The sequence below is a fragment of the Anomaloglossus baeobatrachus genome, chromosome 5 (genome assembly GCF_048569485.1).
Source record: "Anomaloglossus baeobatrachus isolate aAnoBae1 chromosome 5, aAnoBae1.hap1, whole genome shotgun sequence".
Taxonomy (NCBI): Eukaryota; Metazoa; Chordata; class Amphibia; order Anura; family Aromobatidae; genus Anomaloglossus; species Anomaloglossus baeobatrachus.
The window spans coordinates 553,223,685-553,353,001 of record NC_134357.1 but is presented as its reverse complement, the minus strand read 5'-3'; the positions used below and the strand labels follow the sequence as shown (position 1 = coordinate 553,353,001).

Below are 129,317 nucleotides of genomic sequence, written 5' to 3'. Positions count from 1 at the left end.
GAGCACTGAACACACTGAACACAGAGCACTGAACACACTGAACACTGAACACACTGAACACAGAGCACTGCACACACTGAACACAGAGCACAGAGCAATGAACACACTGAACACAGAGCACTGAACACACAGCACTGAACACACTGAACACTGAACACACCGAACACAGAGCACTGAACACACTGAACACTGAACACACTGAACACAGAGCACTGAACATACTGAACACACTGAACACACTGAACACACTGAACACAGAGCACTGAACACACTGAACACACAGAGCACTGAACACAGAGCACTGAACACACTGAACACAGAGCACTGAACACACTGAACACAGAGCACTGAACACACTGAACACAGAACACACTGAACACTGAACACACTGAACACACTGAACACACTGAACACACTGAACACACTGAACACACTGAACACACTGAACACAGAGCACTGAACACAGAGCACTGAACACACTGAACACTGAACACACTGAACACACTGAACACACTGAACACACTGAACACACAGAGCACTGAACACACAGAGCACTGAACACAGAGCACTGAACACTGAACACAGAGCACTGAACACACTGAACACACTGAACACTGAACACACTGAACACAGAGCACTGAACACACTGAACACAGAGCACAGAGCACTGAACACACTGAACACAGAGCACTGAACACACTGAACACAGAGCACTGAACACACTGAACACTGAACACAGAGCACTGAACACACTGAACACACTGAACACACTGAACACAGAGCACTGAACACACTGAACACAGAGCACAGAGCACTGAACACACTGAACACAGAGCACTGAACACACTGAACACACTGAACACTGAACACACTGAACACAGAGCACTGAACACACTGAACACAGAGCACTGAACACACTGAACACTGAACACACCGAACACAGAGCACTGAACACACTACACACTGAACACAGAGCACTGAACACACTGAACACACCGAACACAGAGCACTGAACACAGAACACAGAGCACTGAACACAGAGCACTGAACACACTGAACACAGAGCACTGAACACACTGAACACAGAGCACTGAACACACTGAACACAGAGCACTGAACACACTGAACACACTGAACACTGAGCACTGAACACTGAACACACTGAACATACTGAACACAGAGCACTGAACACACTGAACACTGAACATACTGAACACAGAGCACTGAACACTGAACACACTGAACACTGAACACACTGAACACACAGAGCACTGAACACAGAACACACTGAACACAGAGCACTGAACACACTGAACACAGAGCACTGAACACACTGAACACACTCAACACAGAGCACTGAACACACTGAACACAGACCACTGAACACAGAGCACTGAACACACTGAACACAGAGCACTGAACACACTGAACACTGAACACACCGAACACAGAGCACTGAACACACTGAACACTGAGCACACTGAACACAGAGCACTGAACACACTGAACACTGAACACACTGAACACAGAGCACTGAACACACTGAACACAGAGCACTGAACACAGAGCACTGAACACACTGAACACAGAGCACTGAACACAGAGCACTGAACACACTGAACACACTGAACACAGAGCACTGAACACACTGAACACAGAGCACTGAACACACTGAACACAGAGCACTGAACACACTGAACACAGAGCACTGAACACTGAACACACTGAACACAGAGCACACTGAACACAGAGCACTGAACACACTGAACACTGAACACACTGAACACAGAGCACTGAACACACTGAACACAGAGCACTGAACACAGAGCACTGAACACACTGAACACACTGAACACAGAGCACTGAACACACTGAACACAGAGCACTGAACACAGAGCACTGAACACACTGAACACAGAGCACTGAACACAGAGCACTGAACACACTGAACACACTGAACACAGAGCACTGAACACACTGAACACAGAGCACTGAACACACTGAACACAGAGCACTGAACATACTGAACACACTGAACACACTGAACACACTGAACACAGAGCACTGAACACACTGAACACACAGAGCACTGAACACAGAGCACTGAACACACTGAACACAGAGCACTGAACACACTGAACACAGAGCACTGAACACACTGAACACTGAACACACTGAACACTGAACACACTGAACACACTGAACACACTGAACACACTGAACACACTGAACACAGAGCACTGAACACACTGAACACAGAACACACTGAACACTGAACACACTGAACACACTGAACACACTGAACACACAGAGCACTGAACACAGAGCACTGAACACTGAACACAGAGCACTGAACACACTGAACACACTGAACACTGAACACACTGAACACAGAGCACTGAACACACTGAACACAGAGCACAGAGCACTGAACACACTGAACACAGAGCACTGAACACAGAGCACTGAACACACTGAACACTGAACACAGAGCACTGAACACACTGAACACACTGAACACTGAACACACTGAACACAGAGCACTGAACACACTGAACACACTGAACACTGAACACACTGAACACAGAGCACTGAACACACTGAACACAGAGCACAGAGCACTGAACACACTGAACACAGAGCACTGAACACACTGAACACAGAGCACTGAACACACTGAACACTGAACACACCGAACACAGAGCACTGAACACTGAACACACTGAACACAGAGCACTGAACACACTGAACACTGAACACACCGAACACAGAGCACTGAACACAGAGCACTGAACACAGAGCACTGAACACTGAACACAGAGCACTGAACACAGAGCACTGAACACAGAGCACTGAACACACTGAACACAGAGCACTGAACACACTGAACACAGAGCACTGAACACACTGAACACAGAGCACTGAACACAGAGCACTGAACACACTGAACACACTGAACACAGAGCACTGAACACACTGAACACAGAGCACTGAACACACTGAACACAGAGCACTGAACACACTGAACACAGAGCACTGAACACTGAACACACTGAACACAGAGCACACTGAACACAGAGCACTGAACACACTGAACACTGAACACACTGAACACAGAGCACTGAACACACTGAACACAGAGCACTGAACACAGAGCACTGAACACACTGAACACACTGAACACAGAGCACTGAACACACTGAACACAGAGCACTGAACACAGAGCACTGAACACACTGAACACAGAGCACTGAACACAGAGCACTGAACACACTGAACACACTGAACACAGAGCACTGAACACACTGAACACAGAGCACTGAACACACTGAACACAGAGCACTGAACACACTGAACACAGAGCACTGAACATACTGAACACACTGAACACACTGAACACACTGAACACAGAGCACTGAACACACTGAACACACAGAGCACTGAACACAGAGCACTGAACACACTGAACACAGAGCACTGAACACACTGAACACAGAGCACTGAACACACTGAACACTGAACACACTGAACACTGAACACACTGAACACACTGAACACACTGAACACACTGAACACACTGAACACAGAGCACTGAACACACTGAACACTGAACACAGAACACACTGAACACTGAACACACTGAACACACTGAACACACTGAACACACAGAGCACTGAACACAGAGCACTGAACACTGAACACAGAGCACTGAACACACTGAACACACTGAACACTGAACACACTGAACACAGAGCACTGAACACACTGAACACAGAGCACAGAGCACTGAACACACTGAACACAGAGCACTGAACACAGAGCACTGAACACACTGAACACTGAACACAGAGCACTGAACACACTGAACACACTGAACACTGAACACACTGAACACAGAGCACTGAACACACTGAACACACTGAACACTGAACACACTGAACACAGAGCACTGAACACACTGAACACAGAGCACAGAGCACTGAACACACTGAACACAGAGCACTGAACACACTGAACACAGAGCACTGAACACACTGAACACTGAACACACCGAACACAGAGCACTGAACACTGAACACACTGAACACAGAGCACTGAACACACTGAACACACCGAACACAGAGCACTGAACACAGAGCACTGAACACAGAGCACTGAACACTGAACACAGAGCACTGAACACAGAGCACTGAACACAGAGCACTGAACACACTGAACACAGAGCACTGAACACACTGAACACAGAGCACTGAACACACTGAACACAGAGCACTGAACACACTGAACACACTGAACACACTGAACACTGAACACTGAACACACTGAACATACTGAACACAGAGCACTGAACACACTGAACACTGAACATACTGAACACAGAGCACTGAACACTGAACACACTGAACACTGAACACACTGAACACACAGAGCACTGAACACAGAACACACTGAACACAGAGCACTGAACACACTGAACATACTGAACACACTGAACACAGAGCACTGAACACAGAGCACTGAACACAGAGCACTGAACACACTGAACACAGAGCACTGAACACACTGAACACAGAGCACTGAACACACTGAACACAGAGCACTGAACACACTGAACACAGAGCACTGAACACACTGAACACTGAACACACCGAACACAGAGCACTGAACACACTGAACACTGAGCACACTGAACACTGAGCACTGAACACACTGAACACTGAACACACTGAACACAGAGCACTGAACACACTGAACACACTGAACACAGAGCACTGAACACACTGAACACAGAGCACTGAACACACTGAACACAGAGTACTGAACACACTGAACACAGAGCACTGAACACAGAGCACTGAACACACTGAACACACTGAACACAGAGCACTGAACACACTGAACACAGAGCACTGAACACACTGAACACAGAGCACTGAACACACTGAACACAGAGCACTGAACACACTGAACACAGAGCACTGAACACACTGAACACTGAACACACCGAACACAGAGCACTGAACACACTGAACACACTGAACACACTGAACACACTGAACACACTGAACACAGAGCACTGAACACACTGAACACAGAGCACTGAACACACTGAACACAGAGCACTGAACACTGAACACACTGAACACAGAGCACTGAACACACCGAACACAGAGCACTGAACACAGAGCACTGAACACAGAGCACTGAACACACTGAACACAGAGCACTGAACACACTGAACACAGAGCACTGAACACACTGAACACAGAGCACTGAACACACTGAACACACTGAACACACTGAACACACTGAACACACTGAACACTGAGCACTGAACACTGAACACACTGAACATACTGAACACAGAGCACTGAACACACTGAACACTGAACATACTGAACACAGAGCACTGAACACTGAACACACTGAACACTGAACACACTGAACACACAGAGCACTGAACACACTGAACACTGAACATACTGAACACACTGAACACAGAGCACTGAACACAGAGCACTGAACACACTGAACACAGAGCACTGAACACACTGAACACAGAGCACTGAACACACTGAACACAGAGCACTGAACACACTGAACACAGAGCACTGAACACACTGAACACTGAGCACTGAACACACTGAACACAGAGCACTGAACACACTGAACACACTGAACACTGAGCACTGAACACACTGAACACAGAGCACTGAACACACTGAACACACTGAACACAGAGCACTGAACACACTGAACACAGAGCACTGAACACACTGAACACAGAGCACTGAACACACTGAACACAGAGCACTGAACACACTGAACACAGAGCACTGAACACAGAGCACTGAACACACTGAACACACTGAACACAGAGCACTGAACACACTGAACACAGAGCACTGAACACACTGAACACAGAGCACTGAACACACTGAACACAGAGCACTGAACACACTGAACACAGAGCACTGAACACTGAACACACTGAACACAGAGCACTGAACATACTGAACACACTGAACACACTGAACACACTGAACACACTGAACACACTGAACACACTGAACACAGAGCACTGAACACACTGAACACACAGAGCACTGAACACAGAGCACTGAACACACTGAACACAGAGCACTGAACACACTGAACACAGAGCACTGAACACACTGAACACAGAGCACTGAACACTGAACACACTGAACACACTGAACACACTGAACACACTGAACACACTGAACACAGAGCACTGAACACACTGAACACAGAGCACTGAACACACTGAACACTGAACACACTGAACACAGAGCACTGAACACACTGAACACTGAACACACTGAACACACTGAACACACTGAACACACTGAACACACTGAACACACAGAGCACTGAACACAGAGCACTGAACACTGAACACAGAGCACTGAACACACTGAACACACTGAACTGAACACACTGAACACAGAGCACAGAGCACTGAACACACTGAACACTGAACACACCGAACACAGAGCACTGAACACACTGAACACTGAACACACTGAACACAGAGCACTGAACACACTGAACACTGAACACACCGAACACAGAGCACTGAACACAGAGCACTGAACACAGAGCACTGAACACAGAGCACTGAACACACTGAACACAGAGCACTGAACACACTGAACACAGAGCACTGAACACACTGAACACAGAGCACTGAACACACTGAACACACTGAACACTGAGCACTGAACACACTGAACATACTGAACACAGAGCACTGAACACACTGAACACTGAACATACTGAACAAAGAGCACTGAACACTGAACACACTGAACACTAAACACACTGAACACACAGAGCACTGAACACAGAACACACTGAACACAGAGCACTGAACACACTGAACACTGAACATACTGAACACACTGAACACAGAGCACTGAACACAGAGCACTGAACACACTGAACACAGAGCACTGAACACACTGAACACAGAGCACTGAACACACTGAACACAGAGCACTGAACACACTGGGCACTGAACACACCGAACACAGAGCACTGAACACACTGAACACACTGAACACAGAGCACTGAACACACTGAACACAGAGCACTGAACACAGAGCACTGAACACACTGAACACAGAGCACTGAACACAGAGCACTGAACACACTGAACACAGAGCACTGAACACACTGAACACAGAGCACTGAACACAGAGCACTGAACATACTGAACACAGAGCACTGAACACTGAACACACTGAACACTGAACACACTGAACACACAGAGCACTGAACACTGAACACACTGAACACTGAACATACTGAACACACTGAACACAGAGCACTGAACACACTGAACACAGAGCACTGAACACACTGAACACAGAGCACTGAACACACTGAACACAGAGCACTGAACACACTGAACACAGAGCACTGAACACACTGAACACTGAACACACTGAACACAGAGCACTGAACACACTGAACACACTGAACACAGAGCACTGAACACACTGAACACAGAGCACTGAACACACTGAACACAGAGCACTGAACACAGAGCACTGAACACAGAGCACTGAACACACTGAACACACTGAACACAGAGCACTGAACACACTGAACACAGAGCACTGAACACACTGAACACAGAGCACTGAACACACTGAACACAGAGCACTGAACACACTGAACACAGAGCACTGAACACACTGAACACTGAACACACTGAACACACAGAGCACTGAACACAGAACACACTGAACACAGAGCACTGAACACACTGAACACTGAACATACTGAACACAGAGCACTGAACACACTGAACACAGAGCACTGAACACACTGAACACAGAGCACTGAACACACTGAACACAGAGCACTGAACACACTGAACACAGAGCACTGAACACACTGAACACAGAGCACTGAACACAGAGCACTGAACACAGAGCACTGAACACACTGAACACACTGAACACAGAGCACTGAACACACTGAACACAGAGCACTGAACACACTGAACACAGAGCACTGAACACACTGAACACAGAGCACTGAACACACTGAACACAGAGCACTGAACACACTGAACACTGAACACACCGAACACAGAGCACTGAACACACTGAACACACTGAACACACTGAACACACTGAACACACTGAACACACTGAACACACTGAACACAGAGCACTGAACACAGAGCACTGAACACACTGAACACACTGAACACAGAGCACTGAACACACTGAACACAGAGCACTGAACACACTGAACACAGAGCACTGAACACACTGAACACAGAGCACTGAACACACTGAACACAGAGCACTGAACACACTGAACACAGAGCACTGAACACTGAACACACTGAACACACTGAACACAGAGCACTGAACATACTGAACATACTGAACATACTGAACACACTGAACACACTGAACACACTGAACACAGAGCACTGAACACACTGAACACACAGAGCACTGAACACAGAGCACTGAACACACTGAACACAGAGCACTGAACACACTGAACACAGAGCACTGAACACACTGAACACTGAACACACTGAACACACTGAACACAGAGCACTGAACACACTGAACACAGAGCACTGAACACACTGAACACTGAACACACTGAACACAGAGCACTGAACACACTGAACACTGAACACACTGAACACACTGAACACACTGAAGACAGAGCACTGAACACACTGAACACAGAGCACTGAACACACTGAACACACTGAACACACTGAACACAGAGCACTGAACACACTGAACACAGAGCACAGAGCACTGAACACACTGAACACAGAGCACTGAACACACTGAACACTGAACACACTGAACACACTGAACACACTGAACACACAGAGCACTGAACACACAGAGCACTGAACACAGAGCACTGAACACTGAACACAGAGCACTGAACACACTGAACACTGAACACACTGAACACAGAGCACTGAACACACTGAACACACTGAACACTGAACACACTGAACACAGAGCACTGAACACACTGAACACAGAGCACAGAGCACTGAACACACTGAACACAGAGCACTGAACACACTGAACACAGAGCACTGAACACACTGAACACTGAACACACCGAACACAGAGCACTGAACACACTGAACACTGAACACACTGAACACAGAGCACTGAACACACTGAACACTGAACACACCGAACACAGAGCACTGAACACAGAGCACTGAACACTGAACACAGAGCACTGAACACAGAGCACTGAACACACTGAACACAGAGCACTGAACACAGAGCACTGAACACACTGAACACAGAGCACTGAACACAGAGCACTGAACACACTGAACACAGAGCACTGAACACACTGAACACACTGAACACACTGAACACACTGAACACTGAGCACTGAACACTGAACACACTGAACATACTGAACACAGAGCACTGAACACACTGAACACTGAACATACTGAACACAGAGCACTGAACACTGAACACACTGAACACTGAACACACTGAACACACAGAGCACTGAACACAGAACACACTGAACACAGAGCACTGAACACACTGAACACTGAACATACTGAACACAGAGCACTGAACACAGAGCACTGAACACACTGAACACAGAGCACTGAACACACTGAACACAGAGCACTGAACACACTGAACACTGAACACACCGAACACAGAGCACTGAACACACTGAACACTGAGCACACTGAACACTGAGCACTGAACACACTGAACACTGAACACAGAGCACTGAACACACTGAACACACTGAACACAGAGCACTGAACACAGAGCACTGAACACACTGAACACAGAGCACTGAACACAGAGCACTGAACACACTGAACACACTGAACACAGAGCACTGAACACACTGAACACAGAGCACTGAACACACTGAACACAGAGCACTGAACACACTGAACACAGAGCACTGAACACACTGAACACACTGAACACACTGAACACACTGAACACACTGAACACAGAGCACTGAACACACTGAACACAGAGCACTGAACACACTGAACACAGAGCACTGAACACACTGAACACAGAGCACTGAACACAGAGCACTGAACACACTGAACACACTGAACACAGAGCACTGAACACACTGAACACAGAGCACTGAACACACTGAACACAGAGCACTGAACACACTGAACACAGAGCACTGAACACACTGAACACTGAGCACTGAACACTGAACACTGAACACACTGAACATACTGAACACAGAGCACTGAACACACTGAACACAGAGCACTGAACACTGAACACACTGAACACTGAACACACTGAACACACAGAGCACTGAACACAGAGCACTGAACACTGAACACAGAGCACTGAACACACTGAACACTGAGCACACTGAACACAGAGCACTGAACACACTGAACACTGAACACAGAGCACTGAACACACTGAACACACTGAACACAGAGCACTGAACACACTGAACACAGAGCACTGAACACACTGAACACAGAGCACTGAACACACTGAACACAGAGCACTGAACACACTGAACACAGAGCACTGAACACACTGAACACTGAACACACCGAACACAGAGCACTGAACACACTGAACACACTGAACACACTGAACACACTGAACACACTGAACACAGAGCACTGAACACACTGAACACAGAGCACTGAACACACTGAACACAGAGCACTGAACACTGAACACACTGAACACAGAGCACTGAACACACCGAACACAGAGCACTGAACACACTGAACACTGAACACACTGAACACAGAGCACTGAACACACTGAACACTGAACACACCGAACACAGAGCACTGAACACAGAGCACTGAACACTGAACACAGAGCACTGAACACAGAGCACTGAACACAGAGCACTGAACACACTGAACACAGAGCACTGAACACACTGAACACAGAGCACTGAACACACTGAACACAGAGCACTGAACACACTGAACACACTGAACACACTGAACACTGAGCACTGAACACTGAACACACTGAACATACTGAACACAGAGCACTGAACACACTGAACACTGAACATACTGAACACAGAGCACTGAACACTGAACACACTGAACACTGAACACACTGAACACACAGAGCACTGAACACAGAACACACTGAACACAGAGCACTGAACACACTGAACACTGAACATACTGAACACACTGAACACAGAGCACTGAACACACTGAACACAGAGCACTGAACACACTGAACACAGAGCACTGAACACACTGAACACAGAGCACTGAACACACTGAACACAGAGCACTGAACACACTGAACACAGAGCACTGAACACACTGAACACAGAGCACTGAACACACTGAACACACCGAACACAGAGCACTGAACACACTGAACACTGAGCACACTGAACACTGAGCACTGAACACACTGAACACTGAACACACTGAACACAGAGCACTGAACACACTGAACACACTGAACACAGAGCACTGAACACACTGAACACAGAGCACTGAACACACTGAACACAGAGCACTGAACACACTGAACACAGAGCACTGAACACAGAGCACTGAACACACTGAACACACTGAACACAGAGCACTGAACACACTGAACACAGAGCACTGAACACACTGAACACAGAGCACTGAACACACTGAACACAGAGCACTGAACACACTGAACACAGAGCACTGAACACACTGAACACACCGAACACAGAGCACTGAACACACTGAACACACTGAACACACTGAACACACTGAACACACTGAACACACTGAACACAGAGCACTGAACACACTGAACACAGAGCACTGAACACACTGAACACAGAGCACTGAACACTGAACACACTGAACACAGAGCACTGAACATACTGAACATACTGAACACACTGAACACACTGAACACAGAGCACTGAACACACTGAACACACAGAGCACTGAACACAGAGCACTGAACACACTGAACACAGAGCACTGAACACACTGAACACAGAGCACTGAACACACTGAATACAGAGCACTGAACACTGAACACACTGAACACAGAGCACTGAACATACTGAACACACTGAACACACTGAACACACTGAACACACTGAACACACTGAACACACTGAACACAGAGCACTGAACACACTGAACACAGAGCACTGAACACACTGAACACTGAACACACTGAACACAGAGCACTGAACACACTGAACACTGAACAAACTGAACACACTGAACACACTGAACACACTGAACACACAGAGCACTGAACACACAGAGCACTGAACACAGAGCACTGAACACTGAACACAGAGCACTGAACACACTGAACACACTGAACTGAACACACTGAACACAGAGCACAGAGCACTGAACACACTGAACACAGAGCACTGAACACACTGAACACAGAGCACTGAACACACTGAACACACCGAACACAGAGCACTGAACACACTGAACACACTGAACACAGAGCACTGAACACACTGAACACAGAGCACTGAACACAGAGCACTGAACACAGAGCACTGAACACACTGAACACAGAGCACTGAACACACTGAACACAGAGCACTGAACACTGAACACACTGAACACTGAACACACTGAACACACAGAGCACTGAACACAGAACACACTGAACACAGAGCACTGAACACACTGAACACTGAACATACTGAACACAGAGCACTGAACACAGAGCACTGAACACACTGAACACAGAGCACTGAACACAGAGCACTGAACACACTGAACACAGAGCACTGAACACACTGAACACAGAGCACTGAACACACTGAACACAGAGCACTGAACACACTGAACACTGAACACACTGAACACAGAGCACTGAACACACTGAACACACTGAACACAGAGCACTGAACACACTGAACACAGAGCACTGAACACACTGAACACAGAGCACTGAACACACTGAACACAGAGCACTGAACACAGAGCACTGAACACACTGAACACACTGAACACAGAGCACTGAACACACTGAACACAGAGCACTGAACACTGAACACACTGAACACAGAGCACTGAACATACTGAACATACTGAACACACTGAACACACTGAACACAGAGCACTGAACACACTGAACACACAGAGCACTGAACACAGAGCACTGAACACACTGAACACAGAGCACTGAACACACTGAACACAGAGCACTGAACACACTGAATACAGAGCACTGAACACTGAACACACTGAACACAGAGCACTGAACATACTGAACACACTGAACACACTGAACACACTGAACACACTGAACACACTGAACACACTGAACACAGAGCACTGAACACACTGAACACAGAGCACTGAACACACTGAACACAGAGCACTGAACACACTGAACACAGAGCACTGAACACACTAAACACAGAGCACTGAACACACTGAACACAGAGCACTGAACACACTGAACACAGAGCACTGAACACACTGAACACAGAGCACTGAACACACTGAACACTGAACACACCGAACACAGAGCACTGAACACACTGAACACACTGAACACACTGAACACACTGAACACACTGAACACACTGAACACACTGAACACACTGAACACACTGAACACACTGAACACAGAGCACTGAACACACTGAACACAGAGCACTGAACACACTGAACACACTGAACACAGAGCACTGAACATACTGAACATACTGAACATACTGAACACACTGAACACACTGAACACACTGAACACAGAGCACTGAACACACTGAACACACAGAGCACTGAACACAGAGCACTGAACACACTGAACACAGAGCACTGAACACACTGAACACACTGAACACACTGAACACACTGAACACACTGAACACACTGAACACAGAGCACTGAACACACTGAACACAGAGCACTGAACACTGAACACACTGAACACTGAACACACTGAACACACTGAACACACTGAACACACTGAACACACTGAACACACTGAACACACAGAGCACTGAACACACAGAGCACTGAACACAGAGCACTGAACACTGAACACAGAGCACTGAACACACTGAACACACTGAACACACTGAACACACTGAACACAGAGCACTGAACACACTGAACACAGAGCACTGAACACACTGAACACAGAGCACTGAACACACTGAACACAGAGCACAGAGCACTGAACACACTGAACACAGAGCACTGAACACACTGAACACAGAGCACTGAACACACTGAACACACTGAACACACTGAACACTGAACACAGAGCACTGAACACTGAACACAGAGCACTGAACACACTGAACACACTGAACACTGAACACACTGAACACAGAGCACTGAACACACTGAACACACTGAACACTGAACACATTGAACACAGAGCACTGAACACATTGAACACAGAGCACAGAGCACTGAACACACTGAACACAGAGCACTGAACACACTGAACACTGAACACACCGAACACAGAGCACTGAACACACTGAACACTGAACACACTGAACACAGAGCACTGAACACACTGAACACTGAACACACCGAACACAGAGCACTGAACACTGAACACAGAGCACTGAACACAGAGCACTGAACACACTGAACACAGAGCACTGAACACAGAGCACTGAACACACTGAACACAGAGCACTGAACACACTGAACACACTGAACACACTGAACACTGAGCACTGAACACTGAACACACTGAACATACTGAACACAGAGCACTGAACACACTGAACACTGAACATACTGAACACAGAGCACTGAACACTGAACACACTGAACACTGAACACACTGAACACACAACACACTGAACACAGAGCACTGAACACACTGAACACAGAGCACTGAACACAGAGCACTGAACACACTGAACACAGAGCACTGAACACACTGAACACAGAGCACTGAACACACTGAACACAGAGCACTGAACACACTGAACACTGAACACACCGAACACAGAGCACTGAACACACTGAACACTGAGCACACCGAACACTGAGCACTGAACACACTGAACACTGAACACACTGAACACAGAGCACTGAACACACTGAACACACTGAACACAGAGCACTGAACACACTGAACACAGAGCACTGAACACAGAGCACTGAACACACTGAACACAGAGCACTGAACACAGAGCACTGAACACACTGAACACACTGAACACAGAGCACTGAACACACTGAACACAGAGCACTGAACACACTGAACACAGAGCACTGAACACACTGAACACAGAGCACTGAACACACTGAACACACAGCACTGAACACACTGAACACACAGCACTGAACACACTGAACACAGAGCACTGAACACAGAGCACTGAACACACTGAACACACTGAACACAGAGCACTGAACACACTGAACACAGAGCACTGAACACACTGAACACAGAGCACTGAACACACTGAACACAGAGCACTGAACACACTGAACACTGAACACACCGAACACAGAGCACTGAACACAGAGCACTGAACACTGAACACACTGAACACAGAGCACTGAACACACTGAACACTGAGCACACTGAACACTGAGCACACTGAACACACTGAACACTGAACACAGAGCACTGAACACACTGAACACAGAGCACTGAACACACTGAACACTGAACACACCGAACACAGAGCACTGAACACAGAGCACTGAACACTGAACACACTGAACACAGAGCACTGAACACACTGAACACTGAGCACACTGAACACTGAGCACACTGAACACACTGAACACTGAACACAGAGCACTGAACACACTGAACACAGAGCACTGAACACACTGAACACAGAGCACTGAACACACTGAACACAGAGCACTGAACACACTGAACACAGAGCACTGAACACACTGAACACACTGAACACACTGAACACACTGAACACTGAACACACTGAACACAGAGCACTGAACACACTGAACACAGAGCACTGAACACACTGAACACAGAGCACTGAACACACTGAACACACTGAACACACTGAACACAGAGCACTGAACACACTGAACACAGAGCACTGAACACACTGAACACAGAGCACTGAACACACTGAACACAGAGCACAGAGCACTGAACACACTGAACACAGAGCACTGAACACACTGAACACTGAACACACTACACACTGAACACAGAGCACTGAACACTGAACACACCGAACACAGAGCACTGAACACAGAGCACTGAACACTGAACACAGAGCACTGAACACAGAGCACTGAACACACTGAACACAGAGCACTGAACACACTGAACACAGAGCACTGAACACACTGAACACAGAGCACTGAACACACTGAACACACTGAACACACTGAACACACTGAACACTGAGCACTGAACACTGAACACACTGAACATACTGAACACAGAGCACTGAACACACTGAACACTGAACATACTGAACACAGAGCACTGAACACTGAACACACTGAACACTGAACACACAGCACTGAACACTGAACACACTGAACACTGAACACACTGAACACACAGAGCACTGAACAGAGAACACACTGAACACAGAGCACTGAACACACTGAACACAGAGCACTGAACACAGAGCACTGAACACACTGAACACAGAGCACTGAACACACTGAACACAGAGCACTGAACACACTGAACACTGAACACACCGAACACAGAGCACTGAACACACTGAACACTGAGCACACTGAACACAGAGCACTGAACACACTGAACACTGAACACACTGAACACAGAGCACTGAACACACTGAACACAGAGCACTGAACACAGAGCACTGAACACACTGAACACAGAGCACTGAACACAGAGCACTGAACACACTGAACACAGAGCACTGAACACACTGAACACAGAGCACTGAACACACTGAACACAGAGCACTGAACACACTGAACACAGAGCACTGAACACTGAACACACTGAACACAGAGCACTGAACATACTGAACACACTGAACACACTGAACACACTGAACACAGAGCACTGAACACACTGAACACACAGAGCACTGAACACAGAGCACTGAACACACTGAACACAGAGCACTGAACACACTGAACACAGAGCACTGAACACACTGAAAACTGAACACACTGAACACTGAACACACTGAACACACTGAACACACTGAACACACTGAACACAGAGCACTGAACACAGAGCACTGAACACACTGAACACTGAACACACTGAACACAGAGCACTGAACACACTGAACACTGAACACACTGAACACACTGAACACACTGAACACACTGAACACACAGAGCACTGAACACACAGAGCACTGAACACACAGAGCACTGAACACTGAACACAGAGCACTGAACACACTGAACACACTGAACACTGAACACACTGAACACAGAGCACTGAACACACTGAACACAGAGCACAGAGCACTGAACACACTGAACACAGAGCACTGAACACAGAGCACTGAACACACTGAACACTGAACACAGAGCACTGAACACACTGAACACACTGAACACTGAACACACTGAACACAGAGCACTGAACACACTGAACACAGAGCACTGAACACACTGAACACACTGAACACTGAACACACTGAACACAGAGCACTGAACACACTGAACACAGAGCACAGAGCACTGAACACACTGAACACAGAGCACTGAACACACTGAACACAGAGCACTGAACACACTGAACACTGAACACACCGAACACAGAGCACTGAACACACTGAACACAGAGCACAGAGCACTGAACACACTGAACACAGAGCACTGAACACACTGAACACAGAGCACTGAACACACTGAACATACTGAACACACTGAACACAGAGCACTGAACACAGAGCACTGAACACACTGAACACAGAGCACTGAACACACTGAACACAGAGCACTGAACACACTGAACACAGAGCACTGAACACACTGAACACTGAACACACCGAACACAGAGCACTGAACACACTGAACACTGAGCACACTGAACACTGATCACTGAACACACTGAACACTGAACACACTGAACACAGAGCACTGAACACACTGAACACACTGAACACAGAGCACTGAACACAGAGCACTGAACACACTGAACACAGAGCACTGAACACACTGAACACAGAGCACTGAACACAGAGCACTGAACACACTGAACACACTGAACACAGAGCACTGAACACACTGAACACAGAGCACTGAACACACTGAACACAGAGCACTGAACACACTGAACACAGAGCACTGAACACACTGAACACTGAACACACTGAACACACTGAACACACTGAACACACTGAACACACTGAACACACTGAACACACTGAACACACTGAACACAGAGCACTGAACACACTGAACACAGAGCACTGAACACACTGAACACAGAGCACTGAACACTGAACACACTGAACACAGAGCACTGAACACACCGAACACAGAGCACTGAACACACTGAACACAGAGCACTGAACACACTGAACACTGAACACACCGAACACAGAGCACTGAACACAGAGCACTGAACACTGAACACAGAGCACTGAACACAGAGCACTGAACACACTGAACACAGAGCACTGAACACACTGAACACACTGAACACACTGAACACACTGAACACTGAGCACTGAACACTGAACACACTGAACATACTGAACACAGAGCACTGAACACACTGAACACTGAACATACTGAACACAGAGCACTGAACACTGAACACACTGAACACTGAACACACTGAACACACAGAGCACTGAACACAGAACACACTGAACACAGAGCACTGAACACACTGAACACTGAACATACTGAACACACTGAACACAGAGCACTGAACACAGAGCACTGAACACACTGAACACAGAGCACTGAACACACTGAACACAGAGCACTGAACACACTGAACACTGAACACACCGAACACAGAGCACTGAACACACTGAACACTGAGCACACTGAACACTGAGCACTGAACACACTGAACACTGAACACACTGAACACAGAGCACTGAACACACTGAACACACTGAACACAGAGCACTGAACACACTGAACACAGAGCACTGAACACACTGAACACAGAGCACTGAACACACTGAACACAGAGCACTGAACACAGAGCACTGAACACACTGAACACACTGAACACAGAGCACTGAACACACTGAACACAGAGCACTGAACACACTGAACACAGAGCACTGAACACACTGAACACAGAGCACTGAACACACTGAACACAGAGCACTGAACACACTGAACACTGAACACACCGAACACAGAGCACTGAACACACTGAACACACTGAACACACTGAACACACTGAACACACTGAACACACTGAACACAGAGCACTGAACACACTGAACACAGAGCACTGAACACTGAACACACTGAACACAGAGCACTGAACATACTGAACATACTGAACACACTGAACACACTGAACACACTGAACACACTGAACACACTGAACACAGAGCACTGAACACACTGAACACACAGAGCACTGAACACAGAGCACTGAACACTGAACACACTGAACACAGAGCACTGAACATACTGAACATACTGAACACACTGAACACACTGAACACACTGAACACAGAGCACTGAACACACTGAACACACAGAGCACTGAACACAGAGCACTGAACACACTGAACACAGAGCACTGAACACACTGAACACAGAGCACTGAACACACTGAACTCAGAGCACTGAACACTGAACACACTGAACACAGAGCACTGAACATACTGAACACACTGAACACACTGAACACACTGAACACAGAGCACTGAACACACTGAACACAGAGCACTGAACATACTGAACACTGAACACACTGAACACAGAGCACTGAACACACTGAACACTGAACACACTGAACACACTGAACACACTGAACACACAGAGCACTGAACACACAGAGCACTGAACACAGAGCACTGAACACTGAACACAGAGCACTGAACACACTGAACACACTGAACTGAACACACTGAACACAGAGCACAGAGCACTGAACACACTGAACACAGAGCACTGAACACACTGAACACAGAGCACTGAACACACTGAACACTGAACACACTGAACACAGAGCACTGAACACACTGAACACACCGAACACAGAGCACTGAACACAGAGCACTGAACACTGAACACAGAGCACTGAACACAGAGCACTGAACACACTGAACACAGAGCACTGAACACACTGAACACAGAGCACTGAACACACTGAACACAGAGCACTGAACACACTGAACACACTGAACACACTGAACACACTGAACACACTGAACACTGAGCACTGAACACACTGAACATACTGAACACAGAGCACTGAACACACTGAACACTGAACATACTGAACACAGAGCACTGAACACTGAACACACTGAACACTAAACACACTGAACACACAGAGCACTGAACACAGAACACACTGAACACAGAGCACTGAACACACTGAACACTGAACATACTGAACGCACTGAACACAGAGCACTGAACACAGAGCACTGAACACACTGAACACAGAGCACTGAACACACTGAACACAGAGCACTGAACACACTGAACACAGAGCACTGAACACACTGAACACTGAACACACTGAACACAGAGCACTGAACACACTGAACACTGAACACACTGAACACACTGAACACAGAGCACTGAACACTGAACACAGAGCACTGAACACACTGAACACACTGAACTGAACACACTGAACACAGAGCACAGAGCACTGAACACACTGAACACAGAGCACTGAACACACTGAACACAGAGCACTGAACACACTGAACACTGAACACACCGAACACAGAGCACTGAACACACTGAACACTGAACACACTGAACACAGAGCACTGAACACACTGAACACTGAACACACCGAACACAGAGCACTGAACACAGAGCACTGAACACTGAACACAGAGCACTGAACACAGAGCACTGAACACACTGAACACAGAGCACTGAACACACTGAACACAGAGCACTGAACACACTGAACACACTGAACACACTGAACACACTGAACACTGAGCACTGAACACACTGAACATACTGAACACAGAGCACTGAACACACTGAACACTGAACATACTGAACACAGAGCACTGAACACTGAACACACTGAACACTAAACACACTGAACACACAGAGCACTGAACACAGAACACACTGAACACAGAGCACTGAACACACTGAACACTGAACATACTGAACACACTGAACACAGAGCACTGAACACAGAGCACTGAACACACTGAACACAGAGCACTGAACACACTGAACACAGAGCACTGAACACACTGAACACAGAGCACTGAACACACTGAGCACTGAACACACCGAACACAGAGCACTGAACACACTGAACACTGAGCACACTGAACACTGAGCACTGAACACACTGAACACTGAACACACTGAACACAGAGCACTGAACACACTGAACACACTGAACACAGAGCACTGAACACACTGAACACAGAGCACTGAACACACTGAACACAGAGCACTGAACACACTGAACACAGAGCACTGAACACAGAGCACTGAACACACTGAACACAGAGCACTGAACACACTGAACACAGAGCACTGAACACAGAGCACTGAACATACTGAACACAGAGCACTGAACACTGAACACACTGAACACTGAACACACTGAACACACAGAGCACTGAACACAGAACACACTGAACACAGAGCACTGAACACACTGAACACAGAGCACTGAACACAGAGCACTGAACACACTGAACACAGAGCACTGAACACAGAGCACTGAACACACTGAACACACTGAACACAGAGCACTGAACACACTGAACACAGAGCACTGAACACACTGAACACAGAGCACTGAACACACTGAACACAGAGCACTGAACACACTGAACACACCGAACACAGAGCACTGAACACACTGAACACACTGAACACACTGAACACACTGAACACACTGAACACAGAGCACTGAACACAGAGCACAGAGCACTGAACACACTGAACACAGAGCACTGAACACTGAACACACTGAACACAGAGCACTGAACATACTGAACATACTGAACACACTGAACACACTGAACACACTGAACACAGAGCACTGAACACACTGAACACAGAGCACTGAACACACTGAACACAGAGCACTGAACACACTGAACACACTGAACACACTGAACACACTGAACACACTGAACACACTGAACACACTGAACACAGAGCACTGAACACACTGAACACAGAGCACTGAACACACTGAACACTGAACACACTGAACACAGAGCACTGAACACACTGAACACTGAACACACTGAACACACTGAACACACTGAACACACAGAGCACTGAACACACAGAGCACTGAACACAGAGCACTGAACACTGAACACAGAGCACTGAACACACTGAACACACTGAACACAGAGCACTGAACACACTGAACACAGAGCACAGAGCACACTGAACACAGAGCACTGAACACACTGAACACACTGAACACTGAACACACTGAACACACTGAACACACTGAACACACTGAACACACAGAGCACTGAACACACAGAGCACTGAACACTGAACACAGAGCACTGAACACACTGAACACACTGAACACTGAACACAGAGCACTGAACACACTGAACACACTGAACACACTGAACACAGAGCACAGAGCACTGAACACACTGAACACAGAGCACTGAACACACTGAACACAGAGCACTGAACACACTGAACACTGAACACACTGAACACACTGAACACTGAACACACTGAACATACTGAACACAGAGCACTGAACACACTGAACACTGAACATACTGAACACAGAGCACTGAACACTGAACACACTGAACACTGAACACACAGAGCACTGAACACAGAACACACTGAACACTGAACATACTGAACACAGAGCACTGAACACAGAGCACTGAACACACTGAACACAGAGCACTGAACACACTGAACACAGAGCACTGAACACACTGAACACTGAACACACCGAACACAGAGCACTGAACACACTGAACACTGAGCACACTGAACACTGAGCACTGAACACACTGAACACTGAACACACTGAACACAGAGCACTGAACACACTGAACACACTGAACACAGAGCACTGAACACACTGAACACAGAGCACTGAACACAGAGCACTGAACACACTGAACACACTGAACACACTGAACACACTGAACACAGAGCACTGAACACACTGAACACAGAGCACTGAACACAGAGCACTGAACACAGAGCACTGAACACACTGAACACAGAGCACTGAACACACTGAACACAGAGCACTGAACACACTGAACACAGAGCACTGAACACACTGAACACTGAGCACTGAACACTGAACACTGAACACACTGAACATACTGAACACAGAGCACTGAACACACTGAACACTGAACACACTGAACACTGAACACACTGAACACACAGAGCACTGAACACAGAGCACTGAACACTGAACACAGAGCACTGAACACACTGAACACTGAGCACACTGAACACAGAGCACTGAACACACTGAACACTGAACACAGAGCACTGAACACACTGAACACAGAGCACTGAACACACTGAACACAGAGCACTGAACACACTGAACACAGAGCACTGAACACACTGAACACAGAGCACTGAACACACTGAACACAGAGCACTGAACACACTGAACACTGAACACACTGAACACAGAGCACTGAACACACTGAACACACTGAACACACTGAACACACTGAACACAGAGCACTGAACACACTGAACACAGAGCACTGAACACACTGAACACAGAGCACTGAACACTGAACACACTGAACACAGAGCACTGAACACACCGAACACAGAGCACTGAACACACTGAACACTGAACACACTGAACACAGAGCACTGAACACACTGAACACTGAACACACCGAACACAGAGCACTGAACACAGAGCACTGAACACTGAACACAGAGCACTGAACACAGAGCACTGAACACACTGAACACAGAGCACTGAACACACTGAACACAGAGCACTGAACACTGAACACACTGAACACAGAGCACTGAACACACTGAACACACTGAACACACTGAACACACTGAACACACTGAACACACTGAACACACTGAACACACTGAACACAGAGCACTGAACACACTGAACACAGAGCACTGAACACACTGAACACTGAACACACTGAACACAGAGCACTGAACACACTGAACACTGAACACACTGAACACACTGAACACACTGAACACACAGAGCACTGAACACACAGAGCACTGAACACAGAGCACTGAACACTGAACACAGAGCACTGAACACACTGAACACACTGAACACAGAGCACTGAACACACTGAACACAGAGCACAGAGCACACTGAACACAGAGCACTGAACACACTGAACACACTGAACACTGAACACACTGAACACACTGAACACACTGAACACACAGAGCACTGAACACTGAACACAGAGCACTGAACACACTGAACACACTGAACACTGAACACAGAGCACTGAACACACTGAACACACTGAACACACTGAACACACTGAACACAGAGCACAGAGCACTGAACACACTGAACACAGAGCACTGAACACACTGAACACAGAGCACTGAACACACTGAACACTGAACACACTGAACACACTGAACACTGAACACACTGAACATACTGAACACAGAGCACTGAACACACTGAACACTGAACATACTGAACACAGAGCACTGAACACTGAACACACTGAACACTGAACACACTGAACACACAGAGCACTGAACACAGAACACACTGAACACTGAACATACTGAACACAGAGCACTGAACACAGAGCACTGAACACACTGAACACAGAGCACTGAACACACTGAACACAGAGCACTGAACACACTGAACACTGAACACACCGAACACAGAGCACTGAACACACTGAACACTGAGCACACTGAACACTGAGCACTGAACACACTGAACACTGAACACACTGAACACACTGAACACAGAGCACTGAACACACTGAACACAGAGCACTGAACACAGAGCACTGAACACACTGAACACACTGAACACACTGAACACAGAGCACTGAACACACTGAACACAGAGCACTGAACACAGAGCACTGAACACAGAGCACTGAACACACTGAACACAGAGCACTGAACACACTGAACACAGAGCACTGAACACACTGAACACAGAGCACTGAACACACTGAACACTGAGCACTGAACACTGAACACTGAACACACTGAACATACTGAACACAGAGCACTGAACACACTGAACACAGAGCACTGAACACACTGAACACTGAACACACTGAACACTGAACACACTGAACACACAGAGCACTGAACACAGAGCACTGAACACTGAACACAGAGCACTGAACACACTGAACACTGAGCACACTGAACACAGAGCACTGAACACACTGAACACTGAACACAGAGCACTGAACACACTGAACACAGAGCACTGAACACACTGAACACAGAGCACTGAACACACTGAACACAGAGCACTGAACACACTGAACACAGAGCACTGAACACACTGAACACAGAGCACTGAACACACTGAACACTGAACACACTGAACACAGAGCACTGAACACACTGAACACACTGAACACACTGAACACACTGAACACACTGAACACACTGAACACACTGAACACAGAGCACTGAACACACTGAACACAGAGCACTGAACACACTGAACACAGAGCACTGAACACTGAACACACTGAACACAGAGCACTGAACACACCGAACACAGAGCACTGAACACACTGAACACTGAACACACTGAACACAGAGCACTGAACACACTGAACACTGAACACACCGAACACAGAGCACTGAACACAGAGCACTGAACACTGAACACAGAGCACTGAACACAGAGCACTGAACACAGAGCACTGAACACACTGAACACAGAGCACTGAACACACTGAACACAGAGCACTGAACACACTGAACACACAGAGCACTGAACACAGAACACACTGAACACAGAGCACTGAACACACTGAACACTGAACATACTGAACACAGAGCACTGAACACAGAGCACTGAACACACTGAACACAGAGCACTGAACACACTGAACACAGAGCACTGAACACACTGAACACAGAGCACTGAACACACTGAACACTGAACACACCGAACACAGAGCACTGAACACACTGAACACTGAGCACACTGAACACTGAGCACTGAACACACTGAACACTGAACACACTGAACACAGAGCACTGAACACACTGAACACACTGAACACAGAGCACTGAACACAGAGCACTGAACACAGAGCACTGAACACACTGAACACAGAGCACTGAACACGCTGAACACAGAGCACTGAACACAGAGCACTGAACACAGAGCACTGAACACACTGAACACACTGAACACAGAGCACTGAACACACTGAACACAGAGCACTGAACACACTGAACACAGAGCACTGAACACACTGAACACAGAGCACTGAACACACCGAACACAGAGCACTGAACACACTGAACACACTGAACACACTGAACACACTGAACACAGAGCACTGAACACACTGAACACAGAGCACTGAACACACTGAACACAGAGCACTGAACACTGAACACACTGAACACAGAGCACTGAACATACTGAACATACTGAACACACTGAACACACTGAACACACTGAACACACTGAACACACTGAACACAGAGCACTGAACACACAGAGCACTGAACACACTGAACACAGAGCACTGAACACAGAGCACTGAACACACTGAACACAGAGCACTGAACACTGAACACACTGAACACAGAGCACTGAACACACTGAACACACTGAACACACTGAACACACTGAACACAGAGCACTGAACACACTGAACACAGAGCACTGAACACACTGAACACTGAACACACTGAACACAGAGCACTGAACACACTGAACACTGAACACACTGAACACACTGAGCACACTGAGCACTGAACACACAGAGCACTGAACACAGAGCACTGAACACTGAACACAGAGCACTGAACACACTGAACTGAACACACTGAACACAGAGCACAGAGCACTGAACACACTGAACACAGAGCACTGAACACACTGAACACAGAGCACTGAACACACTGAACACAGAGCACTGAACACTGAACACACTGAACACAGAGCACTGAACACACCGAACACAGAGCACTGAACACACTGAACACTGAACACACTGAACACAGAGCACTGAACACACTGAACACTGAACACACCGAACACAGAGCACTGAACACAGAGCACTGAACACTGAACACAGAGCACTGAACACAGAGCACTGAACACAGAGCACTGAACACACTGAACACAGAGCACTGAACACACTGAACACAGAGCACTGAACACACTGAACACACAGAGCACTGAACACAGAACACACTGAACACAGAGCACTGAACACACTGAACACTGAACATACTGAACACAGAGCACTGAACACAGAGCACTGAACACACTGAACACAGAGCACTGAACACACTGAACACAGAGCACTGAACACACTGAACACAGAGCACTGAACACACTGAACACTGAACACACCGAACACAGAGCACTGAACACACTGAACACTGAGCACACTGAACACTGAGCACTGAACACACTGAACACTGAACACACTGAACACAGAGCACTGAACACACTGAACACACTGAACACAGAGCACTGAACACAGAGCACTGAACACAGAGCACTGAACACACTGAACACAGAGCACTGAACACGCTGAACACAGAGCACTGAACACAGAGCACTGAACACAGAGCACTGAACACACTGAACACACTGAACACAGAGCATTGAACACACTGAACACAGAGCACTGAACACACTGAACACAGAGCACTGAACACACCGAACACAGAGCACTGAACACACCGAACACAGAGCACTGAACACACTGAACACACTGAACACACTGAACACACTGAACACAGAGCACTGAACACACTGAACACAGAGCACTGAACACACTGAACACAGAGCACTGAACACTGAACACACTGAACACAGAGCACTGAACATACTGAACATACTGAACACACTGAACACACTGAACACACTGAACACACTGAACACACTGAACACAGAGCACTGAACACACAGAGCACTGAACACACTGAACACAGAGCACTGAACACAGAGCACTGAACACACTGAACACAGAGCACTGAACACTGAACACACTGAACACAGAGCACTGAACACACTGAACACACTGAACACACTGAACACACTGAACACAGAGCACTGAACACACTGAACACAGAGCACTGAACACACTGAACACTGAACACACTGAACACAGAGCACTGAACACACTGAACACTGAACACACTGAACACACTGAGCACACTGAGCACTGAACACACAGAGCACTGAACACAGAGCACTGAACACTGAACACAGAGCACTGAACACACTGAACTGAACACACTGAACACAGAGCACAGAGCACTGAACACACTGAACACAGAGCACTGAACACACTGAACACAGAGCACTGAACACACTGAACACTGAACACACCGAACACAGAGCACTGAACACACTGAACACTGAACACACTGAACACACAGAGCACTGAACACAGAACACACTGAACACAGAGCACTGAACACACTGAACACTGAACATACTGAACACACTGAACACAGAGCACTGAACACAGAGCACTGAACACACTGAACACAGAGCACTGAACACAGAGCACTGAACACACTGAGCACTGAACACACCGAACACAGAGCACTGAACACACTGAACACTGAGCACACTGAACACTGAGCACTGAACACACTGAACACTGAACACACTGAACACTGAACACACTGAACACACTGAACACAGAGCACTGAACACACTGAACACAGAGCACTGAACACACTGAACACAGAGCACTGAACACACTGAACACAGAGCACTGAACACACTGAACACAGAGCACTGAACACACTGAACACAGAGCACTGAACACACTGAACACTGAACACACTGAACACAGAGCACTGAACACACTGAACACACTGAACACAGAGCACTGAACACACTGAACACAGAGCACTGAACACACTGAACACAGAGCACTGAACACACTGAACACAGAGCACTGAACACAGAGCACTGAACACACTGAACACACTGAACACAGAGCACTGAACACACTGAACACAGAGCACTGAACACACTGAACACAGAGCACTGAACACACTCAACACAGAGCACTGAACACACTGAACACAGAGCACTGAACACACTGAACACAGAGCACTGAACACACTGAACACAGAGCACTGAACACACTGAACACAGAGCACTGAACACACTGAACACAGAGCACTGAACACACTGAACACAGAGCACTGAACACACTGAACACTGAACACACCGAACACAGAGCACTGAACACACTGAACACACTGAACACACTGAACACACTGAACACAGAGCACTGAACACACTGAACACAGAGCACTGAACACACTGAACACAGAGCACTGAACACTGAACACACTGAACACAGAGCACTGAACATACTGAACATACTGAACACACTGAACACACTGAACACACTGAACATACTGAACACACTGAACACACTGAACACACTGAACACACTGAACACAGAGCACTGAACACACTGAACACACAGAGCACTGAACACAGAGCACTGAACACACTGAACACAGAGCACTGAACACACTGAACACAGAGCACTGAACACACTGAACACAGAGCACTGAACACACTGAACACACTGAACACACTGAACACACTGAACACACTGAACACACTGAACACACTGAACACACTGAACACACTGAACACAGAGCACTGAACACACTGAACACAGAGCACTGAACACACTGAACACTGAACACACTGAACACTGAACACACTGAACACACTGAACACACTGAACACACTGAACACACTGAACACACAGAGCACTGAACACAGAGCACTGAACACTGAACACAGAGCACTGAACACACTGAACACAGAGCACTGAACACACTGAACACACTGAACACACTGAACACACTGAACACAGAGCACTGAACACACTGAACACAGAGCACAGAGCACTGAACACACTGAACACAGAGCACTGAACACACTGAACACAGAGCACTGAACACACTGAACACTGAACACACTGAACACACTGAACACACAGAGCACTGAACACACAGAGCACTGAACACAGAGCACTGAACACTGAACACAGAGCACTGAACACACTGAACACACTGAACACTGAACACACTGAACACAGAGCACTGAACACACTGAACACACTGAACACTGAACACACTGAACACTGAACACACTGAACACTGAACACACTGAACACAGAGCACTGAACACACTGAACACAGAGCACAGAGCACTGAACACACTGAACACAGAGCACTGAACACACTGAACACAGAGCACTGAACACACTGAACACTGAACACACCGAACACAGAGCACTGAACACACTGAACACTGAACACACTGAACACAGAGCACTGAACACAGAGCACTGAACACTGAACACAGAGCACTGAACACACTGAACACAGAGCACTGAACACAGAGCACTGAACACACTGAACACAGAGCACTGAACACAGAGCACTGAACACACTGAACACAGAGCACTGAACACACTGAACACACTGAACACACTGAACACTGAGCACTGAACACTGAACACACTGAACATACTGAACACAGAGCACTGAACACACTGAACACTGAACATACTGAACACAGAGCACTGAACACTGAACACACTGAACACTGAACACACTGAACACACAGAGCACTGAACACAGAACACACTGAACACAGAGCACTGAACACACTGAACACTGAACATACTGAACACAGAGCACTGAACACAGAGCACTGAACACACTGAACACAGAGCACTGAACACACTGAACACTGAACACACCGAACACAGAGCACTGAACACACTGAACACTGAGCACACTGAACACAGAGCACTGAACACACTGAACACAGAGCACTGAACACACTGAACACTGAACACACCGAACACAGAGCACTGAACACACTGAACACAGAGCACTGAACACACTGAACACTGAACACACTGAACACAGAGCACTGAACACACTGAACACAGAGCACTGAACACACTGAACACTGAACACACCGAACACAGAGCACTGAACACACTGAACACTGAACACACTGAACACAGAGCACTGAACACAGAGCACTGAACACTGAACACAGAGCACTGAACACACTGAACACAGAGCACTGAACACAGAGCACTGAACACACTGAACACAGAGCACTGAACACAGAGCACTGAACACACTGAACACACTGAACACACTGAACACACTGAACACTGAGCACTGAACACTGAACACACTGAACATACTGAACACAGAGCACTGAACACACTGAACACTGAACATACTGAACACAGAGCACTGAACACTGAACACACTGAACACTGAACACACTGAACACACAGAGCACTGAACACAGAACACACTGAACACAGAGCACTGAACACACTGAACACTGAACATACTGAACACAGAGCACTGAACACAGAGCACTGAACACACTGAACACAGAGCACTGAACACACTGAACACTGAACACACCGAACACAGAGCACTGAACACACTGAACACTGAGCACACTGAACACTGAGCACTGAACACACTGAACACTGAACACACTGAACACAGAGCACTGAACACACTGAACACAGAGCACTGAACACAGAGCACTGAACACACTGAACACACTGAACACAGAGCACTGAACACACTGAACACAGAGCACTGAACACACTGAACACACTGAACACACTGAACACTGAGCACTGAACACTGAACACACTGAACATACTGAACACAGAGCACTGAACACACTGAACACAGAGCACTGAACACACTGAACACAGAGCACTGAACACACTGAACACTGAACACACTGAACACAGAGCACTGAACACACTGAACACTGAACACACTGAACACAGAGCACTGAACACACTGAACACAGAGCACTGAACACACTGAACACTGAACACACTGAACACAGAGCACTGAACACACTGAACACAGAGCACTGAACACACTGAACACTGAACACACCGAACACAGAGCACTGAACACACTGAACACTGAACACACTGAACACAGAGCACTGAACACAGAGCACTGAACACTGAACACAGAGCACTGAACACACTGAACACAGAGCACTGAACACAGAGCACTGAACACAGAGCACTGAACACACTGAACACAGAGCACTGAACACACTGAACACACTGAACACACTGAACACTGAGCACTGAACACTGAACACACTGAACATACTGAACACAGAGCACTGAACACACTGAACACTGAACATACTGAACACAGAGCACTGAACACTGAACACACTGAACACTGAACACACTGAACACACAGAGCACTGAACACAGAACACACTGAACACAGAGCACTGAACACACTGAACACTGAACATACTGAACACAGAGCACTGAACACAGAGCACTGAACACACTGAACACAGAGCACTGAACACACTGAACACTGAACACACCGAACACAGAGCACTGAACACACTGAACACTGAACACACTGAACACAGAGCACTGAACACACTGAACACAGAGCACTGAACACAGAGCACTGAACACACTGAACACACTGAACACAGAGCACTGAACACACTGAACACAGAGCACTGAACACACTGAACACACTGAACACTGAGCACTGAACACTGAACACACTGAACATACTGAACACAGAGCACTGAACACACTGAACACAGAGCACTGAACACACTGAACACAGAGCACTGAACACTGAACACACTGAACACTGAACACACTGAACACACAGAGCACTGAACACAGAGCACTGAACACTGAACACAGAGCACTGAACACACTGAACACTGAACACAGAGCACTGAACACACTGAACACTGAACACACTGAACACACTGAACACAGAGCACTGAACACAGAGCACTGAACACTGAACACAGAGCACTGAACACACTGAACACACTGAACACACTGAACACACTGAACACAGAGCACTGAACACACTGAACACAGAGCACTGAACACACTGAACACAGAGCACTGAACACACTGAACACACTGAACACACTGAACACAGAGCACTGAACACACTGAACACAGAGCACTGAACACACTGAACACAGAGCACTGAACACACTGAACACTGAACACCAAACACCGAGTACCGGGCACTGAGCACCGACGATATCCGATCACCAAACATCGGGCACCGAGCACCAAATATAACCGAGGACCGAACATCGAGCACCGAGTATATCCTAGCACAGCGCTGCTGCCTCCAGTGGTCACATTCGTAAGGCACCCAAACTCCGAAAACAAATCTTTTTTTTGTAAAGTCCAGGTTCAGTACGAACAGCGAATGTTAATGTTCAGGTCCGGTCATCTCTACTCCTGACCCCACACATAATCTTCCCCTCATCCGGCACCAACCAGCACAGCAGAGTCCTGCATACACTGAGGAGCTGATCATGTGACCCCTGACTCCTCCCCTCCATGTGACATCATCACAGGTCCTGGAAGCACAGAGCAGCCATATATCTAGTGTGCGGCTCTGCAGGAGGAGGTGTGTGGAGATTCCCCATTACTGGGCTCAGGCTCTCTGGGGGAATTAGCTCCATTGTCCTGGTGTGTGTGGCGTCTGCTGCACATGCTGGGACCTGGGCTGGGCCGGGGGGTTCTTGCCCAGTAGGGTTCCGGGTTGAGGAGGAGTGATTCCGTGCCTTGGGCACTTTAGAAATGGCAGCTATTAAGAATACTGTGCGGTTGGAGGTGGTGGAGGATGACCGGACGAGTATTGGGCTGGAGTACATTGTCAGGAAGGTGGTGATGGGGCTGGCTGGAGTGGACCTAGACAAGGTGTTTTGCATCCAGGAATTTGCGAAGGCCGGTAGATTTGACATCTCCTTTTACACAGAGGAGGACTGCCTGAACTTTTACCAGCTGCTGAGAGAGAACCAGGCGCACGAGTTTCTGCAGTTTATCCTGGTGAAACCACTTTTTTCTAATGTGGAGAGGCTCATCACCGTCCATATGTACAACCCTTTTGTAGACATAGCCATGATTAGAGCGTTTTTGGCCAGATATTGCTCTTCTGTTAAAGGAGGAATTAAGCAGAAAAATATGTTTGGGGTGTTTAATGGGATTATAAAATTCTGGGTGCGTTTTAAACAAGATCCAGAGAACATTGGTGGGATAATGCACCCTCCCGGGAATTTTTCCATTGGGGGAGATAGAGGCTATCTCTTCTATCCTGGGCAGCCTTCTTTTTGCAGGAAATGCTTCAAATATGGACATGTGGCTGATAACTGCGAGGCAGGTGTAGCCTGCAGGAATTGCAAACAAGTGGGGCATGAAGCCTCGGAGTGCCCCTTTTCCCCTATGTGTGACATCTGTGGTGCAGGAGATCACACTTGTAGGTCTTGCCCTGGCTTGCATCGCCAGTCATTTTTGGAGAGATCTCAGTTTGTGAGGCGCAGAGACAGGGATAAGGCTGTGAAGCAAACCCCAGCTCTGGAGAATGTGGCTGTTAGCCCCCAGGTGTCTGAGGTGCCAGCTGTGTCTGTAATGGGGGCTGTGGTAGATGATCTTCCCAAGATTGAGAAGCAAACCATGTTGGTGGACATTGACCTTCCCAAGGTGGAAGCCCTATTGGGGGTGGCAGAGCCCTCTGTGTGTGCAGAGCCATTGGGTGTGGTGCCAGAAACTCCTAGTGTGCCACTGCCTGCTTCTTCTGTGGATCTCACGCCTGCAGAGCTGATTGAGGAGTTTCTGAGCCCTGACCCTGTTTCTCCCTTGAGCCCTAGTATGTATACATTTTCTGTGTCTCCAGAGGAGAAGGAGGAAGCCAGGATGCCCAGGGCAGAGAGCAGTGCTATTTTCAAGAAGGTGCTGGACAAAAATAAAATGTCTCATAAATCTGTGAAGAGGTTAAGGAGTAATCTATTGGCAAGGGTTCATGCGCCTCCAATAGAAACACATAATCCTTATGCTATATTGTCTCCTGACTTGGGGGACGAGTTGCAATCTGAGGCGCTTTCTGCAGTTAATCCTATATCTCCCAGTGTGGGTTTTTTGGAGGGCGGCAAGGTGGCTCTCTTGGAGGATATGCTTGAAGATCCGTCGTAATGTGAATGCTCTGCACCTGCTTGAATGCGGTTTCTTATGCCCCTCTTTGGTTCCCATAAACCTATACCTCTATGGTGTTACAACTAAGGATCCTATCACAAAATGTGCGTATGTTTACCTCTTTGCCTAGGCGCACAGTGGTATTGGATTTTTTGGCCTCAAAGGGCAGTGATATTGTCTGTGTACAAGAGTGCGGATTAAAGAAATTTCCCAAGAAAAGTGAGTGGAAATATGGAGACTCTATCTGGTCTTTTTCTGCTTTGAATAGGAATGATGGCATTGGGGTGTTGATACAAAATAAGGACATTTCTGTCAAGGAATACACCGTGATTGAAGAAGGCAGATGTGTGCTGGTTTCTTTGTGTTACCATGGATGGGACTTCAGGCTCATCTGCATTTACGCAAATGTGGACAAACATGACCGTCTTTTGTTATTTCAGAAGTTAATTTCATTTTTACACGGTAAAGTTCCTGTTTTTGTGGTAGGAGATTTTAATTGTGTATTTTCCAAATCAGCAAGAGCAAGTGCCTGTGAAAACAAGGTGGATGCAACAGGTATTTTGTGGAATAAGATAATGAAAGATTTTTCCTTAAAGGATGCAGTGGCTACTAAACCGGGACCCTTTACTTATCATGCCGCGGATGGTCGCACGGACTCCCGGCTGGATTATTTTTTCCTTTCAGATGAAATTTACTGTACTAATTATGTCCAAGAGAGAGTGTGTTTTTCTGATCATGAATGTTTGATGGGAGTGTTTGAGGTGGATGAGTTTTCTTATGGAAGGGGTAGGTGGAGAATGAATGTGAGTGTGCTAGGGGATGAAAGGGTTACAAGAATGTTTGCTATGAGGTTTGCTGGATGGGTGAGGCAGAAAAATGATTTTGGTGATATTTTGCAATGGTGGGAATGGGTTAAATGTAGGATACGCAGTTTCTTTCGGAAAGTTGGTTGCACCAGGGCTAAACTGAGAAGATTGGCCTTTACCCGCTTTAATAGACGGATTGCTTTTCTGCGTAGGTGTAAATCGTTTGGTATGTGTGTGGAGAAAGAGTTGCAGGGAGCGCAGAAAGAGGTGAATGACTGGATAACTGAGAAAGGTCGAGAGATTGTGTTCCGCTCTCGAGTGAAAATCAAAGAGCAGAATGAGAAATGTACTAGATTTTTCTTTAAGAAAATGTGTGGAGGGAAGAAAGATATGAGAATTTTGCTGAATGAGGAAGGTGAAGAAGTGCGTGGAGAAGGTGTGATAAAAGAAGTGGCAAGATTTTATGGAGAATTGTATGATGTGAAGGAATGTGAGATGGGGAGGGAGAATGAGGTTCTGCAGGTGGTGGAGCACTTTGTGGATGAGGATGTAGGGCTTAGGTTGCTGGATGATATTACTATGGGGGAGCTCCATGATGTGATAAGCAAATCACCTAAGAACAAGTCCCCAGGGCATGACGGGATACCATGTGACTTTTACGTCAAGTTCTGGGACATTGTGGGTAAAGAATTCTTGGAGGTGGTGAAATTCTTATTCACAGGGAAGGAGATGCCGGACTCTATGAAGAGAGAATTGGTGGTTTTACTTTATAAAAAGGGGGATAAGAGGAGTTTGGTGAATTGGAGACCCATAACTTTATTGAATGCAGATTATAAAATCTATGCAAAAATTCTGGCAAGTAGAATGAAGGAGGTGATTGCTTCAGTGATAGGTGAGGAACAGGTCTGTGCGGTGCCCAAGCGTAGGATACATGACAATGTGTGCCTGGTGAGAGATGTGATTGAGGACTGTAAGAATAGGAAGAAAAGTATAATTGTGTGTGCATTGGATTTTGAGAAAGCGTTCGATCGAGTGGCCCATTTGTTTTTGTTTAGTGTGTTGATTAGAATGGGTTTTCCTGAGCGTTTGGTTAGATTGATTGCGTGTTTGTATGAAGGTGCTCAGAGTGGTGCAGGTGAATGGTTTTTTCACAGAACCTTTCAGGATTTTGTCTGGTGTTAGACAAGGTTGTCCACTTTCTCCTATTTTATTTATTTGTGTGTTAGAACCTCTGTTACAATTGATTAGGCAAGATAAGGTTGTGAAAGGGTTTTTGGTTCCGGGTAGTGATGGTAAGGTCGTGAAGGCTGTGGGCTACATGGATGATGTGTGTGTGTTGTGTGACTCTGAGTGTGATTTGCAAAGGGTGAAATTGTTGGTGAAATTATTTTGTATTGCGTCTGGTTTCAAAATTAATTGGGGGAAAAGTAAAATTAAGGTTCTTTTTAGTTCTCAGGAGGTGAGGGATGTGGATATGGAATGTGTGACTGAGGGTATTGAGGTGCTGGGTGTTAGTTTGGATGAGGAATTGAAAGGTGAGAAAAGTTGGGATGTAATGAGTGCTAAGATAGCGAGGAAATTGGATTTTTGGAGGCTGCGTGAATTATCCTTCACAGGGAAAATATTGGTCATTAAAAGTGTAATATTGCCTATGATTATGTATTTGGCGTTGGTGTTTCCTCCGCCGTGTGTCTTTTTTAGGCGTATAAATAGATTATTGTTTATATTTCTATGGGGTAGTAACATAGAGAAAGCTAAAAGAGAGATTCTCTTGAAAAGTAAAAGGAATGGGGGTTTGGGTTTCCCTAACCTGGAGGTTTATATTGGGTTAAATTGCATTAGGTTTTTAATAACTTTATTTGCTAAGGAAACTAAAGCTGCTAGTATGGCCAGATATTTGGCCGGCACTATGACCAACCGACTACAATGGTCTTTTCAGGACAATAGTAAGCCAATTGCCTTTCTGTGTCCGCTGTGGTATTTGAGGGTGGAAGCCTTTATCAAAAAATTTCATCTGGAGAAAATGTCTATGTTGAGCTTTCTTAACAAGAAGGCTTTGACTAAGAGAATGTGTATGGATGATATGCTGTGCGTGATTGCAGGGTTAAAGTCTGTAGAAGCGGAAGATGTCTGGCAAAAATTGGAGCGTTGTGACTTGTCTAATAAACAGAAGGATTTTGTGTGGATGTCTTTGCATGGGGTGCTGCCGGTGAGGAGCGTGCAGAAAAGAAAGGGGTTGGCTGTGTCTGAACGGTGTCCAAGAGAGCGGTGTGGAAGTGATGAGGAGGTGAGTCATGTGTTGTGGTCATGTAACTTTGCTAAGGATGTCTGGAATAAGATGAGTGGCTTTCTGCCCTCGGTCCTCGGCCCCTTTCTGCCCTCGCTCCTCGGCCCCTTTCTGCTCTCGCTCCTCTGCCCCTTTCTGCTCTCGCTCCTCTGCCCCTTTCTGCCCTCGCTCCTCTGCCCCTTTCTGCCCTCGCTCCTCTGCCCCTTTCTGCCCTCGCTCCTCTGCCCCTTTCTGCCCTCGCTCCTCTGCCCCTTTCTGCCCTCGCTCCTCTGCCCCTTTCTGCCCTCGCTCCTCTGCCCTCGCTCCTCTGTCCCCTTTCTGCCCTCGCTCCTCTGCCCCTTTCTGCCCTCGCTCCTCTGCCCCTTTCTGCCCTCGCTCCTCTGCCCCTTTCTGCCCTCGCTCCTCTGCCCCTCTCTGCCCTCGCTCCTCTGCCCCTCTCTGCCCTCGCTCCTCTGCCCCCTTTCTGCCCTCGGCCCCTTTCTGCCCTCACTCCCCGGACCCTTTCTGCCCTCGGTCCTCGGCCCCTTTCTGTCCCCCCACAGTATAATGTTCCCCCAGAATGTTCTCATTATATGTTTCTCCTTATTCTCTCCAGTAATTGTATTATTACAGCGGATTCTTTATGATGTTACATCGTCATCTTCTCCCCATTCAGGTCCTTACAATATCGGATCCTCTTAGTGGAGATCTTCTATAGAAGAGAATTCTCCTGATTGCCCCGTGAAGGATGGATATGGACAGGGACAAGATGGCGGAGAGGATATTACACCTCACCCTAGAGATCCTCTTCCGGCTTACTGGAGAGGTGAGAGATTCTGATGACGTCACATTACATCATTCTTATCTATGGGAATAACAGATGGACAGAACTGGAGAGGTGAGGACTCTGGAAATGTCTGGAGTGAGATTTCTTACTGTGTCTCTCCATAACCAGGATTACACAGTAGTGAAGAAGACCTCTAGTGAGCGCTGTCAGGCCCCTGTGTCTGAGGGATGGGGAAGACCCCTGAGCCCAATCACGGGGCCTCCACCTCACCCCCCGATACATGAGGACATCAATGACCAGAAGATCCTAGAACTCACCTACAAGATGATTGAGCTGCTGACTGGAGAGGTGACACTGCTGGGAATGCTGGGACATTATACAGTAACGCTATGGAGGGATCGGGGGTGACGGTATCATTGTATGTGTCAGGTTCCTATAAGGTGTCAGGACGTCACCGTCTATTTCTCCATGGAGGAGTGGGAGTATTTAGAAGGACACAAAGATCTGTACAAGGACGTCATGATGGAGGTTCCCCAGCCCCTCACATCACCAGGTAATAGACAGGACTAAATACACACGGCCTATAATTATCTGTATGTAAGGAATGAATTCAGTCCCTGTATGTGTCTCCTCCAGTTCTATCCAGTAAGAGGACAACACAAGAGAGATGTCCCCGTCCTCTTCTCCCACAGGACTGTAAACAAGAAGATCCTGATGTTCCTCAGGATCATCAGGTAGATGGAGAGAAGGTGCCATGAAATCTCCCTATGATGTGTAGACGGCTGTGAAGGTCTTGTGCTCAGTCTTGTTTTATCCTCCAGTATTATATGTGTTATACTTGTGTAATGAGAGCGGTGGAGATGGCAGGATTAGAGCTGATCATAGATGGGACTTCTCCATCTGTCTGTGACTTTTACAATATTTGTTTCAGGGGGAAGATCTGACCCATATTAATACTACAGAGACATATGTGAGGGGTGATGAGTGGAGTAAAGAGGAGGTTCCTACAGATAACCGCCCAGGTGAGTAGTGACCACTAAATGCATAGAAGTCACAGATTCTTCTCAGTCACCGGCTGTGGCTGCTTTATCAGGGTTGTAGTCCGGCCATATCAAATGGTCACCATTTTGCTGCTAGACCACCACATGCTTCTCTACCCAAAACTGTCCCCATTATTTTGGGCATTGGACGCCCTTCTGTTGGAGTGAGATCTGTATCAGCCAGATCTTACAGGTAGGATCCATCCTATCCCCTGAAATTAGAAGACGTTGACTCTTAGCTGCCCAGATCTCTTATCTGCAGAGCCAAATGACAGTGTACATAGAAGGTGCAGACAACTTAGAAAATCATGGGAAGAAGAATCTAATCTGTATGGTGGACCCCTAAGAGAAAGCGGAGGGTAATGATGCTGGTGATGTCCTAGATTATTAGTTTGGTGCCGTGTTCACCAGGTGAATAAAGATTGATTTCTCTCAGTGGGAGAAACAAAATAATAATCTTGTAGTTGATGAAGAGACCTCAGTAGTCTGGAAAGCTTGCTTTGTAACATTTATTTTATTTTTATTCGGCATTAATAAGTATCATAACTACAAGATTCTTATTGTTTCTCCCACTGAGAGCAATGAATCCATCTTCCTAGAATCTCGGCATCTTGTTGATGGATCTTCCTTCTCTCCCTTCTGCTGAATGTGCTGATAGGGGCGTTTTTATCCAAAGTTCGGCACAGGATAACTGTAACATATGAGGGAGGTTAGAATTTTCCCACAGTGGGTACATGGAGGCCGGGCAGCCCACCCACATGATTTCCAAAATATAATTAGAAAAAAAAAGGAAAGTAATAACACATTTTTCCAAGAAGCATAGCTTTTTTTAGTTTTCAGTCAACATAGACATATAAGGGATTATTTTTTTGCGGGATGACTTGTACTTTTGAATTACACTATTTATTTTATCATATAATATACTGAAAATGAGAAAAAATTCCAAGTGCAGTGAAATGCCCAAAAAAAATGCAATTACACGATTGTTTTTTATTTACCATGCTCACTATATGTTCACATGTTCAGCCTCTGACAGTGAGAATAGGCTTGTGCTGGAAGGTAGCCACCAGATGCTACACCAGAGAGTCTTTGTACTGTGATGGCTGACTGCAGGGGTCAGCGATTGAATACTGACAGACACTGATGTGGTCGGGTGCATACAGGTGCAGCAGTTATGGCAGGCACAGCTGGTATAGATAGATGCAGCATCTACAGTGGATACTAGGAAACAGACACATGTTACCGTGTTTTTCCAAAAATAAGACACTGTTTTATATTTTTTTTGCCCCCCAAAAAAGCACTAGGGCTTATTTTTGGAGGAGGTCTTATTCTTGGAGAAACACTGTTGGGGGTAAGTTTACCCCTTAAAAAAGCAGACCCCCCCCCACTTCCCAGAAGACTCATACTCACCAGACCAGACCAGGACGTCTGCGTGCTTCCCAGGTTCTCCTGTGATCTCCGGTCGGTGCTGCACGCCGTCCTACCCTGCTGTTAGCTGACACACACACAGAAGATCCCAGACACACACACAGAAGATCCCAGACACACACACAGAAGATCCCAGACACACACACAGAAGATCCCAGACACACACACAGAAGATCCCAGACACACACACAGAAGATCCGAGACACACACACAGAAGATCCCAGACACACACACACACACAGCAGATCACACACACACACACACACACACACAGCAGATCACAGATATACACAGCAGATCACACACAGCAGATCGCAGGCACACACAGCCGATCACAGATACACACAGCCGATCACAGGCACACACACAGCAGACCACACACAGCAGATCGCAGGCACACACAGCCATCACAGATACACACATCCGATCGCAAGCACACACAGCCGATCACAGACACACACAGCCGAACGCAGACACACACAGCCGAACGCAGACACACACAGCCGATCGCAGAAAAACACAGCCGATCGCAGACACACACAGCAGATCACACACACACACACACACACACACACATATCCAGCACTTACGGCAGCAGGGAATGAGAGCAAGTCATGTGTCCGGCCGGAGGTCCTGTTCGTCGCGCTGCACCGCACTGCCTCTCAGGATTCTCCCAGCGAGAAGAGATCGGTGTCACTGGATGAGGTGAGTGTGTATGCGATCCGATGTGTGTGTGTGTGTGTGTGTGTGTGATTTGATGTTTGCGTTTGATCCGATGTTTGTGTGTGCGATCTGACTGTGTGTGCGATCCGATGTTTGTGTGTGAGATCTGGTGTGTGTGTGTGGGAGGGAGCTGATGTGTGCGCTCACTGCAAGTCCTGCTGCTCGGCGTCTGGTGAGTGTAATTGCCGGATGCCGCTGTCTATAATGAAGTGTCCTGCAGTATCTAAGTTTTTTAGCTGCACGGACACTTCATTATTGATCCGGGACTAGGGCTTATTTTCGGGGGAGGGCTTATATTTAAGCCTTTCTCCGAAAATGCTGAAAATCCCTGCTAGGGCTTATTTTTGGGGGAGGTCTTATTTTTGGAAAAACACGGTAACACACACAGCACAGCTCAGCAAACGGCATGGTAACTGACAACTAGCAACGCGTCTCTAAAGATAGACCACTTTGCCCAGGCACCTCCCATAAGGGTAGGATGCCTTAAATACCTATTGCCTCTCAGCCATAGGTTGTGAGGAACTTCCATGATCGCTGCCCGCTGGCCCTTTAATAATATATGAGCGTGAGCTAAGCACACTACCAGGAGACCTGCACTGGGGGAAGGGTGCAGGACAGTCCGAGGATGCCGGTAACAACGTTACAAGCTATTTTATAAAGTATAGCTTTAAATTGTTATATATTATTGAAAATAATTTTTATTCTCTACAGATGCCTGTCCCAGGAGATTAGAGGCAAAACTGACACCTTCAATTTTTAAATCAGATAACCTTGATATCACACAAGATATAACTGAAGTGAATGCCAGTATTCCAGATATACTATCATCCCTTTACAGCAAAGATTTATCATCTGATTTTATTAAACAAGTCCTTCCTTCTGATTCATCACAGACTGTTAAGAAAAATAAATGTCACAAAGGCAGCATTAAAAATCAAAGTGCCCTTACAGCAAAGAAGCAATTTTCAACTTCACAATATCAAAAAATTAATTTAAAAATTCACACAGGGGAGAAAATATTTTCTTCAGAATATGTTAGTTACCAGAGAACTCATGCGGGTGAAAAGCCATTTTTATGTTCAGAATGTGGGAAATGTTTTAACCAAAAATCCCATCTTGTTACACATCAGAGAACTCACACAGGGGTGAAGCCATATTCATGTTCAGAATGTGGGAAATGTTTTAAACGAAAATCACATCTTCTTACACACCAGAGAACTCACACAGGGGAGAAGCCTTTTTCATGTTCAGGATGTGGTAAATGTTTTGCAGATCAATCATTGCTTGTTAGACATCAGAGAACTCACGCAGGGGAGAAGCCTTTTTCATGTTCAGAATGTGGGAAATGTTTTAAACGAAAATCACATCTTCTTACACACCAGAGAATTCACACAGGGGAGAAGCCTTTTTCATGTTCAGGATGTGGGAAATGTTTTGCAGATCAATCATTGCTTGTTAGACATCAGAGAACTCACACAGGGGAGAAGCCATATTCATGTTCAGAATGTGGGAGATGTTTTAAACGAAAATCACATCTTCTTACACATCAGAGAACTCACACAGGGGAAAAGCCTTTTTCATGTTCAGAATGTGGGAAAAAATTTTCAGATCAATCAAGTCTTGTTAGACATCAGAGAACTCACACAGGGGAGAGGCCTTTTTCATGTTCAGAATGTGGGAGATGTTTTCAACAAAATTCAAATCTTGCAAAACACCAAAGAATTCACACAGGGGAAAAACCCTTGACATGATTAGAATGAGGGAAATAATTTGCACACAAATGGATTATTTTTAAACATCACAATTCTTAAAAGTGCAGAAGCCATTATCATACCTAGAAGTTTAGAAATGTTTTACTTGAAAATTATAATTTGCTGACCACTAAGAATAAATCACATGGGATACTCAAAGCCTTTTGTAAGTAGAGTTCATTAAACCATTTATTGCAATTTTTAACTTCCCTACTGTCTCCTCTCCTTTGTATTGGCGGATGAGGTGGGGAGAAGGGATTCTCTCTTTTCTTTTATTGGATATTTCTATTAGATCCTTAGAAACCCTTATTTTAGCCTTGCTAATTGGGAAAAGAGTGGCATTTCTAAATTGGCAGCTATTTATAGAGATTCTCAGATAACATCTTTTTTGGAGATGGTTGACAAATTACGATTACGTCAAAACTGTCTTTATTAATACCTCCAAGTGAGACATCAACTTAGTACAGGATGTGACATTGGGTACAATTCACCTCCTCGCTCTAGACTTTGTAGACTTTTTCAAAAAGGGAATATGGTATTAAAGGGATCTCAATTTTATATAGGTTTTTTAAACTCCTCGGAAGATCTGAAGTTGTCATACATGTCAAAATGGGAGCAAGAGCTATCTTTTACATTCTTCCCTCAACAATGGTGTGCTACCTCGGAATAGACTTTATTGGACCTCAGGTTGTATAGTTGTATGCATCACCTAGGACAAATTAAAGAAATTCATGCAAGGTGATATCTGTTTCCAGGGAAATTAGCTCACATGATCCCTGATTATTCCCCTTCTTGTTGGAAAGGCTGTCTTCAGAAAGGCACGCTGGGGCATGTATGGTGGTCCTGACCTAAAGTTATGCTGTTTTTTGGAGCAGGTGTTTGATCTAATTTTATCTGTATCTGGTCTTCATTTAAAAATGGATTCTCCACTGGCAATCCTGAATATAGAACTTGATAATTTCCCTGAAAATTTGAAAACTGTTATTGCTGATATACTTACCTTGTCCAGACGATTTCAGGCTATAAAGTGGAAACTCCCATCAGCTCACTCAGTTGAGGAGAACTTTGTTAATCATGTTTCATCAGAGGGTCGTCTGAATCCAACTAAATGTTATCAATAAGAAACAATAAACGTCCTACCGCAGTTTTTCCACAAGAGTCCAGTGTCAGTTCTTCTATATTCCTATAAAACCTTGGTGTCTCAGACCAAACTTGCTGATTATGATTTTACAATCGTAATAACCTTTGTCCAAAAAAGTATTTTTTTTTTTTTTTTATTTTTTTTTTCAAAAACTTTTTTATTGATTTTCCAATTTTTTATAAACATAACAAAATATTCAAGGTTACTCAAGGAAAAACATTTGTCTGACAATATGCGACATAATAGGGTGCAATGCCCCAACTTGATATTTTAAACTGGTTATCTGATTGATATGGTCTCTATTAAACCAAGGCAAAAGTACTAAGAAATAACAGACGCGATACAAGTCAATTAGAATCATTAAGCCCCTAAGCCAACCCCGAATGCTTCCAAATTTTCTGGCACGTCTTGTTGCTACCTTAGCGTCTCGTCTCCCTTTCCTCCGGAACCCACACCTCCGTGATTTTCAATTTACCCAGGTTGTCCTGGATATCATTCAGAAGGTACCATTCCGATTGTACAAAAGGTGTCATCAAATTATTTATTTCTCCCTGAGTAAATTGACTTTCAATGAAATTTCTCCATTTCCCAAAGAACTTGGGTGTCAACCTGTCTTTGTCCCTTTCCGCTTCCACTTTCTCCAGCCTCAGTAAATTATGTAGTTCACCGATGACCTCTTTTATGGATGGTCTCTCCCTTTGTATCCAATGCTTTAATATGGACCGTTTGGCTATCATGGCTATGTCATGTACTATTGTATATTTCTTCTTTCCCGGCATGTCCGATCCCCCTCTTACTCCTCCCTCAAAGGAATGGAAAATCCACACCATTAGCTCTAGATTTCCAGAAATTCCCCATGTTGCCTGGACAAATAATCTAATTATCTAATAATCTTGATTCCAGAACCTGTGAATTTCCGTACACTCCCATAGTCCATGTAGCATATCTGTTTTTTCTCTTTGACATTTAGGACACCGCATATCTCTTCCCGGAATGTTGAAGCCCATAATAGCCCTGTGTAAAATTCTAAATTGGGTGTCTCTCCATCTCTCATTGGTAACATGTTTCCGCATCTGTACCCATCCCTTTAAAAAAAAAAAAAAAAAAAAAAAAAGTATTTTTAATCCGTAGCCTGTGTATAAGATCAGAGTTTTATTTTAGATCACAAATAAACACAATTTCTTTCACACAATGATCTTTTCTTTAAACCTTTTGTAACAGACATTGCAGGTTCAAGTCCTCCAAAGGGAAAGGAGGCAGAAGAAATATCTCGGAAGGTATAAATATATGGAATACAAATATAACATACAAAGGTTAGCGTGTAAGACAAGGGATGTATGAAAAAGAAACGGGGACAGGCAAACATCAGCGTAATAATGTCTACCATGGGACAAAGCTATATAGACCCATCATAATATGCACATATATACACCCACAATAAATGAAGTAAAGGTAAAATGACATAATAGAAGCAGAGTGGAATATATGCAGCAGTAATAGGATGCAAGGTAGGCAAACATATGTGTATACGCCAGGGCGACCCGATTGAGATTGTCAAAAATGAGTCCCAAAGCACAGAAGGAACCCTCATCTGTCCGAAGTGACTGAGAACCAGGTGGGAGAGAGAAAGCTCAGGCTTGGGGATCCCCCTGGAGGAGAGTGAAGGGCTGGAGTGGAGGCGCAGCCATAACGGAAGAACGGACATGACAGGGGTTTGTAAGGCCAGGCACATAAGGGGTTAATATATAGTTTGGACAGGAAGGGGTTAACAAGGATTTGGCGGGATGGGGGAGGAACGATAGGGATTTGAATAATCACGTGGTGTAGGGGCAGATAGGGGATTGGTGGGAAGTATGTAGGAAGAGGTGGGAAAAGGGGGGAGGGAGTATCTTATAGGAGTAAGAAGAGCCGTTGCATCAGACTGTCATTGGATCCAGGACCGGAGAAAGATGGACCCTGCGGTGGCGTCGGCGCTGAGGACAGCGATTGAGGACAGAGGTTGCAAGTGGCTGCAGGAGCAGCTGAACACATTACTGGGAAGGAGCATGGAGCCGGTCTAGCCACCAGCCCGACGTAGGCGCCCGCCAGAGCATCTGAGCCCCGAGGTTCCCCGGCAGCAGAAGAGGATGAGGAGCCCCTCAGTATCTCCTCCAGCAGCAGGAGAGCAGCGGTGTCGTGCAGCTGGGAGGACATCCAGGACCCGGACCAGGCCGGTGAGCGAGTGCGGGCGGGGACAGAGCCTTCCCCTGCAGCGGCAGGACCCAGGGAGCTGAGATACGATACAATACTTTATTGATCCCGTGGGAAATTATGGTATCACAGCAGCACAACTTAAATAATAACATGAATTACTTAATTGACAAGACAGTAGATTTGACAAAAGAACATTATACATTAGATTAGGTCATATACAGCGGGTGAACTGAAAGTAGAAGAAATAAAGTAGACATTGACCTTGATGATTTAACACTACTGTTATTGTTGTACATTCCCATAGCAGTTGGCACAAATGATTTCCTATATTTTTCCTTCTTACACCTCAGAAGGATTAGCCGGTTACTAAAGGTGCTCTTCTGTCTCATGAATAGCTCATATAATGGATGTGCATTATTATTCATAATCGCCATACACTTTTGCAGAGTTCTTCTCTCCACTACCTCCTCAAAAGAGTCAAGATTGCAGCCAACAGCGGAGCTTGCCTTCTTGATAAGCTTATTTAGCTTATTAGCATCAGAGACCCGCACACCACCACCCCAGCATCTGAGTGCAATAAAGATGGCACTTGCCACTACAGACTGGTAGATCATTTCTAACATTTTTCTGCACACATTAAAAGACCTCAGTTTCCTTAGATCCACAGCGGCGAGGCCTCCGAAGTCGCCTGCGGTAGTGCCTGTGGGGCCTCCGCAATCACCGGCGGTGAGGCCTCTTGAGGTGTCCAGGGTAGCGCCTGCGGGTCCTCCGGGATCGGCGAGGCCCCATGGGGTGTCTGGAGTGGCGCCTGTGGGTCTTCAGAGATCCCTGACGGGGAGACCCCCTGGGGTTTCAGGAGCAGTGCCCGCAGGTTCTTCAGCATCGGTACTGGAGGAGGCTGCTATTACTCAGGATATGCAGCAGGCAGAGCCAAGAGTCGGCAGGAGGAGAGTGCGGCCTAGGTGTAACAGGTAACGTCACGGCAAGAGCGGCTAGTTCCGCCCCCTTTGGAGGAGGATAGTAGTCTGGAGAGCAGTAGTGCTTGCCCTGGGTCGGCATTACGTCACCAGGGCAAGGCACATCAACATCTTGGCGGCAATGCGATCGGCGAACCGGGTCTCGCGCTGGCTGGGGGGCTGGAGCTCCTGCAGGCACCCGACACTGGTAGAGGTCGTCGATGTCAAGAAGATTGCGAGTCAAGGGATAAATTCGACACGGTGGAGGACGCTGACAGAATCCCAGGAGAAATTTGCCAGGTCCGATCCATCGTCATGGCTGTTCTGGCGTCTGTCCAGAGTCAGCCTGGTGAGAACCCACTTCTATGTTTGTCCTCGTCTTATGTGTCTCATGTGTCGTCCTTGTTTTCAGGTTTGAATGAGCGTAGACAAGATTTGGTTAGTGCTGGGAGTGCAGCATAGGTTCAGGGTTTTGGTGAATTTATTGGTCAATTTTTAGCCGGTATGTGTGGTGTTATGGCTCATTTAAGCCCACAAGGGGTAGGTCAGATGTCGCCAGTTAGTGCTTGGATGGGTATTAGGGATAGTAATGCAATGGTTTTGGCTGTAGTGTCTCCAATGTCGGGGGCGGGGTCCTCAGTGGGGTTGGTGGACCTGGGTGTTAATGCAGGGGTGCAAGCTGCAGTTTCAGGGACCAGTCAGCGGACCCTGGTGTTAGGTTGGATGATGCGGCGTGGGGTGAAGTGTATGTATGCTTTGATGGCCCCCTGGGGGCTCACCTAAAGCAGGATATGCGGGGAAAGATTTGGAAGGATGAGTACCTCGAAATTTTTTCCTTACTCCCTTTGGCAAAATTTAATTTAGATAAAGTGAAGCCGGATGAGAGCAAGAAGGAGGAGGAAGAGAAACGGCGGTATCGGTTGATACCTCGGACCTTCTCAAACTGGTTGCAGGCATTCGCCATTTTAGCCAGTGTGATTGGGGAAAAAGTGCCGCAAAATTGTTCCGCGCTGTTTTGTTATATGGACTCTATAGGTGAGGCCTATAGGGTCTATGGCGGCACTGCTTGGCTTCGTTACGACGAGCAGTTCAGACAAAGAAAGGCTTTTAGACCTGGTCTTCGATGGGACCACAAGGACATTGTGTTATGGATGCGCCTTATGGGGGCCCCGCGTTCTAATCCGCAGCCATTTCGTAGGGGCCGGGGGGGTCGACATCCAGCTCGACGTCCTCGGCCCATCAATGACCAGGTTGTTGCTGGCAGTTTAATGACAGTCAATGCCGATATGGTGCAAACTTTCGATTTAAGCACAAATGCGCTTTCTGTGATGGAAATCACGCACAGTCGAGGTGTTTTAAAAAGGCAAAAGGACATACCGGAGATACTAACCAAAAAGGGAGTGACACCGGTGAAAATCGAAGCGATGCTACTTTATCTAAGGGAGTATCTGGATAGGGCAGCGGCAGAGTTACTGGAGCAAGCTTTTTCCGTCGGTTTTAAAATACCATATTCGTCTGATGCTAAGGTTTTTCGCCCAGTCAACTTGAAGTCTGCACGACTCCCACCGGCGGTGGTGTCGGATAAACTTCTTAAGGAGGTGACCATGGGGCGCAGGGTGGGACCATTTAAGTTGCCCCCATGGCCCCACCTATGGGTCTCTCCTTTAGGTGTGGTACCCAAAAAGGAACCTAATAAATTCAGACTGATCGATCATTTATCCTACCCACCAGGTCAGTCGGTAAACGATGGAATCAGTGAAGAGGTAAGTACAGTTTCCTACCTGTCCTTTGATAAAGCTCTAGTGTGGCTGCGGAGATGTGGGCCTGGTGCCCTAATGGCAAAAACTGATATAGAAGCAGCATTTCAGTTGCTACCGGTACAACCCGACTGTTTTAATTTGTTAGGGTGTTCGTGGAAAGGGGAATTTTTTGTGGACCGCTGTTTCCCTATGGGGTGTTCGATCTCTTGTTCATTATTTGAGTGCTTCAGTACTTTTGTAGAATGGGTGATTAAGCAGGAGTCGGGTCAGAAGTCAGTGTTACACTACCTAGACAATTTTTTGTGTTTGGGCACTGCTGACTCCGATTGTTGTTCCTTGATACTCCACACAATAGAGCAGGTGGCGGGGAGGTTTGGAATTCCTCTGGCGCCCAACAAGACGGAGGATCCATGCACAACAATTTGTTTTTTGGGAATTGAATTGGATTCAATTGCCATTGAATGTCGTTTGCCGGTAGACAATGTCAAGGTAGCCTGGGCTATAAATTATTTGTTTGAACGTAATAGGAATCTCTGTGTATGTAAATAATCAAAATATAGATGTAGTAGCATAATTATTTGTGTGTCTATATGACAACTGCACAGACGCCATAATATGATTATTAACTGTATATACAAGAAAGAGTTAAACAACGTACAAATGAACAAGGGAGATATTCATTAAGTTAACTGGGAGCCTTATCAGTGGTTTCACACACTGAAAGAAGGAATAATGAGCAGAGAGGTATTTTATAACATACTGGGAAAAACTGGGGAATTAAATACTCCCTACACCCACGAGTCTGCCCCAACCTTCCCTAATGAAACAGAGAGGAGCCCCGTAGTGCTTTTCCCCCTCCTTTCTGCCCCCCTCCGGTTCCCCTGTTAGCTCCAGTGATCTCGATCCCAAGCCACCCATCCTAATAATGCCTTCCATTCCACCCCATCCATGTTAAAGCTTCTGTGATATATGTTTCTGTAATAAAAGTTCTGCCCCATGGCCCCTCTTGTATCTGTCTCTCCCCACCAGCCGTTCTGACACCACGCACCCTGACTCTGGCTGCCCGCAGCGAGACGTGGGAGTGACAGGGAAAGGTGGGGGCTAAGTCAGCTCCTAAAAAAAAAAAAACAACTGACTAAGTAGAGAAAAAGAAAAAATAGTTTCAGCAAATAATTAATGAAATTAATTTTGCAAAAACAAAATTTTAATTTCTTGAAATATGCAAACTAGTTTTTTTTGTTTTTATGGTCATGTTTTTGTATTATATATTGAATATATACGAACCGTGTTGTCTATTGTAAGGTTTCAAAATTCCCCAGTAGTATATAAGTTATATTCATTGGTTGTTTAATCATATTGTCTACTGTTATAAAACTATACATTTTGTCAAATTGGTACATAAAAACAAAAAGTAAAGGGGGGAAGAAGATATCTATTATATTTTCCAGCCGTAGAAGGCGCAGCAGACATATTGGATAGGCTTTAAAGTTGGCCTTTCTTTTGCAACAGTCATGTCATATTTACCGGACTATTATGAGATATGTTTGTTATAAGATTGATCTAATGCATATTTCTTTTAGTTTTTATTTTCATAGATGGAATAAGATGCTGGTCGATTCTACACTGGATATGCTACAGTTTACACAACATGAGGTAGTCTAAATTTGAACCACTCCCTCCCCTCCTATCGGTACAGGAGGAAGTGACGTATTAATGCCCTCTCTGATGGGTGGAGCAGAAGTAGGTAAAATATTCGAATGTGCATGTAGGATGTAGATCTTTCCTGTTGTCAAATGAGCTAGGTACGCTGAAGATAAAGTCTAGTTTTGAGCTGATGGAATCGGATGGAAATCCCCACTCAGGTACAGCTGACCAAGAAGCAGTGAACGGGCCTAGAGTTGAGGAGTTCTTTACCAATGCATATGGACCATATCTCGGTGGCACCTGTCACGATACAAACTGTTCACATGAAGTCTCATCATGCTTGGTACTTTATCAAGAGCAGATCACCTAGGTTCACGACATGGCCCTAAATGGACTAGCATTGACCATTGACCTTTTTGTTTAATTTCCGGAAAGAAGAACCATAGACAATCTGTAGCAAATGTTTTTTGGTTATGTGCTAATTTTAAGATAAGGTCTAAATTCAATTTTTCTTGGTCAGGATAATGTGCCCTAATGAAATTAACGTCAATCCTAATAGCCCCTATAAATCATGAAGTTATTTTTAATAAATAGTATTCAAGGGGGGAGCTAAGCCTGTAGTGTTGTATTAGACAACAATCTCATGGAAGGCCCATATATATATAGATATAATTAAAGTTCAAGGGGGGTAAGTCACAAACAAGTTCCAAATAAAATATATCTAAATGGGGAAAAAATTTAAGGTTGACAACATTCACAGATATCTTATTAAGGGGGGCCTGTGAAGGTAGCCTGAGCTATAAATTGTTTGTTCAAACGTAATAAGAATATCTGTGTATGTAAATAATCAAAATATAGATGTAGTAGCATAATTATCTGTGTGTCTATATGACAATTGCACAGATGCCATAATATGATTCTAAACTGTATATACAAGAAAGAGTTAACCAAGGTACAAATGAACAAGGGAGATATTCATTAAGTTAATTGGGAGCCTTATCAGTGGTTTCACACACTGAAAGAAGGAATAATGAGCAGAGAGGTATTTTATAACATACTGGGAAAAACTGGGGAGTTGAATACTCCCTACTCCCTGTTCTAGTTTCAAGGTCAATGTTGCATTTTGTATAATTGAGTCTTTTTCAATACACGAGTCCAGTCTATGACATTGGCTCATACGGGGAACACGTTTTGTGTGATCATTGTCTGATTCAGTAATATCTATGCAGATATATAGCTAATTCGATCCGTACCTCTGTACTCTGAATGAAGATACCATTAGCTATCTTCACCTAAATTTCTCCCTTGACAACAAGATTAGGGATTTGAAGTTGGAAGTACAGACTGCTTTGAAAAGCAAAAAATTGCGTTTCCGCCAGGTCCAGTCGCTGCTAGGCAAGTTGAATTTTGCATGCCGCATTATGCCCATGGGGCGGATATTTTGCCGGCGATTAGCAGCAGCCACCACCGGAGTGCGACACTTGTTTCATTTTGTCCGTTTGATGGCCAGTTTGAAGGCTGACCTAAGAATATAGGCTTCCTTTTTGGAAAAGTTTAACAGGAGATCAGTATTAATGGAGGATTGGGTCGATAGTCAGAGTTGGAGCTATTTACGGATGCTTCAGGAGCATACGGTTTTGGTGCTTACTTCCAGGGGAAGTGGTTTTCTGGTGCATGGCAAGAGCCATGGAGAGAAAGTGGGCTGGTTCGGAACTTAGCTCTTTTGGAGTTGTTTCCAATTATTGCCGCCATTGAGGTGTGGGGTGAGGCATTTCGCAACAGGAGAGTAAAGTTTTGTTGTGACAATATGGTAGTGGTGCAAGTTATGAATAGCTTGTCTGCTTCGTCGCCACCGGTGGTGAATCTTATGCGATACTTAGTTTTGAGGGGCTTAGAGCTCAATGCATGGTTGTCGATAAGGCATGTACCAGGTATTCGGAGTTGCTTAGCGGATGCCATTTCTCGTTTTCAGTGGGACCATTTTCGATCTCTGGCTCCGTGAGCGGAGCAACAGGCCACCCCTTGCCCAGATCATCTATGAAAGCTGGTATCCGAGTAGCAGTAAACTGGATGTTGCAGTCGGTGGGAACAGCAACAAGGGCAACATATGAGGCGGTTTGGAAGGAGTGGTTGGATTTCTGTAGGTCGGTTGACAGAGATGGGGTGAGTGGCGATCTTTTGCCCTTGTTACTATATTTTATCGGTCATTGTTTTGAAAAAGGAGTCTCTGTGTCCAGCATTTTTAAGAAAATGGTGGGATTGTCATTTTGGTTTAGGTTGAGACGTATGGTGGATGTGTCCAAAGATTTTTTAGTACAACGGGCTATCAGAGGTTACAAAAGACATTTTAGGAGTCGGGATGGTAGGAAGCCAGTATCCTTTGATTTGTTGGGATTCATGTTAGATGTTATGAAGAGGGTCTGTGTGGATGAATATGAAGTGCAGTTGTTTCAAGTTGCCTTCTAGTTGGCATTTTTCGGGCTTTTAGAATTAGTGAGCTGATTAGCAGGACGGTGATCTCACGGGATGGATTGTTAGTCAGTGATGTAGAGCTGTTCAAAGATCGGGTGATTTGTATATTGCGGCGGTCCAAAATGGACCAAGTTGGAAAGGGGAGGAAGGTGGTTTTGTTTCGAGTGTTAGGATCTGCTGCGTGTCCGGTTCACCGGGTTGGTGAGTATTTAGCATGGAGGCCTAGGAGGATGGATGGATCATTTCTCAGTCACAAGGATGGGAGAGCTCTTTCCAGACTTCAATTTGTGGCAGTTTTTACAAAGATTATAAGGTTTTTAGGTTTGAATGACAAAGAATTTGCGTCCCATTCATTTAGAATAGGGGCGGCAACAGAGGCAGCCCCGTGGGGGCTAACTGAGAGCGTGGTAAAACAGATTGGTCATTGGGAATCCAACAGGTACAAGTCATATGTGCATTTGTACTTTGTTTGGTTAATGTTGGATGTTTAGGACAATGTTAGTCTGTTATACAGGACAATGTTAGTCTGTTATACTGTTTCGTGGGATTGTTTGATTTTATCTTTCCACAGATGCAAGCACATGCCTAATCTGGATTATGGGGAACTCGTTCGTGTACTGGGGCGTACAGCGAGCGGACAAAAGGCCGGAAGGGAGATTACTGGGTCTCAGGAGAGATGAGGCAAGCGTTCGCTGGATTGGGAATAGGGGCATGTTCTGGAATGGAGTCTTACCCCAGATTCATTATTACGCGAGATTGGATCACCTGCTGGATATTTTAGTGCTACATGTTGGGGGTAATGACCTAGGTGTCCGATCATCTAGGGACTTGGTAGGGGATATCAAATCCAATTTATTGAGGATTCGGGAGTCATTTCCAAGGGTTCTAATGGTTTGGTCAGAAATGGTGGGGCGCCTTACTTGGCAGTATGCTCGTTCAGTGGACAGAATCAACAGGGCCAGGGGGAGAGTCAATAGAGCAGTCTCAAAATTTGTGCGCAGATACGGTGGAGTGGTCGTGCGTCATAGAGATCTAGAGGTTTCTAACCCAGAGTTCCTACGGGTGGATGGGGTTCACCTGAATGATATACAGTTAGGTCCAGAAATATTTGGACAGTGACACAAGTTTTGTTATTTTAGCTGTTTACAAAAACATGTTCAGAAATACAATTATATATATAATATGGGCTGAAAGTGCACACTCCCAGCTGCAATATGAGAGTTTTCACATCCAAATCGGAGAAAGGGTTTAGGAATCATAGCTCTGTAATGCATAGCCTCCTCTTTTTCAAGGGACCAAAAGTAATTGGACAAGGGACTCTAAGGGCTGCAATTAACTCTGAAGGCATCTCCCTCGTTAACCTGTAATCAATGAAGTAGTTAAAAGGTCTGGGGTTGATTACAGGTGTGTGGTTTTGCATTTGGAAGCTGTTGCTGTGACCAGACAACATGCGGTCTAAGGAACTCTCAATTGAGGTAAAGCAGAACATCCTGAGGCTGAAAAAAAAGAAAAAATCCATCAGAGAGATAGCAGACATGCTTAAAGTAGCAAAATCAACAGTCGGGTACATTCTGAGAAAAAAGGAATTGACTGGTGAGCTTGGGAACTCAAAAAGGCCTGGGCGTCCACGGATGACAACAGTGGTGGATGATCGCCGCATACTTTCTTTGGTGAAGAAGAACCCTTTCACAACATCAACTGAAGTCCAGAACACTCTCAGTGAAGTAGGTTTATCTGTCTCTAAGTCAACAGTAAAGAGAAGACTCCATGAAAGTAAATACAAAGGGTTCACATCTAGATGCAAACCATTCATCAATTCCAAAAATAGACAGGCCAGAGTTAAATTTGCTGAAAAACACCTCATGAAGCCAGCTCAGTTCTGGAAAAGTATTCTATGGACAGATGAGACCAAGATCAACCTGTACCAGAATGATGGGAAGAAAAAAGTTTGGAGAAGAAAGGGAACGGCACATGATCCAAGGCACACCACATCCTCTGTAAAACATGGTGGAGGCAACGTGATGGCATGGGCATGCATGGCTTTCAATGGCACTGGGTCACTTGTGTTTATTGATGACATAACAGCAGACAAGAGTAGCCGGATGAATTCTGAAGTGTACCGGGATATACTTTCAGCCCAGATTCAGCCAAATGCCGCAAAGTTGATCGGACGGCGCTTCATAGTACAGATGGACAATGACCCCAAGCATACAGCCAAAGCTACCCAGGAGTTCATGAGTGCAAAAAAGTGGAACATTCTGCAATGGCCAAGTCAATCACCAGATCTTAACCCAATTGAGCATGCATTTCACTTGCTCAAATCCAGACTTAAGACGGAAAGACCCACAAACAAGCAAGACCTGAAGGCTGCGGCTGTAAAGGCCTGGCAAAGCATTAAGAAGGAGGAAACCCAGCGTTTGGTGATGTCCATGGGTTCTAGACTTAAGGCAGTGATTGCCTCCAAAGGATTCGCAACAAAATATTGAAACTAAAAGGTTTTTTTTTGGGTTTGGTTTATTTGTCCAATTACTTTTGACCTCCTAAAATGTGGAGTGTTTGTAAAGAAATGTGTACAATTCCTACAATTTCTATCAGATATTTTTGTTCAAACCTTCAAATTAAATGTTACAATCTGCACTTGAATTCTGTTGTAGAGGTTTCATTTCAAATCCAATGTGGTGGCATGCAGAGCCCAACTCGCGAAAATTGTGTCACTGTCCAAATATTTCTGGACCTAACTGTAGGTATGGATTTGTGGAATTTGGATCCGAAGGAAGGAATTGAGACAGCAATAAAGGTGTGGCGGGACTCTCGGGCGCAAGCTGTTGCATCCAATCGATGTGGAGGTGAGGAGGTTAGGGATGTCCTTGGTTAATGGAGTAAGGGCTCACATCGGAGGTATGCTGACCCTTTATATTTGGTTATGGTTAAGTTCAGGCCGGGACGGTTCTGGGGGAACAGGTTAAAATTTGGAAGGGACAGCACTGTGACAAGGTCAGCCTCGAGTCGGTGTGGTGCGACTGGGGATGGATCTGGTGCTGTTTTTTCCCAGTGGTTTGGCCATCCAGGCTCTCCTCAAGGAAAAGGTTAGGAGTATGATGGTTTTAACTGTTTTGAGTATGTTTTAATTGTAATTAATAAAGGCTGCTGTGGCCGTATATTTCCACCGTCACTCAGCATTGGCGTTGTTATTTGGGCATGGGACACTTTGCAATACCCTAGTCAAGAGAAGGGCCGGAGTGGAGGCGCAGCCATAACGGAAGAACGGACATGACAGAGGTTTGTAAGGCCAGGCACATAAGGGGTTAATATATAGTTTGGACAGGAAGGAGTTAATTTGGCGGGCTCTTCGGCAGGATTGGGGGGACAATAGGGATTTCAATAGTCATGTGGTGTAGGGGCAGATAGGGGATTGGTGGGAAGTATGTAGGAAGAGGTGGGAAAAGGGGGGAGGGAGTACCTTATAGGAGGAAGAAGAGCCGTTGCATCAGACTATTGGATCCAGGTGCGTAGGGCAGATATTTTTAAATAGAAGTACAGTATTATAATCACTCTGCTATTTTTAGGAGCATCATTCTGGTATGTGCTGCAGAAGACCGAAGAAGATGGAAATCTCCAGAGACGAGATGTGAATGTGAAAAGTCATCATGGCGACAGGACAAGAGGAAGAATAGAAAGAAATGACTCAGAGACAATGTCATCTATAAGATACCTGAATGTAAATGTTTATTTGTGATACTGACTATGTCTCATCATTAGGCCTGGGTCCCACTTGTGCATTGCTTCTAATGTGAGTGCAATTGGACCCCCACTGATCAGCTGTTCTTGCTGCAGGTGGCCGGAGATGCTTATTTCTGGATCTGCTCCGTCCTCTGACAGAGCAACGTCCGCAGCCGGGTACTGCACATCCACCTCATTGATTTTAATAGGAGGCTGCTGCCACAATCAGAAGATGGAGCACATCCAGAACTGAGTACTTCCGGCCACCTGCCACTACCGTCACAGCACCTAGGACAGGTGATTGGCTGTGGTGCCAGTCCCTGACCAATCAGACATTGTGACCTATCCTATGGAAAGGCCATCAATGTTAAAGTAGTGGACAATCTCTTTAATAAAGCCTTGTGCCGTCTGACCACTTAAGGGTTACTATGTTTTTATTTATATTGTTAGGAGCATTAAAGGGGTTGTCCAAGTGTGTGATTAGTCTGCAGTCACTCTGTGTCATGTCACGCTATGTCATTGCAGACTTCTGAATTCTCACAGTGTGCACACTGCACACTGTCAGGATTCTCTGGTGCCGGCAGTGAGAGTGGGAGGTTATGAAGCTGCAAGTATGCGATTTACATAGGTGTGGTCACGTGCTGAAAAGACATGCTCAATGAAAATGAATTGACTGAGGCTGGACACATCAAATCAGAATGTGGCCAGAAGTATACAAATCGCATACTTGTACTCACATGATCGTCCACTCTCGTCACTGGCACCAGAGAATTGTAAAAGTGTGCAGAGCATGTATTGTAAGAATTCAGAAGCCTGAAGTCACGAATAGAGTCACTGCAGATTTTCATCTCTAATCTGGACAACCCCTTTAATTATAAAATTAAGCAGTATAGTATCCTCAGTCCTAACAGTGTGTAATATACCCACTGTGACAATTCAGCTCTGCTCACTGGTTCCAGCAGTCACCACATGGCTGCTCCACTCATAAGTGATTTTCATACTTGCATCTGACAATTAGCTTTTCTTCCTACGTTTCTCATTGAACATTGAGAGAATTATGAAGAGAAGCTCGTCATCACGTGACTGTAAGTGTGCAAATCACATATGAGTGATCACATGATGACCACCCAAACTGCTTGGTGGGCGGGAAGGTGTAGGGGGGGGGGGGGGTGAGCTTGGGGGGGTGCCAAACTGAATTCTAGCCCCGGGTGTTGGACAGCCTAGATACACCTCTGCCAAAGAGGGCAGTAATGCATTAAGATTGCCATTAAAACACTGTTGTGACCTAATAAAATAGTCTGTAGAGGAAAAGGATCCCCATTAGTGTGGGGCTATTATTGTGGACTTCCTAGATTCTTCTGGATTTCATGCACATAGACACCTTCATTAAGATACAACTGGCAGTTACTTTTCATTAATGACAGAGCAAGCTTAATTCTCAAACTGTTTAATTAAAATAAATACCAAGATTTTACAATATATAATTATATGTATAGTAAAGACACTTTATACAACTAAAATTACAGGTGACTCAGGTCCAGACGGTTTTTGCATTATCAATAAGTTATAAACTACTGACATTTTTAAAATACAAAACTTTACACAAAACATGTTGATTATAGTTACTACCATTACAATGATGCCTATATGTAGCGTACCAAGATGGCACTGATTATTAGGCCTGTATCCCACAATCAATGGAGCGCCTCCAGGATAAGAAGACTTATGCTGAGCGTCATAGTGTGCGGGATTAAGGGAAATCACATAAGTTATGTTTCAATAATGTTTATTAATCTCTAGGCAAAGTAAGGAATGGAACAACAGTCATGAAAATTTCTGAATAAGAATTTTTCAATACATATAACATTTGAACTGAGCATGAAGATTAACAATATCTTGGAGGGGGGGAAGATGGGGTGGAAAAATTAAGGAAAAGTTTTATATTTGGGGAACAAGGGAACAGGGAAGGAGACGTGGGAAGGAGAAAGGATAAGGAAGAACAACCACCTACTAATTACAGTGCATAGGTTTCTCAAATAAGTACAGTAGATATCTAATTAATATTGGTGATTTAACCTTATTATAAATGACAGGAAATAACTGTAAACTAATCTAGGTATAGTATTGAAAGAAAAGAGAGAAAGAAATAGAACAAGAAAGAGAGAGAATAAGAAAATAAAAAAAGAACACCAGGGGAGGGGATGGATGTATGTAAGGGGTGGGTGGGAGGTATGTCTGGAGAGGAGGTAGATCTGCTACATAATCAATATTTTCTAGGGATTATTGCTTTTTATAAAGAGATTCCAGCTATTCCACCTTCTATGGTATGAAGGGAACAAGTTATTGATTATGCCATGCCGTTTTTCATAATCATGATGGATGATACCAGATGAATGACATCAGAGATGTTGGGAACATGTTCTGTTTTCCATTTGGACAAAATGAGTTGCTTAGTTGTTAAAAAGATGTGAATTACAACTGAGATATGAGAGGAGTCTATATCTTGTAGGTCCAGTGATAACAAAGCCATCTGAGGTAAGAGTTTTATATAGAGTGTGTGATCCAATTTAATAGTTTGGAAACTTCTTCCCACAGAGCTTTAACCTTCAGGCATTCCCATAAGATCTGGAGTAGGGTGCCTTTTTTATTACAATTCCGCCAACACAAAGCTGACTGTCTTGCATCTATTCTGTTTAGTTTAGAGGGAGTAAAGTAAAATTTTGTTAGTACTTTATAATAGGATTCATGCAAGATATCAGAGAAGGTTGAGGAGTATGTAATCTTTAGGCTTGACTGACAGTTTTCTACTGAGAAGCTCTTTTGGAGGTCTTTTCCCCACGACAACATATAGCTTTGGGTAACTGGTTCCATATCCTCATTTATTGCATCATAAATGGTTTTAGTTTTCCAGATGGTGTTCTTGTCGGGATTGCAAATAAGAAGGCATACGGTCTCAGGTATGGAAATATTGTTGGCTAAAATTTTGTGAAGGGAAGTTCTTAGGGAAATGATTAGAGTAAAATCCGAGTCATTAATTTTATGTCTTATCTTTAACTCTAAGAAAGGGATGTAAACGTGGCCAGTATGTATATCACCTATACATCTGAGGCAATTGAAATACTATGTCCCAAGAATGACAAAAGTATTTTAGGAGTGATACCTTTACAGGCTAACCAGAAAAATTATATTAGCAAGCTTTCAGAGCACACAGGCTCCTTCTTCAGGCAAATTACAAATAAATTACTGAGACCAAATCACAACATTTAACACTAGAAGTCCCAGGAATTTTGAGCTCCATGGGGTTGCAATGGTAGAAATGTCAAATGACCCCTCTCTGGGACTTCTAGTGTTAAATGAATGTTACAACAGGACATGGGAAAGATGATGCCTATCAAGTTTTCTTTTTTGCATCTGGATAGAAAGAATATGTCGCCGTTCAGTTGTGCCAGTTTCTTCAGTAGGTTTTTCAGATCCATATGTGTTTGGTACAATACATCTGAGGCCTAAGTCGTGCCAATTGGAGGGAATGTTTTCTCTAGAAATATGTGCGAGTAATTTTAGTGGATAATTTTTAATTTGTTGGAATGTCGGGGTTTTTGTTTTTCTTCTGCACAAATTTTTCCATGCCAATATGGTAGAAGCCAAAGTAGAGGACTTAGGTAGGGGTAGTTTAGTATTGAGAATATAAAGTAAAATGAGTGATTTGAGAGAAGAATAATTGTTTGATGCAAGTTCAAGATCTACCCAAGGTAAATAATGGTTGTTCTGTAGCCAATTAAGGCTCTGTTTAATGATAGTTGTCTTGTAATAACATTCTAAATTCGGCAGACTATACCCTCCTCTTGTTTTTCGCTTCATTAGGATGGATTTGGAGACTCTAGGCCTCTTGTGATCCCAGACAAAGCCATTTAGAATGTTTTGGAGTTTGTTTAGATATAGCGGGGGTATAGTGAGCGGAATAGCTCTAAAAAAATAGAGTATCTTAGGTAGAATGATCATTTTAAAGGATAGTAATCTGCCAAGCCATGTAATATCCTTTTTGAACAGGGAGGTGGTTTCTTTACTAGTAGTTTCTAGGAGGTTTTCCATATTTAATTTCACTAAAGTATGTAGGTTGTTTCCTGTTTGAATTCCCAGATATATTATTGAGTTCTCTGCCCAGGAAAAAGATGACAATTTTTTTATGGTTTGGATGGTTGAGTGATCAAGGAAAAATGGGAGAATTTTTTATTTATCCATGTTTAGATTGTAATAGGAAGCAATGGAGAATTCATGGAGTATAGATTGAGCGTTTCGGATGGAGTTTACAGGATCAGACAATGAGAGAATTACATCATTTGCACAGGAGGCAGCAGAATCTGCTTTGAGGGGTTTTCCAGACAAACAAAAGCAATTTTAATTAATAGATCTTGGAATAATAAGTTCCACAATTGTATGTGTTTTAAAAAGGTTCTTGTGTAAGGAAGAATAAAGGGTGCTTTACACGCTGCGACATTGCTAACGATATATTGTCGGGGGCACGTCGTTAGTGACGCACATCCGGCGCAGTTAGCGACATCGCAGCGTGTGACACCAAGGAGTGACGATCAACGATCACAAAAACGTCAAAAATCGTTGATCATTGACACGTCGCTCCTTTTCATAATATCGTTGGTGGTGCATGCCGCTGGTTGTTCGTCGTTCCTGCGGCATCACACATCGCTCTATATGACAGGAACGACGAACATCTCCTTACATGCGTCCACTGGCAATGCGGAAGGAAGGAGGTGGGCGGGATGTTCCGGCCGCTCATCTCCGCCCCTCCTCTGCTATTGGGCGGCTGCTTAGTGACGCCGCAGTGACGTCGCTATGACGCTGAATGCACCTCCCCCTTGAAGGAAGGATTGTTTGGCGATCACAGCGTCGTCGCTGAAAAGGTATGTGAGTGTGACGCTGCCGTAGCGATAATGTTCGCTACGGCAGCGATCACCAAATGTCGCATGAACGACGGGGGTGGGTGCTATCACGCACGACATCGCTAGCTGTCGCTAGCGATGTCACAGGGTGTAAAGCACCTTTAAGAGTATACAGAAAGGACCCAGCAGGGACTCGCGGCTGCTGCTTTCTGGAGGTAACAAATTTTCCCACATGTTTTATCATTGTAGCAAATGTTTCTGCCATTTCAACAGACCTCTTAAGGCTGGTTTCAGACATCCGTGTTTCAGGTATGTGTGACATTCGTTTTTAACACGGAGGCCGCACGTACCCATGTTATTATTTGCTGTTACTCACACATGTGACCCCTCGAGGCCTCGCACGCACACACGCAGGCATGTCCGTTTTTTCTCCGGCAGCACGGGTGTCACACACTGCTGTGATGCATGTGACATCAGTGTGACACGTACCGGTGAAAACACGGGTCTTTTTAATAAACAGATTTTCTATATTTACCTGTATCCAGCGATGCTGTCTCCGGCTCTACTGCCTCCTGCTCCTGACCCCCGCTCGTTATACTCACTGAATATTCATTGCCTTGTGGAGCTGGAAGCGCAGACAGCGCTGGGGATCGGTGAGTATACAGCAGAGTATGTGTGTGTGCATCCGTGTGTGTGTGTGTTGAGAATTTGGAAGCCGGAACATCGTGGGGACAGCATCGGGGACTCATCACAGTTCCCAATGAACTCTGATGAACCCTGAAGCTTTAGCGCGGGTGTCATCAGGATGTCATCCGAGTTCATTGGAACTCCGATGACCTCCTGATGTCACTGTGCTTGCAGAATACTCACCTGTCCCCACGATGCTGTCCTCGGCAGTGCTGTGCCCGGCCCTGTCCCCAGCGCTGCTCCAGCTTCCAGGTCCTGAGTGCGGTGAATAATCCATGAATATAATGAGCGGGGGTCAGGAGCGCCGAAGAAAGCAGGTAAATATGGAAAATCTTTTTATTTCACAGACCCGTGTTTTCTCCGGTACCTGTCACACGTATGTCACACGTGTGACATACGAATGACCATAACCATGTGTGTGACTGGTACCCGATTAAACATGTACATCTGAAACCGACCTAAAGGAAACCTAGCAGGTCCAATATGCACCCAGAACCACGAGCAGTTCTGGGTGCATATTGCCAATTCCTGTATACACTAGCATAGATAAAGGAATCTTTTATCATATGCTAATGAGAGCTGGGACTAGTCCCAAGGGCGTTGCGTCCCTTGATAGTCAGCCCCATTAGCATGTTAGTACGCCCCTGTGGGTATGCCATCATGGAAATCAATACGCAGCGTCACAGGATGGTCTCACGTCTCCGCTGCCATTGTGTCAGACTCTGGATTTTGGCTCAGTGTGCATGACCCCGGAGTTTCGGTCATACGCACTACTTCAGTTAGGATGCGTACACCCGGCATCATAGTGCGCATGATTGGAAGTCCGGGGACATGCGCACTGAGCCAAAATCCATTGTCGGGCAGCGTTGGCAGCGGAGAGGTGCGTGCGACCATCCTCTGACGCTGCACAATCATTAGCATGATAGCACACCCACAGGGGCTGGAGTCGACTAGCAAGGGAAGTAACGCCCTTGTGACTAGTCCCCTTGCTCATTAGCATACGATAGAAGATCTTTAGAAATACGTTTTCTAAAGATCCATTTATCTATGCTAATGTATACATAGATTAGCAATATGCACCCAGAACTGCGTGTGGTTCTGGTTGTATTTTGCACTTGACAGGTTTCCTTTAAGTAATCATAAACCAAGTCAGTGAAGTATGTCTGCAGGCTGCTGGACAGTTGAAATCTTATAGAATACAATGAAGCAATAAGCTGAAATCCATGCTGAAGGGGAAACATGCCAAGGTGGATAAAGCCGGAAGAATATAAAAGTTTAATCAACAAGTTTTGAAGTTTTAAAAACTTCAAGACAAAAATTTAGGACAATGCCAGATTTCACCTGTATGTTGAGCAGCTACAATCCACCTATAAGGCTGCGTGCCCAGGATCAGTATTTGCAGTGTTTTGGATGCAGCATGCTTTAGTTGCGTCAAAAACGCTGTGTTGTACAGTACAAGCACAGTAGATGGGATTTCTAGAAATCCCCTGCCCCCTGTGTTTGTTTTTTTCTGCAGAAAACACTGACCTGTGGGGCGGCTTTCCAGACTGCAGCATGTCAATTGTTTTCTGCGGATTCGCATGTGTCCTCTGTAGGAAGAACACAAGCGAAAGACCGCAGCGCACTGAACCCTGATCGTAGGCATGGTCTGCTGCGGTCTGCTGCAGAGGAGACTCATGGCCCCACAGCTCAGGACCCGCTGTGTCCAGGATGTAGCAAGTCCTGATCGTAGGCACGGGCAGCTGCAGTCACCTGCGGAGGAGACTCGTGGCCCCGCAGCTCAGGATCCGCTGTGTCCAGGACGTAGTGAGTCCTGATCGTAGGCACGGGCAGCTGCGGTCTCCTGCGGAGGAGACTCGTGGCTCCGCAGCTCAGGACCCGCTGTGTCCAGGACGTAGTGAGTCCTGATCGTAGGCACGGGCAGCTGCGGTCTCCTGCGGAAAAGACTCATGGCCCCGTAGGTCAGGACTCGCTGTGTCCAGGATGTAGTGAGTCCTGATCGTGGGCACATATCCTAATAAAGGGGGCTTTACACACAATGACATATCTAACGATATGTCGTCGGGGTCACGGAATTCGTGATGCACATCCGGCATCGTTAGCGACGTCGTTGCGTGTAACAGCTCTGAGGGACTGTTAACGATCAAAAATACTCACCTTATCGTCGATCATTGACACGTCGATCATTTTCAAAATCTCGTTAGTCGTTGTGGACTCAGGTTGTTCGTCGTTCCTGAGGCAGCACACATCGCTACGTGTGACAACCCGGGAACGACGAACAACAGCTTAACTGTGTCCTCCGGCAACAAGGTGGGTGTGTCGATAATGCGGCTGCTCTCCGCCCCTCCGCTTCTATTGGACGGCTGCCGTGTGACGTCACTGTGACACCGCACGAACCGCCCCCTTAGAAAGGAGGCGGTTCGCGACGTCACTAGGCAGGTAAGACCATGTGATGCGTCCTAGCGATGTTGTGCGCCACAGGCAACGATTTGCCCGTGATGCACAACCGAGGGGGGCGGGTGCTTTCACCAGCGACATTGCTAGTGATGTCGCTACGTGTAAAGCAGCCTTTACTCTGGTGGGCAAATGTGCTACCTCAGATGCCAACATCCATGAGTCTGTGCTGTGTCCTGCCTGCATGCTCTTATTCTTAGGCTATGTGCGCACGTTGCGTACAGTCACTGCAGAAATTTCTGCAGCGATCTGAAGAGCACACGTGCGCTTCAAATCGCTGCAGAAAATGTCCGTAGTGATAAAAAAAAAAAAAGCCGATTCCATGCGCTCTGACTGCAGCTCCTCCCATAGACAGAGCAGGGGCTATAGGCAAAGCGCATGGAAGAAGTGACATGTCACTTCTTAGAACGCGCGCTTCGGGCAGCAGCCGAAGCGCTGCGCTCTAAGACGCCACGTGCGCACGGCTCCTGCACAATCTCCATAGATTATGCAGGGGACGCAGGACACATGCAGTTATGCTGCGCTACAAAGCGCAGCGTAACTGCATGTAATTACTCTCCTGCCCAGGTTCTACTGTATACAGTACATAGCAACAGCAAAGGAACATTTTTATATTTAATATTGTGTACGTTTTTTACTGCAATGTTTTTTTCTTGTGTATGTAATTAAAGGCACGTTTTATGCTAAATCCATACAGGATGGTTAATAGTCAAGGTTTTTTTTTAGTTTTAAAATGGTCATACAAAAAAAAAGTCATTCATTGGATTTCAGACAATTTTCAGAAACTCAAATTTGGCATACGTGTGTCCTTATTCCAAGATGTATTAAAATTAACTGTGTGATAAACCGTTTACCCTATTCGCCTCAAAGAGAGAAAATAAACAAAACAACTGTGCAAGAGATATATACATACACATATATATATATATATATATATATATATATATATATATATACATACATACATACATACATACATACACATATATCAAATACTACCAAGGGTTTCAAAGCCATTTACAGTGGTGAGGTGCAAACCAAAAGAAATACGAATTTGTCAATATTAAATGCCAATTACTTCCATCAACTTTGCTATAACCTACAATTAGGGCTGGGAGATTAATCTAATTACAATCCACATTGGAGGGCAGAATGAATTGTATTTGTAACAATCAGAAATTTCTGGAGGGGCTGAAGCATTTGCCCACTCCTGTCCATCAGCCTTATCCAATTAAACTCCACACATAAGAAAATGGCTGATGGAAGGGTCTGGTAACATTTTTTTCCATCAGCAGCCGTTGTATGGACTGGAGAACTGTGCAGTGCGAGGAGAATCTGTCATAGTTATATTGTACCGCCCCTGCAGCAGTCGGACTGCTCGGATCCTAGGTTTTGCTGTGGTTCGAGGGTCTCCGGACCCGGGACTCAGCAGTCACTCGAAATAAAAAGGGGGGAGTTATTTACAAGGGACAGTTCGTGATGCCACCCGTGGTTTGCGGTAAGGGGTGTACCGCCGCTGCTGATGGAGCCAGATGGTGATCCCTCCACGGAGCCAGATAGTGATCCCGCCACGGGTAGGGAAGGCCTTAGGGCTCTGGAGGGATGGTGGATGGTACGGTGGAGGTGATATGGGTAGGCAGGGACCCAGGGAGGCAGGTGTACTCACTCAGGCTGTGAAGATGTTGGTGCAGTCATTAAGCAGACTCTGACACAGGAGTAAACCAAGTCTCTGGGTATCGCTGCCGAGCCCGTCCGGGAGTCCGTCCCCACTGGTATTGCTTAGTGGTCCGGAGCCTACCTCCTTGCACAACTATGTAGATGTTCCTGAGTGACCCGTCAACCTGAAGCTGTCAGGGTCCCGCTCTCTATAATAATATAGTGGAGCTGTGCTCTCAATGGCTGACACTTGGGACTTCAGTGCGCTGCATACGTTGGAAAGCCCTATGCCCCTCGTTGTGTTGATGCCTTCGATCTCTGAGCTCATGGGGAAAGTTCATAAAGAGACTATCCTCCACAGGTTAATTATCAGGTTGCGTGAAGCTACTCCCTGATCTAGGGTCCTGTACCCCGCCGTGCTCGGTACCAATACGGTTACTGGACGTTCTGGTGCCGACCGTTCTCCAAAACTAAGTCTGGTACACCTCTTCCAATACCCTGCGACCGGGTCTCCGACTCCTCTGGTCCCAGACAACCGTCTGCGACCCAACCAAGGTCACACAGGGAGCTCCAACTCCCTTAGCTTCTCACTCTTTGAGGGCTACTACTTCACTGACTTCCTTCCCTCCCACCAGTCTGCCTGACCCCTAGACGGGTGGCCCTATTCCAGCTAGACCGTCCACTGGTGTGCCTGACAGGGTGAGGTGTGGTTAGGATTTGAGTGCTGATGGAAGCAATACCGGTAGTTAGGATCCCAGAACCATGGAGGGTGGGTTCTGCACCATGAGAGACAGGGGTGCAGTTCCCTGTGACACCCTGATGTAGTCAGGGGCGTCACAATATAATAGTAACTACCACAAAAACATGGTCTTAAAACACATCAGAAAAAATAAAGACAATGTGCCCAACCTCAGTAAGTTATTCTGCAGCCAGCACTAGCTATTGTAATACAGCAGATACAGCAGACAAAGGGTGCCTGATTTCAAATGAAAAATTTACCAAAATTTTGTTATTAGCCCCAAATGTATGAATAAAAAAAAATTGCCACTAAAATAGACAACCTCTAAAGTTTAAAGAAAAAAAAAATAAAAATATATATATTTTTGTGAACAATCACCCAACCCTACTTACAACTGTATTTTTTTTTACTCTAGACACAAGGGACAGTAAAACCGTTTTCTTGTAACAAGTTTGTCATCTTTTTTATATTTACACATGATAAGTGAAACCATGATTTGCACAATAAACACTCCACCATTTGCTCATGCGCCTTGTACATGTGGCAAAGGCAGTACATTGTAAGAGGTAACTATTTATTTGAAGACTTTCTGACGGGGCTTGTTTTCGTAAGGAAATAATTCCAAATGACCCTTTTCTAGACAAAATTCGATGATTTCGCACCTCTGCCTGATTAAACTCTACATTCTTGACGTCTCTACCTTCAGCTAACCCCACAGCATTGGCAATTGAAAAAAGCCCACAGTCGTTCGCTCCAATTTGTTTTTGGCAACACAGAATGGTAACATGCAGAATATGATTAATGCCGTGGAAATGTGGTTTGTAGACTTTCAACATTAGTTTCTTCAGTGTGTCAGAAATGGAAGAGGAGTCGAAACACAGCGATCCAATTATTATAATACGCTGAAACTAGCCAATGTGCACCAACATGATGAATCTGGACGGTATGGCTGCCAGATGCAGAGGGAACGTCAGAATGGGCCAACACTACGGTATCCATTAAACCTGAAACTTCAGGATGTATTTTTCTAATTAAATGTTGGCATGCGTTAATTATGTTATCATCTAACCATTCTTCATTGTTAATTACAGCACGATCATGAAAGCTCAATTTTATATTATTGATGGTGGCCCACACCCGATCTAGGCTTTCTGTGGGGGATGTTGGTGGCTTTCCTCTTCTGTATCCATACCCACTGTTTCCCACACATCAGCGGTTTTATGCTCTGCCTTACAGCCTACTCTGTGAAGGTTGGTATTTTTCGGCTTGCCATATTTTCTCACCAGAAGTTCCTGTAGACTGTTATTTTTTTCTGCTTGTTTTAGTGTCGAACCACCATTTTGGGGGATTCGTTCCTGACCTTCAAAATACAATTTGCTTAATCTGACTGTGAGATGTTTAATAAACTCTTGATTGTCCAAAAGATAAACTGAGTCTATCAATCTTTTAATAGCTCTACACAACGCTGAATCAAATGGGTATGATGTCTCCTCCGAGCGGGCAATTCCTGCAGTGTTGAATCGGAACTGACAATATTTAGTGGTCTACACTCGTGCGTGTAATATTTGTTCATCATTCTTATTGTTTGTGTCCAGGAAATCGCTATCCAAAGTAAACAGAGGATTTTGAGAGTATGTGGATTAATGTCATCCCACAACACGCAAAATTAACCACGTGTTTGCATGGTAGTAGAAATTTCCTCCAGTCTTTGCATGTTCAAGTGGGTCCCTCCGATCCAACACAAATAGTATGGATCTTTTCAGAATCATTTGCAGACTCGCTCTTAATTTCAAAAAGCCCCTTATCAGAGTCCATGCATTTAAGGTGCGACAAATCAAGGCCACTGTAATAGCGCTGCATCCTTCAGTTGATGAATGTACGAGAACGATTTTTCAAAAACGCGGGCACATCTACGACAGATTTTCTGTAATAGTCCGAACTTAGTAAATTCATCTGTACATATCTGTGAATATACAGAAAGTCAGAACAAAAATTGCAACAAAAAAAAAAGGTTCATGTAAACAAAATGCTAGCAACCTGCACATATATTGTAAATCGACAGATTAGTAGCGTTGTGAAGCAGTGTGGCTGCTGCACTCCAAGCCTTGCTATTGGGAAACAGTGAGTGGCAGCGGCTATACCCCTGGCAGTTACTGCCAGCTAACTCCGCAGCACATTAATACATTCTGCGCAGTGGAGGAAATCACATCCTGGCACTGACTGACAGCTGACTGTACAATGCATCAGTACATTATATTGCAGATATGTACTGATGTAATTGAACTCTGAAAACACTAGAGACCAGGTGTCTCAGATGAATAGTGCAATATCAGATCTGTCCACAGTCAGCTTCTCCACATCCCACTCCCATAACTTACAGGGAGAAACCTGTCAGTCATACCGAGCAGGGAGAATGGGTTGGGATAGGACCTGCTGTTTACACTAAGGGGCACTTTGCACACTACGACATCACAAGCCAATGCTGCGATGCTGTGCGCGAGAGTCCCCGCCCTCATCGCAGCTGTGATATCATGGTGATAGCTGCCGTAGCGAACATTATCGCTACGGCAGCTTCACATGCACTCACCTGCCCTGCGACGTCGCTCTGTCCGGCGAACCGCCTCCTTATTAATGTGGCGGGTGTGCGGCGTCATAGCGACGTCACACGGCAGGCGGCCAACAGAAGCGGAGGGGCGGAGATGAGCGGGACGTAAACATCCCGCCCACCTCCTTCCTTCTGCATAGTCGGCGTGAGACGCGGTGACGCAGGTAGGAGCTGTTCCTCGCTCCTGCGGCTTCACACACAGCGATGTGTGCTGCCACAGGAACGAGGAACAACATGGTAACATCGGTATTTCCCAATTAATGGAAATGACCGACGCTACACCAATGATACGATTACGACGCTTTTGCGCTCGTTAATCGTATCATAAAGGCTTTACACACTACGATGTCGACAGCGACGCCGGATGTGCGTCACTTTCGATTTGACCCCACAGACATCGCACCTGCGATGTCGTAGTCTGCAAAGTGCCCCTAAGAATCTGAGACACATGGTCCCGGCCTGCTTTCAAGAGCTCAGTTACTCTGAAATGCTGCAACATCCCTGAGTAAATGAAACATCTGCAATATAACATTGAGCATTGTCATGATCACGCTGCCTAAGGTTCAGGTATCATGGATTTGATCACAGGTTCCCTTTAAATGTAATATTCAAAGATTTAGATTTTTTTTGTTAAATCACTCTGAATAAAAATGTAGGCAAATGGGAGCAGAAAGCAAATGAAAAAAAAACACCTTTAAAAACATTAAGGTTAATAAGTTCATGTTACAAGAAGTACAAAAAAGGAGACTTACTTTTGATACATAGCAGTAAAAAATTCAAAATGTAGGACATGGATCATTTGGCTTCAATTACAGTTTTACAGACTTGATATATATGAATGCTTCAAAGTCTGATGCTGCTTTTCTAGACCATTGTTCGTATTGATTCCAAGTTGTTGGGTCCCAGTACGATACACATGTGCCCATTTCTTGTAATGAAAAAAAACAAAACATACATACACATTAAAGCATACTTTTTATGATTGCTTTGTCATATCTGTAATAGAGTTAAAGTTATTAAAAAATAAAAAACCAAAACCTTTAGGCACCAAGATTTTACCTGTGAAAAAGCAGTAGTCTCAATAAGATTCGATAACTTTGATATTAAACTAATCCTACTGACCATCACAGACAGATGGAGAAGTCACATCTATGATCATCTCTAACCCAAGTATGATTCAGCAACCAGAGTTATGCCGGCGTCACACGCTACGATATATCGGGCGATATGTCGTTGGGGTCACGTCGCAAGTGACGTACATTCGGCATCGTTTGATATATCGTAGCGTGTGACAGCTACGAGCGATGGTGAACGAGCAAAAATACTCACCTTTTCGTTGCTCATCACTCATTTTCAAAAAGTCGTTTCTTCTTCTGTGCGCCGGTTGTTCATTGTTCCCGAAGCAGCACACATCGCTCCGTGTGACACCCCGGGGACGATGAACACAGCTTACCTGTGTGCGTCCTGCCGGCAATGCGGAAGGAAGAAGGTGGGCGGGATGTTTACGTCCCGCTCATCTCCGCCCCTCCGCTTCTATTGGCCGGCCGCTGTGTGACGTCGCTGTGACGCCGAACGTCCCTCCCCTTCAGGAAGGGGATGTTCCCCGCCCACAGCGAGGTCATCTGGGAGGTAAGTACGTGTGACGGGGGTAAACGACTTTGTGCGCCACGGTCAACTAATTGCCCGTGACGCACAAACGACAAGAGCGGGTACGATCACTCGTGCGATCGCACGAGAGATCGTACCATGTGACGCCGGCATTAGCCCGGTGTCACACGGTACGATATATCGGGCAATATGTCGTTGGGGTCACGGATTCCGTGACACACATCCGGCATCGTTAGAGATATCGTAGCGTGTGACAGCTACGAACGACTGTGAACAAGTAAAAATACTCACCTTATCGTTGCTCGTTGACACGTCGTTCATTTTCAAAATGTCGGTCCTCCTTCTGTGCTCCTGCTGTTCATCATTCCCGAGGCAGCACACATCGCTCCATGTGACACCCCGGGAACGATGAACACAGCTTACCTGCGCCCCCCCGGCAATGCGGAAGGAAGAAGGTGGGCGGGATGTTTACGTCCCGCTCATCTCCGCCCCTCCGCTTTTATTGGCCGGCCGCTGTGTGACATCGCTGTGACGCCGAATGTCTCTCCCCCTTCAGGAAGAGGATGTTCGCCGCCCACAGCGACGTCGTCCGGGAGGTAAGTACGTGTGACGGGGGTTAACGACTTTGTGCGCCACGGGCAACTAATTGCCTGTGACGCACAAACGACGGGGGCGAGTACGATCACTCATGCGATTGCACGATAGATCGTACCGTGTGACGCCGGCCTAAGTTAAAATTTAACCTTTATTCTACATATCTAAAATGGTGCCTAAGCGAGATTAAAATACAAGAGGGTTTCATCCTGGCCTACACATAGTTAATATGTGGGACCATTGTCCTTAATCTATCATTTATATACTATCTACTGATAGTTTAGGCCAGGATTGAAACTGTTTTCAACACAACTGTTTCGGCTGTCCCTCTGATTTCCTCACCCAAGGGACATAATCTCAGCCCAATTGAGTTTTGCACATAGTCTCGGCGATGTGTGTGTTGTGACCTGCTGGGTGAAACGCTCTTGTATTTTAATCTCACTTACGCACCGTTTTAGATATGTAGAATAAAGGTTAAATTTGAACTAAAGGCCCCGTTACACGCAACGACATCGCTAATGAGATATCGCTGGGGTCACGGAATTCGTGACGCACATCCGGCCTCGTTAGCGACGTCGTTGTGTGTGACACTGACGAGCGACCGGTAACGATCCCAAATACTCCCCAAATTGTTGATTGTTGACACGTCGTTCATTTTCAAAATATCGTTGCTCGTTCTGGACGCAGGTTGTTCGTCGTTCCTGAGGCAGCACACATCGCTACGTGTGACACCCCGGGAACGACAAACAAGAGTGGTCCTGTGTCCTCTGGCAACGAGGTGAACTTGTCTTTCCTCCGACAACGAGGTGGGCGTGTCTTTCCTTCGGCTGCTCTCCGCCCCTCCGCTTCTATTGGTGGCCTGCTGTGTGACGTCGCTGTGACGCCGCATGAACCTCGCCCTTAGAAAAGAGGCTGTTCGCCGGCCACAGCGACGTCGTTAGGAAGGTAAGCATGTGTGACGGGTACTAGCGATATCGTTCGCCACGATTTGCAGCGATTTGCCCGTGACGCACAAATGATGGGGGCGGGTGCTATCGCTAGTGATGTCGCTAGGTGACAGCAGACTATAGTCTCACTGGTTGCTGAATCATAGTGTAAATATTGGGAGTCCCTGTCCTGGAACACCAACCGCTGTTCCTATGCATGGGGATAAACAGCACAGATAAAAGGAGACAAACAATGGAAAACTTGTAAGGATAATTCCCCACTAGGATATTGTGTTTAACTATGGACCTACCTGACCAAGATCAGTGACCCTCGCCTGCTGGCTGGGATAAGTAGTTCTGGTCATACACACACCTGGCTCCGCTCCGCACACCTCGTACACACACGGCTCTGCTCCGTACACCTCGTACACACACGGCTCCGCTCCGTACACCTCGTACACACACGGCTCTGCTCCGTACACCTCGTACACACACGGCTCCGCTCCGTACACCTCGTACACACACGGCTCTGCTCCGTACACCTCGTACACACACGGCTCCGCTCCGTACACCTCGTACACACACGGCTCCGCTCCGTACACCTCGTACACACACGGCTCTGCTCCATCCACACTGTAAATCCCTCCTGACCCCACACATAACCTTCCCCTCATCCAGCACCATGACACCCAGCACAGCAGAGTCCTGCATACACTGAGGAGCTGATCATGTGACCCTGACTCCTCCCCTCCATGTGACATCATCACAGGTCCTGGAAGCACAGAGCAGCCATATATCTAGGGTCGTGGCTAAATCCCAGTGGCTAGAAGGACCTGGTCCCTCTGCCCACTGGGAAATAGCCGACTCTATAGAAAGAAAGCTAAATCCCAGTGGGCTAAAGGACCTGGTCACTCCTTCCACTGGGATTTATCTTTCTCTATCCAGAGCCGGCTATTTCCCAGTGGGCAGAGGGACCAGGTCCTAATGAGTGTTTTAATACAATTCTTAGTGGGAAAAAGGACCAGGTCCTTCTGCCCACTGGGATTTAGCCTGCTCTCTGTGAGAAATCTAAATCCTAGTGGGCTAAAGGACCAGGTTCCAATGAGTGTTTTAACCCCTTCACCCCCGGCCACTAAAACACCCTAATGACCGGGCCATTTTTTGCAATTCTGACCAGTGTCACTTTGACAGGTTATAACTCTGGGACGCTTCAACGGATCCTGGCGATTCTGAGATTGTTTTTTCGTGACATATTGTGCTTCATGTCAGTGGTAAATTTAGGCCGATATTTTTTGCGTTTATTTGTGAAAATTTAGGAAATTTGGCGAAAATTTTGAAAATTTCGCAATTTTCAAACTTTGAAAATTTATGCCCATAAATCTGTGAGATATGTCACACAAAATAGTTACTAAATAACATTTCCCACTTGTGTACTTTACATCAGCGCAATTTTCGAAACAAATTTTTTTTCCGTTAGGAAGTTAGAAGGGGTCAAAGGTCATCAGCAAATTCTCATTTTTCCAACAAAATTTACAAAATAATTTTTTTAGGGACCACATTACATTTGAGGTGACTTTGAGAGGCCTAGGTGACAGAAAATACCCAAAAGTGACCCCATTCTAAAAACTACACCCCTCACACTGCTCAAAACCACATCCAATAAGTTTATTAACCCTTTAGGTGCTTCACAGGAACCAAAGCAATGTGGAAGGAAAAAATGAAAATTTTACTTTTTAACACAAAAATGTTACTTTAGCCATAAAATTTTCATTTTTACAAGGGAGAAAAGAGAAAGTACACAATACAATTTATTGTGCATGTTCTCCTGAGTACGCTGATACCCCATATGTGGTAAAAATCAATTGTTTGGGCGCACGGCAGAGCTCGGAAGGGAAGGAGCGCCATTTGAATTTTTGAACGCAAAATTAGCTGCACTCATTAGCAGACGCCATGTCGGGTTTGAAGACCCCCTGAGGTGCCTAACCAATGGAGCTCCCCCACAAGTGACCCCATTTTGGAAACTAGAGCCCTCAAATAATTTTTCTAGATGTTTGGTGAGCACTTTGAACCCCTGGGGGCTTCACATAAGTTTATAGCGTTGAGCCGTGAAAAGAAAAAAAATTTTTTTTACCACAAAACGGTTGCTTCAACTAGGTAGCTTTTTTTTTCACAAGGGTAACAGGAAAAAATGCACCATAAAATGTATTGTGCATTTTCTCCTGAGTACGCAGATACCTCATATGTGGTGGAAATCAAATGTTTGGACACACAGCAGTGCTCGGAAGGCAAGGAGCGCCATTTGAATTTTTGAGTGCAAAATTAGCTGCACCTGTTAGCGGACGCCATGTCGGGTTTGAAGACCCCCTGAGGTGCCTAAACAATGGAGCTCCCCCACAAGTGACCCCATTTTGGAAACTAGAGCCCTCAAATAATTGTTCTAGATGTTTGGTGAGCACTTTGAACCCCTGGGGGCTTCACAGAAGTTTATAGCGTTGAGCCGTGAAAAGAAAAAAAATTTTTTTTACAACAAAACGGTTGCTTCAACTAGGTAGCTTTTTTTTTCACAAGGGTAACAGGAAAAAATGCACCATAAAATGTATTGTGCATTTTCTCCTGAATACGCAGATACCTCATATGTGGTGGAAATCAAATCTTTGGACACACGGCAGTGCTCGGAAGGCAAGGAGCGCCATTTGAATTTTTGAATGCAAAATTAGCTGCACTCATTAGCGGACGCCATGTCGGGTTTGAAGACCCCCTGAGGTGCCTAAACAATGGAGCTCCCCCACAAGTCACCCCATTTTGGAAACTAGAGCCCTCAAATAATTTTTCTAGATGTTTGGTGAGCACTTTGAACACTTGGGGGCTTCACAGAAGTTTATAGCGTTGAGCCGTGAAAAGAAAAAAAATTTTTTTTACCACAAAACGGTTGCTTCAACTAGGTAGCTTTTTTTTTCACAAGGCTATCAGGAAAAAATGCACCATAAAATGTATTGTGCATTTTCTCCTGAGTACGCAGATACCTCATATGTGGTGGAAAGTAATTGTTTGGGCGCATGGCGGGGCTCAGAAGAGAAGGAGCGCCATTTGACAGCAAAATTGGTTGGAATCATTAGCGGACGCCATGTCACGTTTGGAGACCCCCTATGGTGCCTAAACAGTGGAGCTCCCCCACAAGTCACCCCATTTTGGAAACTAGAGCCCTCAAATAATTTTTCTAGATGTTTGATGTGCACTTTGAACACCTGGGGGCTTCACAGAAGTTTATAGCGTTGAGCCGTGAAAAGAAAAAATTTTTTTTTTACCACAAAACAGTTGCTTCAACTAGGTAGCTTTTTTTTTCACAAGGGTAACAGGAAAAAATGCACCATAAAATGTATTGTGCAATTTCTCCTGAGTACGCAGATACCTCATATGTGGTGGAAAGTAATTGTTTGGGCGCATGGCGGGGCTCAGAAGAGAAGGAGCGCCATTTGACAGCAAAATTGGTTTGAATCATTAGCGGACGCCATGTCACGTTTGGAGACCCCCTATGGTGCCTAAACAGTGGAGCTCCCCCACAAGTGACACCATTTTGGAAACTAGAGCCCTCAAATAATTTTTCTAGATGTTTGATGTGCACTTTGAACACCTGGGGGCTTCACAGAAGTTTATAGCGTTGAGCCGTGAAAAGAAAAATTTTTTTTTTTACCACAAAACGGTTGCTTCAACTAGGTAGCTTTTTTTTTCACAAGGGTAACAGGAAAAAATGCACCATAAAATGTATTGTGCATTTTCTCCTGAGTACGCAGATACCTCATATGTGGTGGAAATAAATTGTTTGAGCGCATGGCGGGGCTCAGAAGAGAAGGAGCGCCATTTGACTTTTCAAACGCACAGACGCAGTGCACTGATCGGCCGCTGCAGGACGCACGGTCGGATGCGATAAAAAAAAGCGTCGGGGATACGTAAAAAAAAAAAAAGTCACGCCAAAAATTGACCATGGATGCAGATCCGTTATGTGCATCCCTGATCAGCGCTTGGTGGGACGCACGGACGGATGCGATACAAAAAGCGTCGCAAATACGGAAAAAAGTCACGCCAAAAATTGACCATGGATGCCGATCCGTTATGTGCATCCCTGATCAGCGCTTGGCGGGACGCACGGATGGATGTGATACAAAAAGCGTCGGGGATACGGAAAAAAAAAAGTCACGCCAAAAATTGAGCAGGGATGCCGATCCGTTATCTGCATCCCTGATCAGCGCTTGGCGGGACGCACAGACGGATGCGATACAAAAAGCGTCGGGGATACGGAAAAAAAAGTCACGCCAAAAATTGAGCAGGGATGCCGATCCGTTATCTGCATCCCTGTTCAGCGCTTGGCGGGACGCACGGACGGATGCGATACAAAAAGCGTCGGGGATACGGAAAAAAAAAAAAAAGTCACGCCAAAAATTGAGCAGGGATGCCGATCCGTTATCTGCATCCCTGATCAGCGCTTGGCGGGACGCACGGACGGATGAGGTGTAAAAATGGACAGGGGATACGGAAAAAAAAAAAAAAAAGTTATACTCACAGTACCCAGAGGACTAGCAGGAGGAACACTGACCAGAAGAGCTGCAGAGGAATAGATGGCAGAGAGATGGACAGCTTTACAGGAGCAGCAGGCAGATCAGCAGAATGCCCAGGAAGGACCCAGCGATGGACGCAGATGTGATCAGGCCGGTGAAGACAGGTAAGAGGACGTCGGGGGAGAGCAGAGGGGGAGAGGGGGGGGGAGTGAGAGCAGAGAGGGGGGGGGGGAAGCAGAGGGGGAGGGGGTAGAGCAGAGGGGGAGACCGGAGAGGGAGCTGCAGAACAGAGATAATGGGGGAGGCAGTCAGATCGCGGGGGGAGCAGATCGGGATGTCGGGGGGGGGGGGGGGGGTTGGGGGGAGCAGATCGCGGGGGGGGCACGGCAGGGGCTACCATGGCAGCGCGCAGGGGCACCACGGGAGCGCGCAGGGGCACCACGGGAGCGCGCACGGGCTGGCTGCAAAGTGAGCACAGTACTCACGTGCAGCAGCGGTGACAGCTAGGGCGGCGGCGGCGGCAGCAGCGGCGGTGGCGTGGTACCACAAGTACCAGCCACTGCACGCTGCAGACATGTTGGGGGAGGGCTCGCAGGCCAGCACAGGCCTGGGGAGGGCGGCCACCGGCAAATCACACCGCCCCACTGCACACTGATTGGAGCGATTGCGCGTCATAGCACGATCGCTCCAATCAGTGCTGCAGGGGCTGGGGGAGACATGTTTGAGGTCCACCTATGATATGCTGCAGCAGCTGCGGCATCTCATAGCTGGATCTCACAGGATCGCACTAATTCGGGCATTATTTTTGCCGAAATTAGTGCGATCGATGTGGTTGGCGGTTCAGATTTGAACAGCCAATCACATCGATCGTCGATAGGGGGTGGCGATGCCGCCCCCCCTAGGGTCAAGCAAAGGTCCCCTGCTGTAAGAAACAGCAGGGGACATCATTTGAAAGCCGTTGCTATGGCCACGGCAATCAAATGAAGTTTAGGCAGTAAAATTACGTCCCTGGTCGTTAAGTCACGTTAAAATAGGACGTAATTTTACTGCCCGCGGTCGTGAAGGGGTTAATACAAGACTTAGCGATCTAATGGATTGCGTACTTCTGACCACTGGGATTTAGCCTGTTCTCTATGAGAAATCTAAATCCTAGTGGGCTAAAGGACCAGGTTCCAATAAGTGTTTTAATACTATTTAGTGGGAAAAAGGACCAGGTCCTTCTGCCCACTGGGATTTAGCCTGTTCTACATAAGAAAGCTAAATCCTAGTGGGCTAAAGGACCAGGTCCTAATAAGTGTTTTAATACAAGACTTAGTGATCTAATGGATCCTTCTACTGGGATTTAGCTTTCTCTATCCAGAGCCAGCTATTTGCCAGTGGGCAGAGGGACCAGGTCCTTCTGCCCACTGGGATTTAGCCTGCTCTCTATTAGAAAGCTAAATCCTAGTGGGCTAAAGGACCAGGTCCTAATGAGTGTTTTAATATGATTTTTAGTGGGGAAAAAAGGACCAGGTCCTTCTGCCCACTGGGAATTAGCCTGCTCTACATAAGAAAGTTAAATCCTAGTGGGCTAAAGGATCAGGTCCTAATGAGTGTTTTAATACAATTCTTAGTGGGAAAAAGGACTGGGTTCTTCTGCCCACTAGGATTTAGCCTGCTCTCTATGCGAAAGCTAAATCCTAGTGGGCTAAAGGACCAGGTCCCAATAACTGTTTTAATACAAGACTTAGTGATCTAATGGACCAGGTCCTTCTGCCCACTGGGATTTAGCCTGCTCGCTATGAAAATGCTAAACTCTAGTGGGCTAAAGGACCAGGTTCCTAGGGGCGTTTTTAAAATGGACACACTTGGCTAAAAACCATGTCCTCATGCCAATTGGGCTTTATTCTACTGTATCTGTAGATTATCTGCAGTAGAATGATAGAATGTTATAGTTGGACGGGACCTCCAGGGTCATCAGGTCCAACTCCCTGCTCAAAGCAAGATTCACTATATCATCCCACACAGGTGTCTGTCCAGTCTCCTTTTTACGTCTTCCATTGAAGGGGAACTCACTACCTCTTGTGGTTCCAGTCATTGATCACCCTCACTGTCAAAAGGTTTTTATTCCAAAATCTAATCTGTGACGCTTCCCAATCAGTTTCATTCCATTGCTTCTATTCTTTCCTTGTCTTTGTCCTTGTCAATCCTAGTTCGACAGCCTTTGAGATATTTGCAGACGGCTATTAAGATTCCTCTCCGTTTTCTTTTTTTCAAGCTAAACATTCCCAAATCCTGTAACCATTCCTCATCGGACAGTTTATAGACCGGTCACCATTCTGGCTGCTCTTCTGTGAACTTGCTCCAATTTGTTGATGTCTTTTTTTAAGACGTGGTGCTCAGAATTGCAGATGAGGTCTGACCAAAGAGGAGTAGAGGGTGATAATTACTTCACGTGATCGATGGCTGGACCATATATGACAAGCTTTTCTCCCCCCATTCACCTTTTGTGCCTCCCCTATTTCCTCATAGAATGTAAGCTTACGAGCAGGGCCCTCACTGCTCCTGGTATCTTAATTTTGTTATTTTGTATTCTCATATTGTCTGTACATGTCCCCTCTGAATTGTAAAGCGCTGTGGAATATGTTGGCGCTATAGAAATAAAACTTATTATTATCTGTGCTTCTGTTAATACATTTGCAAAATTGTGCTTGTCTTTTTTGCTGCTGCATCACACTGTTGACTCATGTTCAGTCTGTCATATATCAGTAGGCGATTAGTATATTAGTGGTACTAGATTTGAAAGTGTTCACATTATTTTTTTTCACATAGACTAAGTGATATGGAAGACTACAAAGTAAGCTCTTAGGTTGCATTTACAGCAGCTGACGCAGTGTCAGCCCGCCTGTGGAAATGTGAGTGTGCTCTGCAGGAGAATGCAGCAGTCCGCGCCTACTATCAGGGTTCAGTGTTCTACCTACTTTTGCTTTTTTCTCCCTATGGAGAACATTCTGGCCATAGGAACATAAATTGACATGCTGCAGCTTGGAAAGCCGCGCCACATGTAAGTTTACGGAGCAGAGAAAAGAAGCACCGTGGGCAAGAGATTTCTATAAATCCATCCACTGTGCTTGTACTGTAGAACGCAGCATTCTGTATGCAAACAAACACGCTACTTCCAAAACGTTGCAAACACTGACTGTGCAAATACACTGTGTGCAGAATTATTAGGCAAATGAGTATTTTGATCACATGATGCTTTTTATACATGTTGTCCTACTACAAGCTGTATAGGCTTGAGAGCCAACTATCAATTAAGTAAATCAGGTGATGTGCATCTCTGTAATGAGGAGGGGTGTGGTGTAATGACATCAACACCCTATATAAGATGTGCTTAATTATTAGGCAACTTCCTTTCCTTTGGCAAAATGGGTCAGAAGAGAGATTTGACGGTCTCTGAAAAGTCCAAAATTGTGAGATGTCTTTCAGAGGGATGCAGCAGTCTTGAAACTGACAAACTTTTGAAGCGTGATCACCGAACAATCAAGCGTTTCATGTCAAATAGCCAACAGGGTCGCAAGAAGCGTGCTGGGCAAAAAAGGCGCAAAATAACTGCCCATGAATTGATGAAAATCAAGCGTAAAGCTGCCAAGATGCCATTTGCCACCAGTTTGGCCATATTTGAGAGCTGCAACGTTACTGGAGTATCAAAAAGCACAAGGTGTGCCATACTCAGGGACATGGCCAAGGTAAGGAAGGCTGAAAAACCACCACCTTTGAACAAGAAACATAAGATAAAACGTCAAGACTGGACCAAGAAATATCTTAAGACTGGTTTTTCAAAGGTTTTATGGACTGATGAAATGAGTGTGACTCTTGATGGGCCAGATACTGGATCAGTAAAGGGCAGAGAGCTCTACTCCGACTCAGACGCCAGCAAGGTGGAGGTGGGGAACTGGTATGGGCTGGTATCATCAAAGATGAACTTGTGGGACCTTTTCGAATTGAGGATGGAGTGAAGCTCAACTCCCAGACTTACTGCCAGTTTCTGGAAGACAACTTCAAGCAGTGGTACAGGAAGAAGTCGGTATCGTTCAAGAAAAACATGATTTTCATGCAGGACATTGCTCCATCACATGCATCCAACTACTTCACAGCGTTGCTGAACAGTAAAGATCTGAAAGATGAAAAAAATAATGACATGGCCCCCTTGTTCACCTGATCTAAACCCCATAGAGAACCTGTGGTCCCTCATAAAATGTTAGATCTACGGGGAGGGAAAACAGTGCACCTCTCGGAACAGTGTCTGGGAGGCTGTGGTGGCTGCTGCACGCAATGTTGATCATAAACAGATCAAGCAACTGACAGAATCTATGGATGGTCGGCTGCTGAGTGTCATCATAAAGAAAGGTGGCTATATTGGTCACTCATTTTTTGGGGGTTTTGTTTTTGCATGTCAGAAATGTTTATTTCTAAATTTTGTGCAGTTATATTGGTTTACCTGGTGAAAATAAACAAGTGAGATGGGAATAGATTTGTTTTTTATTAAGTTGCCTAATAATTCTGCACAGTAATAGCTACCTGCACAAACAGATATCCTCCTAAGATAGCCAAATCTAAAAAAAACCCACTCCAACTGCCAAAAATATTAAGCTTTGATATTTATGAGTCTTTTGGGTTGATTGAGAACATAGTTGTTGATCAATAATAAAAAAAATCCTCTAAAATACAACTTGCCTAATAATTCTGCACGCGGTGTAAATGTACACTCCCAAACCAGATTGAGCACCGTCTTCACTGCGGTGATGTTCTATGCTGTTTGGCTGTGACATCACGTCAACATTGCTGCAGCCAATCACAGATCTCCGTGGCTCATCCGATGTAGCTTGAACGAGTTGCTGAGGTCAGTGATTGGCTGGAAGAGACCAATGTCTTGATTAAGACACTTCTGAACGTTACTAAAGTTTCTTGTTGTTGTGTTACACATGGAGTCGAAGGAAAGAAAAAAAATTAATGAGTAGCTAATCAGGAATATTATTATTATTATTTATTATTATAGCGCCATTTGTTCCATGGCGCTTTACAAGTGAAAGAGGGTATACATACAACAATCATTAACAGTACAAGACAGACTGGTATAGGAGGAGAGAGGACCCTGCCCGCGAGGGCTCACAGTCTACAGGGAATGGGTGATGGTACAATAGGTGAGGACAGAGCTGGTTGTGCAGTGGTCTACTGGACTGAGGGCTATTGTAGGTTGTAGGCTTGTTGGAAAAGGTGGGTCTTGAGGTTCCTCTTGAAGCTTTCCACGGTAGTGGAGAGTCTGATGTGCTGAGGTAGAGCGTTCCAGAGTATGGGGGATGCACGGGAGAAATCTTGTACACGATTGTGGGAAGAGGAGATAAGAGAGGAGCAGAGAAGGAGATCTTGTGAGGATCTAAGGTTGCGTGCAGGTAGGTACAGAGAGACTAGGTCACAGATGTAGGGAGGAGACAGGTTGTGCATGGCTTTGTATGTCATGGTTAATGTTTTGAACTGGAGTCGTTGGGCGATGGGAAGCCAGTGAAGGGATTGGCAGAGTGGCAAGGCTGGGGAGTAGCGAGGGGAGAGGTGGATTAAGCGGGCTGCAGAGTTTAGGATAGATTGGAGGGGTGCAAGAGTGTTGGAAGGTAGGCCAGAGAGCAGGAGGTTGCAGTAGTCGAGGCGGGAGATGATGAGGGCATGCACTAATGTTTTTGCAGATTCTTGGTTAAGGAAAGCACGGATCCGGGAGATATTTTTGAGTTGTAATTGGCATGAGTTGAAGAGGGCTTGGATGTGTGGCTTGAAGGATAGAGCAGAGTCGAGGGTCACTCCACGGCAACGAGCTTGCCGAGCAGGATAAGACCTTTAGTTGCAGGGCGCCCTTTGCAGATGTTTTTTTTCTTTCAACTCACTATTACAAACTTTGCTATGTAAGGTTTATTCCCTTTAAAGTGGTTATTTTATGAAATAAATCTATTCACAATGATGTACATGCTGCCATAATCACCATATAGGTGAAAATGTGTCTGACTGCAGCTTGTAATGTATTCCATGTAATAGGGCGGTCGTTCAATGCTTCATAACTTCTGTCAGGGCCATCAATCACTAGTGAGTAGTGTTATGCCAGGTAATAAAATGAAGAGCTAAGGCTGTGGTGCGGTCAGAGGCCGTTCTCATACCTCCTGTCCGTCTGCCACACATTACACACCGGCCAGGTAATACAATGAAGAGCTAAGGATGTGGTGCGGTAGAGGCCGTTCTCATACCTCCTGTCCATCTGCCACACATTACACACCGGCCAGGTAATATAATGAAGAGCTAAGGATGTAGTGCGGTCAGAGGCCGTTCTCATACCTCCTGTCCGTCTGCCACACATTACACACCGGCCAGGTAATATAACGAAGAGCTAAGGATGTGGTGCGGTCAGAGGCCGTTCTCACACCTCCTGTCCATCTGCCACACATTACACACCGGCCAGGTAATACAATGAAGAGCTAAGGATGTGGTGCGGTCAGAGGCCGTTCTTACACACCGGCCAGGTAAATATAATGAGGAGCTAAGGATGTGGTGCGGTCAGAGGCCGTTCTCACACCTCCTGTCCATCTGCCACACATTACACACCGGCCAGGTAATACAATGAAGAGCTAAGGATGTGGTGCGGTCAGAGGCCGTTCTTACACACCGGCCAGGTAATATAATGAGGAGCTGAGGATGTGGTGCGGTCAGAGGCCGTTCTCACACCTCCTGTCCATCTGCCACACATTACACACCGGCCAGGTAATATAATGAAGACCTAAGGATGTGGTGTGGTCAGAGGCCGTTCTCACACCTCCTGTCCGTCTGCCACACATTACACACCGGCCAGGTAATAACATGAAGAGCTAAGGATGTGGTGCGGTCAGAGGCCGTTCTCACACCTCCTGTCCGTCTGCCACACATTACACACCGGCCAGGTAATAACATGAAGAGCTAAGGATGTGGTGCGGTCAGAGGCCATTCTCTTACCTCCTGTCCATCTGCCACACATTACACACCGGCCAGGTAATATAATGAAGAGCTAAGGATGTGGTGCGGTCAGAGGCCGTTCTCACACCTCCTGTCCATCTGCCACACATTACACACCGGCCAGGTAATATAACGAAGAGCTGAGGATGTGGTGCGGTAGAGGCCGTTCTCACACCTCCTGTCCGTCTGCCACACATTACACATCGGCCACTGTCACAGGTCTGGGAAGTTAACGAACAGCAATTCCATCTTTAGGCCCTGTGCGCACGCTGCGTATTTTGCCACGTTTTTTGGTGGTTTGTTGCACAAAACTGTATGCATTGTCTTCCCCAGCAAAGTCTATGAGAACTCAGACAGGCTGTGCACACGTCGCTTCTTTGTTCCTTGCAGTTTTTGTGGAAGGAAAGAGCAGCAGCATGTCACTTCTTTCTGTGTTTTGGAGGACTGGCAGATCAATTCCCCGCTGACTCGGGTCATTGGGGGATTGATCCCCGGTGTCTGGTCAGATGCTGGTCCCCATAAAAAGTCTATGGGGACCAGAATCCGGCACAAAGGGGTAGGAGCAAGCACTTCATACTCACCGATCACCGGCGCGGCTGTCACACTGCTCCTGCGGCCTCTCATTCTTCTTCTTCCTGGGCCGCTCATTAAGCTCATACATATTCACGGCTTCCCCTGCCCACTGGTGGCTGTGATTGGTTGCAGTCAGATGCACCCCCACACTGACTGACAGCTGTCTGACTGCAACCAATCACAGCCGCCGGTGCGTCTATATTGTACAGTAAAATAACAGCATGCAGTCCCCTCAATTTTGATACCCAGCTAAGGTAAAGCCTCACAACTGGTGGCTGGTATTCTCAGACTGGGGAGGCCTATGGTTATTAGGCTGCCCCCCCCCCCAGCCTAAAAATATCAGCCTGCAGCCTCCCGGATCGCTGCATCCATTAGATGTGACAATCCCAGCACTTTACCTGGATCATCTTGATTGCCCTGGTGTGATGGTAATCGGGGTAATAAGGAGTTAATAGCAGCCCATAGCTGCCACTAAGTCCTAAATTAGTGATGGTAGCATCTATGAGACCCCATAGAAGAGAGGAAATCCTGCAACCGCTTAATTAAAAGAAACTTTATTAGACAGTGGGAAAAAAAGGACACCCTGTCCATCACCGCGTCTCACACAGATGACTGCTCTTACATGACAATATCAAAGTGAATGCGGCCACTTATAAAACCCACACAACCTCTGAGGGGGGGGGACAAACACCGTCACCGAATCATCAAATCACCAAGACACCAGCAAATGACAACTTACAATGATAGAAGATTACAAGAAGCATCAATACAAACATTATATAAGTACACCCCATATAATAGACAGCACAGAGAGAATATATAAGTACACCCCATATAATACACAGTACAGGGAATATACAAGTACACCCCATATAATAGACAGTACAGAGAATATACACAGAGAAGCATCAATACAAACATTATATAAGTACACCCCATATAATACACAGTGCAGAGAATGTATACACAGAGATATCCTCTTATGTCACTTGTGGGATTCTCTCCAATAGATGAAACCTTCATATTCAGTGGATGAGGAAGAATTCTCTGTGGAGCCGATATTGCCCCGAACTCTATAAAGAAAAATGACCAATAATTAGTAATAATAATAATAATAATAATAATAATAATAATAATAATAATAATAATAATGCCACAAATTCCCATAAACTGTGTATAATGAATGCGCTGATAATCACCTGCTAATAAACACATCAGTATCAGTCACAGATCATTGTGGAATTCAGCCCTTTGTGATCTCTGGCTCCAGCTTTAATATCCAATGGGCTTCCCTTATATACAGTGACCGCTCCAATCCCCTCCTCCTGGATCTATCCCCCGCTCCATGCCTCTAACGGGAAAAGACAACAGGGACGCCGGGTGCTGCTCTGCGACTCCCCCACAGACAGAGCATTGCATTCCTCCCCACCCTTCCCCCAGGCAGAGCATCGCACCCTCTCTCCCCCCCCTTCCCCCAGGCAGAGCATCGCACCCTCTCTCTCCCCCCCTTCCCCCAGGCAGAGCATCGCACCCTCTCTCTCTCCCCCCCTTCCCCCAGGCAGAGCATCGCACCCTCTCTCTCTCCCCCCCTTCCCCCAGGCAGAGCATCGCACCCTCTCTCTCTCCCCCCCTTCCCCCAGGCAGAGCATCGCACCCTCTCTCTCTCCCCCCTTCACCCAGGCAGAGCATCGCACCCTCTCTCTCCCCCCCCTTCCCCCAGGCAGAGCATCGCACCCTCTCTCCCCCCCCCCCCCCCTTCCCCCAGGCAGAGCATCGCACCCTCTCTCTCTCCCCCCCCCCCTTCCCCCCAGGCAGAGCATCGCACCCTCTCTCCCCCCCCCCCTTCCCCCAGGCAGAGCATCGCACCCTCTCTCTCCCCCCTTCCCACAGGCAGAGCATCGCACCCTCTCTCTCCCCCTTCCCCCAGGCAGAGCATCGCACCCTCTCTCTCCCCCCCCCCCCTTCCCCCAGGCAGAGCATCGCACCCTCTCTCTCCCCCCCCCCCCCTTCCCCCAGGCAGAGCATCGCACCCTCTCTCTCTCTCCCCCCCTTCCCCCAGGCAGAGCATCGCACCCTCTCTCTCTCCCCCCCTTCCCCCAGGCAGAGCATCGCACCCTCTCTCTCTCCCCCCCTTCCCCCAGGCAGAGCATCGCACCCTCTCTCCCCCCCCCTTCCCCCAGGCAGAGCATCGCACCCTCTCTCCCCCCCCCTTCCCCCAGGCAGAGCATCGCACCCTCTCTCCCCCCCCCCCTTCCCCCAGGCAGAGCATCGCACCCTCTCCCCCCCCACCTTCCCCCAGGCAGAGCATCGCACCCTCTCTCCCCCCCCCCCACCTTCCCCCAGGCAGAGCATCGCACCCTCTCTCTCCCCCCCCCCCACCTTCCCCCAGGCAGAGCATCGCACCCTCTCTCTCCCCCCCCCCACCTTCCCCCCAGGCAGAGCATCGCACCCTCTCTCTCTCTCTCCCCCTTCCCCCAGGCAGAGCATCGCACCCTCTCTCTCTCTCCCCCTTCCCCCAGGCAGAGCATCGCACCCTCTCTCTCCCCCCTTCCCACAGGCAGAGCATCGCACCCTCTCTCTCCCCCCTTCCCACAGGCAGAGCATCGCACCCTCTCTCTCCCCCTTCCCACAGGCAGAGCATCGCACCCTCTCTCTCCCCCTTCCCACAGGCAGAGCATCGCACCCTCTCTCTCCCCCTTCCCACAGGCAGAGCATCGCACCCTCTCTCTCCCCCTTCCCACAGGCAGAGCATCGCACCCTCTCTCTCCCCCTTCCCACAGGCAGAGCATCGCACCCTCTCTCTCCCCCTTCCCACAGGCAGAGCATCGCACCCTCTCTCTCCCCCTTCCCACAGGCAGAGCATCGCACCCTCTCTCTCCCCCTTCCCACAGGCAGAGCATCGCACCCTCTCTCTCCCCCTTCCCACAGGCAGAGCATCGCACCCTCTCTCTCCCCCTTCCCACAGGCAGAGCATCGCACCCTCTCTCTCCCCCTTCCCACAGGCAGAGCATCGCACCCTCTCTCTCCCCCTTCCCACAGGCAGAGCATCGCACCCTCTCTCTCCCCCTTCCCACAGGCAGAGCATCGCACCCTCTCTCTCCCCCTTCCCACAGGCAGAGCATCGCACCCTCTCTCTCCCCCTTCCCACAGGCAGAGCATCGCACCCTCTCTCTCCCCCTTCCCACAGGCAGAGCATCGCACCCTCTCTCTCCCCCTTCCCACAGGCAGAGCATCGCACCCTCTCTCTCCCCCCTTTCCCACAGGCAGAGCATCGCACCCTCTCTCTCCCCCTTCCCACAGGCAGAGCATCGCACCCTCTCTCTCCCCCTTCCCACAGGCAGAGCATCGCACCCTCTCTCTCCCCCTTCCCACAGGCAGAGCATCGCACCCTCTCTCTCCCCCTTCCCACAGGCAGAGCATCGCACCCTCTCTCTCCCCCTTCCCACAGGCAGAGCATCGCACCCTCTCTCTCCCCCTTTCCCACAGGCAGAGCATCGCACCCTCTCTCTCCCCCTTCCCACAGGCAGAGCATCGCACCCTCTCTCTCCCCCTTCCCACAGGCAGAGCATCGCACCCTCTCTCTCCCCCTTCCCACAGGCAGAGCATCGCACCCTCTCTCTCCCCCTTCCCACAGGCAGAGCATCGCACCCTCTCTCTCCCCCTTCCCACAGGCAGAGCATCGCACCCTCTCTCTCCCCCTTCCCACAGGCAGAGCATCGCACCCTCTCTCTCCCCCTTCCCACAGGCAGAGCATCGCACCCTCTCTCTCCCCCTTCCCACAGGCAGAGCATCGCACCCTCTCTCTCCCCCTTCCCACAGGCAGAGCATCGCACCCTCTCTCTCCCCCTTCCCACAGGCAGAGCATCGCACCCTCTCTCTCCCCCTTCCCACAGGCAGAGCATCGCACCCTCTCTCTCCCCCTTCCCACAGGCAGAGCATCGCACCCTCTCTCTCCCCCTTCCCACAGGCAGAGCATCGCACCCTCTCTCTCCCCCTTCCCACAGGCAGAGCATCGCACCCTCTCTCTCCCCCTTCCCACAGGCAGAGCATCGCACCCTCTCTCTCCCCCTTCCCACAGGCAGAGCATCGCACCCTCTCTCTCCCCCTTCCCACAGGCAGAGCATCGCACCCTCTCTCTCCCCCTTCCCACAGGCAGAGCATCGCACCCTCTCTCTCCCCCTTCCCACAGGCAGAGCATCGCACCCTCTCTCTCCCCCTTCCCACAGGCAGAGCATCGCACCCTCTCTCTCCCCCTTCCCACAGGCAGAGCATCGCACCCTCTCTCTCCCCCCTTCCCACAGGCAGAGCATCGCACCCTCTCTCTCCCCCTTCCCACAGGCAGAGCATCGCACCCTCTCTCTCCCCCTTCCCACAGGCAGAGCATCGCACCCTCTCTCTCCCCCTTCCCACAGGCAGAGCATCGCACCCTCTCTCTCCCCCTTCCCACAGGCAGAGCATCGCACCCTCTCTCTCCCCCTTCCCACAGGCAGAGCATCGCACCCTCTCTCTCCCCCTTCCCACAGGCAGAGCATCGCACCCTCTCTCTCCCCCTTCCCACAGGCAGAGCATCGCACCCTCTCTCTCCCCCTTCCCACAGGCAGAGCATCGCACCCTCTCTCTCCCCCTTCCCACAGGCAGAGCATCGCACCCTCTCTCTCCCCCTTCCCACAGGCAGAGCATCGCACCCTCTCTCTCCCCCTTCCCACAGGCAGAGCATCGCACCCTCTCTCTCCCCCCTTCCCACAGGCAGAGCATCGCACCCTCTCTCTCCCCCTTCCCACAGGCAGAGCATCGCACCCTCTCTCTCCCCCTTCCCACAGGCAGAGCATCGCACCCTCTCTCTCCCCCTTCCCACAGGCAGAGCATCGCACCCTCCTCTCTCCCCCCTTCCCACAGGCAGAGCATCGCACCCTCTCTCTCCCCCTTCCCACAGGCAGAGCATCGCACCCTCTCTCTCCCCCCTTCCCACAGGCAGAGCATCGCACCCTCTCTCTCCCCCTTCCCACAGGCAGAGCATCGCACCCTCTCTCTCCCCCTTCCCACAGGCAGAGCATCGCACCCTCTCTCTCCCCCTTCCCACAGGCAGAGCATCGCACCCTCTCTCTCCCCCTTCCCACAGGCAGAGCATCGCACCCTCTCTCTCCCCCTTCCCCACAGGCAGAGCATCGCACCCTCTCTCTCCCCCTTCCCACAGGCAGAGCATCGCACCCTCTCTCTCCCCCTTCCCCACAGGCAGAGCATCGCACCCTCTCTCTCCCCCTTCCCACAGGCAGAGCATCGCACCCTCTCTCTCCCCCTTCCCACAGGCAGAGCATCGCACCCTCTCTCTCCCCCTTCCCACAGGCAGAGCATCGCACCCTCTCTCTCCCCCTTCCCACAGGCAGAGCATCGCACCCTCTCTCTCCCCCTTCCCACAGGCAGAGCATCGCACCCTCTCTCTCCCCCTTCCCACAGGCAGAGCATCGCACCCTCTCTCTCCCCCTTCCCACAGGCAGAGCATCGCACCCTCTCTCTCCCCCCTTCCCACAGGCAGAGCATCGCACCCTCTCTCTCCCCCTTCCCACAGGCAGAGCATCGCACCCTCTCTCTCCCCCTTCCCACAGGCAGAGCATCGCACCCTCTCTCTCCCCCCTTCCCACAGGCAGAGCATCGCACCCTCTCTCTCCCCCTTCCCACAGGCAGAGCATCGCACCCTCTCTCTCCCCCTTCCCACAGGCAGAGCATCGCACCCTCTCTCTCCCCCCCTTCCCACAGGCAGAGCATCGCACCCTCTCTCTCCCCCCCTTCCCACAGGCAGAGCATCGCACCCTCTCTCTCCCCCTTCCCACGGTCAGAGCATCGCACCCTCTCTCCCCCTTCCCACAGGCAGAGCATCGCACCCTCTCTCTCCCCCTTCCCACAGGCAGAGCATCGCACTCTCTCTCTCCCCCTTCCCACAGGCAGAGCATCGCACTCTCTCTCCCCCTTCCCACAGGCAGAGCATCGCACTCTCTCTCTCCCCCTTCCCACAGGCAGAGCATCGCACTCTCTCTCTCCCCCTTCCCACAGGCAGAGCATCGCACCCTCTCTCTCTCCCCCCTTTCCCACAGGCAGAGCATCGCACCCTCTCTCTCTCCCCCCCTTTCCCACAGGCAGAGCATCGCACCCTCTCTCTCTCCCCCCTTTCCCACAGGCAGAGCATCGCACCCTCTCTCTCTCCCCCCTTTCCCACAGGCAGAGCATCGCACCCTCTCTCTCTCCCCCCTTTCCCACAGGCAGAGCATCGCACCCTCTCTCTCTCCCCCCTTTCCCACAGGCAGAGCATCGCACCCTCTCTCTCTCCCCCTTCCCACAGGCAGAGCATCGCACCCTCTCTCTCCCCCTTCCCACAGGCAGAGCATCGCACTCTCTCTCTCCCCCTTCCCACAGGCAGAGCATCGCACTCTCTCTCTCCCCCTTCCCACAGGCAGAGCATCGCACTCTCTCTCTCCCCCTTCCCACAGGCAGAGCATCGCACCCTCTCTCTCTCCCTTCCCACAGGCAGAGCATCGCACCCTCTCTCTCTCCCTTCCCACAGGCAGAGCATCGCACCCTCTCTCTCCCCCTTCCCACAGGCAGAGCATCGCACCCTCTCTCTCTCCCCCCTTTCCCACAGGCAGAGCATCGCACCCTCTCTCTCTCTCCCCCTTCCCACAGGCAGAGCATCGCAACCCTCTCTCCCCCTTCCCACAGGCAGAGCATCGCACCCTCTCTCTCCCCCTTCCCACAGGCAGAGCATCGCACCCTCTCTCTCCCCCTTCCCACAGGCAGAGCATCGCACCCTCTCTCTCCCCCTTCCCACAGGCAGAGCATCGCACCCTCTCTCCCCCCCCTTCCCACAGGCAGAGCATCGCACCCTCTCTCTCCCCCTTCCCACAGGCAGAGCATCGCACCCTCTCTCTCTCCTCCCCACAGGCAGAGCATCGCACCCTCTCTCTCCCCCTTCCCACGGTCAGAGCATCGCACTTACTGCTACACACTATTGCACCCAGAGACGGTGACCTACAATCCCTTTTTATTTCCCCCTGAGGCTCATACATGATAAGCTCCATCAGATATTACCTCCTGTTATATCACACACCTCGGGGTAGAAAAACAGCAAAAACAGGGAAGATGGGAAACATCCTGCTGCTTGTACCGCAACTGCGCACTGACTGCCGGGAACTACAGGCTCCTCCCACACAAGAGGCCGGTCACATGGGTGTGACGTCAGCAGAGGTCCTTCTGGCCACTGGGATCTAGACTCTACCATATATCTAGTGTGCGGCTCTGCAGGAGGAGGTGTGTGGAGATTCCCCATTACTGGGGCAGGGGCATTAACCCCTTCAGCTCTGTGAGACTATTTGGGGTGGGGGAGGTTCCTCTCTGCTCCTCAGATATAATGGCGGCGGCTCTATCGTCTCGGTCACATACGTTCTGCTGATATTCCGGCCTCTGCACTGGGAAATGTCGTCTCCATCTTGTTCTATTCTCAGGGTTTTCCCTATAGTGAAGGAGATTTCTTGTATCTCCAGTAATTGTATTATTACAGCGGATTGTTTATGATGTTACATCGTCACATCTTCTCCCCATTCAGGTCCCTACAATATCGGATCCTCTCAGTGGAGATCTTCTATAGAAGAGAATTCTCCTGATTGCCCCGTGAAGGATGGATATGGACAGGGACAAGATGGCGGAGAGGATATTACACCTCACCCTAGAGATCCTCTTCCGGCTTACTGGAGAGGTGAGAGATTCTGATGACGTCACATTACACCATTCTTATCTATGGGAATAACAGATGGACAGAACTGGAGAGGTGAGGACCACTGGAAATGTCTGGAGTGAGAATTTCTTAACTGTGTCTCTCCATAACCAGGATTACACAGTAGTGAAGAAGACCTCTAGTGAGCGCTGTCAGGCCCCTGTGTCTGAGGGATGGGGAAGACCCCTGAGCCCAATCACGGGGCCTCCACCTCACCCCCCGATACATGAGGACATCAATGACCAGAAGATCCTAGAACTCACCTACAAGATGATTGAGCTGCTGACTGGAGAGGTGACACTGCTGGGAATGCTGGGACATTATACAGTAACGCTATGAAGGGATCGGGGGTGACGGTATCATTGTATGTGTCAGGTTCCTATAAGGTGTCAGGATGTCACCGTCTATTTCTCCATGGAGGAGTGGGAGTATTTAGAAGGACACAAAGATCTGTACAAGGACGTCATGATGGAGGTTCCCCAGCCCCTCACATCACCAGGTAATAGACAGGACTAAATACACACGGCCTATAATTATCTGTATGTAAGGAATGAATTCAGTCCCTGTATGTGTCTCCTCCAGGTCTATCCAGTAAGAGGACAACACCAGAGAGATGTTTACAGTCCTGTGGGAGAAGAGGACGGGGACAAGAAGCTCCCGATATTCCTCAGGATCATCAGGTAGATGGAGAGAAGGTGCCATGAAATCTCCCTATGATGTGTAGACGCGCTGTGAAGGTCTTGTGCTCAGTCTTGTTTTATCCTCCAGTATTATATGTGTTATACTTGTGTAATGAGAGCGGTGGAGATGGCAGGATTAGAGCTGATCATAGATGGGACTTCTCCATCTGTCTGTGACTTCTACAATATTTGTTTCAGGGTGAAGACCTGCCCTATATTAATACTACAGAGACATATGTGAGGGGTGATGAGCGGAGTAAAGAGGAGATTCCTACAGATAATCGCCCAGGTGAGTAGTGACCACTAAATGCAGAGAAGTCACAGATTTTTCTCAGGCACCGGCTGTGGCTGCTTTATCAGGGTTGTAGTCCTGCCATATCAAATGGTCACCATTCTGCTGCTAGACCATCACATGCTCCTCCACCCAAAACTGTCCCCATTATTTTGGGCATTGGATGTGTTGGAGTGAGATCTGTATCAGCCAGATCTTACAGGTAGGATCTATTCCATCCACTAAAATTAGAAGATGTTAACCCTTAGCTGCCCAGATCTCTATTCTGTAAATCCAAATGACAGTGTATGTAGAATGTGAAGACAACTTAGAAAATCACGAGAAGAAGAATCTAATCTGTATGGTGGACCCTTAAGAGAAAGCGGAGGGTAATGTTGCTGGTGACGTCCTAGATTCTTAGTTTGGTGCCGTGTTCACCAGGTGAATAACGATTGATTGCTCTCAGGGGCAGAAACAAAATAATAATCTTGTAGTTGATCTAAGTCAGTGATGGCTAACCTGTGACACGTGGTGACACGCTGAGCCATTTTTGCTGACACGCGCGGCAAGGGCATGCTGCCGCATCCCGATCTATATGACAGGCTGCGGCCACCGGTGATTTAACTAGAACTGCATGTGCGGCCTCCGAAAAGATGGTCCTGGGGGCCGCACATGCATTTTTAGTTGAATCACCAGCGGCCGGAGCTTGTATTATAGATTGGGATGCGGCCTCTGGTAATTTGTGCTCTGTACCTTTTTAATCAGGGTCCTGAGTGAGGTGTACTTATATACCACGCAGTACGTTACACTCCTCTCTCAAACACACAGGCTGTCTGAGTTTCTTGCCATCTGCAGGCACCCTAACGATCGTGGCCCTATGCCGAGGGCTGCAGCCATTTGTGGTTTTTTTTTTGATCGCCGCCACCAAGCTCAGGAACTCTCTGCAGAGCCTCACCAATGGCAATCATCGGTCAATCAGAGGCCAACAGGTGACATCATTGTATGAAGTTACCTGCTGGCCTCTGATTGGCCGGCGTCTGCCATTGATCCTGTTGCCACACATCACCAATCTTTTGAAGTAAAGCGAAGATGGCTGCGGCTCTCGGCATAGGGCCAAAATCATCAGGGGTCCTGTGGGCCACAAGGCACAGGAAAAAGAACACAGAGGAAATGGAGGACAGGTGAGATAAATAGGGGACTTTACTACAGGATGAGGCATTGCTAAAAGAAGGGTACAAGGATGGGCACAAGAATGGACACATTACTACAGGGGACAAGGATGGACACATTACTACAGGGGACAAGATGGGTTCATTACTACGGGGGACAAGATTGTCACGTTATTACAGGATGGGGACAAGAATGGGGCACAAATTACTACACTAGACAATATGTGCTAATTACTACAGGCAACAATATGGGCACATTACTACAGGGGACAGGATGCACTTATTACTATAAGGGACAAGGATTGGGCACATTACTACAGGGGACAAGGATGGGGCACATCACTACAGTGGATGAGATGGGCACATTACTATAGGGGACAAGGATGGGAGCATTACTACAGGGGATGAGATGGGCACATTACTACAGGGTAACTGTAACATATGAGGGAGGTTAGGATTATCCCACAGTGGGTACACGGAGGTCGGGCAGCCCACACACACGATTTCCACAATGTAATTAGAAAAAAAAAAAGGATAATAATTAACACAAAGTTCTGATATTTTTACCTTCAAGAGGCTGAAAAATATTTTCTCTGAATTCTACAAATGTCCAAGAACTTGTACTGGAGCCGTCCATTGTTGAGTCCAAGAGGCCAGAAAATAAATGTGTAATACTTCTTCTAGAATCTCATATGACAGAAAATATTGGCCCCTACAATAGTTTGGATTGCCGAGAGCCCCCGAGTCACATACTCTAATTACTCCAGATGTGTCACCTCTAGTTACTAAATCACTGACGGTGAAGGCTGTGGGGGTGGAGGGCGATCATTTTAGTAGATGTGTTATTGTCTATAGTCACAGTTTTCTCTATAGTAGTTAGTACCAAAGCCGCTCTTATTTCATGGCTTTCCACTGCAGCCAGTTTTCTGCTCCTATCCAGGCCCCATTTCTCCAATCTGACATCTGTCACTTTACATGATAACACCTTTGTAATGCTGAATCTGATCCCAGTGTCTGACATTTTTTTTCTGTGGCATAGTCTACTTTATCTTAGCTGTAATGTGAGGTTGATTTGTTTTCCGTTTATTTAAAAACAAAACAAAACAAAAAAAAAACCCTGAAATTCAAAAAATATGTAAAAGAATTAGAAGTGATCAAACATTGCATTTGACGCCCTTTCAAACAAATAGTGATGCCACAACATATAGTCCGTAAATAGCATTTACCATATTCTACTTTAGTCGAAATGACTATTTTGACCCCACAGGCAGTCTCTGGAAATTGACATGCAGTGGATATTGCAGAGTTAAAATTGCCAATATGCCATTTTAGTGCCCAGTTTATGCTCCATGAGACACGCAAAATGTAATTGTGATGCAGTTTGTTGCAATGCCAAACATGTAGACACTAACAGTGTGTGGGCCACTACAAGGCTGAGAAGCATCGAGGATTTTTGGCTTTGGGATTTTGCTGGATTGGATTATGAAGCCATATCTCTTTATAATCATGAGTCTTTCAGCTACAACCATTGTGGAAACCCTCCATTTTTCCACTGACTGAGAAGCAGTTTTGTATAATTTTGTCCTACAAAATATTATTTGGTGGCTTATTATTACAATATACGGGAGGCAAAATGAACAAAGAGGTTGAACATCATGGTCTACTGGTTCCTGTTCTGAGGTCTAGTCTTAGGCGGGGTTTGCACACTACGACATCGCAGCCCGATGCTGCGATGCCGAGTGCGATAGTGCCCGCCCCCGTCGCAGCAGCGATATGTGGTGATAGCTGGCGTAGCGAAAGTTATCGCTACGCCAGCTTCACACACACACTCACCTGCCGTGCGACGTCCCTGTGGCCGGCGACCCGCCTCCTTGTTAAGGGGGCGGGTCGTGCGGCGTCACTGCGACGTCACACGGCAGCCGGCCAACCAGAGCGGAGGGGCGGAGATGAGCAGGATGTAAACATCCTGCCCACCTCCTTCCTTCCGCATATCCTACGGAAGCCGCAGTGAGGCCGGTAGGAGACGTTCCTCGCTCCTGCGACTTCACACACAGCGATGTGTGCTGCCGCAGGAGCGAGGAACAACATCGGACCGTCGCGTCAGCGTAATCATGGATTACGCCGACGCTGCACCGATGATACGATTACGACGCTTTTGCGCTCGTTAATCGTATCATCCAGCCTTTACACACTGCGATGTCGCATGCGATGCCGGAAGTGCGTCATTTTCAATTTGACCCCCACCGACATCGCACCTGCGATGTCGCAGTGTGCAAAGTGCCCCTTAGACTGTAAACGGGTTTTGTTTTAGTAAATAATTACAATTTATATAACTTGCAATTTTTTTAGCTATGTTATGCTTGTGGGTGCGAGCAGGAGAGGACCTACTGGGTCACATGACTGGCTCAACCTGTAGGGGCATAACTAAGCGACTACCTCATCTTCACTAGGTTCTCTGATGGTAAGGATAGGCCTGTGCTGGTAGCTACCCTCCAGGTGCTACATAAAGGAGTCCAGGTACTGCGACAGATGGCCCCAGGGGTCAAGGATAGGATACTGACAGTGTCTAATGTGGTTGGGTGGAGACTGGACGGCTGGTGTAGGCATGTTCAGTAGATATGGCTGATGCAACAGCTGCAGCAGATATTCCAGGTCTGGCAGGCACAGCTGGTTTAGATAGATAGATTGATGTAACAAGTACGGTAGGCCAAGCTGGTATAGATAGATGTAGCAGGTCCACCGGGTACAGCGGATACTAGGATACTGACATATGTTGGCACACAAAGCATAAGACTCAGCAAATGGAACGTGACCTGACAACTAGCAACGCGTCTGTAAGGATAGACCACATTGTCTAGGCACCTCTAATAGGGAGAGGATGCCTTAAATACCTAGTGCCTCCAGGTCTGGGCATGCTGGCCCTTTAAAAATAAGTGCAATCGCTGTAAGAGTGCTCCCAGGAGACCTGCAAAAAATCTCTTCAGGAGACAAGGGCCATTAATATTCTCATTTGGCTCCCATGTTCTTTCCTCAGGACCAAACCCCTTCCAATCAACCAAAAGAGGGTTTTACCTTTTCACCTTTTTCATGGTAATGATTACTTTTTCCCTCAAAGACATCTTCCGCACTCACCGGTGAAGGCAGGTAACCAGAATTTTTTTAAGTAGCGGTTCAGGACAACAGTCGTGAGGACAAGACCCATGGAAGGAGTTGGGGATCCACAAGGAGGCCGGAAGCTTCAGCTTATAGCACACGGTATTGAATTTTTTTAAACACCTAGAAGGGACCAATAAAGCAGGGCCCAACTTGTAAGAAGTCATCTTGAGGCAGACATATCTAAAAGAGAGCCACATCTTGTCTCTGGGATAGAACAAAGGAGGATCCAACCATCTCTTATCCGCATGCCATTTCATGATAAGAACATCAACTGCCAGGTTGACAGAGGTAATAGGCACATGGAGAGTGATTTTGGGCTGCTGTCTTTATAGCATGAGGAATGGAGAATTAGCAGATGATTCACTCACATGATTATTATAGGAGAATCTTGACTCAATTGCTGTGGTGTTCGTTGAAGAGCTACAGGAAATTTCTCAGGACCCGGTAAACCCGCTCCACTTGGCCGTTTGGCTCTGGATGGTAGGCCGATGAGAAGTTCAAAGTGACATCTAGCAGCTTTCAGGTAGCCCTCCAGAAACAAGATGTAAATTGGACTCCTCTGTCGGACATAATGTGGAGAGTAAGGCCATTCAGATTTGCTGGATGAAGGGCTCGGCGAGCACAGGAGCAGAAGGAAGACTGGACAATGGAGTGAAGTGGGAAACCTTAGAGAACATGGTCTACTACTACCCACATGATGGGTCAACCAAAGGACACCAACAGGGCGGTGATTAAGTCCATAGCTATGTGTTGCCAAGGAGCAGATAGCACAGATCTAGGTAGTAGTCACCCAGCTTCTTAGGGGTCTTATTGCGGGCACACGAGGGACAGGCTGAGATAAATTCCACAACATTTTTACTCAGCATTGGCCACACGTAGTGCTGTGAGATGAGCAGAGTTGTCTTCTTCTGACTGGCGTGACTGGCCAACTTAGTGCAGTGACCCCACTGCAACACACTCTTCCTATCCACCTCCGCCATGAACTTCTTTCCAGGTAGTATCCAAGACATGCTTACTGGAGCTACCATGAGCATCTTGAAGGGCTCAATCATGAAGTGAGGCGCTTCCTCCTTGTCGGCCGACAGAATGACCTGGAGAGTGCATTGCAGTGACATTCTTGCCAGCCAGAAATGTAGAACAAAGTCAAAGTGGGTAAAGAACAGGGACCATCAGGCTTGGCGCAGATTCAGCCTCTGAGCCGACTGTAGATTGGCCAAGTTTTTGTTGTCACTGTAGATGACAACGGGATGCTTCTGACAGTAGGTATTGCCACATCTCCAGAGACCTCTTCATCTCCAACAATTCTCAGGTTAGAAATCAGTAGTTGCACTTAGGAACAGAAAAAGCCTTGGGTAAGAAGCTGCAGGTAGAGATGGGCAGATCCGGACTGTAAAAGGCCAGATCTGCGTGATTTTAAAGTTTCTTGTGTGCCGGGCCTGGAATATTTAATCTGGCACTCGAGAAATTTAAAAAAAAAAAAAAAAAGGAATAACAAAAAAAATAAGAATGAAACGAGCGCTTCATACTTACCTAGGCTCCGTTGCAGCTGTACACAGCTGTCACGTGGTTGGACGCTGCTCCAGCGGCCTCCGCTCATTATTGCTTGTCCACGTCTGACTGGCCTTTGTGATTGGTTGCAGTCAAACGTGCCCCCAGCCTGTGTGACCGCGTCTGACTGCAATCAGTTATCGCGCATCGCGGCTCATTGATTCTCTGCAGTCACACCGAGCAGTCATGGTGTAACGCCCGTCCCTGCCAGGTCCCGAGGGGGGAGCTCTTCCTCTCATCTGCACCAGTCCAGTCCTAGCGTGGCTCCCACGCATGCCCTCGCTCCTTGCCTCCGGCGGCGGCGTCTTTCCCCTCACCTGCCCCGTGGCTTTGCTCCTGATTCAGGTCCTGCTGTGGTTCCCTCTCACTCCTGGGTCGTGCACTCTGCTCCAGAGTCTGCTGCGGCTTCTTCCTGCTTCCAAGCCACCTGCAGATCTGCAGTAAGTGATCTTAGGCCACGCACGAGGCCACGTCCCCTTTCTTAAAGTGGTAGCGTCCCATTACCTGGAAGTAAGCTCAGAGGTCACCTGTTACTTAAAGGGTATTTAAGTTCGCCTTCCCTGACAGAAGGCGCCTGAGCAAACCTGCTTATAGTGCGTTGCTAGTAACCAGGCCCCTTTGTGCTATTGTATTGTATCTTTGCACCTGCTACCCATTCCTAACCTTTGTCTCATCCTAGTGCCATACCTGCTGTGAATGCCACACCTGTGTCATTCCCGTGCCATACCTGCTGTGGATGCCACACCTGTGCCATTCCCGTGCCATACCTGCTGTGGACGCCACACCTGTGCCCCACACCTGGGTCATGCCTGCTGTGACGACGCATCAGTACCATCTCTATTGTGCCTCATCAGGAAACACCGGAATCGATGTCTAAAAGACTGTACTTGGTCTTAAAGAGACTATCGCTTCTGGTCCCTGGCTGCCGTGCATTTAGGCCCTTTGGGGAAAGCACCACACAGTCCCTGTATAGAGGTTCGCTGCTGGTCGCTTCTTCAGGGGAGTCCGGTGCATGGTCCAGTGGGTCCACCCCCGGATGCTCGTCGCCCCTTGGTGAGCGTAACACATGGTCTATGGTCAGTCGCTCTGACTGGGATGTAGCAGAGCTGGAATTGATGTGGGACCTTGTGTGTATTACGTCTGACCTGCAGGGTGTTTAGGGGGTTAATAAAGGGGTGAAAGAGGGTGCTTTTTGTATTTTATTCCAAATAAAGCATTATTTCGGTGTTTGTGTTTATTACTTTCACTTACAGATTAGTGATGAAGGGTGTTTCAGATACCTGCCATCAATAACCTAGGGCTTAGTGACAGCTGTGGGCTGTTATTAATCACTCATTATCCCGACTACCACCACACCAGGGCAACAAGAAGAGTGTGGTAAAGCTCCGGGCTTGTCGCATCTAGTGGATGCGACAATCCTGGACGGCTGAAGATTACTATTTTTAGGCTGGGTGGGCGGCCAATAACTGTGGCGCTCCCCAGTCTGAGAATACCAACCCCCAGCTGTCAAGCTTTATCTTGGCTTGGTATCAAAATTGGAGGAACCGCACTTTGTTTTGTTTTGTTTTTTCTTGTTTTTTTTAAATATTGATGCGGTTCCTCTTATTTTGACACACAGCCAAGATGAGTGCAGGGCTGGGGCTGCAGCCTGTGGCCGTGGTTTTATTTGTGTTGGTATCAAAATATGGGGGGACCCTACGCCAATTTTTTTTTTTTTTTTTTTTTTTTTAACTATACGGGTAGAGTTACACTGACGTACTGTATGACTCGCACGAGTGTAAAACAATGCTGCAGCTCACATCTTTAAGTTTTACCTCAGCCCTAATCTGACTGAGGAAAAAAATCGCAGCATGCTGCGATTGTGGCTGGTGTTAAGGGCACTTTACACACAGCATCACTAGCGATGTCGCTGGTGAAAGCACCCGCCCCCGTCGGTTGTGCGTCACGGGCAAATCGCTGCCCGTGGCGCACAACATCGCTAACAGCCGTCATACGTACTTACCTGCCTAGCGACGTCGCTGTTGTCGGCGAACCGCCTCCTTTCTAAGGGGGCGGTCCGTGCGGCGTCACTAAGCGGCCGCCCAATTGAAGCGGAGGGGCAGAGATGAGCGGCCGTAACATCCCGCCCACCTCCTTCCTTCCTCATTGCCGGCGGCCGCAGGAACGGTGATGTTTCTCGTTCCTGCGGTGTCACACATAGCGATGTGTGCTGTCGCAGGAACGACTACCAACATCGTACCTGCAGCAGCAACGATATTTGAGATTAGAACGTGTCAACGTTCAACGATATGGTGAGTATTTTTGATCTTTAACGGTCCTGCATTTCACACGCAACGACGTCGCTAACGAGGCCGGATGTGCGTTACGAATTCCGTGACACCAACGACATCTCGTTAGCAATGTCGCTGCGTGTAAAGCGGCCTTTACACTTACATGTGACTCGCGCGAGTATTAAGTGGCATCACCCGGCCTTCCACTCTCCGGACACGAGCATGCAGCTGCATAGATATACATGCAGATGCAGGCTCTTGTCCAGAGAGTGGCAGGCTGTGCCGGGTGATGCGACTTAATACTCGCGCGAGTCACACGCAAGTGTAACACCGGCCTGTCTGCGAGTCTCCTATCACTTGCACCCATACAAGTCTGTGGGTGCGAGATAAACATCGGACTGCACTCGGATGTTATTCAAATGCAATACGATATATGCACAGGCTGACAATGGATTGCAGGATCGGGTCACAGTCACATGGCACTCGGACCACCCTCGCAGCAGAGCCTGTGCTGAGGGTCATTAGCATATTGCATCCGGTGCTCTCTGATCTCAGCCTGCGATATAGACAACCATAGTGCCTGTGAATGAAAGCAGTCAGCTGACACTCAGTGTGGAAGGCGCAGCTGACCGCAACCAATCACAGGCACCGGTGGGCGGGGAAAGCAGTGTGTATTCAAAGAAGACTGCTCTGGAAGTGAATGAGAGACCTGGAAGCAGCTTGCCGCTATGACATCGCATGGGTGAGTACACCGCACCCTCTCCTATCTCCTCATCCCTTTTACCAACATGTTTAATCTCCGGTTTCGGATCCCCAAAGACTTATACGGGAACCGGATTCCGGATTGGAACTGGGTTTAAAAAAAAAAAAAAAAGGTAACAGGCACCCACCGGTCCCGGTTTTCTTTGAGTCCGCCCACCTCTAGCCGTAGCTTACCTTCTTACCAAAACCCAACTTCTGCGTGAGGACCGCACCAGCTCTGGAGGATGCAGCATCCACGAAGGAGAACTTTCTGTTAATCTCCGGTCTATGGGAATGGGAATCTGATACCGATCTATAATGGCCTATTGTATGACGTCAGGGGAACCGGAGTCCAGATAGATAGGCCAACTTAGTGAATCGGGCACTGCCACAGGATCCGGACACAGATATGGATCAAGATGGAGAAGACTTGCTCTCACCCAGGGTAAACTTTGCTACGGACACTGAGCTTTAGAGTTTCCCCGTTTCAAAGGACCGAAACAGATTAGGTGAGTAGGATCTCCGCAGTAGGAGCATCCCTCTTTTGTGCAATGGTTTACCTGACGAGGCTGTGCCAGGTTCACACAAACTATTTCCATGGGCTCAGGGAGAGCAACGGGAATCGCGGATCATGGCATGATTGGTCTCTAGAAGGTAGGGGCCAGGAACAACAATTTCCACTCATGGTTCACTTCTCCTGGAGTGTTCTTGGAACCTGATGTCTATGCTTATAGCCAGTGATACCAGGTCATCCAGGGAAGAAGGCAGATCACGGTCAGCCAGTTCATTCTTGATCCTTCCATACAGATCCTCCCAGAATGCAGCCACCAGCGCCTCATTATTCTAGCCTAGCTTGGAGGACAAGGTGCGGAAATGGATGGCATACTGACAAACAGTGAGAATTCCATGGCAAAAACTAAGGAGTGAAGATGCTGTAGAGGATACTCGACCCAGTTTTGTAGTTTGCAGGACCAGGATAACAGGATCACTTCTCTCCTATAATGGATTGATCCAATCAAGAGCCTCACCGGTCATGTGTTTCATCATAAGGGCGACTTTGGTTCTGTCCAAAACAAACTGATGAGAGAAAAGTTCAAAGTGCAAAGGGCACTCGTTTATGAATTCCCTGCATTGCCTGGGGTCGCCATCAAACCGCAGAGAAGCAGACCAATGAGGACCGTAACTTGGAGCTAGATATGCTGCTGGGGTGGCGACTACGGCTGGAATAGGATCAGGGGACACAGTGTCAAGGTTTGCAAGTGGGTGTGCACTGACTGCAAGTAGGTCAGGATCCAGTCTTGCTGTTCCTGTTGATGTGCTATTTTTTACTGCATACCTGCGAGCTGAGCAGTACTGGAGCTGGCAAAATCCATGGCCTAAGCAAACTGTGATGCTTGTGGGAGTAGACCCACAGGGCCACAACACTGGCTCAGCCACGAGGTGCGTAGCTAAGCGACTACCTCTTCTTCACCAGAGCCTCTGATAGTGAAGATAGGTTTGTGCTGGGAGGTAGCTGCCAGATGCTACTTCAGGTAGTCCCTGTACTGCAACAGTTGGCCCCGGAAGTCGGAGATTGGATACTGACTATCACTGATGTTGTCGGGTACAGACCATACGGCTACTGTAGACAAGTGCAGAGAATACGGCTGATACAACAGGTGCAGTAGATATGACAGGTCCTGCAAGCACAGTTGGTTTAGATAGATGCAGTAGGTACAGCGGATACAAGGAAACAGACACGTGTTAGAACTAGTGATGGGTAGTTCGTGAGTGAGTAGTTCAAAATGAACTACTCCTCAGAGTGAACTAGTTCATCTAGTTCACCATCCTGACAGAGATTAGTTCATTATGAACTAAACAGAAAGTGGGAGGAGACAGAGAGTGATCCTCTACAGCTCCAGGAGGCTCCTGCTCTCACACTGGCTCTTTATAGCTCCTGATGCTGGAAAAGGAGGTAGTAAAACACTAGACCACACATCAAATACAAATATAATAGTAATAATAATATTAATAAAACTGAAATTGCAGAGTAGACAGACACACCTCATATGTGTGTATGAGGGAGAGAGAGTTTCTGTGTATGGTTCATGCCCCTCACCTGTCTGTGTGATAAGATCAGCCTCCTGTAGAGGATCGGCCTCCTGTAGCCTAGATCAGTCTTGCTAAAATCTTTACCACTGGCTCATGTTCTGTTCTCAAAATGGTGGCTGCTGAACTGCTTCTCAGCTCCCTCATACACATTCATTATGGGTCAGTACTTTACACTACCACAGTGGGCGCTGCTGGGCTCAGTGAGATGCATCAGACTGAACTAGGCTGTCCTGATTCATTCTCAATACACTTAGTTAAGCAGCTCATATAGTTCATTTAGTTCACAGGTCACATGATGCATTTCCTGTCAGCTCCTCACAGGATAGGGTCAGAGAAATACTGAACTAAATGAACTAATCTTTTGAACTAATCTTTTCAGTGAACTAGTTCATGGTGAACTAATCACCAAAATGAACTAGATTTCCCATCACTAGTTAGAACACACTGCAGAAGACTCAGCAAACGGAACATGACCTGACAACTAGCAACGCATTGCCCAGGCACGTCCAATAGGGGTAGGATGCCTTCACCCCTTCACCCCCGGGCGATTTTCCGTTATATTTTTTAGTTTTTGTTTTCTTCCGAGAGCCGTAACTTGTTTTTATTTCCTTGACAATCTTACCATATGAAGGCTTGTTTTTTCAGGAACTAGTTGTACTTTTAGATGAAACCATAAGTTTTACCGTATAGTGTACTGGTGAACGTCAAAACAATTCTAAGGGCGGAAAAATTGCAAAAAAAAAGTGCGATTGTATGATTGTTTTTGGGCTATTTTATTACTCACTATATGGTAAAACCGATGTGTCGGTGTGATGTCTCAGGTCGGTACAAGTTCGCAGATACCAAAACATGTATAGGTTTATTTTTTCTGAGGGGATAAAAAAACATTCAGACGTTTGTCCCAAAATAGATGTACACTTTTTGCGTCATTTTCCGCGACTTGTAGCGTTCTCATTTTTAGGGATATGGGGCTCAGTGACCACTTATTTTTTTGTGTCTCAAGCTGACGTTTTTAACGATACCGTTTTGCACAAATTCTATGTTTTGATCACCTATTGTTGTATTTTGCGCAAAATGTGGGACTACCAAAAAAACGTAGCTTTGGCGTTTAGAATTTTATTGCGGCTATGCCGTTTACCGATCGGATTAATTTTTATATTTTGATCGGGCATTTCTGAACTCAGCGATACCAAATATGTGTATATTTTATTATTTTTTTTAACCATTGAATTGTCAATGAGGCAAATGGGGGTGATTTGAACTTTTAGGGTTTTTTTTTATTTTGTTTTCATTTTTTAAAACTTTTTTTATTTTACTAGTCTTCCTCAGAGACTATAAGGATCAGCAGTCTGATCGCTGGTTCATTTCTGTTGATCAAAGCTGCACAGCTCTGATCAGCAGAAATGCAGCGTTACTGTTACAGTGCTCTGCCGGCTGTAACAGGAACTAAGTCATGATAGCGACATGACGTAGATAAATGCAGTAGACATGTGAAATCAGCAGACATGTGCAGGGATTACTACCGGCTCACCACAGCAGCCGGTGGTGATTACACCAACATGATCTAGGACGTACCCAGTACGTCCAATGTTGGTAAGAGGCTAAATACCTATTGCTTCTCAGCCATAGGCTCAGAGTCACTTTCGGGTTAGGTCACACTGGTCCATTAAAATAGGTGCGCGCGCTCTAAATTCACTCCCAGGAGATAGCGGCAGGGACTGGGGACACTGAAGCCACTGCTTCGTGGCAATGAGGGTAAGTGTGCCTGCGTTCCCACTTTGGAAAGGGTGCAGGACAGTGCAGGGATGCCGGTAACCGCTTTACTAGCTATTTTAAAAGTAATACAGTGGAACCTCGCTTAACGACTAACCCAGTTAACGAGAATTTCGCTTAACAAGCAAAGCTTTCTGTAAATTTGTAACTCTGTTTACGAGAAATCTTTGCTGTACGAGCAAAATCCTCACCGCAAACACTTCCGGTTCCGTACATCCACCGCACTCTGACCCGCTCTTACAGTCCACACAAACACACACAAACAAACACGCACGCACACACATACAGTATTATGCTCATTTTACCTTGCGTTCTATCGCCAGTCTCATGGTTCTTGTAGTTCGCCGGCTCATCACGATGAGAGAGGAATCCTCGCGGCAAACTACAAGACCCAGGAGGCCGGCGATGGAACGGAAGGTGAGGTGAGCATAATGTGTACCTTCAGTTCCATCGCCGGCCTCCTGGGTCCTGTAATTCACCGCTCCAGGAAGTGTATCGGCAAGCATGGCGACGAGGCAGGAACTTCGGCTGTCACTCAAAGGCAGCGCTCTGACCAATCAGAGGCAAACGGCTCCTGCCTTTGACGTCAGCGCTCTGGGTGCGGAAGTTCCGCCCTCGTCGTGATGGTAACCCAATACACAGCCCGTACTAGTGAACAGCAAGTCTCAGGAGACGGCGAGGGAACGGAAGGTAAAGTGAGCATAATATGTGTGTGTGCGTGCTTGTGTGTGTGTGTGTGTGTGTGTTTGTGCATGTGTGGAATGGCACAATAGGGGACCAGGATGGGACATTTAACAAGTTGTGGAACGAATTGTCTGCAATGCAATTATTTCCTATGGGAAATCTTGCTTTGCTGAACGAGTAACTTGGTTAACAAGCACACTCCCAGAACAGAATGTTCTTGTTAACCAAGGTTCCACTGTATCCTTAAGTAGAGATGAGCGATGTTCGATGAGAACCATTCGCCAATTTCAAATTCGAGTGATTGTGGGCGGTGTTAGAGTTGTTCGACGAACTCGAACGATTCGCTTCAAGTTCGGCCGTTCGAGTTACCGTTCGATAACGGTTCGATCACCAAAAGTGTGGCTTTTCACAGTAAGGCTATGTGCGCACGTTGTGTATTTGCATGCGTCCTACGTCCCCAGCACAATCCCTCTCTCTTTCCTATCATGGGCGTGGCGCTGCACGGCTGTCACAAAGCTCCGGTGGCTTTTCCTCTTTTGAAAATGGCTGCCGCTCAGTATTCAATCTGGTATTCCCTGCTTTCCCCGCCCACCAGCGCCCATGAATGGTTGCAGTTAGACACGCCCCAACACTGAGTGACAGCTGTCTCACTGCAACCAATCACAGCCGCCAGCGGGCGGGTCTATATTGTGCAGTAAAATAAATAAATAAATTAAAAAAACCTGCGGTCCCCCCAATTTTGATACCAGCCAAGATAAAGCCACACAGCTGAAAGCTGGTATTGTCAGGATGGGGAGCGCCACGTTATGGGGAGCCCACCACCCTAACCATGTCAGCCAGCAGCCGCCCGGAATTGCCGCATCCATTAGATGCGACAGTCCCGGGACTCTACCCGGCTCATCCCGAATTGCTCCGATGTGGTGGCAATCGGGGTAATAAGGTTAGGTTAATCATGACAGGCGTCTGCCCGAGATCCATGATTAACGTGTAAGTGAAAGTAAATAAACACAGACAGCGAAAAATCCTTTATTTGGAATAAAAGACAAAAAAAACCCTCATTTACCTGTTTATTAATCCCCAAACACCTCCAGGTCTGAAGTAATCCACACGACGCTCTCACCTCTGCTACATGAAGCTGACCGGGAGCAATGTAGAACACGAGCGCTCTGTGTCAGCTCCACGTAGCAACTGACGTGAGCCGCGCTGTCACCGGAGACTTCACTCAGGTAGTGCCTGCGTGTGATCTCCCTCTCTCCCTCTCCCTCTCTCTCTCTCTCTTTTTCTCTCTTTTTTTCTCGCTCTCTCTTTTTCTCTATTTCTCTCTGTTTTTCGCTCTCTCTCTTTTTCTCTCTCTCATTCTCTTTTTCTCTCTCTCTCTCCTCTTTGTAGCTGAATAATCCACTTCTGGATTCTCTACTGCAATACAGAGGTCAAGATTACCAAATCTTCCTATGCTTTTCATTAGAGGCAGTGGCTCAATGGGTAGAGCTACTGCCTAAGGAGAATTAGTTCACGAGTTCAATTCCCGGCCGTCCCGGTAAAGAATTTAATTGAATTTATTTTTAATTTTAAATTATAATTATTATTTATTTATAATTCTAATTTAATTGAATTATGTACTGAGTGGAGGAGCCGGACATCAGCTGTGAGCCGCGGGACACACCTCTAAAATCGGAGTAGTTCACGGAATGAGGCTGCATTGCTCTCTTCTCTCTCTCTCTCTCTCTCTCTCTCTCTCTCTCTCTCTCTCTTTAGGGCGCTTTACACGCTACAATATATCTTACGATGTGTTGGCGGGGTCACGTCGTAAGTGACGCACATCCGGCATCGTAAGTTACATTGTAGCATGTAACATTTACGTGCGATTGCGATTGAACGGTAAAACGTTCATCGCACGCACACACGTCGTTCATTTCCTAAAAATTGAACTTGAGGTTCTTCATCGTACCTGGGGTAGCACACATCGCAGTGTGTGACACCCCGGGAATGATCAACAGATCTTACCTACGTCCTGCAGCTCCCGCCGGCAATGCGGAAGGAAGAAGGTGGGCGGGATGTTTACGTCCCGCTCATCTCCGCCCCTCCGCTTCTATTGGCCAGCTACCGCGTGACGTCAATGTGACACCGAACGTCTCTCCCACTCCAGGAAGTGGATGTTCGCCGCCCACATCAAGGTCATATGGAAGGGTAAGTACGTGTGACGGCGGTTTATTCGTTTGTGCGACACGTTCAACAAATTGAACGTGCCACACATACGATGGGGGTGGGTACGATCGCATATGATATCCTATGCTTAATTGCAAGGTGTAAAGCAGGCTTTACTCTCTCAGATCTGGCGATGACCAGCTGATGCGGTCACCTGACGGAATCAGCTGACACTAAAAGTCGAGCGGTGAGGCCGGCTTTTTACCGCCCGGATGGCTAAACTATCAGCTGCTGCTGTCGGACAGTAGTATTTTGGGGTTTTTTTGTGTAGTTTTTTTTTTGCACTGATGCATCAGCTGATTGTATAAAAGCAGTTTATACAATCAGCTGCTGTGTCATGTGATGCGCGGGACCCTTGACCCAGGATTACTGCGGAGGGGGGTTCTTTATTTCAATAAAGATGGAGTCACTAATTGTGTTGTGTTTTATTTCTAATAAAAATATTTTTCTGTGCTGTTTTTTTTTTTTTATCTGTATTAGAAATTCATGGTGGCCATGTCTAATATTGGTGTGACACCATGAATTTCGGGCTTAGGGCCAGTTGATAGTATACAGCTGGCCCTAACCACATTATTACCCAGCGAGCCACCCGTCACCAGGGCAGCTGGAGAGTTGGATACAGCGCCAGAAGATAGCGCTTCTATGAAAGCGCCATTTTCTGGGGCGGCTGTGGACTGCAATTCGCAGCAGGGGTGCCCAGAAAGCTTGGGCACCCTGCGCTGCGGATTCCAATCCCCAGCTGCCTAGTTGTACCTGGCTGGACACAAAGATTGGGTGAAGCCCACGTCATTTTTTTTTTTAATTATTTCATGAAATTCATGAAATAATTAAAAAAAGGGCTTCCCGGCCGGGTACAAATAGGCAGCTGGGGGTTGGGGGCAGCCCGTAGCTGCCTGCTGTACCTGGCTAGCATACAAAAACATGGCAAAGCCCACGTAATTTTTTTTTGGGGGGTGGGGGGGGGCAAAAAACTCCTGCATACAGTCCTGGATGGAGTATGCTGAGCCTTGTAGTTCTGCAGATGCTGTCTGTCTGTATGGAGGAGAGCAGACAGCAGCTGCAGAACTACACGGCTAAACATCCTCCATCCAGGACTGTATGCTGGATGGAGAGGCAAGGGGGAGAAGAACTGCAAGGCTCAGTTTACTTCATCCACTAGTGTATGCAGGAGAGTCAGACAGCAGCTGCAGAACTACAAGGCTCAGCATGCTGCATCCAGGACTGTATACTGGAGGGAGAGACAGGGGGAGCAGAATGACAAGGCTCAGCATGCTCCATTCACTAGTGTATGCAGGAGAGCAGACAGCAGCTGCAGAACTACAAGGCTCAGCATACTCCATCCAGGACTGTATGCAGGAGTTTTTTGGCCACCAAAAAAATGACGTGGGCTTCGCCATATTTTTGTATGCTAGCCAGGTACAGCAGGCAGCTACGGGCTGCCCCCAACCCCCAGCTGCCTATTTGTACCCAGCTGGGAACTAAAAATATAAGGAAGCACTTTTTTTAAGTATTTCATGAAACAATTAAAAATAAAAAAACACGACATGGGCTTCGCCCCATTTTTGTGTCCAACCAGGTACAACTAGGCAGCTGGATATTGGAATCCGCAGCACAGGTTGGCCCGAGCTTTCTGGGCCCCTCTGATGCGAATTGCAGTCCGCAGCTGCCCCAGAAAATGTCGCTTTCATAGAAGCGCATCATCTGGCGCTGAATCCAACTCTTCCAGTTGCCCTGGTGATGGGTGGCTCGCTGGGTAATAATGGGTTAATACTAGCTTTGTTTAACTAGCTAGTATTAAGCCAGAGATTCTTAATATCAGGCAAGATTGACCCGGCCATTAAGAATCTCCAATAAAGGGTTAAAAAGACACCACACAGAGAAAAAAATACTTTAATAGAAATAAATACACATACACACTTAGAGACTCCATGTTTATTACTCCCTCTCACCCCTCCACGATCCTGGTCTTCTGTCTTCTTTCTCCTTCAACCCATGCAGCTCTGCTACATCAGACAGCACTGCATGGGAGGAAGACGCTGCTGCTCCCGTGCAGTCTAATCACTCAGTGAGTGAGCAGAGGCTGCGGGTTGTAGGCGGTGACGTCACCGCTGCCACCGTTGCTATAGTAATCTGACAGGCGGGTTACTATAGCAACAGTGATCTCCGATCACCTTATTCCCGGTGCCGCTATTCACCGGCTGTGGCATCCAGTCCCTGCATGTGGGCTGACTCTGTAAAGAGCGCTGACATGCAGGAACGAGGAGCCAAGCATGTGCCCAAGCATCTCGCCGGTACACGGAGATGCTCAAACGAGTACCGCGAACCGGAGAGATGCACTGGCAGGACCTAGCATGACGTCTAGCCATGTGACCAGTCTGTAGCCAATTAGATAATAGACACGTGACTGGTCACATGCTATGACGACGTCACGGAAGGTCCTATCATCAGTGCTGGTTACCGGGAGGGCACAGCGATGATTGGAAAAAAAAACGGCGAGAGACAGAGTGCAGGACGCGTCGCGGGGACCTGTAAGTATAATGGCAATGTTTATTAACTGTATGTGTACATGTATAATGTGTTTGTATGTATTTATGTTTGCCTGCCATTGTCTTCAATGGGGTTCGAAGGTGTTCGTTGAACGTTCGCAGAGCATACCCGCCGTTCGACGAACCAAACCAAACTCGAACACTAGGGGGGTGGCTCAACACTATCCTTAAGCCTTTCACCACTGAGCAATTTTCCGTTTTTCATTTTCATTTTTTCCTCTCGCTCTTACAAAAGCCATCCCCCTTTTTTTTTTTGTGGGACGAGTTGTACTTTTGAATGAATCAATTAGTTTTACCATATAGTGTACTGGAAAATGGGAAAAAAATATCCAAGTGCAGTAAAATTGCAAAAATTACTGTTTTGGGGTCTTTTATTTACCATGTTCACTATATGGTAAAACTGACATGTCATTGTGGTGCCGCACATTTATACAATTTCGTAGGTACCAAATAATAGCATTCTTCTTGCCATTTTCCAAGACACATAGCGGTCTCATTTTAATGGCTTATATTTTATGTCATGAGGTGGCATTTTTAATTAAACTATTATTGTGTAGATGCGCTGTTTTGATCACCTGTAATTGCATTTTAAAGAAATGTGGCGGCAAGCAAAAAACGTAAATTTGGTGGTTGGAATTTTTTTCTCATCACGCCGTTTCCATTAAGAGTACACATAAGGCACCAAGCTTTACATGAATGACCAAATAATATCCGTCATAGACCTTATTTGTGCAAATACATATAGAAATTTTTATTCATATTACAATAGTGGCGCAGAACACATATACATTTAAAATCATTTAAAATACACAATAACAAATCACTACCCTCTAAAATGTCCCAGTATAAATGACACTGAATAATTTCACATATAAGGTCTCTGTGTAAACAATTGAGACACTGAACGGCTACACTTGGTAGACATATGGCATGTAAAAGGTATCCTATGTGTGTAATAAAGACTATTATATGCCTTCCAGCGTTCGAGTCACAACCTAGAGTTAGTAGGGAAAAGACCAAAATATTTCATCAGCCAGTATACTGATCCCTGTTGCTGACTGTTGATACTACCCAGACTGCCTAGCATTGTCAATGAAAAAAACAATGCTACAATAATATGCCTGCATTGGAAAAAAAAAGTCCATTTATATATCAAAGGCAAATGCCGGCCTGTTAGCCAAGTACAAAAGATCTGGGTCAGAAACCCATAGTGCCTCACAAATATAGTTACCAGAGACTGGGTGCAAAAGTAAAGGATGATTAATTGCTTTTATATTTTGATAGATCAGGCATTTCTGATTGCAGCGATACCAAATCTGTATTTTTTTTTTTAACTGTTATTTTCAATGGGTCGAAAGTGAAGTGATTTGAGCTTTTAGGTTTTTTTTTTTAATTTTTTCGTATTTTTTTAAACTTTTTTATTTATTTTACTAGTCCTCCTAGGGGGCGTTATACCTGCTCAGTCCGATCGCCTGAGCATCTCTGTTGATTACAGCAGCATTGCTGTGATCAGCAGAAATGTCCTCTCCTGTGAGTGTCGGCTCTCACAGACAGTGAGTCATGGCAGTGTCATGGCAGTGTCAGGGGTCATCAGCTAAGTGTTCACTGCCATGTAAACGAATTGGAGCCCCGTGATCGGGGGGCAGCAGACGGCGATCGGGCAACGGCACGATACCTGCCGTGGCACTTTAAATTGTGCTGTCAGTGTTTCACAGTGCGATCTAAGGGATTCACATATGAATCCAAGAAAGGAATAATTCAGCACGGTCCTTCGAGGTATGATGGCACATTCTTTCTTTACTGTAATAATAATTTAAGACCAGGAGACAAAATGCTAGACATTATCTGTATCTCAGAACAACACATTTCGACAGCACGTCTTACAAATGTTCTCAAGAAAGGAATAATCCAGCACTGTCCTTTTGAGGTATGATGGCAAATTCCTTCTTTATTGTAATAATAATTTAAGAGCAGGAGGCAAACAGATCCACCTGCGCCTGAGAGCCACACGTTTTCTGATCAGATCAGCAAATGTGCTGGGATTACTGCGGGCTCGCCACCGAAGCCTGCGGTAACCGGAAAGAGGCAGCTGTGGACATACCAGTACATGCTTGGGTGTAAATGGATTAAATTTGTATATATTATTGAAATTAAATTTTTATTCTTGGCAGATGACTGTACCAGGAGATCAGAGGGACAGCTGACATCTTCAATTTTTAAATCAGATGACCTTAATATTACACAAGATGTAACTGAAGTGAATTTCACTATTCCAGATATAACCTCATCCCTTCACAGCAAAGATCTTTCATCTGATTCTATTAAACAAGTCCTACCTTCTGATTCATCACCGATTATTAAGAAAATTAAATGTCACATAAGAGGCATTAAAAATCTAAGTTCTTTTACAGTACAGAAGTCATTTTCAGCTTCAGAATATGGAAAAACTGAAGGACAAATTGACACAAGGGAAAAAAGATTTTCTTCAGAGTCTGTTAGTTACCAGAGAACTTCCAAAGGGGAGAAGCCTTTTTCATGTTCAGAATGTGGGAAATGTTTTAACTGGAAATCAAATCTTGTTAATCACCAAAAAACTCACACAGGGGAGAAGCCTTTTTCATGTTCAGAATGTGGGAAATGTTTTGCACGTAAATCACAATTTCTTGCACATCAAAGAACTCACACGGGTGAGAAGCCATACTCATGTTCAGAATGTGGGAAATGTTTTAACCAAAAATCACATCTTAGTACACACCAGAGAACTCACACAGGGGAAATGCCATATTCATGTTCAGAATGTGGGAAATGTTTTGCAGCTAAATCATATGTTGTTACACATCAGAAAACTCACAGGGGGGAAAAGCCTTTTTCATGTTCAGAATGTGGGAAATGTTTTAACCAAAAATCACATCTTAGTACACACCACAGAACTCACACAGGGGAAATGCCATATTCATGTTCAGAATGTGGGAAATGTTTTGCAGCTAAATCATATTTTGTTACACATCAGAAAACTCACAAGGGGGAAAAGCCTTTTTCATGTTCAGAATGTGGGAAATGCTTTGCAAGTATATCACACTTTGTTACACATCAGAGAACTCACACGGGGGAGAAGCCATATTCATGTTCAGAATGTGGGAAATGTTGTAACCAAAAATCGCATCTTGTTACACACCAAAGAACTCACACGGGAGAGAAGCCTTTTTCATGTTCAGAATGTGGGAAACATTTCGCAGATCAATCAAGGCTTAATAAACACCAAAGAATTCACACAGGTGAGAAACCCTTTTCATGTTCAGAATGTGGGAAACATTTTAACCAGAAATCATTTCTTGTTACACACCAGAGAACCCACACAGGGGAGAAGCCTTTTTCATGTTCAGAATGTGGGAAATGTTTTGCTCAAAAATCACATTTTGTTATACATCTGAGAACTCACACGGGGGAGAAGCCTTTTTCATGTTCAGAATGTGGGAAACATTTTGCAGATCAATCAAGGCTTAATAAACACCAAATAATTCACACAGGTGAGAAACCCTTTTCATGTTCAGAATGCGGGAAACATTTTAGCCAGAAATCATATCTTGTTACACACCAGAGAACCCACGCAGGTGAGAAGCCTTTTTCATGTTCAGAATGTCGGAAATGTTTTACAGATCAATCAAGTCTTGCTAAACACCAAATAAATCACACAGGGGAGAAACCGATTTCATGTTCAGAATGCGGTAAATATTTTGCAGATGAATCAAGTCTTGTTATACATCAGAGAAATCACACAAGGAAGAGGCCTTTTTCATGCTCAGAATGTGGGAAATGTTTTACAGATCAATCAAGTCTTGGTAAACACCAAATAATTCACACAGGGGAGAAACCCTTTTCATGTTCAAAATGCGGGAAACATTTTAACCGCAAATCATGTCTTATTACACACCACAGAACTCACACAGGGGAGAAGTCTTTTCATGTTCAGAATGTGGAAAAGGTTTGGCAAATAAATCAAGTATTGCTAAACCCCAACTAATTCAGACAAGGGAGAAACCCTTGACATGCTTAGAATGATGGAAATATTTTACTCACAAATGGCATCTTTTTAAACATTACAAAATGCACAAGAGTTGGAGCCATTATCCTACCTAGAAGGTGAGAAATGTTTTACTTGAAAATTATAATTTATTGACTGTGACGACCTGGACTCTGTCAATGCTTAGCAAGGGTTACATTTCTTAAAATTCAGTCAGACATGAAGATAGTTTGTTTATAGATGGGGATAATCCCTTATTGTTCTACAAGACTCTTGTTGAATCATGTAATTGTTTTGACCACTGAAGGCCAAACACCCAAATAACTCAATTATGCGAACTTCCCATTGTATTACTAAGTGAATTGCTAGATGTGATGTAACGTACCTGTCTCACCCTTGTCTCTGGATATTTGAATATAGCTTGAAATCTAGCCAATAAGAGCCCAGTCTTTTCCACCAATTGTGAAGACCCCAATGGTCTGAATGGCGAGCTCAGGGGTATAAGAAGGAGGACTGTCCATTGCTCAGGGAGACTCTTGCTACATGCTAATAATCTAGGACTTGCGGATCTGATTGGCAAGGCATAACCAATCCTCGATTATAATACTACATGGACTTTAGCATCGAATGCAAGGATTCGGCTTTGATATCAAGGACTACCTAAGGAAGAAATCCAGCTTGGGACAGTCATCTGACTACAGACTTTGCGGACCTCAGCCAGCTTCCTAAATCTGGCGTTATTTCATTCTCGGTGGGTTCCCGCCAAAAGTGGGGTGCTGCTGGATTGGAGTAAGTAGCCCTGGAAGCTCTGAGGCACGGACCTTCTAATCCCTGGTGAGCTAGCAGAAGGGTGAGACTCTGTTGCCTGTTACATTTGTGTGTTTTGCTGGTTATGTGTTATGTGCTGTTAATTGTTTGGAGAGCCAATAAAGTCTTAATATTGTGATTCCCTCACCCTGTGTTGTCTGAGTAGTGTTCCGCCCACGGTTAAGGAGGTCGGCGTTCAGTTGGGATGAGCCCTGGGCCACGCTGTCTTTCTAAAGGCGGCCGGGCCAGCGGACGAGAGCACCCACTGACCCCGTGTCTCCACATTGACCACTAAGAAAAATTCATGAGGAGAAACCATATATTTGACAAATATATGACAAAAGGAGACTTCTGACGAAGACGTTTTTTGAAACATATGTTGAGGTTGCCTGCCTTGGTGCTCTACTTATGTGAGTAAATGGACTTTCATGCTTAGTCTGCCTTTTGTAATTTTGTACTCCTGTTTGCATGCCCCTTTGTTATATTGCTAGCACTGGTCACTTTATTATACAGGACCTCTTGCACTATGCACTTTTGAGGCCTTCGTTATTGTGACCAGACATTGCATAGTCTATGGAATTTTTCCCCTTTTTCTGGAGTATATTGTCAGCATTCGTCACTTTTTGACAGAGGTCTTTGCAGCACTTTGCACTTTATTTTAAGACCTCGCTTTTCCTGCTATATTTATTCAATATTTTCTAGGCAGCTTTCTATTTATTACCAAGTCTATTTATGATCCATTACCATTAAATTATTGTGAGTATTTAACCACTTACAGTCATATGGGCACCCCTATTAATGTTAAGCTTTTTTCTTTATAACAATTTGGGTTTTTGCAACAGCTATTTCAGTTTCATATATCTAATAACTGATGGACTCAGTAATATTTCTGGATTGAAATGAGGTTTATTGTAGTAACAGAAAATGTGCAATCCACATTTAAACAAAATTTGACCGGTGCAAAAGTATGGGCACCCTTATCAATTTCTTGAGTTGAACATTCCTAACTACTTTTTACTGACTTACTAATGCACTAAATTGGTTTTGTAACCTCATTGAGCTTTGAACCTCATAGGTATCCAATCATGAGAAAAGGTGTTTAAGGTGGCCACTTGCAAGTTGTTCTCCTATTTGAATCTCCTATGAAGTGTGGCACCATGGGCTCCTCAAAACAACTCTCAAATGATCTGAAAACAAAGATTATTCAGCATAGTTGTTCAGGGGAAGGATACAAAAAGATGTCTCAGAGATTTAAACTGTCAGTTTCCACTGTGAGGAACATAGTAAGGAAATGGAAGAACACAGGTACAGTTCTTGTTAAGCCCAGAAGTGGCAGGCCAAGAAAAATATCAGAAAGGCAGAGAAGAAGAATGGTGAGAACAGTGAAGGACAATCCACAGACCACCTCCACAGACCTGCAGAATCATCTTACTGCAGATGGTGTCAATGTGCATCGGTCAACAATACAGCGCACTTTGCACAAGGAGAAGCTGTATGGGAGAGTGATGCGAAAGAAGCCGTTTCTGCAAGCACGCCACAAACAGAATCGCCTGAGGTATGCAAAAGCACATTTGGACAAGTCAGTTACATTTTGGAAGAAGGTCCTGTGGACTGATGAAACAAAGATTGAGTTGTTTGGTCATACATAAAGGCGTTATGCATGGAGGCAAAAAAACACGGCATTCCAAGAAAAGCACTTGCTACCCACAGTAAAATTTGGTGAAGGTTCCATCATGCTTTGGGGCTGTGTGGCCAATGCCGGCACCGGGAATCTTGTTAAAGTTGAGGGTCGCATGGATTCAACTCAGTATCAGCAGATTCTTGACAATAATGTGCAAGAATAAGTGACGAAGTTGAAGTTACGCAGGGGATGGATATTTCAGCAAGACAATGATCCAAAACACCGCTCCAAATCTACTCCGGCATTCATACAGAGGAACAATTACAAGGAACTCATTAAAAGCTACAGGAAGCAACTAGAAGCTGTTATTTTTGCAAAAGGAGGATCTACAAAATATTAATGTCACTTTTATGTTGAGGTGCCCAAACTTTTGCACCAGTCAAATGTTGTTTAAATGCGGATTGCACATTTTCTGTTAGTACAATAAACCTCATTTCAATCCAGAAATATTACTCAGTCCATCAGTTATTAGATATATGAAACTGAAATTGCTGTTGAAAAAACCCAAATTGTTATGAAGAAAAAAAGGTTAACATTAATAGGGGTGCCCAAACTTTTTCATATGATTGTATATACTTAGCACCAAGTTTTGGCTTTTTTTATGCAGTGTTTTGTGTTTTGAATTTTTTTTCATCCATTGTCTTTTCATATAAAAGTGTGTTTATTCAATAAAAATTTAATTTCTAGCCGAATACTATGGTTTCTTTTTGTGTTATTACAATAATAAACATGTTCATATTTCAAATTACTATTTCCATCTACGATCCATTTCTTCTTTTTGGAATCTATTGATATTCGGGTTCGGCAAACCAGAAAAAAGATTGGTTTCAGAAGGCAAACTTAACCCTAAACTATAAACCCCATACAAGTCAGTGCAGAGCTGAAGTTTGGGGCTGTAAAATGGTTGTAGTAAGGGCTTGGGGGCTGCAAAAGTAACCTAAATGAGGTAAGAGCATGGCAATTGCACAGCAAATAAATTTGGATAGGTAAATGACTTAAAGAGCTTCTGTCACCACAGCAATTATGGTAAATAGCAAGTAAATGCAGAAACCAAACATTTTTAAAGTACCCCACAGAGATGGATTTGAGAGATTCTCCAAAGACCAACAATTTTGGAAAAGGCCCTTACAGAGTCTGTATTCCTAGTTCACCTACACAGTCAAAATTGCCAGACATCCCCCACAACAACATGTTTAACAAATTTGCCCTATATAGCCTGTATTCCCAGTTTACCCACACAGCCAAGTTCCCCCACAGAGCACCAAATTGTAAAAAAGCCCTGAAACAGCCTGTTTACCCAGGTGACCCTCACAGCTGTCATTGCCCAAGATCCACCCAACAGCACACAAATAAAACAGATGGGGCGACGTCCGGATCCGGTCCTGGCTGAGGTGGAGGTGTAAAGGGGAAGCTCCTGCCACCCCCTGAAGATTCAGACAGAAAAGCCCCCGTGCTTCAGAGACCGAAGCGTGAGTGATCCAGCGGGGAAGAGGAGAAAGAGAGCAATGGACAGATACCTTTTGAGGAATGCCAGTGGCGGCGAGGGACCCGGGAGGAGCGGCGACGCTGAAGATATGAGAAGAGCAGAGGAGCTGAACATGGCGCCGGAGAGTCTGCTGGGGGAGGAGCCTGAAGTGCAGGAGAAAGACGTGATGGATCTGTGTGGGAGCAGGAGAGCAACGGAGGACGCGGCTGAGCAGACAGATTACAACAGAGCTGGAGACAGGTGGATGCAGGGGTCAGAAGAGGGTGGATCACAGTGGGAGGATGAGGGGGTCATGGAGGGAGAAACAAGAGAGGAAGAAGATGGATGCATGGAGGAGGGGGAACATGGAAAAATAGGAAGGAGGGAGGACTCAGCAAGGCAGCAGAGCAGGGAGAGGAGAGTGAGACAACCCCACCAAAGAAAAAGTATAACACTACACACCCCTGGCAAAGGAAACATAAAACAAGACCCACTGACATCACATTCCTGCAAGACATCAGGGAAGGGAGGCAGAAACTCACTACAGATAAAAAAAACCAAGACAACAGCGGCATCTGCTGGCCAAAACAAGCAACCACAAGAGTTTAATGTGGATTATAAAACACTGGCAATAGAAGTGACATCTCACCTGTCTAAAGAAATTAAAGTGGCCATTGAGACAGCTATTCAATCTTCATTAGCTGCCATGCAAAAACAACTGAATGACCACTCCAATAGATGGGCAGAAACAGAACATAGTATATCTAACTCTGAGGAGGTAATTCAGAGCATGCAAGAACAAATAGCAACTTTAGTAAAATCCAATGAATACCTGAAAGATAAGGCAGAAGATCTAGAAAACAGGTCGAGGCGAAACAATCTTCGCATTGTGGGGCTGCCAGAATCGGTATCGATGAGCCAGCTAGACAATATCTGTGAGGTAGAGCTACCATGGGCGCTGGGCATAAAAGCGGACTTTAGAGTAGAAAGAGCCCACAGAGTGGGACCATTAAGGCCGCAGGAGGGGAACAAAGGTGAAGGTCAAAATTCAAGTAATAAACCCCCGCCAAGAGCCAGACAAGTGATAGTCAAGTACCTTGACTACAAGCATAAAGAGGAAATCCAGAAGGCTTTCAGAGACCGAAAACGGCCCTTACAATACCAAGGCAATAGACTGCTGATCTTTGGGGATTACTCTGCTGACGTATGTAAACGGAGGAAGGAATTCAGCAAAATATGCACATTCCTGTACAACAAAAGAGTAAGATGCCAATTACTCTACCCGGCTATACTAAAGGTCAGGAACTCCAATGGCTCTTTCTCGTATTACAAAGATCACAAGGAAGCGGAAAACATCCTCATGTCACAACACGACAAAAACCGGCCAGATGAACAGGAGAAAAGTTCCAATGGAGGAGGATATCACAGAAAAGGTTCCCCTACAGGCCCGGGAAGAGAGGGGGGACAATCAAACAGACAAGCACGGTCTGAGATCAGCGGAGCAAGGAGCAGAAGTCCAGTTCAGGAGCCTAGTCCTGGGTCGGGTCCCAGGGAACAGCGCTCTGGGAGGCATCGAGACATCTGATGATCCTTGAATCGACTTCTACTGGATATTATTTGCTCCCCTTGTTCAAGGAAAGATGCCACGTAGAGAGGGGCGAGCCATCGTGAAGAGGATAGAGAGAGAACTGATTGATCTTCCCATTCTCAGTGTTAAAGAGTGAAAAAGAGGACAGAAAAAGGGAATTTTTTTTTTCTCTCTCTCTCTCTATTCTTCCTCTCTCGCTCTTTGGATTGCTTTTTAGATCCAAGCACGATGGACCCGATCTGTTTTAAAGAAAGGCCTTACAAATCCAGGACTAGCCCAGCTGACGAACTCTCGTTAAGGTTTTATAATACAGTTAGGTCCAGAAATATTTGGACAGTGACACAAGTTTTGTTATTTTAGCTGTTTACAAAAACATGTTCAGAAATACAATTATATATATAATATGGGCTGAAAGTGCACACTCCCAGCTACATTATGAGCGTTTTCACATCCAAATCGGTGAAAGGGTTTAGGAATCATAGCTCTGTAATGCATAGCCTCCTCTTTTTCAAGGGACCAAAAGTAATTGGACAAGGGACTCTAAGGGCTGCAATTAACTCTGAAGGCGTCTCCCTCGTTAACCTGTAATCAATGAAGTAGTTAAAAGGTCTGGGGTTGATTACAGGTGTGTGGTTTTGCATTTGGAAGCTGTTGCAGTGACCAGACAACATGCGGTCTAAGGAACTCTCAATTGAGGTGAAGCAGAACATCCTGAGGCTGAAAAAAAAGAAAAACTCCATCAGAGAGATAGCAGACATGCTTGGAGTAGCAAAACCAACAGTCGGGTACATTCTGAGAAAAAAGGAATTGACTGGTGAGCTTGGGAACTCAAAAAGGCCTGGGCGTCCACGGATGACAACAGTGGTGGATGATCGCCGCATACTTTCTTTGGTGAAGAAGAACCCGTTCACAACATCAACTGAAGTCCAGAACACTCTCAGTGAAGTAGGTGTATCTGTCTCTAAGTCAACAGTAAAGAGAAGACTCCATGAAAATAAATACAAAGGGTTCACATCTAGATGCAAACCATTCATCAATTCCAAAAATAGACAGGCCAGAGTTAAATTTGCTGAAAAACACCTCATGAAGCCAGCTCAGTTCTGGAAAAGTATTCTATGGACAGATGAGACAAAGATCAACCTGTACCAGAATGATGGGAAGAAAAAAGTTTGGAGAAGAAAGGGAACGGCACATGATTCAAGGCACACCACATCCTCTGTAAAACATGGTGGAGGCAACGTGATGGCATGGGCATGCATGGCTTTCAATGGCACTGGGTCACTTGTGTTTATTGATGACATAACAGCAGACAAGAGTAGCCGGATGAATTCTGAAGTGTACCGGGATATACTTTCAGCCCAGATTCAGCCAAATGCCGCAAAGTTGATCGGACGGCGCTTCATAGTACAGATGGACAATGACTCCAAGCATACAGCCAAAGCTACCCAGGAGTTCATGAGTGCAAAAAAGTGGAACATTCTGCAATGGCCAAGTCAATCACCAGATCTTAACCCAATTGAGCATGCATTTCACTTGCTCAAATCCAGACTTAAGACGGAAAGAACCACAAACAAGCAAGACCTGAAGGCTGCGGCTGTAAAGGCCTGGCAAAGCATTAAGAAGGAGGAAACCCAGCGTTTGGTGATGTCCATGGGTTCCAGACTTAAGGCAGTGATTGCCTCCAAAGGATTCGCAACAAAATATTGAAAATAAATTTTTTTTTTGGGTTTGGTTTATTTGTCCAATTACTTTTGACCTCCTAAAATGTGGAGTGTTTGTAAAGAAATGTGTACTTATTCCTACAATTTCTATCAGATATTTTTGTTCAAACCTTCAAATTAAACGTTACAATCTGCACTTGAATTTTGTTGTAGAGGTTTCATTTCAAATCCAATGTGGTGGCATGCAGAGCCCAACTCGCGAAAATTGTGTCACTGTCCAAATATTTCTGGACCTAACTGTATATAACATAATGCTTTAATCCTTACATAATATTTAAGGTCGTTGTGTTTTACCAGGGGGATAGAGCACAGAACTTGTTTATCAGGGGGGTGACTAGGGAGCCTCATATTCTGGCCAGGAAAAGGGGAAGTCACTCACATGGCGAGGAAAGCCGAAAGTCCCTTGAAAGGGAAAACATGTTTTATAGTTGCAGATTTTTTATTTTTCATGCGTTATCCAAGGTTTTATTTACAAGATGGGGGAAAAAAATATCATCCTGGTGGAGTCAGTTGCGAGAACAATGTGGGTAGCCATGTCTTTCCTGAAGTAGGGGTCCTGAGGGGTAGCATTGACAAGAGCAGATTACCTAGACAAGCATGGTGCATTTAACAACGTGGAACGTTAAGGGCCTCAGATCACCTAATAAGCGAGCAATGATATTAAGACACTTGCAAAGGCTAAAAACGGATATTGCTCTATTACAAGAAACCCACTTGAGGAGGGAGGATTTTTTCCGTATGAGGAAATACTGGGTAGGTTGAGTGTATGGGGCAGCGGCACAAGGTAGGAAGGCGGGCACACTGATCCTGATAAACAAACAGCTCGGTCATGAAGTGATGGCTCATGAAGAGGACAACCAAGGAAGATGGCAGCATTTAACAATTACTAGTCCAGCGGGAACACTCAGCATATATAATGTTTATGGTCCAAACACGCACCAAAGCAAGTTTCATGACACCCTAAAAGCCCTAATTTTAGCTGACAAGGTGTGAAGATGTAATTTACCCTCTCACTGTATATGCTGTGATACTATGTCATGATATGTATATTTCCCTGTCATTTATTTTGTATAATATGTCATGTAACTTTTCCCTGGTTGTATTAGTTGTAATTCATGTATTTCCTTGGGGAAGCTACTGGTCTCAATGTGTCTCTCTCATACAATTGCAGTCTTGGCATCTAATGTGATTATGTAAATAGCCCGTCGTCTTCTATCCAGAGTTGTGTATCTAGTCTGTAATTGCATTGGCCAGTGAAGGAATAGTCATTGTTCTGCACAGCAGGGGATCCCTTCATCTACTGTGGCTGGCAGCCCTGTGATGGACCAAACCATTGATGATAGGATGTGTGACGCCTACCCCCTGAACATGGTAGGCTGGTCAAGGAGCACAGACAATGCATTTCCCTTTTTGTAACTTCAGAGTGAGCTGAAACTTGGAAGAAGAAGGAGCTCCCAGCCTGGGTGGCTGTGGACACGGACGGAGCTAGGCCTGTGTGGCGGCCCGTGGGATTGTGTGGAACTCTTTGGACTACTGTAAGGACGATTGCTTTGTTATCCGGTCCGAGGATTGTCGGGAAGGGCCCCCGAATCTGTTTTACGTGGACTTATCGTGTGCTGTTCCTGTATTCCTGTTAATAAACCTGTTGGATCGTCCCTCGGCCTCGTCCATCCTTTGCTCTGTTGTACACCCCCGTCACAAACTGGTTGGCAGCGCTGGGATCAGAGCAGAAGGAATGGAGGACAATGGCTCAACATCAGGAACCAGCACTGCAGAGTACAAGACCTGGACTTTGGGGAGCCTGCAATCAAAGGCCCGTGAAGTAGGAGTTCATTTCAAAGGACTCTCCAAGGAGCAGCTGATTGAGGCGCTAGAAGGAGTCTGCTCGCAAAATGACGTGGAGGAAGGATCCTCACAGCAAACGGAAGAAAGACGGCAGCCGGAGGTAAATACCCAAAAAAGTCAGTGGGTTGTGTGGTACGAGGAGGAGATGGCCTTGCTGGGAGAGGAGACCACCATAAAATATAAGATGGAGGTCATGCGTGGAGCTAAAGAGAAGGAGCGCAGGATGGAGGAGATGGCACTGCTGGATAAGCAGCTCGCTGTGGAAGCCGCGAGAGGTTCCAGACAGACTGTAACCCCAGCACCCATCATGAGGGAACTTCCCAGGGTGTCCCGCAAAGACTTTAAGCCGTTTAATGAGGCTGCAGGTGACATTGAGGGCTTCTTCCAGGACTTTGAGCATCAGTGTCGATTAATGGAAGTCCCGGACAGGGAGCGTGTCCGGCATCTGGTTGGGCTCCTAGAGGGGGGAGCTGCTGAAGCCTATAGAGCTATGGACCCTCGGTGGAACTGTGAGTATGCGGAGATTAAACAGACTATTCTAGAACATTATGCTGTGACCCCAGACACTTACAGGACTCAGTTCCGTGCTTTAGCCTGTGATGGGGAAGTGTCTTTTAAGATATATGCTCATAGACTCAAACAAATATGTAATCGCTGGCTGGAGGCAGAGGAGGCCTTATCTTGGGAGACCTTCCTGCAGGTCATCCTAAAAGAACAATTCTTTGCCCAGTGCCCCGCTGAGATCCGGGAATGGGTGCGTGAGAGAAAACCAGCGACAGTGGAGGAAGCTGCTGCTCTAGCTGATGAGGTGCTCACTATCAAGCCTCAGTGGAGGGTTCTGTTGGAGGATGGAGAGACGCCTAACAGCTCCACAACACCGGATGCCCCCAGTTATTCTGTCCCCATTGTTCCCCGTTCCTCTAAGCCACCACATGTTGATACCCGTGTTAATGTGCCTCCAGTTGCTTCTACTGCACTTTCTGGAATACGCCAGGGAGAGGAAGTAACAGAGTGCAGGTGTTATGTTTGTAGGCATCCCGGACATTTGCAGGCCTCATGCCCAGCCAGCCCATGGAGGAATCATCCTCAAACCCCTACAGCACCTTCAGGTGGGAGCCGGCCTCCAAGTTCCCCTACCCCTTACCCAAGAGGACGCCTTGGATGGAGGGAGACCCAGCTCAGATGCTATCAATGTGGACAGCCAGGGCATCGGCAAGTCTCCTGCCCAGCTGTTCAAATGAGGACTGATCCTGCACCCAATCGGATTGTTAATTATTTACAGCCCAGTGCCATGGAGGAAGATGTGGCACCGCTATGTGAGGACTGGCCTAGTGACTCAGCCCCCCATGTTGCACCACCAGGAGTTTACGGGGTGCGACCCGCAGTTATGACGACTTCTGCTCATCAAGGTAAGCACTTGCAGGAGGTTGTGCTGGATGGACAGAGACTTGTTGGATTTTGTGACTCGGGTGCTTTCCTCACACTGGCTGATCCCCGAGTGGTTCGGCCTGAGGCAATCCATAGAGGACCTGGGATTGTCATTGAACTGGCTGATGGACAATGGAGGACTATTCCCACAGCCACTGTGGATCTGAACTTTGGTTTTGGGGTCAGGCGATGTGTGGTTGGGGTGATGGGTGGTCTGCCTGCAGCTGTTCTCCTGGGCAATGATGTGGGAGAGCTACGATGCCAATTCGTGGCTGCATGAAGCCACATGTAAGTAACGCTCTGCCTGTGTGTACTTAACCAGTGACTGGTAGAGGTCTCTAGTACGTACACAAGTTGGGAGGGGGAGGGATTGTGAAGATGTAATTTACCCTCTCACTGTATATGCTGTGATACTATGTCATGATATGTATAATTCCCTGTCATTTATTTTGTATAATATCTCATGTAACTTTTCCCTGGTTGTATTAGTTGTAATTCATGTATTTCCTTGGGGGAGCTACTGGTCTCAATGTGTCTCTCTCATACAATTGCAGTCTTGGCATCTAATGTGATTATGTAAATAGCCTGTCATCTTCTATCCAGAGTTGTGTATCTAGTCTGTAATTGCATTGGCCAGTGAAGGAATAGTCATTGTTCTGCACAGCAGGGGATCCCTTGATCTACTGTGGCTGGCAGACATATTGGAGCCCTGTGATGGACCAAACCATTGATGATAGGATGTGTGACCCCTACCCCCTGAACATGGTGGGCTGGTCAAGGAGCACAGACAATGCATTTCCCTTTTTGTAACTTCAGAGTGAGCTGAAACTTGGAAGAAGAAGGAGCTCCCAGCCTGGGTGGCTGTGGACACGGACGGAGCTAGGCCTGTGTGGCGGCCCGTGGGATTGTGTGGAACTCTTTGGACTACTGTAAGGACGATTGCTTTGTTATCCGGTCCGAGGATTGTCGGGAAGGGCCCCCGAATCTGTTTTACGTGGACTTATCGTGTGCTGTTCCTGTATTCCTGGTAATAAACCTGTTGGATCGTCCCTCGGCCTCGTCCATCCTTTGCTCTGTTGTACACCCCCGTCACACAAGATACCCAACATCATAGTGGCGGGAGACTTCAATACAGTGCCAGACTCAGTGGAGGATAGAAGGAGGGGAGAGGGAGAGTTGGGATCCGGGGACAAAGGTTTAGCTCACAAAGACGTTTCATTAGAAGACGTAGGTCTGAAAGACGTATGGAGATTAACTCATCCGCATGACAGAGAATATACGCACTTCTCTCACCCACACGGCAGTTGGTCACATATAGATCAGATTTGGATGTCTATGGAACTTGTGAATGGAGCACAAAACTGTATGATTGAGAATATGGTGATCTCTGATCACAGTCCGGTGAGAGTGGACCTCAGAGAGAAATTCAAGAGGGGATCAGACATTATTTGGAGATTCCCATCATTTCTCCTCAGACAGGACAATT

General features: G+C 46.6%; 1 protein-coding gene and 2 long non-coding RNA genes across 4 annotated transcripts; 1 reads left to right on the top strand and 2 right to left on the bottom strand.

Moving 5' to 3' along the window:
• The first annotated feature begins 39,658 nt into the window (after window positions 1-39,658).
• On the top strand, window positions 39,659-118,218 carry LOC142312236 (uncharacterized). Of its 2 annotated transcripts, XM_075351151.1 has the most exons (5): window positions 39,659-39,806; window positions 39,890-39,987; window positions 40,185-40,275; window positions 43,156-44,173; window positions 115,793-118,218. In XM_075351151.1, the coding sequence occupies exons 1-5, from the start codon at window positions 39,674-39,676 to the stop codon at window positions 117,294-117,296; spliced, it is 2,844 nt and encodes a 947-aa protein (XP_075207266.1). In that variant the 5' UTR covers window positions 39,659-39,673; the 3' UTR covers window positions 117,297-118,218. The 2 variants fall into 2 exon arrangements, with proteins under 2 accessions (XP_075207266.1, XP_075207265.1); XM_075351150.1 differs by lacking the exons at window positions 39,659-39,806; window positions 39,890-39,987; window positions 40,185-40,275; window positions 43,156-44,173 and adding exons at window positions 94,252-94,640; window positions 94,724-94,821; window positions 95,020-95,110 and having other exon boundaries at window positions 115,447-118,218.
• Window positions 68,626-74,715, bottom strand: LOC142312282 (uncharacterized). The gene is made up of 3 exons (XR_012754346.1): window positions 74,557-74,715; window positions 71,870-72,045; window positions 68,626-70,475 (listed from the first exon to the last, which is right to left on the bottom strand). It is a non-coding gene; the product is annotated as an uncharacterized LOC142312282 (long non-coding RNA).
• Window positions 86,918-93,543, bottom strand: LOC142312281 (uncharacterized). Its single transcript, XR_012754345.1, has 2 exons — window positions 93,460-93,543; window positions 86,918-87,452 (listed from the first exon to the last, which is right to left on the bottom strand). It is a non-coding gene; the product is annotated as an uncharacterized LOC142312281 (long non-coding RNA).
• Window positions 118,219-129,317: the final 11,099 nt, after the last annotated feature.

Coding starts and splice junctions, on each gene's coding strand:
- LOC142312236 (XM_075351151.1), top strand. CDS start 39,674: ATGTGTCAGGTTCCTATAAGGTGTCAGGACGTCACCGTCTATTTCTCC. Junction 39,807..39,889: donor CCAGCCCCTCACATCACCAG/GTAATAGACAGG, acceptor TGTCTCCTCCAG/TTCTATCCAGTAAGAGGACA. Junction 44,174..115,792: donor AAACACCAAAGAATTCACAC/AGGGGAAAAACC, acceptor GAGAACTTCCAA/AGGGGAGAAGCCTTTTTCAT.